Here is a 144,179-nt window from a genome sequence, read left to right as displayed (position 1 = left end):
ATTTGTGGGACCTCTTTGCAGCCTCCCACAGCTCCCGGGTTTTCTGGCTGTCCAAAATAATGCATATTAAAAGGCTTAAGAACTTTTTTGAGGCAATTCTGGACAGGTAATCTCTACAATGGTTTCTCATAAGATCACTCCATTAACATTTTTTAATGATCTATTGTGGAGATTCTCCGGTACAAAAAGAACTTCAGGGTGTCCTTTATTGTCGCAGGGCCTTCCTTCTGTGGTGTGCTTTTCCAATAATGCTTCTGGACCTCTCTAAGAAGACAGTCTCTTTCTTTAAATCATATGAAATCAATCTTTTGTGAACAAAAGAATAAATTGGAAATAACAGCCCACGCTTTTTTTTTTCTTTTAATAAGAAAAGTCCCTTAAAATTGCTCTTTGACAAAACTTAATTCAGTTGTATTTCCATTTTGCAGGAAATCTTGATGCTCTTCCACCCTTCTTACACTAACTTCCAGAGCTTTTCCTTAAGGAAACAATGACCTGCAGAGTTTCAAAGGGTCAGCTGGTCAATTATCTAGTTAGAGGTATGTTATTTTCAGTGACCTGAATATATCTTATGATACTTCAGATAACAAGGTCAGTTTTCACAGAGGGGTTTATTTTATGTTAATATGTCATAAGGTACACTAAGAACTACATAATCAGGGTCACAGTGCATTTTTTATCCATGAAGTCAAGGCTGAAGATGCAGAGTAAATTAGAACAGTAAATTTACTTTTTCTGTGTGTGCTGTGGCACAGCATGTACACTACAGGCAAAAGATAAAATAGCAAAGAATTGCAGCAGTGTGCTTCAGACTTCAGCCAGGTGTGTTCCTACAGGTGAGTAAGGAATGCACTGACATTTCCAAAGGTAAATAAGCATAACAAAAATTTCCTAATGGTCTAACTCTTCCAAATGTTTAGTGAAAGCCTGCATTGCTTTGGAGCATTACCACTTATTTGGCTAAGATGCCACCTCTGAAAGCTGGACTAGGATGCTCTTGTCAAACCACGGGCATTACTCAATTTGGAGTTGAGTAATGTTACATAGTATTATTTTGGGGTCATCCATTTAAAAAAAATAAAAGGATCAAAACCATCTCCCTTTTTTTCGGTTTCTCATTAAAATCATTTGCAGAGGATTGATGGTCTTGGTCAACAGCAATCTGTATGAGGCCAGTATTCACACCTGGAGGAAGGAAGAACCACAGATAACTGTTTTTTCCCATACAAAGCAAGCTACACCAATAATCATTAACAGAGGAACTGGGAGGGCAGACTATTATAAAGCTTATCCTTTACTATGATACTGTCAAGGCTTCTTCTGTACTGATTTTTACTCTTTTTCACCTTTTGGGATATCAGCAGGGTTGCATGAATAGCAATCCTATGACAAAATGTAGCTTCATGCTTGATTTTTGTTACCCTGATCATATAATGGACTTTATTTAAATGTGTGAGTTTTCATACACTGCCAAACATATATCAGTTAAGTACATAAATGTGTCCCATCTCTTTTCTTCTTCATTTTATATTTTTGATTGTAGTCTATTTAGGAGTTATAGACACATCTTTGATATGACCATAGCAACTGCTTTAAGCATTACATTATTTTTGTGATAAGAGGGGCAGGACTTCCTGCCTTGAACTTTCTACTTTGGTGTCTGAAGTGTGGATGGTTCACTAAACCCCCTTTGAAATCTGTTTGTGAAATCGGTGGGGAGAAATAGGAACTATGAGAACAGCTATTCAGCTGGCTATTTCTAGATATCTAATTTTACCTGAGATAAATCTAAATCTGGAAGTGCCTTTTTTCTTTCCACCAAATACAGTGAAAGCTTATAAGGACCAGTTTAGATGTAAACATCTATATTTGGCCAGATGGAATCCATCTGGCTCTCATTATTTCTATGTATTGTCCAGAAGACATCTAATTTCAGATGTTAAGCAGCTAACAATAGTAACAAATTCTTTACAGAGAATGTAGCAGCAACAGGCTCTTTTGGACACGATGTGTGCTGACACTGGTCACAACTCTACACACAAAAAAATACTCAAGCCTGTGTGAGTTCCTGGAAAGTCAAATGAGGTTTTCCTCTTTAAATATCCAGTGATAAATGAAAATTCTGTAAGAAATAAAAATGCTTCTTTTTATTTTCTTTTCACTTACATACCACCACTTATCACATTTTTTATAGTTAAAAAACCAGTTACAACTGCTCTGGCAATAAACTCTGTGTCATGTGCTGTTTGGAAGGAAAGAGCAGATGATCACACTGGCACACAAGCTCCAAAACTGGTCTGTGCAAACTGAGCAAAGAGCACTCCCCTTAGGACAGGATGATTTTTTTAGCAAGAGTGGGGATGCAATCCCAACCCCAGCTCCTTGCTTTCACAGAGCAGCCAGCACTGCACCTGTACTCTCAAACCTCATAAACTGCCCACGTCTATCTTCATTCATTTGTCTGATATATGAATTCTTTTAAAATCTTTCCGAGACAATTTAAATCTTTCAGCATCAAGACAGCTACTCCTTATTGGACTGAGCCACAGTGCAACTTCTCTGTCAAAATTGCTCTAACAATGAGGTTTTGTGCTGGGTGTCTTTGAGAGGTATTTATTACTTGAGGCCATACAGTCTTTTACGGGCCAACATACGCTCTCATTGTTTTATGTGAAGAAAAAAAAGTTACGCAAGGCTGGGTTGGAAGCTCTTTGGAACCAAATAGAGAACTATTGTGTAATAACAGATGTTATTGTATAGCATTTTTCAACATTTACTCTAGACCAGAAAATAAGGACCCACTTTTAATGGGGGGTATTGCATTGACATGCCTACAAGTCAAGGCTGTTCTTTCTTTAAGTGCTTTTTAGTAAAAAGAAAAGTTATATCAAATATCTAACATGGGCAACCCTGATAAAATCACTAATGATAATCTAAAATATTGGCAGTCACTGAATGGCATAAATGGGGGTAACATATAGCTGCTAATAATTTCTGAAACTTTTAGATTAAATGCAAATAGGTTTAATTCTGTTGGCTGGGTTTGGCACTGGAATGCTGCACAGGGATAGCTGTGAAGGATAACATTCCCAGGACATGGATACAGTGTCACTCATGAAGTGAAATGGCACATACTCTGACAGTAGATGCAGAAGGATATTTGAAAGGAGGTAATAGGTGTTTAGGGTTTTATTAGATAAACACCCTGATTTTTTCCCCCCATTACTGAACACTCGACTCAGATTGCTTCTCAGTTAAACTGGCTTTACCACAAGCTACAAAGAAAACCATGAGTGCTACTGCTCAACTTGCACTGAAGCAGAGGATTAACCTGTCTTCTGAGAACCTCACAGTGTCCTTGGAACACATGGCAAGGAGAAGAGGGTTGTTTAAATAAACTGAGACACAGTTTCAGCCTTTGTACTTTTATTTACCCACTTTGTACTTTTTTTACCCACACATCCTTCCCTTGCTCTGTTTTCATCTGCATGAACTCAAATCTTAGGACATTTTTCAGAGCACCCAAAAAGAACCCAGTGTGAGCTTAAATTTAGTGCATCTAAAACAGAAATCCCCACAAAACATGCTTAGTCTTATTCTTAGTTTCTACAGAAAACAGTTGGCACTATCTACTTACTGTGAAACAGCAATTATAGCTGAGCTGGAATTTTTTGTGGATGCAGCATTTGCCCATATTGAATATTTTAAAGCTTGTAGCTTCTGGTAGCACACCAATAACTTTAAATGTACTAATTTACCCTGGTTCTCAGCTTATAATTAATCTTTTTCTGTCATGAATTCGTTTACAGATATTTCAGGTAACTCTAACTTGCATTTCATTCTGTTCTGTAAGGTTTTTTTCCCATAACCAATATATATCAGGCAGAATCAAAACAAGTTGGATGTCAATACAAACCGGATCTTCTAGTTTCTTTCCATTCCCTCCCCTTTTGTAATTTTGATATAAATCTATCCTGTTTTACTTAAAAATCTTTCAGAAGAGTGTTCCAAACATCATTTTGTTGGCTATTTCAGACCAAAATTTTCCTTTTTTAAAACTTCAACTTATTGTCTTTCAGGTCCTGCTCCTCTTTTATTTCTTCATCTTTCCCTGACCACAAAACATCACCTGCCACCTCCACCTTCATGACAATCAGCTGAGGGGCTGGAAGCCTGTAACCAGTGTGGTGACCCACCCTCTGTGGCCCACGTTCCAACATCAGCTGATGTGGGAGCAAGACTGACAATTGTGCTTTAACCCCCAAACTGTTCTTTTTCTGTCCCAAATGATCCCCCCTACACCATCTGCCAGTCCAATTTTACCAAGAATGGCTTGAGGCTTTATTTTTGCTACTTTTGTGTGCAAGAAACATCCACACATATCAGGACATATCAGGATCCTCTTCAAACAACTTCTCTTCCATAACACTGTCAAACAACATGATAATGGTTGGCCTAAAAGTCAAAAGTATTATTTTCATACTGCCAATAACAAACTAACTTCTTCCTGTGTTTCGAGCTCTTCAGGTATGGGCCTACGTTTCACTATGTGTTTGTACAGCAATTAACACAAGCTTGCTGACTGCCAGCCGTGGGTAGCAGTTCAAGCAGAGCTTGAAACAGGAAGCAGAGCTTGAACAAGATGATCCAAGGAAAAAGAATATCATGTTACTTCTCCAGTTACATATGCTCTGTGGGACAGTTTCTCATTTCAGCCACCGCAGTGTAAATCTGGAATAATTCCACTGGAAAGCTGCTCCTCTGCACCAGAACATGGTGTATTGTATCTACTGTTTGCTGTTAAACACGGGGCATGACTTTTCCATTTATACATCATTTCTTTCAAGCTTTAACATTATTTCAGGCTTTGCATGCTAGGCTAGTTATGATTCATGTGGCACCAAAATAAATCTCTTCCTCCTGCCTCTGCCTTTTTTTCTTATTCAACAGAGGGGACGATGTGCTAATTAAGTCCTTTCTTTATTGAAGACAGATGCACATTTTCAGCAGTTTACTGGAAGTGTCATTTTTTAAAAAATATGGGAAACTGCAAAAAAATCATCACTTCAAATATGCCTGCAGGAAGAAGGGATACTTATCTGCTATACTTCTGTAGTACTAACAGGCAATTGCTATTGGGTTTCACCTACCCCAGGCAGACCCTGCCCCATGGGGCCCATCTCAGTTTTACTTGCATCCATCCCATGTCTAGGTACGTTCTTCCAAAGCTGTCAGCAAATGTTGGTAAGGGCTTGTGGCTGGCAGAAACAGCCACTGGTTGTCCATTGGAGTGTGAAGAACTTTGGAGGTTTGGCTTTCAGAGCATGTGTAGCATAAAGGAGGAGGGTGGATGTGGATGGCAACAAGCGTCAGCTGTCAGGGACCTGGGCAGAAAGGACAAGGGAGTGGTCTGGGAGCAATGCAGAGATGTCTGATGGGGAGCTAGAAGAGTCTGTGGTAGATACGTTGCTTTGGAGCGGGAAAGGTCTCTGGGGGTTTGGGGTGAGAAGGAGAAAGTGGCAGAGACTCAGGGCTGACGAGAAGCTTTGATTTAGAGGCAGAGACACAGAGAAACTTGCCCTTTTCTCACTTCTCATTCCACAAGTTTTGTCTTTGCTAGTAGTAAACTGTCAACTGTCAACTAGCATTATTAAAGTAATTTCATCAGACAGTAACAGTACTCAGTTCTGACTGCAGAACATACTTCAGAGCAGTATGTTGCATTAGAGGAAATTGTGTGTGAACTGCTGGGATTCTTCAGGTTGTCCTGAGACTCTGAGAAGTCAGGTGTTAAAAGAGTTATGTTGATTTGAAACCATAAAGTTCCCCAAATTATTCTTATTTAATAAACTAAATTAGTCAACCTTGATAAAAAAAAAAAAGAAAAAATAATCAGGAATAAGGGATAACATCACTGATTTTTTTGAAATTAATTTATTTCTAAGTAGACAATTGTCTTCTAAAATGTCACTGATTAACTTAGACAACAGAAGTAGGACCTTTTCTTTTCCCAAGATTTCAAGATACACTGTCCAGTGTCCATGAAAGAAAGAGTGTCATCTGGGAAAGAAAGGCACTTCGGTAATTCTATTTTTTTTTTTTCTGGTAACATCCATTTGGCAAGTCAATTAAAAAAATAACAAACAACCACTGTAATTCTTCTAAAAACAGAAGAGTAAATAATGTTTCATAGAAAAGAATAAAATAATGACAACAGTTTCAATGTCTAATTAGAAATTTTAACTGTTTTGATGATATTCTAACTGAGAGAGATTTTTAGAGTCAGAGAAAGCACTGAGACTGCCAACGAAGTACCACAAAGGAACTTCTGAAAACTTAAGGGATGTATTGGCACAAGAACAGGTTTGTGAATGTGTCTCGAATTTCTTGGTGCCAGTTATCTTCTCTGATCTGTGCAACTTTCAGCGTACAAACCACACTATGCAAGCATTTTAAACGTCTTGTGTAACTATAAAAGTTAAAGTTTAAACTGTGTCCTTTCCAAAAAGCATGTGGAGACTTAACAATCAGACAAAGTATTGGCTATGGCCAAATGTTAGAAAGAAGCTCCTAAGATCTATAAATAAGCAAAACCTGACGGATTAGCTGAGAGGACCAAATGCATGTCTCTGCTGACTCAAATATTCACTCCTGCTTCTAAATAGTGCTTTTATAAAGAAGCAATAAACTATATCCACTAACTGTCAATGTCTCTATTCTCAACTCTATGTTATGAAGATCTCTATCTAGGAATAAACTTCCTCTAAGATAAAACAAGACTGTGAGCTTTGGAGACAATAGATAGATTGTCCCTGTAGCTGAAGAGACTAATCCTTAAGCATTTTAAAGAATACAGTGTATTCTTCACATTGTACCTAACACAATTACACTTTGTTAAAAATTGGCTCCTGGTAATATGGGGGATGGAGGAATAGGTACTGTTCTACCTTTTTTCTTTTCTTTCAAAAGACCAAGTGGCCACATTTTGCCTCTGATTATCCTTTATTGTCTTCCCAAAGCTGGAAGTACGTTGAGGGATATTTTTCCATATGGCTTTAGGAAGTTTAGTACACAAATATGTTTTCATTAAATTAGTGACTCTGATACAGATAGCTGGTATTAGATTATTGCAGTTTATATAAATTAATGTAGACAATATAAATCTAAGCTGTACATCAAGAATATAAAAAGAAAAAACAAATCATGTTACAATAACTATTTTTGCCAGTAATGCATCTGGCAATACAGCTGTGACTTTGCAGAAAATAACTTTTATCTCCAGTCTTTTTATGTAGAGCAACAATTAAGTAAAATAGAAACATATGATATTACTGATGGGAAGGGGTTCTTTGAAATACTTTTACTTAAAAAAAAAAAAAAGGAAGAATATGAAAATGGGTCTTAATATGCACTGGTTCCACTAGATCAATGTCAAAAAGTGAAGGGGACAATACAGCAGTCTGAGACTGATAAAGTGTAATTGGCTCTGCTCTGCCTGTGGCATGTGTAGAACTTACGCTGTTGCATAGTTAGAGCTACTTGTGTACTGTGACATTTCTGACTGTTTCCAGCTCCAGCTTTGTCATACCCATAGTGCTTCCTGCCTGGGAGCTACCCTACATGCAGCACACAGGTCACATTGAGCTGCTCTGTGCCATAGGGTCAGGATGGCCTGCAGCTCTGCTGATGCTGAGCTGCTTGTGGAAAGCAAACACTGTTGTCCTGGACAAAGTGTCCTGCAGCTTTCAGAGGGAAGGGTGCATTCAGCCTCTCTGAACCACTCTCTGGAATCTGGAAGGTACATGTGCTCAAGCACAGGTGTTGATGGTCCCTGTCAGAAAAAAACTTTCAGCTCTTCAAGTATCTGAACACCATGGATGATAGACTTTGCATTGTCTAAATACAGCTTTTCCTGCCTGACACCTGTGTGTGCATCTGTACTAGACAGATGTATAGATGCATGGCCCAGAACAGCAGGCAACATGGCACAGACATACCCCTTACATCAGAAGGATGGCCTGGTGGAGCTTTCTATGAGGCTATGCTGCAGTTTTCTGGGGTAGAGTTAATTTCCTTCATAGCAACTGGTATGGGGCTGTGTTTTGGTATTGTACTGGAAACAGTGCTGATAGCACAGAGATGTATTCATTATTGCTGAGCAGGCCTCACATGGAGTTAAGGCCTTTTCTGCTCCTCACCCCACCCCACCAGTGAGGGTACACAAGGAGCTGGGAGGGGACGCAGCTGGGACAGATGACCCCAGCCGACCCATGGGATATCCCAGTCCATATGGCATCAAGTTCAGCATATAGAGCTGGGGGAAGAAGGATGTGGGAGATGTTCCAAGTGATGACATTTGTCTTTCCAAGTCACTGTCACTCATGATGGAGCCCTGCTTTCCTGGGGATGGCTGAACACCTGCCTGCCCAGTGTTGAATGAATCCTTGTTTTGCTTTTCTTGTGTGTGTAGCTTTTGCTTTCCCTATTAAACTCAACCCACAAGTTTTCTCACTCTTAGTCTTTCAATTCTCTCCCTTTTTCCACCATCAGGGAGTGAGCAAGTCGCTGTGTGGGGCTTGGGTTAAACCACTGTGGAGGCACATCTAAGTCATGGTGAAGTGAACACCTCCAGTAGCCAAATTCAGTGGTGAATATGAAGGGTGCCCCACACTGGTAAACTCTTACACAAAGTGTTTTGCCTTCTATAAAGCAGAGAGCAGCCGAAAACCATGGCTGTCACTGTGAAGGAATTTTCTAAACTTTCTAATTTCTATACTTTCTAAGTTATAATTCACATATGAGCAAAAATCTCAAAAAAAAGAAATGTCTTCTCCATTTTTATCCAAGCAATGGTTGCCTCTGCAACAGCAGATTGCAGTGCACCATATATTAATCAATTCATCACTAGAGAACATTGATATTAGAAAGTTTTGAGAGCTTGTTCATTTGTGCAGTGAGTTTGATGTAGGTCCTGTATAGACATTAGCTTTTCAGAAACCAGTGGAGCTTGTGTCACAGCAAAAGTGTTATGACACCAGATGAGATGGAGCTATTTCTGTCCTCCTGTATGTTGTATCACAAATCAGCGTGAAGAGCAAGTGCAATAACTCTGTCTGTGTTGTGAAGCTGCTACAAAGCTGGCTGGCAGACTACAAGTATTTGCTCACATAACAGGTCTGTCAGATTGGAGCATATCATGTGGGTCTGAGACAATCATCAAAGGGCTTTGGTTCCTGTCAACTTGTGACTTACACAACTCTGTTCCCATATGTTTTGCATTATTTGAAAGAAATCTGGATCCATTTTACTTCAGATGAATTCTAAAAGAGATAAACCTATAAATATGAGAAAGAAAAATAATTTTGTATTTTGTCTTGCAAGACTGTCCTCCTGAGATGGGGAGAAAGGCATCTCCCCTAACGGGAGCAGTGCTAGCGTGGGCTAAAGATTATATCCTAAAAGTCACTGTGGGATGTAAAGTAGTGGTGATCCAAAGTCACCCTCTTGGTCCAGTCTGGGAGTAGGGTTTTGTCTCATTTTAAGCTATGAGAAAACTCCTGGAGCAGCTCTTATTTTCTTTCTTTTCTGTGTCTCAGCTTTTTCAAGACTCACCTAAGTTTTCAGCATATGGAAATACACTGTTTTTCACCCCAACCAAAGCTTCATGACAAATCAGGAAATGTGCAGGCCTCTCCAGAGCATAGAAAGCCAGCTTTCCATAAAATATCCACTCTGATCTTAAATTAATGCGAAAAAAACGTGTTTTCAGTGTTCTGCAAGGAAAATCTAAGCCCCAAAGTGCGTCAGAATTTAAAATTGCACTGGGATTTTTGTGGGGATTTTTCTTTTCCAGAAGGGCGCTATAGCCAAGGAAACCAATAACATTTTGCTGGACTGTTTGTTTGTTTTGAACTGGGCTGACTCAAACAGTAAACTTTTTTCTTAATTGTGTTGCACATTTTTTGCCAAATGTTCTTGCTGATAATCAAAGCAGCGATCTCTCCTTGGAATCTGCCAGAGCCGTTTTCTGCTGCTAATCTGTAGATGCTCAACTAAAGTATGTGTTGGAACATAGGAGAGCAAATCTGAAGTCAAAGTCCTCATCTATCAGAAGCAGGTGCCTCTTGATCCCAAACATTCTGCTCCCACACCCCAGTCCTGCATGGCTGGGGCCTACAATGAGGCAATGCATTGCAGATGCCAATAGCAGCTGCCCTTACAGGATGGAAATGCAGGCATTGACCATCTTATTTAAAAAAAGACGATTGAAACTCTTAGGGCTGCAATTGGATATTTTCTTTTTCTGTTTGGTGGAAAGGGAAAAGGCCACAGAGAGATCTTGTTAGTTTGTTTTTAGATTTATAATGAAGATTATTTCAGTATAGCTTGCTTAAACTGCAGAGATATGATTATTAGCTGGGAACTCTTAACTATAAAGGGAAAATTGCAACAGGACAAAAATACAGTTTGGTTCCCAGAAACATTCTAAGATTTCGTATTATTTCACCCTGAATTTAGTGTTAAAATTTCAGATATTGAAATTGTTCTCCAAGGGAGGCTCTGACTAGCTGTGAGCCACTAATTGATCACTGTGATGTTCTGACACACTTTTTTGAAAAATAAATTGATATCTCTGAAACTCAATGCTTCAGTTTGGTTTATTCAACAAAGAGGTATGCCTAGTATTCCAAACCAGTTCCACATCAATGGTATCACTCCCAGAACCCTATTGATCCATTCAAGCTTCTTTGCTTAAAAAAATCTGGTTTTAACATGTGGATCAGACTTTTAGACCACAGTATGTTTCCTGCAATGTATTATCAATTTTATCAAAGGGAGACTGTAACATTTAATTTAAATACGAATGTTTTGTGTCAGGCCAACAAACTAGTAATGCCAAAACTCAAGAAAGTCTGGGTTGGACAGACCTGAAGCAAAATTTTGAGCTTTGGCTTTCCTAGTGATTTTTTTTTTTCCCTGTAACATTGAAATTTACTTATGGAAAAGTGAACAGTCCACTAACAATAATGGTTCACAAGCTCTCATGTAAATCATGTGTATGAACTACCCAGGCACTGGATTTACTATATAAGACTGGTTATATCCCTCTGAAAACTGGAGATATAGTATATATATATATATATATATATATATATATATATATCAGTTCTCGTTATACTTTTTCTAATGATATAAGGTTAAGTCACATCACAGACAAAAAAGCCATGTGTGTCCTTATAAGAATACAAGGGAAGAGAAACAAGACCTTCTCATTATTTTGAAATGAGGAACTCCACCAAAAATTTTGTTAGATAATTTATCATGTTGACTTTACCGTTTCTGAAATGTTTTATTTTTGTAAAAGTCTTTTAAAACCAGTTTTTATCTCCCTCTTGGTAGCAAAAGGCACTCTGAAACTAGTGAATGTATGTTAGAATATGTTTACTTGAACTTTGTAAAACAAACTGTTCATCTTGGGTGTAACAGAAATGCTCTCTTTTATATTACTGTTCCCATGTCACTCTACAGCAACTGGCCAACCAAAACACCTACTTACAAAGATGAACTATACCATTGCAACCTCCTTGGCTACTCTACCATTGAATTTTAGTCGATAAATTTGCATTTAGCTTATAATTTGTTCAATATGCCTTACTAATTTGGCAATATTTGTTTTGGCACATAAAATAGAAGGCAGCTGCTTTAAATGTCCTGCTAAGTTCTTTGTTTTGTTTTGAGAGGTTTCTTTTTTCTTTCTCTTTTTTTTTTTTCCTTACCCTTTTCTTTTTCCTTCGTAAAAGGATCTAAGATATGAAAAAGCTCCAGTGTCGTGGACAGGACTGAGTTTCCTGTTTATGAGTCACCATAAATATGAAAGGTGCTGGTTGACATTTCTCAGCTGAGGGATTTGACACAAGTCTGTGTTGAGAGCAAATCCCCAAGCAGGGTGGTCTTGCATTGACTTGTCGACCTTGTACATTGTTGAACGGAATCACTTTTAAAGAACAGTAGTTAAAGGAAAAGTCAGCTCCTCTAGCAGCTCTTCTTACTGTTACTCTGTTTAGAAAAGCGTGTTATGGTATCTTTGCTGTGTAGGAGTGATGGTTGAATTGTGGCTTTTAAAGAGAGAGCAATTAGCAACATATACTTGGATTTATTCTTGCAGAGACCTTAATTTCCCTCATTTCCTAGTGTTTTTACATTCCTTCTCAAAACTCAAGGAGCCAAAACATTGTGTAGCTGTTGCTAGTGGGCAACCAAGGTAAACCAAAGTAAAATTTTTTTGTGTATTTTGTGGGCACACCTGCCTGGTGTGTCTCTCAGCCACACCACTGCTTTCATTACAGGGATTGCTTTAGCCTATTAATTGCAGGTGCAAAAGGGGAATGTAGATATGGTTAATGTCTGCTGAAAACACTGAGCTAGATAGAGGAGGTGTTGTAAAGAGCATACATGGAGGTTTGTGCTAGGATGTGACTGAGTCATAAATCAAGTGTAAATAAAGGAATGTGTAGTGGTAATAGTGTCACTCCAACTGCCTGCTCTCCAGGCTGGGCAAGATACAAATTGCTGTGGGTGGGAGTGAGTTTTCCATCTAAACTCCAGCATTTTTGGCTTTAGCTTTAAGTAATCCTGGGGCCATTCCCTTTGTGGCAGCATGATGCTGCAGTATATTAGCAATTAAATCAGCAGCAGGTATTAAACATGTAGGAATACACATGGGAAGACACACTGTGAGATACCTCCAGTAAGCTCTGAGCAACACTTCCTTAACATGCACGTGGAAGGGAATGTTTCATGTCAGTGGCCACAGCTGTAAGAAAAGATATCTACAGGAATTTTGTATTCCTTGATTTTATTCTACATGTTCAGGAAACAAAGGCAAGCATGTATTTTTGGTCCGTAACATTTTGAAGATGAGCAGCTCTCCAATAAGAATGTAGATTGCAGGCTTGAAAATTAAGAAGGTAGAATAGGGAGGAAGAGATTGAACTAAGTATCTGTGTAAAAGAAGGTGACAGAGGAGATAAACTGACAAGATTGTGAACAAAGCTGGCTTGGAATAAAGACTGGCAATGGCTAGCAGCAGTCATAGTTAACTTTTCCAGTTACAGAAAACTAAATTTATTGCCTTCTTCAAAATTTGATTAATTTGCCATATATATTTAAAATAAATTATTTATTTAAATTAAATTTCAAATACATATTCAGAACAAAGCTTAAAATTTATACTCTTAATATTCCAATTAAAATTCAGGTATTATTAATATATTTATTATAATATATAATATGTTTATTGACATAAGTATATTGATATTTTATATTCAGATTAAAAGTGAAAATGGAAATGTTACTGTCTGTCTGTAAAGGTGTAAGTTTTCTGCATTTAATTACCAGCAGCTTTGGAATACCTCTTTTTTATTTTCCTTTTCTTCTTTTTCTTCCTAGAGTATGTCAGCATAAGCAGGTGATATACCAAATAACCAAGGCTTTGCTTCTCATTCAGCCAACATATGGCTGAATAACCCAAGCACCAATGTATTATAAGCTTTCTCCTGATCTTACCTTTCTTATCTACACTTGTCCATTAGATAAACATCATAAATTTACATTGCTGAGTAAGAAATAGAAAAAAATATCTAAAGCCACTTTGGATGTTCATTTGACATGGATTAAGAACGTGGAAATATCATGATACTACCTCACTGCTGTTATAATTCCATTCTACTGGGTGATACGTGAACTGTGATCCAAACAGACTACGTCGACCATCATTCACAGGACAATTTTCTTGACAGTAAAATTATCTTTCTGGATAAATGTTCAGAGAGTTGAGACACATGATTTTAATGTTTTCTGGAATGGGAGGGAGGAGACAAAGTTTCTCACTTCCCTCCTTTTTATTTTTCCTAGTGTTCCCTAATAAGTAACTTTTCCTGTTCACCATTGCATATTTTTGTTTATGCTACCCTAAATAAAATTCTTTTAAAATAATCCAGAATTCAGCAACATCAAGGATTTTTTTCCTCCTCTCATGTGATTGAAAACAAGTACTTAGTGAAATGGTGCCAGGGTCAAATATCTTGACTGCCAACATCTGCCCATGTCAAGACAAAACATCCCAGGATACTTTCATAGTTTGAAAGAGGTAATCTGTTTTTCTTTCCCAGCTTTGGCCCAAGTCTTTCTCTGATTTATAAAGCCTGAGTAAGTGGGTAATAGTTTTACACACATTCCTTCAATATATTCACAACACAGGAGAAAACATGTTATTCAAACCAACAAAAAACTTCCAAAAGTGCATAGTTGGCTTCACTCCATTTTGGGGATCTAAAATGCTGTTCACATTCCTACTCTCCACCATGAGATGAAGTACACATAGTATTATACATAAGAGGAAAAAGCTGAAGTGCAATTTATGTGGAAGCCCCTTGGTTTATGTAGGCTCATTAAGACGAAAAAAGAATTCTCATCTTAATTATTCTGGGTTTCATACATTCTCTAACTATGCTCCTGTAGCTAAATGTAAGGGGAATTTTAAAGGGAAATCATGATTAAATATTTCTGGCTTGTAACCTGAATGTAATATTCTTCAGTTTCAAATCTCTGTTATCTAAAGATAACACATTTTGCTCACCAGTCACTTTCGTCCTTATAACGAAACACTATATTAAATAATTCCAGGTAAGAGAAGAGTCAAATTCCGGTCAAATCTAAAATATCCTGTCAATAAAACTAATTCCATATAATTTATTTGCATTCCATGTTTTATTGATCAGATTGTGGCTCCTGTGAAATAAAAGCAAAGCTTCCCGCAACTGTGTAATATTTCCTGTCTTTAAGAGATTAGTTCAAGTTTTTTACAATTCTTATCAGCTGCTGAATTGAGAAGAAATACAATATGGATCACATCCTGCAAATATTCCAGGGAAATTATTCAGAGTAGTTTCTGATAATACAACCCTAAAGAAACAGAAAATACATTTCTTTTGATGGTCTGACAATGACAACATGTAGCTCTGGATCCCTGCATGCTCTATTGATATGACCCATAAAAGGCCCATGGTTCCATCTCTTGTTTGTATTCTTCATTTTATTATCATTCTCTCTCTAAGGTCAGCAGTGCTGGTCTCCCAGAGACCATTAGCATGCTTTTGCTTATTTAATTCACTAACTGCTGAAGTGCATGCTGCTTTTAGTGGCACTCATACAACTCCAAGCACTGAAAGGTTTGGTTTCATGTACTTGAACTCAAGTGACACAAATATTTCAGTGGTGAATCAATACTGGGAAAGGATGGTCAGTAAGGTAGGGAGTGTTTATAGAAGATGTTTCATCACTACTAGTAAAACATGTCTTATTGTTAGTTCAGGAGGTGCTGGTATTTAGCTCTTTGAAGGAGGCTTCTGACAAGCCAACAACTCTCAGCCTGCTAGTAAAACAAAATTTAAAAAATTGCACAAGCTTAGAAATGTAGCTTTTTGCAAAATGTGTGCAGATTAACTATTTAGGAATTCTTATTTCCATAAAAAGAGACAACTTCTGCTCCCTCCCCATGAACAGCACTAACTATATGTAAATGCTTAACATAACTATATGTAAATGTTGAACAAAAAGTACATTTGTCTATTTCATTTGACCTGATTAATAAATGAATACTTAATCTTTCCCTACAAAAGACATATTGTAACATTTCTAGGAGCACCTGGAAGTTTATGGTTGTCTCACAGGACAATCCTACCTGGAACAGGGATAGCATTCCTGTTACCTGCTCCAAAACCAGGCTTCTACTGCTACATTCATAATGAAACACCAGTAGATGTTAAGGCAGTTCTGATTCAGAAATGGCATTTGAGGGAATTTGTTCAGCTCGACAATAGCCATTTCCCTGCCATATAAAGAAATCCATATAAATTATTCCATACTAAAGACAGCTGTCTGCTTTTTCCAGAACTTCTTCAACTTAAAATGAACTTTTCTATTTATTGAGAGAAGAGACAAAAAAGGGAAGCCATACTATAAAATATTTTGGTACTTTAACATTACACCTGGACTGAATAAATTAGACTGAGGCAAATGAAAAGCTATTTTTGATTTCCTGCTAACACCATGAGAATCTGAGGCCCTTGAAACACGCTTGTGGCTAATCTTGGGTAATATAGCTGGCAGAGGGACCAAAAGAAGATTACAGTTATAAAAGCACAAGGAGGCCTTTGCCAAGAAATGCAAACAAAAAGGAAATATTTTAAGAAAATAAATAAAGCTACTGAGTAAAACATACACAGAGAGGAAAAAGGGAACAAAAGAACATTTGAGTCTTGATGTCTTAACATTTTGTGGCAACATATGTGATAGTCCAGCCAGAGTGTGTGAAAGAACGTTACAGCTGTGTAAGCTATGAGATATCCACACACGCCTTGAGATCAGCAAGCCATCAGGAAAGCCCACCTAGTTTGCCAGCTTTGCAGGTCTTCTCTGATTCTACTAAAAATAATAAGTTCCATCCAGTCCCATCCATGTGATTGCAAAAGCTACACAGCAAGTCAAGGGGCTGTTTGCAAAGGCAGCTTTAAATAGAAACCCCTATTCTTTTTCCAAGGTGCAATGGTTTATAGCAATTTCCTGAGGCTATAAAATATATTTTTTAAAAGAAGACAATCTTCTTCTGTTCCATCTAGTCTATGTTATTCTACATTATTGTGGCTATCTGCTACAGATCAGCAAGTGGCTGTTGGAGGAAGAAGGCTGCCACAAATATTTGGTCAATTGTACAGCAAGCCATGGCAGGTGAATGCTGCTATATAGTGCATTAAGGAAAGAATGAAATCAGCAAATATTATGGCCCCCAAAAAATTAAATACACTAGAGGATCCTCACATGCCAAAATCTCTGTTCATCTCCATGGTCTTCCAGACAATATCTGTATCATCAGAAGCTGCTCTGGAGCCCAGTCTCAGGTTGAACACATTGCCTGGGCACTGCTTTGTGCTGTGGCTTCTATTTAGAGCAAGCCTTTTGCTTCCATCTCCCAGGCTCACCCCAGCTTGGGCCCTGCGGACACAACAGTCTCCAGCTCACAGCCTCAGTCTTGGCTGCTGTAGGCTGGACCTGCCCAAGCGACAGAACAGCAACCACATCACTGTAGTGCAACACAGAGTTTGCACTTTTTGTCCAGAAACCCATGAAAAAAGCACCTGCTTTAAAGAAAAATTAATCAATTGAAGATCCAGGATAGTATCTCAATCTTGCATTTCTCCAGGCTATAAAGCATAGCACATCAAGCCAGGGTAGAAGAATGAATGAAAACAGACTGGAATTAAAGACAAAATATTTCTGTAGCTGCTGTTTGCTTTAAAAATAAGTGTATAAGGAATAACACAGAAGCTTCCTTTTAGTGATTTACAAGAAGGTTTGGGGTTTTTTGTGTATTTTGTCATTTTTGCAGCAATTTGTTAAAATATTCCATTGTATAGTACACTATTTCAGCTGGACTTTACTTAATAAAGTAACTCATGTATGTTTTTAGTTCTTACTAGTTCTGAACAGTATAATTCTGAAAAATTATCTGCTCTCATGATTCAGGACAGGGTATCCTAGAGCTCTGATGTAGCAGAGGTCCTCCAGAGTTGTCAAAAAACCCGTGCTGAGGAAGTGCATTATCAAAGTCTTTGTAGCATGGCCAAAGAAAAGGAGACTGAGAGAAGAAAACCAACTTTTTTTATATTTGTGTCCTATCCTTTATTCTTGTACTCTTTCTAAACTATAAATGAAGATTTGTGACATAACAGTAGGAGAAAACTGATTCCTGGAGAGGCACTGCCTATATGAGAATAGATCAGCACTAGTGTGGTTTTAACTTTATGTGAAAATATCCTTAATATTGCTTCTCTTTTTTTTTTTTTTTTCATGGACTGAATATCAAATTTTTAATAGAGAATACTGCAATCAAACCTGGCAGATAGCTAGAAGAACTGAAAGGAGTGAAAGATCTGGGACTAGAAAGACCTATTTCTTTGTCATACATTTTCCATATGACAGTCTAAGACATTTTTAGCTATGTAAATTTAGTTGAATTTTTTTCCACAAAAACATTCATTTTAGACTAACTTAGTAATAAATTTACTATTATGTAAAGATGAAGTATGCAATATTTCTTCACTGCCAGAGAATGGAAGGCTAAAGCTGAATTTTCTGTTTTACTAGAGACTTCCCACTGAGGAATTGTTTTGCTCATGTTTTCTTTTTTCCTGTAAACTTAGAGTAGCAATCATCCTCTGCCTCACAAGGACGATAAAAATGACTAAAACACTAAACTTAGATGACAATGAGAAGCTTAAAAATTTATAATTCAGTTTATTTCCTTTTCATTTTTCATTAATTTGAATGTATGGGGTTTTTATACTTATGCAAGAGTAAAATTCAGCTGCCTAAGCACAAACAACAAGTAGCACTTAAGATTGTCAAGCTTTTTCATAAGTACCCAATATATGTGACCTAGCCAAGGCCATATAAGCTTCTTGTGGAGCTTATAGGGTATTTGAATGGCAGCCTTGCAGGTTGTCACAGGGCATCTCAGATGGTGTGGGATGCAATCCCACCCTCCACAACCAATAAGAGACCCTCAAGCCCCTGACTCATCTACAAACTCTTCCACAGTGGCACCTCAGCCTCAAACTGGTTCTTGTCCTGGGTAACCTTGTGAGCCCTCTGAAAACTACTCCTATTACTGACAACAGGGCCATTGTGCTTAAGCATATGAAGGCCTGGAGTCTTAAAACTTTAGACTGCAGGAGAAGAGATGGTCAAATCCATCCACATACATACATATGAACTGACCTTGCCCTGACGTTGGTGCTGTCATAGATAAGTAGGCAAAATATTGGAAAAGAGGTTGAATTAATGTGAGAGATGTTAATTCACAAGTTCATATATTTTACAGCCAGGAGGAATGATTATCAACATCCACCATAGTGATTTTAGATTATTTGTTGCTGTTGATGTTTGCAGCTACAGCAAATGTACAAAGGACAGTAGGATTATTTCAAATTTTACTAACAGCCAAGGATAATTATTTCAGCTGTGGCCCTACTTAAGATTTGCTGATATAAACTCATTTAGCATTGTGCATAACATAGACCCAAAAATTCAGTTCTTTTCCAGTTCATAATTTCTGTTTTAGGCACAGTGTATTTTTTGAATAAGCTATTCTGAATTTATCAAATTTCTAAAAGGTAAGACAATTTATCATATCTTTATTTAAATTGTACCATCTTAACGCCAAAAATGTCTGTTAACTTTCTACTGTGAACTTGAGTTCAGCATAAAAATATTTGATAAGTTGTTCCTTATTAAACATCAAAATGTTTGGAAAGAGTTCACAGTCATAGCCCTCACTCCATTTTAGTTGTTTCAGCTTCTTCAATGTCATTAAAAAGCATGCTTTCCAAATCTTGAATGTTTTTAACCCTATTTTTATAGACTTTTTCCAGCTGAAAAGTCTTTAAGATCCTGGCACTAGGAACTTAATTAATTTGGTTTTTACTCCTATAAAAGCTTACCTATCACACCTGGCCTTAAGCTGCAATTTCAGAAGAAAATGAGTCTCCTTTAGATCTGGGGCTACATCTGCTAGTCCTGTATGGACATCTTAGACACATGAGGTATTTGTGGCTCAAAAGACAGACACTAGGTTCCTCTTTTTTAGGCAAGGGACCCAAGCTCAAGAAATACTGAGAGCGTTGCAAATATTGCCTGCAGAATTAGCATAATGTGCCACACCTGTATTATGTGTGTCACATGTGTGAAAACAGCCTTTGTTTCCAGGCTACAGCTCAGCAAGGGCTTTGCTGGCTGCCTGTAATGACCAAAGCTCCAATAAGTCCCATCTGAAATAGACTTTAATTTTTTACAGCTGGGATTCTCACTCTGTTGTCTTGACAGCTCAGCTTCAGTAGGACAAGGATCTTTGATCAAAGTCTGAGATCTGGAAAATTAAAGATCTATTACTTTGGTTTACCTACTTTTCTGCTAATATTCTTGGCACTCAAAGCTTTCATTGTCAACAAATACAGGGTTTTTCTTTCATATTTCTGTCTTGCTTCATTTCAAGACCACTATTTCTTGCACTGTCCTAAGTGGACAAGGAGAACAAATTATTGCCCAATTCTTTGAAGCACAATTGTACATATTTGAACACTGTTATCATGTCTCCGCTTCATCTTCTCTTCTCTAGACTAAACAAACCCTCTTCTCTCAATCTCTCCTCAGAGGTCACATTTTCTAGACCTCAGATCTCTGTGCTGGACACTGTCTAATGGCTAAATGTTCTCCCTGATGTGTGGGTTCCTAAAACTCAGAAAATAGAAATGGATTCACAGTGTGGAGTAAAGGGATTACACAGATTTCGTGTGCTTGATGCTTAGCTGCATCAAACCGCGACAAAGTCTTACACTGAACTTATCTTGTGTGTACTCTTTATATATGATTCTTGCCTTTTTTTTCTGAAGACTATAACATCATGTTCCCAGCATCTCCTAGAGGACATGGCCAAAACCAGACAGTAAAAGTATTTTAAGATGGAGTAAAATGCCAGCTGAGAATTTTTATTAGTATTTGGCACTAGTATAGAGTTGAATCACATACAAGACCATGAGCACTTCTCCTAGTACTGGAGTTATATTTTCATGACATTCTGGTTTTCTATTAGAGAAAATCATCTTCAAGCAAAAAAAAAAAAAAAGCAGAAGCATTAGTAGGGTTCAGTAAGACTGAAAAAACTTTGTACATCACAACTATAATTATTGTAAGTAAAATGCCCTAAATATTAAATAATTTTTTTTTCCCTGAAAGCAGTTTAATAAAATTTCCCCATACCAGAGATAAGTATATTTGCATTTTTCATAATTAATGTCAAAAGGATTTCTGCTTTGTTATAGTACCATAGTATTTGACATGTAGAAAAAAAGAATATGTTACTTTTTTGTTTTATTAATTTTTAAAACAGTCTCTGAAGATATTTAGGTGATTGCAATAACTTTCATCTTGAGTTAAATTAAGAAATAAATTTACTTCTCAAATCTCAATATTTTTCCTTAAAAAAAAAAAAGGAAATTAAGGAAATTTGCACATGGAGAAAGGGAAATTCTGTGTGGAATGAAAGGTGACTCATTCACCTACTCCATGCGTGTTCACTTGTTATTTTGGACATCTTTGCAGAACTGAAATGCAATATTTCTACTGCATGTTTGTTGCAGACTTCTCTCTCTGACATGTACACTGAATTATTCCTTGTTCTTATTTAACTACAGATTACTTTAACCTTAATCTATGCATATAGAATGAATACAAAAGAATTTGACTCAATACATCTTTCCACAACTATTTTAATGTGAAATGGCAAGCTTAGCTAGCACCCCTCATCCTTGTCCTTCAAACACTGATACATATGGCTAACTATGTCCATATGAGTGGTCCCACTAACTTCAGACAGGACTTTCAGATGCTCTGAAGTCACTTAACTCAATCCTGCCCATCACTGGGAAGCATTATGGATCTGACAGGGAGGACCGAGGAATAAACCTGCAACGTGCTGAACAGATCCTGGTCAAGAAGAAAGGTTGTGTTTCTTGAGCTGAGTCTCAGACTCTCAGTCAGGGGTCACTGTTCTGAGTACAGGAATCCGAGAACCCAGCATTAAAGCACAGATAATTTACAAGAATAGTGTAAACATGTGCTTTGCTTCAGCTTTTAGTCACTTAATGAACACTTTGCCATTTCATAAGCAAGGATTTCTTGTTTCTTAATATTATATAGGATTTATAAAACCTGTTGCTTCCTCTGAATTTTTAGAAATGAAATTACAGAAATGATGTTACATCTAGTCCCAGTACAACAGCAGATACCTTAATGGAAGTGTATTTCTTGACATATTAAAGAGACTATTCCAGAAATAAATAAGATACTGTCTCTGGAACAGAAAATACACTGGACTTTTGAGCTTCTATCCACTTATAAGTAATTATAAAGTAATTATTAATTACAAGTATGAATGGATTACAAACCACCATTTCTCTAAGTAAATTTAAACTGTACCCTTGATCTCTATCAATAAGTCTTTTTTTCTGTTAACTAATAACACATTGAAACCAAACCTTTCACTGCCATCTGTTCAAATGGAAACATGTGGTAGTAGAGCTCTAATACTGTGCCCTTGGTAAAGATATACCTTGGAGATTTCTTTTGGAAAACTTCATCGTTAGCAAACAATTTGTGGGCAGTTAATTTGCTCCCTTGCTGGGCTTTGCATTCCCACGTGTGAAATGTGCTATTCTGATGGTGATGTTAAATTAAATGAATGTACACAGGACCATATTTACATAATATGGATTGTATTTACTCTGTGGGAAACTTGACTGTCCTGCAAAATATCATTACTGAACAGAACTGAGAGCATTTGAATTTATTTTTGTTGTTCTTGAGCTCTCCCTGTAGCATACAGTTTAGAACGAAACGTCCTCTTCTTGCACCAGTCCAAGCCTTATTACATCGTAGAAATGAAAAACACCTTCAATATATGCAAACACACATGGAGCCACACACACTCATCTTGCCGTACAAATTCTCAGGGGGCTATGTGAACTGAAAAAGCAAAATGTATTCACACCATAAACACATTTCCTTTGTTGTTGTGGTTTTTTTCTTTTTCCTAACAATCACAAAACAAACTATTTTGAGAACATCTTCAAAAAGTAGTGCCAGATTGTGACACTTATGGTGAAAAGTGTTTCCTCAAGCAGCAAAGTTCTTCTCCTGTGAGTATGGCCATCACAATTTTACTAATTAGCTTAGGAGTTGAATAGATAGAGCAATAAATATATTTTGTGATCAAAGGTTATCAGCAGTAAAAGCTATTATTTTTGACATCACACAGCTTATTGATCATGTTTAACAAAAGAAAATGAAGATTTAACAATGAACACAAGCATTCTGCAAACACTGTTAAGTTCTTGTTTTAATAGAAAGAAAAATTTTTTTCTTCAAGTCCTGAGATTTATAAATTAGTTCAACAGATCACCGGGTCATCACCAAACCAGTAGTTCAAGAAATTGTGAAAATATTTTAAACTGATTTAAAACTTCTGTGGGTTAAAGTCCACAAAATAAGTGCCACTACTATGGTTACAGCTCTCAAGTTCTTGCCTTCCCGACCTACTTTTTGTATATGAGGCAATGCAGCCTCTTTTTTATGTCAAATATTTGGGCCCAGACCTGCACCTGCTAAAACATCACCTGCCTGCACCCCTGGATGAAGACCGCTGCTAGCAGGGGAAACTGAGGGAAGGAGTATAACAAGAACAACCTGCAGGAGTATTTCTTTTGCCACATCTTAACTCCATTTTCCAGCAATTAATAGCTTAAAGGCTTCCAGAGAAGATGGTCTGTAGCTGCATTTCCAAATCTAATTCTTCCATGATTTTTAGATAGTTTTTAAACCCCTCTACACTTTTTATTTATCTGTAATATTTATATGCAAAAATGAGTTGCATGTTACAGGGAAAGTCTTTCTTTGGCAGCCTTTATTACAAGTTCATGATATGAAAGCAGGATACCTTCTTATATGCCATCACTGTAACTTTCTGATAGAAAACTCCCATGCATTATGTTTTCAGAAGAATATTAACAAAGTCTCTCCCTTTTATAATATTGCAACTCTCTGAGGCAGCAGGATTTCTACCACACAGATTAGATGGGACTTGTTTGTCTAACGGGGTGCCAAACATGAGTGATGTAATCTTCAATGTCCCTTCCAACCCCTTTCATTCCATGATTTTATGATTACCTTGCCACTTCCTTGCAGGCTGATTCCTGCCCTCTCTCTGTTTGCCCATGCAGCTGTGCTTCCTTCCTGTTTGGCAGCTACGCTCTCAAGCCATCTCGATGGAAATGTTTCTTGTTTTCTGTAAATTAGGGAGTGAAGAAGTAAAACACCATAGGGGTGCAACCTTACATCTGAAAGATAGCGTAATACTCACTGAAATGAAAATGTTACTGGGAACATATTTTTCTTAATACAAAGGGTGTGGTTTGGGGAGAATATGCAGAGAATCTTTTTATGAATTCAAGTTTTCTTCATTAAAGCAATATCTCGATAAATACATAAAATGCATAGTCTTACAAAGAATTTAACTGAAAATTGCCTTTACTGAATGCCATTTCTGCAACTTTTGCACATAAGGTTCCCTTGTTTTGATTTTAAGTGATATCCTTGACATTTACAAACAGAAATTTCCAGCAAAAGTAACTATTGAAAAAGCCACATATTTCTCAAAGCTGAGCTGACCTAACACAACGTTAGGCTGAAGTTACATTTACATGACATGCTGTTTTGTTTGTTTTCAGTGGGGTTACCATCTTATAACAACATTTGGAAATGATAAAAGGATAAAGTGAGGACCCCCTGTCTGTTTATACTAACACTGCATATTCATAAACAGGAACGAATCAGTGACTACAAATCCCCTTAATTGTTTTATGGTTTTATTTATTTTTACTGCATTTTATGTATCCCAATGAGAAGCACTAGGTTATTAATCATGTAGTAAGCCATATTATGTATTAACAGAACTGTATGTAAAACGCTTTCCAGTTTGTTTGTCTGCCAAAGAGATTACTCTAAATCATCTATAAAAAACCTCCACTCATAGTATTTATTATAAATTGGCTAATATCACCAGTGTATTAAGTATTTATGGTATCTTCTAAAGTCATTTGTCATCATAGAGAATATATAACAAATAATGAAGATCTGAAATATTTCTAAGATCTGAAAATCCTGCAGTTCTGGCACTATTCTTAGCACAATTTCTTAGCTGAAACTTAAATCAGCCTCTGGGGCTTTCAAAAATTATATTGGTATTATAACCTTTTTCAGGAGAATGTGGAAAGGGGATCATAATGTATGTCAGTGACTCTATGCTGTCTTTGTGAGCAATATTGAGTTAGGAGAAGAATCTTCACATGCTAAGAATAAAATTTAGTCGGAGAGAGAATATACTGACAATGCTGTGTGCATGTGACGCAGATACACTGGTGATGATAATTATACGTGTACTAGAAATGTGGGGGATTTAGGTAAACATGAGAATAGCACTTTTTCGTTCATTAAGCTCAATATTCTGACATTGACCATATAGGAACTCACACTGATTTATTTGAGGCAATTAAGTATAATTTAATAAATCATGAACTCATATATGAATATCTGTTCAGCATTACAGGCTGAACTGTATTATCTGGCAGAATAAGGCATTCTGTCTCAGAAGGCTGGTTTGCTATTAATCTATTGACCCAGAGCATCAGGCTTTGAGGTGCACAGCAATAACTGTTTTAGCAGTGAACAGGAAAATCATATAAGAGCTCTGATATAAAGTAGAGAAGGAGCAATACTGAAACCAGATGAAAACTCCGGGTTGCTTTTAGAAAATGTGAATGTAATCTCCCAAAATATTAAAACTATTAGTATAAACAACCTTTCCCATACAAAAAGCACTGTTGGGTCTTTAACAACAAGATAGCTGGACTTCATTTCTTTGAAATGCTCTCCAGTTTTCACCAGGTGTGGGAATTGTTATTTCAAAAAGAAAGATGCTTTTTTACTTCTTGCATGCTAGCATTGTGGACAATTGAAAGAAAGCAATCATCACTGATGCCTTAGGTTTTAACTTTTTTACTTTTCAAATCCCGTACTGCCTAGTGTGTAACTCTGAAGTTTCGTGTGCCCTGTTAACTACTGTTCTCTCGTGCTGGTCAGACGTAACAAACCTCTCTAGGTTTGCTCTTCAAGAACACCAGGACCCAAAATGTGTAAACTAAAGCCTAGAGAAGGGAGCGAAAACTTGGGGTAATTACATCATTAACTGAAGTTATAATTGGAGAATTACCCTGATATGCAAATGGACCAAACTTATAAAAGTGTGAAGAACTTGTGACCCAGGGTGCATCTTGGGTGTAGCCTTTTGACTGCCCAGAGTGTACCTTTAGAGGTGTTTCAAATAAATACCTACTTTTATTCTTTATTCTTGTCTAGTCTCTGGTTTTAGGTGGCCATCTCAAGGCATCATCACAAATTTATTTGCTCTGAGAAGAAAAGAATTCTGTGTTTCAGTGTAAAATGGAAAGTCACATTTTTATAGCTGTGACTCATTACAATCTTTGATCATTCAAATAGAGTAAAGGATCATTTACTGTATCAGAGAGCCAATTCTTACTTCAGAGGTATGGAATAAATTAATTCTTGTCTGCCTGGGTAATCAAGGCACCTGTCATGTCCTTATCACTGCAACACTGGCAGTTGTATTTGCTATTTTTGTAGGGTTCTTTTCCTAAACTTATTTAACTACAAAATCATTCTTATTTTGTCATCAAATTATGCATTTCTAGTATATCTTCAAATCATTAGATTTTGGTAGCATCAGTGATCAAGTAAAGTGAACACTCATGGACATTTAATTTTAAAATATTGTGTATTAATCTCCGAATAAAAATATTTAAGGAATAAAAACAGATTAGATGATTCCAATCAATTAGAGCTTAGCATTACAAGAAGATGTGAACTTACATAGCAATGCTTCATAACAAATAATTTAAGTAGAGAAAAATCTGTTTACTGACATCTCTGGAGAAAAAAAGCCCGTAAAATAATTTGAAAACTTTAGTTGTAATCTATTTACTTAGCTTCAAAACAAACCATAAAGAACATAGAGCTGTGTCTGACGTGTCACTTCACTTGTAAGAGAAAGTTTCTTATTAATTACTATGCACAATCTTCAGTTCTATAAATACTTTTTTTTTTTCTGAGGATTTTTGGCTCATCTGGTACACAAAGAAAGTCACTAACATTTTGCCTACATCACTAATACTTTTGAACTTTGACTATGCCACAAAAGTATCATTTCTTGTTCAGTTGGCTGGTTAAGTAATATATCCCAAGTCACAATGGAAATTAGAAGTCCTGACAAAAAAAAAAAAAAGAAATTATGTTCTGAAATCCATTCCTTCATGAGTTCTTGCTGGAAAAGCACTGCATGCATGCCTGGGATTCTGCACAGAGTCAGTGTGAAATACTGTTTCCACCACTGCTAACACCCACGTGGTTGCAATTGCACTGGGCTGAGAGAAGAAGCTCTTCAAATACCAATAAAAACATCACCAAGCAACTGCTTTCCTACATCATTGAATGACTTCATCTTATTTTACTAATGTATGTCCATTTATGTTTGTTCTTGGTCCTTTGCACTCTATTGCACCAATATTGTTGGTGCTGGAGAATGCCTCAGGAAATGGTGGCATATGGTGCAGAGATCCTCAAGGAATCAGCTGGAGGGGAAGAGAGTTTCACTGATAGATGTATGGTTGAGGGGTGAGAAGCAGAGCTCATTCTTTCAGGTACAGCACAGTGACACCTGGGCAGCATTACCTGCACCCTGCTGATGGGCAGAGCTAAGGTGTGGTCATCTTCCCATGGGACGTGGTGTCACCATTGCTGGCTTGGCACAACCCTGACTCAAAGACTAGATGGTTTAGAGGAGTTATTAGATGATTTCACAGTGCTGGAGTTATATAAAAGTGTCTGTATTTTAACATATTTGAGCCAGCACCACAGACGTTCTAAATCTATTTAAAGAAATGAGTCCTGTGATTCTGATCTTTTGGTTTCCTAATAGTTAAATTCCATTGGAGCTGCTTCTGATTTGCAAGGGTGCATTAACAAAAGGAATCAGGCTAAAGCTGTGCTTCCCAATCTCTCTCACACATCTTTGTACCTTTAAAAATGTTTGTATTTCTTAAAAAGAAATTCCATTTGATGTTGGAGGGAATAAAAAGTTTCCAAAACACATTATTCCCCCAGACTTATTTTGTTTCCGGCAAATGTAGAACAATGCTCAGAACTGAACTGGAATAGCAAGTGTCTTTTATTTGAAAAGAATGCTTACATTGTTATATGCAGTGTTGAGTCTGCATAATAGGAAATCATGAATTTTGCATCCCAGATCAGTAAAAAACTCAAGCATTTGCTTAAAATCAAACTTAAGCATGTGGTTAAGTGCTTTGATGAATCCTAGTACTAATAAAGATGCAGTCTGAGTAGGTAACCAGCAAGACCTGTAAGATTTTCAAGCTTTTATTCAGTGGGTCTAAGCTGGTGTATAGCAGCAGAAGGTTTCAGCTGCCTGGTAAAAGCTTGTTTAGAGATCTTTGATATTTTAGTGGCCTACAGACCTGTAGGCTTTTATCCATTTTATACATTTCCTCAGTTGTCCTATCATGAATATCTTGTGTGAACTTGAGGTGGTCATTGAGTGTCAACTATCAAATCTAAAAAGATTTATAAAAATTTCTTAGCAAACTAAACATCTTTAAAGATATTTTTGATATTATTTATGCAGCCTAAAGATCTAGCCCAACATATTTAGCTCTACCTCCTGGGTTAAAATTATTTTGACACTTGTAAATATAACCTAAGTAATACTATCCCATTGATAATTTTGACCAAGTATCATTAACATCATTAATCGCCGCAGAATTTTCACAAGATTGGCCACAGGAATTTATTTAAAAATACAGAAATAGATGAGGCATAACTATCTAAATTAATAGTTAAAATAATTGTCACAATCATATCTTTGTGATAGTTCTGTGACATTCAGAGTCCAATATTTAGAATTATTGAATATTTTACCCTGAAAGGAATTTGAGGAGGCCAGTGGCACCTCATGCAAGAGGTAGCTTCAACTTAATAGTTTTCAAGTTATTTTGGGGACCTGTGTATTCTTGCTTCACTGTGGGATATGTATTAGGGAATCAGTCTTTCCAATATTTCTGCTGATCTGTTCCAAAACTTATTGAAGTCAGTGTGAACCTTGGATCCATGTTCAGGTTACTTTTTGCTATCTCTCTTTCATCACCTTTTGCAACTCCACCCTCTTACTCATCATAGGGGAATTTCATTAATGGGTGACTTACTTCTCCTAGATCATTAGAGAAAATGTTAAATAAAACCATACTGAATACAGATCCCTGAAGTACCTCACTAGGAAAAAACCTTCCCACAGATCTATATTTTAATATTTTGTTTCCTGCTTTTGTTTATAGTGCTTCAGCCATTTTTCATTCCACAAGATAGTGCTCATGCCCCAGAAAATTTAAATTAATTCAGCATTTTCTATCAAATAGTTTCCACATCCTGGGCCAAACTCTTCCCCACTTATTCATGCCCACACTTCTTGATGTCAGTGGGATTACACACAAGCAATGTATGAAAGAATCTGGTCTTTTCTCTCAATTACAGATTTTGAGTTTTGTTTTACAGTAATCTGTAATTTGAAAATCAGTATGTCTGTTCTCTGCATTTTCTGTGAGCATATTGCAAACTTTTATCCAAGTAGATAATAATCTAAGAATAATCTGATTATGCCAAAATATTAAGAAAGTATTTTCCTTATCTCTAAAGTATGGACTTAATTTATGATAAAAAAACATGATGAAAATTGAACTCCTTTTTAACACACATGAATAATTATATGTATACATATATACATTTATTAGAAACAGAAATTCTTCTCTGTCTACAATCTAGTTAATTATATGGCAGTAAACATTAAAGCTGAAGCTGAATTATCTTTTGAAGGAGTGATGCCTCTAATACTAATATCCAAAAACATTGAAATTAATATTTGGAACTTTCTATAGTACTGGAATGCTGCTGGGGCTTTTTTCCCCAACTTCTTGCATGTGTTACAAAAACTTCATTGCCATTACATGGATCTGACATACAGGAGAAGATGCATCTTGAAATATTTTAAGTGAGAATCGGAGAGAAATGGAATCTGAGTCAAAAATCTTAAAATTTATCATAAGATCAGCCAACATAATGCCTTTTTAAATTAGCATCCTATCTGGATACTTAAATAGTATCCCAAATTAGTATTAATAAAACTCGTCTAAAACCAGATCTAGCTGGAATAGCTGAGGAGCCTGTTGGTAAAGTTCCTAGGTCACTGTCACTGATTAAATCCAGTACAGATCAGTAACGGCTGAAAATTTTGTTTGGAACCAAACATGGAACATTTTGGTTTATTCAGCTTAGTATCCAGTACAAGTGACAATATAATTAAATAAGACATATTTAAAACTGTTCTTACCCTTGGGAATATCTCAACAGAATACAAAGCTTGCAAGGGACTTTCCTGTGATCACAACAGAGAAGTCACAAGTTGAAAGATGAAAAATATTAGCAAATAATCTTGCCCAGCTGGAGTCTTCTCTTTCTCTGCTATGTTCATCAACACGTATCAGTTGAATTAAGTAAAGAAAATCACCATCCATGGGTCTTCAAAGGCACCTATCCCTCATCCTTAACTACATAGGGAAATTAGTCACTTCTTTTATGCAAATATCTTAAATTGGAACCTTAATTTTAGCACAAATCATGTGCCTAAATTGGGGGAATTTAGTCCAATCTATAAAAGGATTTTTAGGTGTGTCTATTCAGATGAACAACCCCAATCTGCTTAATTAAATGTTTAGGTTCTGTGTTGAAAGTTTCTTTCTTTAAGGAAAGGCAAGCAGACCAGTTCATGGGTTTGGTATTCACCCATACAGCATGGAAAAAACTGTGATTCTACTCAACACAGCCTGAACAGTTGTATTTCATGATAGAAACTCTTTCAACAAGTGACATAACAAAAACAGACAGAGGAAAAGCTCTCCTTTTTCCTAGCTGTCCTACCCATAAAAGTCCCCTCGTGCAAAAGGCAGGTAAGCAATACCTCTGGCACCATCACCTCAACCTCACTCTTCAGTTTTTAGAGGTGCTCACACATCTGTTGGGATGGCATCTAAATTTCAATGGAATGAAACTACAGGCTTGTTTTACATCTTCCCAGACTGGAGCACTTGCAGGATGACCAGGAAGTCACGATGTACCAAATTAATCCCTCATCACCGTTTTTGAAGGAAAAGAAGAAAAAAAAAAGGTGTGTGTTTGAGAAAGGAGAGGAAAAGAAAGGAAAAGGAAAAGGAAAAGGAAAAAGAAAAAGAAGAAAAAGAAAAAAAAAGAAAAAGAAAAAGAAAAAGAAGAAAAAGAAAAAAAAAGAAAAAGAAAAAGAAAAAAGAGAAAAAGAAAAAGAGAGACAAACTCCTCCTGGAGCAGGTATAAGATAAATATACCAAAGCCATAGACATGAAACAGACACTGATCAGGTATTCAGCAGGATGCCTGTTTAATGTCCATTTTGTACCTATTGCTTGTACAAATAGAAAGCAGTGGCTTCAGACACAGCCTTCACTTTACCTGCTACGATATTGAGCAGACCTACTTTGCTACAGGAGACAAGAAGCAGTGGAAGTACAGGTGCTGAGAAATAATAGCCACAGGAAAAACCTGGACACAAAACCAAATCAGTGAAACTTGGCTCTCACATCTAGGAAAAAATCAACCCAACCCTTTATGTTCTACATCAGATGCAAGAATCCATTTATGTGCACATTGACACACAAAACCATATATATATATGTACCTGTGTGTGTGTATGTAGAGAAAAGGATAGGAAAAGGAATGCACGTTACAGCTTATGTCTAATATCTTATGTCTTATTTTACTAATCTTGTTGGATTTCAGTGCCAGCTTGATTGTTTATTACCCCTTTCTTTTCTTCACTGACATCTTTTTGATACTAATATTCTAACAATATGTCACCTTTATAACTGATAGCTTGAAATGAAATTTCAAAAGCTGCCTATATTATATCAGTTAATTGTCCAGTGACTGTGGAGAAAGGAAACCAGAGCTATGAATTTCAAGTAATGCCCAACACATGGCAAACATCAAGTGAGGAATGCAAGGCCTATGCTAGTGAAGAATGCAATAAATATAGGCCAGATCATAAACACTGCTATAATAAGGCAATTGAGGAAGAAGATTTGGAAAGATATAATTGATTTCTGTACCTTTTCTTGTGCAGGTTCTGCAGGAAATGGATAAGCTCAAAACCATCACCTCCATGTCTAGTTTGACATAAGCTTTTTGAGCTCAGTATTCTTGACTTTGAAAAAGGGAGTAATATTCTCTCCACAGCATGAGTTAATCTGAAGAACTCTGGCTTGTTTTATGCAGGAAATAAGAGTTAGATGTTTACACTGCTACCTCTGGTCTTGAAAATCTGTTAACTCTGAAATGACCTGTGCTTAAACATAGTAGTCCACATCTTATTTGCTTCTGCCATCAAATAAGACTGTTGCAGTGAGTTAAGTGGGGATGAATATCACAGTGCCCGTTTGCAGTTTTATATTTCTCAGTCCAAGGCTAATAATTCAACAGTGGTAGCAAAGATAACTGGCATTGTGTGAGAATGAGAATTATATAACTTGGCCCTGGACTGTACGATCTTCATGATAAAGTTTTCTTATCCTTTATTTCATTATATTGTCAGTTTTCTTGGATACCAGTAACGAAATGTGAGTAAAACAGGTTTAAATCCTCTTTCACTGGCCATAGGGAATATTATGCCAAAGCAAATGTTCACTCTTTGTACAGTTTTACTGATCAACAGAATTGGAAGGTATCACAGAGTGGCTTTAAGCTTGTTGAACATATGCTCCATTACTATGCTTCAAATTCCAGTTTTGCTTGGTGTAGGTTGTGATTGCTTTAATACATACCAAAAGAAAGCTTTATACTGAAAGGGGTGTTGGACCTATCAGTCTGGTAACAAGGATTTTTTTTATCAACGTGGCAATATGAACAATCCAGAGGTTCAGCTCCAGTACTCCCATACATTTATTACAGCATAAATAATGTTCTTAGTCGTCTCCACTAATCATTCCACAGTATATTAGCTGCTGACAAGCACTGAGCCCTTCCATGAAGGTCCTGGTACCTTTAACCCTGTCCACAAGAATTGCTTGTATATTAGTCAGAGATTTCTAACAACAAGATTAGGATGCTGGATAACTGGACTCTGCTTCAGTTTCCACCTCCTAACTGATTCTCTGTATGTGCTATATGACAGTATTGTAAACTGCTTGTAATAAAACTTACACAGAATATACACATAGAGTGAGGGTTAATTTTAATCTTTCTAAAATGCTTTGAGATTCTCAAATGAAGAGCAGTCACAATACCTGGAAAATATCAAGGTTTTTCTATTCTTAAAAATAAGCAGAGAAATAGACAAGATGTACTGCACACAGAAAGCTTGAAATCTTATGTCCTAAGCTCTTTCACTGACATCAAAGCAAAGCTCCGCTGACTTCTAAGCTTCAAGTTCAGCCCCAACCCTGCCTGTGGGAAGCATGGACAGACAGCAGAAACTTGTGTTCCCAAGGCTTAAGGTTTTCACCAAAAGTCCAGGAAAGAAAGTGTTTCAGCAAGGGCCCATGTCACCTTGCATCAGCAGAGACCAGACCTTTAAGAGGGAACACAAGTCATGTCTTAGCCTGGGTAGAAATATCTGTCTCTTGCCTTCAATAACAAATGATTAAACAGAATAAGAGCAGAATTCAGCAAGAAATTCAGACACCTTAATTTAATCCTCCCCATAGTCATGTATTACCTGGGCCAGGTGCCTAAGCTCCCTGAGTGGTCAATGAGGATGCAGTTTAAAAAGTCAAAGGAGAACAGAGTGGTTCAGCTTCCTACAGACTAGAGACAGACTCAGCTGCCTAAATACAAGTTTCTGGTGCCTCTTGAAACACTGTGGGATACCTGACAGATCTAATACCACATCACGTGACACCTATCCTCCCTAGATTAGCATGTGGGTGGCAGCTAGTAAGATGTCCACAAAAGCATCATGCTTTTGTATGTACATGTCTGAGTACATGGCTGAAGCAGATTAAATCAGTCTCAACTTTTATTTCTCAATGTTGGAAGAAAAAATTTAGAAGATGCTCCCAAGAATTGTTAATTGTATAAAATACATAAGAAGATTTAAATGACAGTGAAAACAGGCCCCATTCAACTCTTGTGACTGCTGTGCCTTCTGGTACAGATGTTTTTGAGTTTCACTATGCCAAATAAATCCTGACTATTATTCCGTTGAATTCTTAAGGAGTGAGACTCAACAGCAGGCCATTTCTGTTACAAACAATGACTGACTCAGCAAGGGGAAGTTTGAGCTGGATTTGGACAAAAAATAAAGTAATAGGCATGGGCTTTCAGAAAGCAGAATTTCTAGAAAGCCATTCCAGTTGTCTTAAAGCTTTGACACATAGATTGCACAAGTATATTTCTTGTTCCAGTTATTTAAAATTGTAATTTACATGTAATCATTCCACAGTTTGCAATTAAAAAAAATTATGCAGACAACTAACAGTACCATCCTATTCAGCAGCATGGCTAAATAATTTCTGGCCATATATACATAAGATATAATTAAAACTTTTTTCAGGATGACAATCCACATTGAAAAGAAATTGATTATATGATGCTTAGTTTCTCTGAAATGCTATATTTCAGGAGTTTTCCCCATCATTCACTGACACATGTGGAACATGTGAATTTATAGTCTCCCTGCCAAAAAGTTGTCCTATGGTCTCTTTAGCCACAAGCATATTTAATCCTGGTTTCAAAACCTATTGAGGTCCTGATCTCCATTGTATTAACTTTTCTCCAGATTCTGGTTATCGCTGGCAGCAAAGTGCAGGGAAAAAATACTCTGAGTTTAATACATTAGCACAATGTCTGACTACTGCGGAACCACACTGAAATCTAGTCAGAAAATAATAAAGGTAGAGGAAAGTCACTCAAAGCTGAAATTGTAGAACATGCAGAAGAACACATAACCTCAGCACCAGTGCTTGTTTTCAGACAAATATGGAAGCCTTGTACTCCACCTCTTGCAGTCAATAAAGCTGTTTAAGAAAGGCCCAGAGTTCATCTGCCCAGTTAAATTTTCTCAGTCTTTTGGGCTATGCATATTCCCTGGTGACCTCATGAACTCTAGCCATCAGAATACACTGCACCTCACTAAAGTTACCACTTATGCATACTTTTAGATTTTGGATTTGCAGCATTTACTCTCGTGGCATGGGTGACAAAATCATACAATTGTTGTACAAATTTTGATAATAAGTGGGCTAAGTTTGACTAAAAGAACTGAGAAATAAGTTGCTCTGAAACTCAGTCAGATATTCTGTGATGGGAGGTCAGTAACTCTACAGACTCAACTTTGTTGAGGGAGAAAACATATATTTAAGATGAATTTAACTCCTATAAGTTTCTCTGGGAAAAATCTACTTTTCCACTTGCTTTCACTCTGAAGATGTTGCTTTCAGACCAAGAGGTTTTAATGCAAGTTGAAACTATGGGAACATTTAAAGAGAGAAAAAAAAATACATTTAATCTCTTGTAGGGGAGTATATCCTAATTAGTTATGTCTGCTCTGATGTCTGGCTACCAGCTGACAGACCTGACAGCTGATCTCTCTGAACCAACCCAAATTGGAAAAAGATTTGGGTTAGGGTCACTTTTTGAATGGGCAAAGGTTGGGGCTGGTTGTTATTTGAACTGAACTAGTTCGCTCATCTCTGGTTACTCATATGTCAATACAATAGATTCCTTTAACATACTATGCCATGGGCTAGAAACTTTCTGTTTTGTTTCTACCTGCACATTTTCCTAGGCTGCTGCCAGGAGATGAAGACAATACATCCTGGGACAAGAGGAAGTTCTGGACACTGCTGGAAGAGCTCCAGAAGGCACTACAGGTACAGCCACCTAGGATGTAAAATCTTCAAGCTTGATGCACTTCAGGTCAGAGCTCAGGTTAGAAGCTCATTTAAGTGCCTGTGAACAGCAGAGTCTACATGAAGATTGGGAATTTTTATAATTCAGACTTTCTGTCACTATTTACCTTTTAAGATGTACCAGAAAGACTCACAATAAAATGCAACCGAATGAGTAGAAACTCTTCTATCAATTTCAAAAGAAACAGGTTTAATTTTTCATCACCTAGGTCCAGGATAAAAAAAACCCAAAACACTAGACAACTGCAAAATCAGCAAACATTTTTTAATGAAAACAGTCTGTTTTGCTTATCTTACTTTGATCTCTAAATTTTTAGACTCTAAAAATTCAGCCTTGTATCTTTGTTGTTATTCTTGCATAGTGACTTCTGAAAAAAAAAAGCTGCTCAATTCATAAATGAGAAGAACCATCACATCTGAGAGTCAACCTACATAAATCATTAGAGAAAATTCTGCATTGGATATAGAGCTCATAAATCCCCAGCTCTACACCTAAAGGCACAGAAGTAATGGTAAGAATCTGAAATTATAATCTCCTTTAAATGAGTATTGTATCGCCAAGATAGAGTGGGACTTCATTTTGAAGATAAGCATGTTGCCATCATCGTCTCACTACCATTAACATGAACACAGGTAGTTTCTCTAAATAATAAACATTTTTTCACTACTTTTTCTTCTCGCTTCAAGGACTGAGGTGTGGGAATATTTTCATTACAGATGATAGCAAAACAGGGTACATCTATTAAGTAAATAGTGTCTACTATTGGCTCTTCCATAAGCAGTTCCTGGGCACTGTTTGGAAGTACCCATGGGATGCATGGGCCAGGGATTCCCCAGAGGCAGTGTGGTTATGGTCCTCTGAATCCTCTGCAGACTGAAGGACTTTGATACCTCTTTGTGCCACTGACCTCAGAGCCAGAGAACAGCCTGGATTGAACTTGTATAAATACATCCAGAGAGTCCTGGGAAATGCCTCCAAAAGCTGTAAGTGCTCCTATTAGGAACAAAAGACAGAAAAAAATAATATTTCAGGATTCATATCACATGAAAAGACCAGAAATTTTTCCAGCAAAGCATTTCCATTTTTACATTGACTGACTCCTTCTCCTGAGGTCATAAAATAGACAAAACATAAACAGGAAGTACAAAGCTATATATTATATATATCATATTTAAAGCCTAGAAACGATCCTTCATTTAAGATTTTTCCCTCTTCACAGATGGATGGCTGGGTGGTATTGTTTTGCTACCTTCCCTTAGCTCTTCACATCTGTCCTCTGACATACTTTCCTCAACTTCCCTCCCCTGGCCCAGTCCCCTTGCTGTATCCCATAGCACATGTGTAGGATGTGCATAAACTGGCCCATTAATTATAAAATCTTGTCCACACACTTTAATAGAATTATGACCCATTACACTGCTGATTACTTACCGTACAGTACATAAGCTTATTATCTTCTTCCTTCTTGTGTTGTTGAAGAAGGTAACAGGGGTCACCAACATAAATTCTGAGCATGGAGACTCTGGATTTTCATCTGGCAAACATTACAAACTTCTCCCTTCATGATTATTTTCTATCTTTTTTTATGGTTTTAGAGCACTGCTCACTAGTTCCACTTATTATAAATTACAGGATGGGGAGAGATCTGATGAAAATATTCACCTTTAAGTGGCCCAGAATTTTATGTCTGTGAGAAAACACATATTTTTCATTGCTAACAGATGCAGCTCAAACCACAGCCAAACAACTGCTCATAGCACACAGATACACACCTATATTACACACATTGCATGTACATGTGAACACATATCCTGTATTATCACAATTATTCAGCTTTCACTTTATCATCATTAAAAATCAACTGATGAACAGTCCAGAAGTTGCAATGCTTTGCTGTGCAGCTGTATGGAATGTCCAAGTGGCAAAGAGAAATGGCCATAACAACAACATGGGTCAAAATAATGAATGACAGTTGCATAACTTTTTCTCTTTGTGCCAGAACTCCTAAAGGCACCACTATTAGCATACTCATCCTGAAGTTAGCATACTTCAGCTGCTGGAGATGGTACTGAAAAGACCATCAATTTATGGTTTTAATTGGAAACTAATATTCAGGTTCTATATTTGGATGCCACTTCACAGCTAAATGCTTCAATTTCCACATATGAAAAATGATATTGACCTTGGTAGAGCACTTTGAAATCAAAGGCAAAAAAAAGCTTCAAGAAAAGCTGGCATTATTTTTATTTTTCCCTTACCATCTGTGGAGGTAAAAAAAGGAAGTTGATATAACAGAAACAAAGAAGATGTGTTTTGACAGCTTCATATAGGCTCATATTATCTGGGTGGAGGGTGAAATTTGCATGAGACCTTCACCAGTTTTCAAGAACAAAGACAACAAAAACTAAAAACCAAGAGTTTCTACTGCACACCACTAGCATGTTTTAGGTCTGACTTGAAAGAGGGATTGTAGACCAGTTAACAGTCTATTTTTGTTTGGTAGTTTGATCCAGCTGTTGCAGACATGTAGCTAGAATTTGGCTTCTGGAGTCCTCCTCCATGCATGTCAAGATTTGAGACCTGGTTTTCCTGTTTTAAATTGGGCAGCCATCCTGGAAACCATAATAAAATGCAGCTCTGTTGACAGACTTCCTCATGGAAAGTTGAACAAAATGCTATAGAATTTGCTATGTGCAGAGATGTGGCAACAACTTTTGGTGTCTCCTAAAAATCCCTGAATATTGTCTCTTTTCTATCTTTCTGTATTCCTTTTAGTTCTCTGCTATTTTTTTATAAGCTCGCTTTTATCTCCCAGTTTACATCAAAAAGTGACCACTTTGTCCAAGTTAGTTATCGAGATCCCCTTCATCATAAAAAATCCGTGACAGGCACATTTAGAAGACTATGTGGATCTGTGTCACATAAATCTTTGGGTGGGTTAAACCTTTTTTCTTTCCTTTGCCTCATGAGGATGCCCAAAAGACAAGCTCAAACTAGATGCCTCTGTGTTTGATGGCTAAACTTAGGTGAGAAATATCCCACTCCTGGTTGCACATAATAACATCAAGATCTTCACAGAAAACACAGAAAAGCAAGGTCCTGGCCCCCAACCTGGAAGCTCAAGTCAAAGTGATGGACATACCAGAGAAGTGAGGGTATACCAGCAAAGGCAAAAGTTATGGAAATAGCAGTACACAATTACTCATTTTAGGAATCCATCTGGTTAGGTGTGTTGTTTCATTTAAATGATGTGTAAACGCATTTAGTTAATGGCCCTCATTTATACATTTATACATGTCATGTGAGCACCGCAACACACACGGTTTTAATTTGAAAACCTGAGGCACAAGTAGCAGACCTCACCTTTGCTGGATGCTGTCGGGTGTCAAAATCGAAAAGTTCAGCTTGTGCCCCTTCCAAGGTAATATAATACACACGCATCTGTGCACCCTGAGGTCTGCACACAGCTGCACAATGTTTTATGAGATGTTGCAGTGGCTTCTGCTAGACTTCCTGACGTAAAACTACAAACAATCAAACCCTCCTTCCCCCACATCCCATTCTCTCAATCAAATGCCCGAGAAAGGAGATTTTTTAAGCCAACTATGTTCTTTAAACACTTTTGCTCTCCAGAGCAGAAGTTACCTCCTATTTACAGGAGAGCGTGATCTTGGGTATTTCAGCTTTGAGCAGAAGGAAGCCAAACTTCTTAGCTTTGGTTCAAAACAAAAGTTTCTCTCAATAAAGTCTAAATCAACCTTGCAAGGCAGAAATCAGTATGCTTCACTGAGCAGAAAAGCATGAGTTGACATTTAGAAATTGCTCACTGGTCTCCCAGCCACCCAAGAGAGAAATGATTCTGCATTAACAGAAGAAAAATGCAACCCTGAAAACTGATATTGGTGTATTTACAACAGGACATCTGCAACACAGTACAATGCCCTGTCACTTTCCTTTTTTTATATTCTAACTTTTCCACTCAGCTTGTATAATTCTTTAAACAGTTCCAGATCAATAAAATAGAATACCACTTTTTTTTTCAATTTGATAAACCAAAAAATTTCCTAATTGATGCCAGTTCTGGAGAATGAATTGTTTTGGTTTTTGATTCAAAGACTTAATGTTGAGATTTTCAGAGGGAATGGTTTTTTATTCAAAATTATGTTTGCTTTTCATAAATGGTTTTATTTTTATCAAAAAAAAAAAAGGTATGAGCAGAATATTAGATTAAGTTAGCTCCATGTACCTTTGCATTTAACAAAAAAAAAGGAAATTTCTCTAATCAAGTAAGCATAAAGTGACTTCAAATTCCTTAATTTTTTTTTTAATTTTTTAAACTATCAAAAAATGAAAAAAAAAAAAAAATCAGGAAATTATCTCAGCTACCTCAGATACCAGAAACCTGACCCCAGATAAAATGTAGGATACACTTTGAGAGCAAAGATATTTTAGCATTTATTTTCCTTTTTTCCAGTAAATGAACATGAAGTTGTCAGTACAATATTTTCAAATTGAAGAGCAGGATGCCTTAGAAATTAAACTAGTCACCATCAGGACTCCTCTGAGCCACCCTCCAGATGAACATGTCCACATTTGCTTCAAAAATAATGTAGTGATACAATGTTTATTGTACTTATTATTGTATAAGAATCAGTCACAGTTTCAGTGATTAGACATTAGATGCACGGAATGATCAGTCTTTCAGCCATTTCACAGTGCCGTGGACTCTTAGTGTTAGCCTGGGATTTCCAAAAAACCTTGGACAGAAAATATGCAAATTCTAAGACAGTTGAATGGGAACTGGATGCCTAATTCCACCAGTCTCCCCTGAAAATTCAAGCCTTGGTGCTCTTATACAGTCATTTGTATTTTCACTCAGCAGTATCCACAACAATAGACTTCCAGGTGGAAATCCTTTGCTGGTGGCCCTTCTGGGAAACGACAGGGAAAAGAAAAAGTTCTGTGAATGACATATCCCCCGGTACAACTTCAGTTCCTGCATAAAACTTGAAGCACAAAGTCATGGTGGAGTCCTGCTCTACAAATGTTCAACAGCCTGGCTCTAAGGGATATATGATCACTCTTTTCAAGTGTTACCCTGGAAACAATTTGCCTCTTGGCAGACGTTGCATACTTATACAGGAAACTAAATTTAAATCCTTAGGCATAACATCTTGGTCATGCCTGCCCTTTTGTTTGAACTCCTTTAATAAAACTCTTGCCCTCACACTTGGCTGTACTAAATCCAAATATGATCTTTGCTTCCTCCTCATTATTAGTTCAGAGGGAACACTCTAGTAGTTGTATGCAGGGTTATCCATTACCTAAAAGGAAAATGTGCCAACTTGGAGCTCTGTTCATTGACTTACATGATGTTTACCCAAGGATTTTCATGCAAGTGGCTTATAATGGCCATGTAATTTGCCTCTTCTGAACAACTTTACAGAACTGGTATTCATCATCAACTCAGACTTTTCAGCATACAACAGGTGAGTCAGTTCATAGGTGAATTGGGAATAAACAAGGAACAAGGTGGAACATTTTAAAAAAGAGAGCTAGGCAAGCAGAGCTGGTGCAATCAATCAAAAATATGATTCTTAAATGAGTAGTTTCAGAGAGGGGTGACGACAAATGAATGGAAACGTTATGTACATGACTTAGACTCATACCTGGCTGAATGCATAGAGTGCAACTGGAAATTTTGGAAAGAAATATCTGCCCACCTGGCCAGCAAGAGCAGCACTTTCTAAACAGATGAGAGACCAAGGCAGCTCTCCACCTTTCCTCACACACATGGGCACACCCAAACAGGTCAGGGGAGAGGAAAGCATCTTGTCATTCTACGGTAGACGTAGACTTGAACTCACACTGCCTATTCTAACAATCACCCTTTCTCAAGCACAGAGTGACAGTGAGTCACTGGGAAACACAGCTCAGGAGTCCATGTTGTACTTTAGTGATGGCAAACTGCCAAAATGTGTGTCCGAATGAGAGAGCCCTACTGGAAATCTGAGACCTCCCACATTAGTAAGGGGGTTTTGGGGATATTTTCTTGCCTCTTCTCATTTTCTTTTTTTCTTTTTTTAAATTGATCTTGAAGCAATCCCAGTAGACCTGGAAGCACATGCAATGGGAGACTAAATTGGATCCAAGTCTCAAAAGGATGAAATAAGGATTTAACAATACCTCTCAGACTTAACTCCACTGATGAGGTAGGTGCTGGCAGGGGACTGTGAGGAATTATGCGGAGTGTTGCCTCCTGCTTTTTTTTCTTCATAAAATAGCCTGTAAGGCAGAGAGTGCCTGAGACATGAGCAATGTTTTTGTTGGGAATGGATGAGTTTTAGCATTGGGGGGAAAAACAATTTTCAAAATTTACTTTTCAGCACCATGCAACACCTTGAAAATATTTTGGGAAAAAAAAAACAGGTGTTGAGCATTTCCAGGATTCTATCAGAGGCTCAGTTTCTTTGGCTGGTAGAATAGAAAATGCTACCAGCATGTTGGAGGAAACAAGAACAGCTTTAGTCAGACTGTTCAACACAGTAACCAGGAAAAAGAGAGTGCATGTGAGCTTCTCTGTGTCTCATCTACAGCACCATTAGGCATGAATTAAGGAAAGTTAACCTTTTTTTTCCCCCTCAAAAATTCATCATAAATTAGGGCAGTGTTGTGCTTTTTCAGAGACATGCCAGAAAGCAGTTGCTGTATGTCAGTATTTAACGCAAGTAAATGGGACATACAAAGGATGAAAGAAGAAAATTCCACAGTCATTTTACATGTCATGATCAGGAAAATGATGTCTTGCAGAAGTTCTCACAAAAAGGTTGTGATAACAAGGAACTGCATGCAGAGCTCTCAAGTCTCATTCTAAAGCTACAAATGCAAGCATTTTCTTCTCAGAGGCATGCTCTAACACCCTCATGCATGTACAAGGTACTACTCCACTGATGTCAAATGAATTATTTTTGCTGAATGACGCAGGTAAAAATAAAAGTGAAAGCTGGCCAAAAGCATAGTCACAGAACCAGGTTCCGCAATATGGTCCAGTGGTTTTATGTTACCCCAGTGATACAAGACAGCTATAAAACTAGATTAACTAATTTAAGGCTGCTGTGTGTCACCAGAAAAGTACAGAGCAGCTGGAACATATATGGGAAATCTATATTGCAGTGTTTTACCACTCCTACCTTCTCACTTTTCTGACTTTCTCATCAAAGATTAGTACCAATTCCAGATGTAGTGAAAAATACATGGAAAATAAATACTGGAAGAAAGAAAAACCAAGAATTTAACAGCAGTACTTCAAACAGGTCATAATTTCTGTTTCTTAAGTTAGTATGCAAGCAAATTTTCACTAATGTGGTTTTTAAACTCACTACAACCACATTTCTTTGTAGGAAGAGACAGAAATATTGAGTTGGCTTTTATTAGCACCACACCATGCTCCACAACTCTGAAACCAAGAGCTTTTGAGAAGCAATATATGAGGTCTAGAGTAGGCTGAGAACTTGTTAACTTAACTTATTGAAATAATTTCCAAAGATTTCACATCTGCCATCTCTCATGTGTATCAGACTCAGGAAATTTCATTGTGTGCAATTATCACTGTTTGAAAATCATATAGGTCTGTAAAACACAGTTGAAAAACAGTTTCTGGCTGTCTAGGTATAGTCTAAAGGACACACAGTGGAATGGATCTAAATTTTTCTTAAATGAAAAATTTCAAACATTACAAATAAAGTGAGAAAACATATGCAACATTTTCAAAAATTTCTTTCCCCTCTGTGGACCAATAAAATATTTCAAATTTCAATTTCAAAAATGTGGGAAAAAAAATCGTAAAAGTCTGTATCTGAGGGTGTTTTCCCGTATCAATTCGGCTAATACTGTATTAAGGCTTTAGACTGAAATCTGAAACAGTTGCAAAAGGGCAGAAAAAATTCCTTAGAAAAACTTTAATGAGTTAGAATTTCCTAGCAGTGAGAATGATTAAATATTGGAATGACTTACTCACACTGGCCTATCTGTAAGAAAAGACAGGAGATGGCTCACAGCCTGTGTGCAAAGGGGGAAGAAGATCTGGCTGAACATTGTGGAATGTGTCTTCCTGACGTGGGAATCTCAGAATCTGAAGTCCTCTGTTCATCCCTTACCTTTTGTGCCATGAACATTGCTGCAATGTTTGCTACTCCTTAATAAGATAATGAGTCAGAACATACCTTCAGGGAATTTGAGGATTATAATAAATGAGGGGAAGTCAGGGGAAAACTGAGTAGCAGAGATTCAGTTCAGAGGGAACTGGGTTAACTTGAGGACAGGGCAAACTTTCAGGAGAAAACTCCTGAAGTACAACAAAGAGAAGTGCAAAGTCCTGCACTCGAGACAGGAAAGTTCAGGCTTTAGCACAGACTGGGAACTGTCTCAAAAGTAGACCTGGTGGGAAGGTGAGAACCAGATTGATGCAGTGCCCATGCACCACTCTTGTTGTGAAAAATACGTGTTTGGCTGCATTAGAAGGAGAGCAGTTAAGTCTCCCTGTCACCTTCCATTTGTCCCCCTCTTATGTCCCTTTTTGAGCCCCTGTTTGAGGCTAGACAATGGACTTGGGATTTAAATATTAAGTGGAACAATTCTTAGGCGAACATATTCTTGGATTGTGGTTGCAAATATTTAATGTTTTGGGACAAACAGAAGGTCCAGATGAAACAGTTTTTCCTTGTCTTTCTTCTGTCCTTAATTTCAATGAAATCTAAAATAACCAGCTCTATGAAGTCAATTCATTTCACTGATGGTTTTGGCAGAATTCCTCTTCCACCCTGTTGCCAGAAAACATGGCAAAGTAAAATGCCTGTTGGACTGTCACAGCTTTAGGCCTTATGACTCTGAGGGACAAATGCCAAGGCAATCAGCGTGCTGGGGAAGCTGCACACTTCACAGGCTCTGCAGAATTACGTGACCTTGCAAAAGGGAGAACTCATGAGGTCAGGGAAGAAAATAAAGACACGGAAGGAAAGAGCAAGGAGCTACAAAGCAATTAATCCCCCCATTTATCTTGCACTGGACTACTAATGCCTCTATTTCATCTGAGAAAATGTTATCAGAGCCGATAATCTGAATACAGTAATACAAACAGAGAAATTCAATGATGGTAGCACAATAACCCCTCCCTACCAGGAGTGAGATAAGGGATTTTGCAAACCACCACGCTCCACCTAGTTTTACACCTTGCTTATCCTTGCTTTATATTGTCTTAATTTGTCTTGCCTTGCTTTATCTTATCAAAGCACCACTGCCTGAACTAGCTGAGAATAGCCCAATCCTAATTTTTCCACCAGATTTTCCAGCCTGTATTAAATTTACCACTCATGTATGAATAATCCATTATTCTTCTGCAACAAATTAATTGCAGGCTGTTATAGAATGAGTGATGTGGGTAAAAATTCTGTAAGTGTCTGCTATATAAAATTCAATATAGCCCCTTCTGTCGGGATAATCCTGTGCCAATATACTTGGCAAAATGTACAGCATGTGTGCACAAAACACAAGAAACTTTCAGGTCAGTATTGACTGTTGAATATTTATGTGTTTTTCAAAAATACTTGAGAAGTTATAGAAAGGATTGTTCTGAAGTATTCCTGCTACCCTGTGTACTTTATAAACAGCCTTGGGTTCAACATATGGTGCTTTTTTCTAAAGTATATGTAAATAACTGCTTCTGATTGCTTTCAGAACTGCACCCAGCTCATCACTGTAATCCTACCATAAAATATATGTCAGTTATTAAAAAATGAACAAAAAATCCACAGGCATGTGGATGTCATGTTCTGTTAACCTGGCTTTGCCATCTCCACATATGGTGCATGGAGGAGTGGAACAGCTCTGGTATAATTAAGATTCAATCCTGCAAATAACTTCATAAGCTTAACAATCACTGAGGGATGGCTCTGCTGAGATCTGTACTATGTCTGCAATTCATACCACTTGTTGAAGCTGATTTATCTTTACCTCATTAGGTAGTGCTAGGAGTGCAACTATCCCAATACAGAACATAGTATGGATCAATTCAATGAATCTTTACCCAGTCTTCTTGTGAGCTTTGCATCTTGAATCTCTTCCTACATTTCTAGCTACATTTCTAGTAGGTGTCCAGGCTAGTTTATTTAGAAAAGGCTTGTGTCTACATGTATGATTTGTAAACAGAGTACAGAAAAATCCCCAGGCATTGAGAAGTATTTGACATAACTAGTCTTTTGCAATAGTGTACCCATGAAAATATGTTTACACATGGATATGGACCTCTTCTGGGGACAAAGATTCCAGCAATGGGTATAGCTGAGGCACTGAAGAACATGAGTCCCTGTACTGGAGGGAGCTCTGTTCTGAGATACTTCAGAAACTGTGGTTAGTCTCAGTTTAGCATAAAACTGTGTGTTGTGAATCTGCAGCCTCAGCTGAAGCCAGCAGGAGCTGCATGTGTGCAAGGGAAGAATTTGGCCCATTAGGACCTAATATGGCACATCAAAGGAAGATAGAGCTGGCATCTTTCAGAGGATTTTCTGATATTCACATGCAACTGTTCACTGTGGGTGGCATTGAACTGGGTATGAATGGATTGGAGCATAGACAGGAACCAGAGCAACTGCAACTAAGAGGAGGTCTGCAGACCACCCCCAGGATGCTGTAAGACCACCAGTTTCCTTCAGAACAGTGAAGGAGGCAGGGGGAAATGGAGACTACAGGCGCTACAGTTTCTTGCAACAGAAAGCAATTTACTGTTACCGATGGGAACTGCAGCTGGGAACTGCTTTTTTTTTCGTATTTGAACCTAGCTCCTGAGACCTTATTGAGAAAAAAATTAGTAAACTGGGCAAGTGATGAAAATGTGCAGCTTGGGCAGGATGGGCTCACAGATTCTAGTCTACTCAATTCAGTAGAGTTTTTGTCCAGCCATTTGAAGATCGTATCTTGTTGTTACGATGAAATGCACACAGAGCAGTCTGATGTTACAGTTTATTCTTGCTTCATAATGCACAGGTGTATGAACACATGCATCCTAGGCTCTCTGTCTTTGTTTGGAGACTGATTGCTCTCATCACGGTCACAGCTCATAGATAAAAGCCACATATCTGAATCCAATATACTGTGTTTAAAACCTTTAGATACCCTGCTTTCTACACTCTAAGGCTGTGTTCTGCTTTCTCCTTTTCTTACGTGTGTGGGCCATTCCATGCCCCTCATTACTCCTCAGATTCATCATGCCAGACCCCTCTCATGCTGGCAGCAGCAGCATGTGCACTTTGGTGATTTATAATACTGGGCTCCTTGGGGAAGAGTGTGTTTCACTGGCAGTAAAAGGGGTTGTTGTGCAGGTGGAAACTTGTTTAAACAAATCTGAAGTTGTGATATAATGGAGGTTGGTAGTTTAACAGAGGCTCTGAGAGTCCAAAAAACCGATGTTATTTTATGCAGAAGAAACCTGCCTGAGCTCTTCATTTCAGGGATTTCCATCAACTGAAAGGAAAAAGAAAGTACTATTGGGACAAATCTGAAACTAAAATCAAATGTTAATGTATATCAGACTGCAGGTAGCATGCATGACCATAAAAACCAAAGTTCTTGTTGTCAGCATGGTTAACAAATTAATTGTGTTTTCACAGCTCACTAAAGTCTTTGTCTTAAAATCCTGCTTCTTATAAACAAATTATATATATAAAAAGTCTTCCAAATCCAGACATTATGCGAAGTACTGAGACTATAAGTGGGAGAAAAAATAAGATAAATCTCAGATGTTCCTGACTAACTGTTCTTCTTTGAGTACTATACCCTTCTGATAACAACACCTAGATAATGCTATTATCTACAGCCAATAAATGGGATTTTCTATTCTGAAAGTTGAATGGAAAGGTTCAGACTGCAAGTTCTGTTCAGACAACAAGTTCTGTTCAGACAACCATCCAGAAGTCTGAATGTTTGTTGAAATTATCTGAACCTCTCAAATTTCCAGTTTGAACTGGCAGTCTCCTGAAAACCAGCATTTCATGTGAGATTTCTGGCACTTACCTTTCAGGTGCTGGCCAGAAACATCATTTTTGCGGTGTTACAGTTTCAGACCTTGATGGCAATTACTATTGTCATAATAACTCTCTTTCTACTTGCTCCAGAACTTCAAAAATATTTGGTTGCAGTTTGGTTCTGAAAGTGGGAAAAGGTTGTGGAGAAGGTTTTTATTTCCTTTTCCTTTTTTTTCCTGGTTCTTTTTGTCTCTTTTGAATCAGTTCTTCATTATCTCAGATGAAATGTCCCAGTAGTGAAACAACTTTAAGGTTTGTTAGATCTGGTAGTTCTTGTGCCTCCTCAAAACATCAGACCTATAAAGCAACTGTTACAGTAGTTTATTTCTTTGTCGTCAGCTCTGTCTGTTGAAAATTAAAACATTTTCCTCATCTTGATGTGTGGCATATCTGACTGTGAAAGGCCTCACCATCTGGCTTAGGGCTTGTAGAACTTAACATGGAATGTGAACACCATTGTAAGAAACTTACAGTGTTTGTTTTATTTCATTTCAGACACAAACTAACTTCATAGTATCTCAATACAGAGCTTTTTTTTTTTTTTTTAATATAAACTGGTTTAGATTTAAAAACAGATTTCACATCCTATCTTTTTAGGCTTCAGAAAAAATCTGACTAAGGAACTATTTTTTTTTTTTTTTTTACTGTACCTGGCAAAAGTCTGAGGCTGAGGTTTCTCTCATCTAACTTTAGCTGTTTGAAACAGATACTTGGCTGAAGATATTCAGTTGTGTTCCCTCTGCTGACTAATGACACACCTCACTTGGCCCTAAGCTCATCAAAAGTCTGACAATCTGAATCCTAAAGTTTGGTCCATCTGGGTGGAGGGAAGAAGTATTGTACTGCCACAGAATTTCCTCTGCTCTCAGTAGTGGATTCCACCCTTTGGAGCTTGGGACAGTTTAGCCTTTAACGTTGAAACTTAGCAGTCAAAGAAAAAAATCGTAGCAATAGACTCATTTAACTGGTACCAGCTCAGTTAATTGACAGAATTATGTTTACTGGTACAGGAAGATGATTATTAGTGTGGGCCTGCTTTCTCACTCAAACAGGAGACTGACAAAGTGACTTCTCGGTTATTCATGGTTAATTACATCTCAGAGTTACTGTTTGAGACAAGAGAACCTTCTGGACGAAGCCATACTTCATTTTAAAAAAAGCCATTTCAATGGTACCAAATTAAAGCACACAGGTGTGTTCCTTAGTCCATAGATGCTGTGTCTTCAAGCATATATGTTGTCATGCAAAAACCTGTGTTTACTTCAAGCTTTCTTTCTAGTGGGTATTTATTTTCCCAAGTTTATCACAGTTAGCATCTGTGTCCATTTCTAATCTTGCTGGGAATATGTCTGTTCCAACACACTCAGACCAGAAGAAATTTGTGTTTCAGTTGAAATATATTTCCTATAGAGCCTGCAGGTTTCCTCACTAGTTAAACTGTGACAGGTAAAATTTTGCATCCTGCTTAAAAATCTTCATTGCCAGTCCCATGACTTTAATTTAATATTTCAAAGTGAGTTCTGACAGTGTTCTGTTAACTTTCACAACTCAGCCACAAACCTGGACGCTAACTATTCTGGCTTACGAAAGCAACTGTGAAACTTAAATCTTTAAACAATTATCGAAGCCTTGAGGTTATAGTGATTCCACATCAGTTAAACTAATTCTTCTAAGACATATCATCAGACTTGGCTGCTAGGAAGAATTTGTGCAGTAATATAAAATTTTTCATTTACAGAACAGAAGAGGATCATTCATTCTTTATCTCTGACTGCAAGTTTACTTGCAATCTTCTGCAAAGTTATGTACCGTTAGTTTAACAACTAAGGGTTATTTGGCATTCTTTAAAACACCAATAACTCCTTTCTGCCTCTGGTACACCATTGGCCTGAAGTTAAATCCCCTTCCTTAAAGCACAATTCAGATTTGAAAGCCCTGACTCCCAAAAGAAGTTTCATAAATAGCTCAAAGATTAGAACTCATTTGTAAAATAAAGAGAATATAAGCAGATCATAAACAATATACATAGAATGGGTTTGAGTGTTGTTTTCAGCTTAACACCTCATCATCTGCTGATTATGTAGGATAAAAAAGGGCAAATAGTCCAGACATCACATGCACGTTAACATCTCTTTACTGAGAATATTGACAGCAATGGTGACTGCCCAGTCAATGGGAGATTCACAAATTGTTTCTTAGTGCTTACAGAATGCAACCATGCAAATACAAAACCATTTGCCAAATGTTCCAAAATAGTAACATTCCTGGGAGCAGGATATGCAGTAGACAGAATCTAGTAAGAAATATAGCACAGTTTCTTGACGTCTCGTCCTCCTACTGAGACACACTCTTCAAAAAGTAGAAAATCTAACAATCCTGGGACTGCTTCTTCCTGAAATTCCTTAGAGATCAGAAGTTTTCAAAAGTCTTCAGATTTCATGATATTGAGGTAACTGATGCTCTCCTCAAAATTATTTTTTGAAAACTGGCATTCTGGGCACAAACCCCTTGCCCTTTCGTTCCTTCCCCAGTCTCTTAAACACACAGTTTATGGAATACCAAGCGTTAAAAGCTATTACTTTCAGCTGTGTGATATGTTGAAAATAATTTTCCCCACATTTTGCTTTTTTCTTTTTTACAAAGAGTTCTGTCAACATCCTAGCAGCCTTATAATGCATTGTCTGGGGCCTAAAATTAAAAGTCCATTTATCTTGTAGTTGCAGACATGTCTGTGAGTTGAGTGATCATTTGATCTGTGAGCTGATCAATATTCTGTCAGTTCTTATTCAGAAGAATATCAATAGGAGCCTTCTTGAAGCTGTAGTGGCTAAAAACACAAGGATTTTGGGTTCTGGAGATCCAGAGATTATTTCCTACGTAAAACCTGACTATGGGATTGAGAATTTGTTTTAAGATTGTTTAATTCTGAGGCATTGTTTTAATTTTCTACACATGTAGAATTTGGCAGGAAGTAGTGAACGTGCTTTGTTTGACATCTGCTGACCTCATTTAATAATTGTTATTAATTCTTCTATCGCAACCTCATTAGGATCGTATTCCTTCCCATGTGGATGCCCTCTAGTGGTGGATTAACACCTCACCCTGTGCTGATCATCTCTGATCACAAAAACATTAATCCCTTATTGCTTTATTCATACAAATAAGCTTCAATTTTATGTAAAGACTCCAATCAAAGATTAGACAATTTCTGAAGCAAGGATGCTAATTTCAACCTGAGGGTGAAGGAAGAGTGTTTGTTGTAAGCAGAATATTAATGCATAATTATTCAGATGCTTAATCAAACTGAAAGTCAAATTTCAACATTGTTGAGAACATGCAAAATGGAAAATTGGTTTGGCCTCCATTGATACTGGAAATCTTGAAAACAGCCTTGTCACTTTTAATCTGCTATTTCTATTTTGAAACCAAAACCAGGAAATTCAGGGGAGAAAAAAAAGAAAAAGGCCCTCATAAAAATGGAAAATCAGAAACACGAAAAAGTTTGAAATTAAAGGAAATGTCAGTTTTCATTTTATTCAAACCAACTTTGGTTTTAACGTCCAGTACATTTCTCCATCCATAAAAGAATTCTGCTCCTAAGAGATGTATTTACCTCTTCATGTGACATGATTGCACACAGACTCATCAGACACTGATTAATATTTCCAAACAACATTTAAACCCATCCAGAACACAGTATACATCCAAAGCAAAAGATAAGTTAAGAAACTAAGCGGTCAGATATTTAGGAGTGTGATTTCATCAAAACAGTCTAAACAGAGAGGAGTTTTTTTTTAAAAACGAAGAAGAAAACTTAGAATAAACACATTCCTTTCTCTCCTGGGAACAAAAACATGTGCTGATTTGTCAACTATCCACAGACATGGAGCTGAATTTCTTTTTTTTTTTTTTTTTTTTTTTTTTTAAAGGAGGAGAGGACAGGACAGGACAGGACAGGAGAATAAACCTGATGCAACACTGAGCAATGAATAGTGAGAAAAGTGAAGTCTGAAACACCTTCAGAACATACCTCATTAAGACAACCAGTGTTATTGAAACCAGGCAAAACCCTTCACCTGTGACAAAATTTGCATAATCATGGTGAATAAATGAGTTTTACCATACAGAATTTTAGAGAAATAAAATGCAGAACACTCTTGGCATCTCACATTCCCCTTTGTTCTTATGTGTTTTCTCATGGTAATGGGATAAGTGGATTTTGAAGATTTGTCTCTGTGTCTGACAAGGAAGTACATTTCTCATAAGTGAAGAAAAGGAGAGAGATTCAGCTTACCTCTTAGCTTCAGTAGCTCATGGTTATTGGGCTGATGGTTCCTGTCCAAATCCTTATTTGTCAGCTGTCAGGAGGGTTGTCATGCTAATTTTTCTATTTCAGGATAGACATTAAAACATTTCCTTACTGATGTAATGGAAATTTTACCCTTTGATGGTAAGAACATGTTGTATGGTTAAACATCTGCCAGTCAAATCTGGAAATTACTTTATAATCCTATCTCAGTGTTACACTTTTTTGGACTTTCTGCATTAAATAACAGTGTTTTCCAATGTTTTTGCACTAACAGTCCATCTGTTTGTTTATTTATTTACAGTTTCAATTTGTCCTTTGTTTTTGCAGTGTTTGTAAGTTACCCATCCCAAACAGAAAGGTCCTCGCTGGAGTTCATTAAGCCTCTGGTACTTCTCTTTTTGTAGCAATAAATGTCTATTTGAGGTCATAGACTGGGAAACAGGGATGATGTGGGGTTTAGAAACAAAGAAGGATATTCACATGATTATAGCCTTCTTGGTGAGAAGACTATATGAGGAAAACTTTGAGACTAGATTTAAATTTTTCATTCTGGTCTGTCAGGATCTTTGCCCCAGATCACTGTTGTGAACTAGTGTGTCTTGATGGACAAGTTTAATTTTTTTTTGTAGCTGAAAATGATTCAAAAATCAAAATCAAAGACTAATTCAGCTCTGGATCGAACTAAATGTCACTGGAGGATTTATATCATTAATCTGAGGCTCCCGTGCTCTGTCTAATGCCAGGAAGGTGGCACCTACGTTCTGTGCCAGCTGGAAATTTTGCCACATTCAGTTTCAGATGAAGCCTTTAATGAGTTTGCAAACATACAGATCACTGTCACCGTTCCTCCTTACACAGGAGGAAAGGATGCCATTTCCTTAGAGACTGGAAGAGAAAGAACCTTATTTTTCAGTGAATAACTCTGACTACTCTGCCTTGGAAAGATGTGAGACAGACCTCCAAGCAATGAGAATAAAGGTTACACTTAGTGTTGCTGAAGATAATGCTATTAATATTCTCAGCTGGGCTGCTTCATTAGGAAAGAATAGATGTGGCAGAGGTAGTACCTGTGGACATAGCATTTAAGGCTGTATGTGATGATACTGCAGCTGGACTAGCCAGCCTAACCAGTTTCCTCCCTTCACCAAACCAAGAAAAATCAGATTGGATTTCATAAATCTTCTGCCTTTGAGCTCTGAAAAAGGAAAGGTGAATGATTCTGGGGAGTCAGTAATAAGCAGCTGGAGCCACTTTTCCTTCAGGATCCTGGGGGAATCTCAAGACTCCCTGTGGCTAAGCAGGAGAGGTCCAGCTCACCAGTCAATCATGGAGAGGTTTCTTGTGGCCACAGCTGTGAGGAGGCACCTTTGAGCATCACTAATGCCACCCCCAATTTCTGGCTTGTGTAAATTGTGGCAATGTAGATGGCCATGGTTTTGAGTTGGGTAATTAGCACTTTCTCTTTTGCTACTTTGAGTTAATATTCACCTTCAGATTTTTAAGACTTCCTTTTTTCCTGCATTCTCACCCTTTTTCTTAATATGCTTCTTTTCATCATCAAAATCTTGGCAGTAAAAAAATGAGAGAAAGTTATTTTTCTTATGTGAAGAAGGTGAAAACAACTGGAAACACTTCATCAAAAGACAAAGACCATGTAAGGAATTTAGAAGGAAATACTTTTTTTTTCTCTGCAAATTTGCCCAATATTTTCCAGCAAATCTATCTAGGGTTTGTTTTAGCACTTTATACATTAAATATATAAATACATATTCTAAACATAATTCATAAAATGAATTAGGATTATTAAATATAATTAGTATTCCTAGAAAAATAAAATGCAGTGTTTTTTATATTTCTTTCCCTTGAAAAGTGCTGGTGTTCTGGTGCACTGAAGGGGTTAGATCTATCTAAGACTTTTATGTTCTAATATAAAAGTGATTCTTCTGAAGTTCTGAACAGAAAAAACAATCTGGTAGTATCTGCACATGTCTTCATATGTTTTAGCGCAGACTTGAAGTCAATTCAAAACAAAAAATTCTAGCAATTCTTTCTAAAAGTGAGTTTAGAGAAACAATTCCAGTATCAAGATGAAAGCCTGGAATTATAGACTTCATTTGGTATGTTTATTCTTTTGGACTTCCTATTTCTTGAGTAGTTCTAATTACTGGTTTCTCTTACATTTTCACTGAACTAATAGTAGGTTTATAAAATGGTAAACTCACCTCTCTGGTGTTCCAGGTGAGGAAGGGACAGGTGAGCACATTTTCCTGCATGAATTAATGTGGTTGGGCTCCATGTAGCTGTGCTGACCTGTGACTCTCCCTTCAGTTCCACCTCTGGTGGAACATGCACTCGTTACAGTTCTTGGTGCTTTAAATTCCAAATTAAAAAGGTATTTCTGGCAAAATCAATTGCCCCACTCGACTCCTCCAAAAAAAATACACTTTGAAAGAATTTGCAGTGTATTTAGTAACAATACCATTTAAACAAATCATTTTTGTGTTTATAACATGGTGGAAATTGAGAACAAAAAGCCTAAATTATCCATCTTGCTATCCTAGAAAAATGTCAGGGTTTGAGTCTCACACATCATCAAATCAGTGGCACTAGCTGTCTCAAGTTCTAGGAGTTTTACAAGCCCGGATACACACTATGATTTTCTGTGAAAATAGATGGGAAAGTTAAACACAAGAAAACTTTTTATAATAACCAGAGGATCAGTACCATCAATATTTTTCAGTGTCATGTCTCCTGCTTTTTAGACCCTTTTGTTATGGCTGAACAACAGCAGAAACCAAACAATATTTTATTTAATATATTTAGATCAGAAGTCCTTGCAGCCTGAGAATACAGAGTGACTTTAAATTATACATAAACTGGAGGTAAGTCATTTAATGCATCTTTTACAAGGAACATGATTATATCTTGCTTTCAACCAAAAAAGACAGAGGAAAAGTTAAATGAAGTTGCTTAAAAGAAACAAACAAACAAGAAGCCTTAATTCCCTTAAATCTTCCTAGATGTAAAAAAGTTGTCCATGTTAACAGTGTATTTTCAAATAAGAGACATTTATATGTATCTATGTTTATTCGAAGTGCTGATATTTTGCAGTGTCTCTGTCTTAGCTCTTATGGAAAACTTCACAACAGGACCTGACTATGTGATGACCTGTTACATGTTTAATATCAGACCAAGCACCTGCTGTGGAAGACAGTTGTCCTCACTCACAGAAGGAGAAAAAAACAGTATTGTGAAATTAAGAGCGCTTTGATAGTTTAAGAGGTGTCCTCTTAGTTGCAGTGAGCCTGGCCCTGTGATTTACAGTGGAGGGTTGTTCATTCTGCTCTTCAGGAAGACAAGTGTTGGAAAAATAAACAAAATCCTTTTCTTCCAGGCCTCCAAAACACTATGCTCTGAATTTGTACAGATGTTTTTGAGGATATAGAGTTGCAGTCTTACTTGTCACTCCTTATTAACCCAGAATGTGCTGGCTTTATTTATACTAGGAAAGTGAACAATCCCAGGGAACATTGCTAAGACCTGGAAGTCAACTGTCACGACTGTAGAAAGTGTCAGACTGGTTCCTGGCAACCTTTTCACTCAGACCAATCAATACTTCCTCTGTCAAAGAACTCTCAGAGTGGTGCAGCAGCCCCCTCAGGCCAAAGGTTTCACTGGATGGATAGTTTGGATGGAGCTGATGTGTTTTGGAGAGTAAAGGAGTTTAACATTGTGCACATTGTCAGACTGTGCAAGCTGACCTTAACATAGAGAATAGACTCTGGGACAGTGATTTACAAGAAAAGTGGGCTACCAATTCCAGTTCAGTAACACATCTTTTGCTGGTCCATAACACAAGCATCAAGATTACACAGAGGAAGCAGAGCACATGGGTGGAAGCGAATATTAATGTACTCTCTGGTGGGTTTTCTCAGCATTTCTGATTTGTGGCTCCCTTATGCTTTAGTCCTTGCTAGTGGTACCTCTTCCAGTTACCAGACTTCCATTTCCTTAATTCTTATCATAAGTACATTTGGTCAAGGGATTCCCTGAATAAATCATTTGTTTCTCCACAGATTTGGCTGAAACAGAGAAAAGATTTCCATCTTCATTCCTTCTTGAAGTCAGGGAGATGACAGCCCCTCCTTGATACTCCTTACATCCTGGGAACAGGTTTTCCAAAGCAAATATGGAATCAGAAATCATGTGAAGCTCCCATGGTAGCTTTGACACTGACAGGGATGTTTGTCACGTCTATGTGACATCGTGAATATTCCCCTCCCTGTCTTGGTATCAAATATCTTTAAAACACTTGAAGCAGCCTCTATTAGAGATGTTAGAAAATGGATTAAAGCACAGTAGAACAAGGTTATTCCAAGAGCCTGTGAAGAAACTATTTTAAAATTATTCTGTTGTCCAGCATTTTATGTAGACTTCAGGAGTTGACTAAGCCTCTTAAGTTAGTAATTAATTGTCCATAATCAGTGGAGAGGGACCTAGCTGAGACTGTTGGGGTTGTACAGTCTGGAGAAGAGAAGGTTCTACAGAACTCCTTACTGTTGCCTTTCAGTATATAAAGGGGGCTTGAAAGAAAGAGAGAGATTTTTCACCAAGGGATGTCGTGACCGGACAAAGGGTAATGGTTTTAAACTGAAAGATGTTAGATTTAGACTGAGCATAAAAAAGAATTTTTTTAAAATTAGGATATTGAGACAGTGGAACAGGTTGCCCACAAGTTTGAAATGTCCTCAAGTTGCACTTGGGGAAGTTTAAATTAGATAATAGGAGGGTTTTTTCCACAGAAAGGATTGTAAACCATTGGAACAGACTTCCCACGGAAGTGGTAAAGTCATCATCCTTGGAAGTGTTGTAAAAAATATGTGGATATGTCAGCTGAGGACATGGTTTGATGGTGAATATGGTAGTGGTGTTAGTTTGACAGTTGAATTTGATGATCTTAAAGGTCTTTTCTAAACTTAATGACTCTATGACTGATTGGATATGTTCAAGGTAAGGTTGGAAAGGCCACTGAGCAACCTGATCTAGTGAAAAAGATGTCTCTGCCCATGTGAGGGGGCAGAATAAGTGTTCTTTAAAGGTCTCTTTCCACTAAAACTGTTCTGCAGTTCTGTGAGTATAAGCACCACTAGGAAAGACATTCAGCCCATCCACAGACATGACTTGCCATCTGGAAGCACACATCTTTCTTTCATGGTTACAGGCGCAACCCACAGGGGTTTTGCACTTTAGTGTTTGGAAGAAGAATTGTTATTCAGAAGGGAATCTAAATTTTTGCCCTCCATAATCAGTGTTGCCTGAAATTAATTTATAAATTACAACTAGCAGAGAGTTTCTTTTGCAATTATAAAAGAAAGTGAGAGAAAATTAAAGATAATTTTGTTGCTGAATTATGTTTAATTTAGTATTTACTAGAAATAGGCAAACAATTAGGTAAATTGACCAACCATACATTCCATACACAGTTTCTCCATATTTTAAAGATGTTGTGGTCCATGCCAAGAACAGATATGTTGCTCTGGTGCTGAGAGAATCATCATTTCCAGCAGACTCATTTCTCTGTGGTTTTACTTTGCTGCAAGTCTCCGCCTGCATAAAGCTGGACAGTGCATATATGCATGGATTCATTTGCTGCTTCACTCAAATGCAGATAGATCAAGGAAAGAACAAAGCAACGTTATTACAGCTTGAAACAGCATCACATGACTGAAGTTAACCTGTAAAAAGAGAAGGGTGTGTTAAAAAGGAATATTGGATATATTTAAATATCCAGAATATTTAAACATTGGAATATTTAAAATATTTCAAAATTCATTAATACAGTTTAAAACTGTTTAGAAAAAGCCAAAGCAAATATCACCATAATAATTTCTCAAATATCTCATATTAATGGGTTTTTTTACACTAAAATATAACAAAATTTTAAAAGTTGGTCACTTCCTCCTCCATAATAGTTTTGGAAAGAAAAAAACATGGACTTAGTTTTTGAATGGATTTGCAAGAGACATTTAGGTGAAAACAAAAAATAAAATCACCCTCACAACAGAATTATGGTAGGGTTGTCGATAGGGTTATTCAGCAACCATCTTCTGAGTGTAACTGAATGTTATTTCTGAGTAAGTCCTGGTACTTGTTTGTTGGTTGATGTACTGACCTTACATTTGTAACACTTCATATTAAATGCTGGACATTGGATGCATCCACTTTCCTCACTGTGCAGCACAAATACAGAAGAACAAAGTTTGCTTCACTGCTGTCCATTTGGGCTCTAGCAGCACGTGTCTTTACCAGCAATGGAGTTCATGGCAGCTGTAGGTGCCAGTCCCACAGTGCACAGTCTTGGAGAGCTACATCCTGAAGGATCAGGCATCCACATCGCAAGTGGATACTTTCAGTAGTGTCTCTGAGAATGGCTTCGAGTTCCTGCATCAAGAGGACTACAAGTGCTTCAGGTGTGCACTCGAGTGTGCATCATAAGAGCAACTGAAATGACAAATTTGCGTATAAAAAGGACCCATTCAGTTCAGTAAATCATTAATATAAATCCACCCATTGCATATTAGATATAAAGAACTTGATATTCTAGGATAAGGCAATGCCACAGATTTTATCCCCAGTCAAATTCCAAATGAGAGTTCATACTTATATTACTTGGCACCAGTTTTCAAATAGAAAAATTTAGGCACCATTGAAACTTATGGCTGGAATGGTGCCGTGAATCACTGCAGTCTTCTTCCCATGCAATGGTAATTACAAGTTTTCTGGACTTTCAACAATTTTAATAGTTAAACATCTACAAGAACTTGGCTTCTATTTTAGTTTGAAAGTTTTTCTGCTATCTAGTTATAATTTCCTTTTTTTAAAATTTTCAATTTATTCTTATCTTGCTTATGAAGGGTATGGAAAAAAGATCATGATCTTTCTCATCCTAGGTCTTTTACAGATCTTATCATGTCACCAGTTCATGTCCCACTCCACTCAACTGCAATCTTCCCTTTAAAAATAGCAGTTCTTTTTGAATTTTCAGAGAGGTCATGTTTTCTTAATCTCCTGGGTTTTTCTCATCTTCATACTCTTCCAATATGTCTACATGTTTCTTTAAATGTGATGCTGAAAAGGGGCAGAGTACTCCATCTGAGGGCTCCCTGGTACAGAGTAGAATGGAATAGTAATCTGCTTTCTCTCAGAGGCAACACTTCTATTATTACACTCCCAAATGAGAGTTGTCTTTTTTGCAGTAGTATCAAAGAGCAATGGATAAGTTTCGTGCTCCCCTATAGCTCCTGGAGAATTTTTACACCCTGGTGCTTTCTGACTAGTTTGTGCAGTTGTTTTTTCTATCTTATGGGACACAGAATTTGTAGAGTGCACCTTGATGATAAGGGGAAGAGGCTGGCTGATACAGAGAAACCTTTCACACTGGTATTTATTCAAGGCAAATTATATGCTGAAATTCATAGAGAAAAATGTTTGAGGAACTTTTACAAGTTTTGTAGTTGTCTTTCAAAATGGGTCACATTCAGTGTGGAATAACTCAATAATAAAACTGAAAAGCATGGACTTGTTGCATGTGATTTGCACCGTACCAGTCTGTTTATGCATCTAATTTTTGAGTGTTATGCTATTTTGTGATGAGTCAGCCTTGGCTAACAGCCTAACACCCACCCAGCTGCTCACTCACGTGCCCCCGTCACCACCACCCCTCACTGGGACAGAGCAGGGAGGAAATTGGATGAGAAAACTCATGGATCAAGAAAAAGATAGGGAGATTTCTTCCTAATTACCATCACAGGCAATACAGACTGAAAGTTGAGGTGGTGGGGGAGGAAAGAACAATTTATTGTCAATTGAAATAGACTTTGGTAGTGAGGATCAAAAAGGCAAACACTAAACCCCGCACCTTTCCTCCTCCTCTGCCAGATTCAACTTCACTCCAACAATCCAACCTCATTTGCACCCTCCCAGCAGCACAGGAAGGATGGAGGATGAGGGTTGGTAAATGCATAACTCTTCCATTCCTTTTCCCTCATGCTTTTTTCCCACTCCAGCATGAGTCCCTCTCAACAGCTGCAGTCCTTCAGGATGAACCTGCTCTGCAGAGCATGGGTTCTCCATGGGCTGCAAAGAACAATTGCTCTGGAGCTTTGAGCCTCCTTCTTGGACCGTGGTACCCTCTCTTGTTTCTCACTCTGTTCTGCTCCCTCCCCCTATCTCCCTCCTGTGTTATTTACCCTTTCTTGAATGTGTTCCCTCAGCAGCACCACTGATTCCCAGAGGCACCACCAGCTCCCCAGGTGGGCTGAGCTCTGGTGCATTGAGTCTGCTGCGGAGGTGGCTGGAAGTGGCTGTGACAGGCACTGGGCAGCCCCTGGCCTCTCCTTGCAGAGGCTTCTCTTGCAGCCCCACCGCATCCAAGACCCTGCCACATAAACCCAACACATCTCTGAATGTCCCTCTGACCCTCACCTTCCCCTGTCTGGGGACACACAGTTTTGAAATTATCCAACCCTTCCTACAGCAGCATCACAACAGCTGTGCCAAGGCCCCAGCCTTTCTCATAAAGCTCTGCCAAAATCAAGGGAAGAGAGTAAGGAAAGCTTGAGGAAAGCTAAAGAAAATAAAGTCTTTCAGAAATGTCAGCAAATATCAATAGGTACAAACCAAATTCAGCTTAGAATATTTAATAAATCAGCTACAACAAGCAAAACAATGCAGTGAGATAACAGCCATTTCAAACCAGAGCAGAAGAGAGCTATATTTACTGCAATAGCAGTTTTATGACCAAAATGTCATCCACGTTATCAGTCTGAGAAACATGTTGCACAAATAATTTGTGCTGAAATTGTGAGAGTATTGTTTGCAATAAAGCGGTCTAATCCACATACATTTTATTAGTAAGCATTTCTCTGAGCTTTTTTTTATTTCTGTTAGAAAAACAAAGCATGTTTACAGATGTTATTGTCCTGATTTATAGTATCTTTAGAGAAAGAACCTTTTCAGGTTACAAAAATTATGTCGCTTTCATTTATATTAAAATATAACTTTTCTGTGGTCATTAAGCGAATTATATTACTTGAGGTAAAGCATATTCAAGGATCTACACATAAATAAAACCAGGTACATTACAAGCACTATTGTGATATTTATCACTGATGGAGCTTATGATTGCAGAACTATATAAAAATCTTTAGGGGTTACCTTAGCTTAATGGTGTTCTTCCCTTTCACTCACCATCCATTTCTTATTGCAAACATCTGCTTGGAAATAAAAAGGGTTTTATATTTCCCTGGGACATACTTGGCTCTACAAGAACATTGCTCATTTTATTTAAGAAATACTTAAGTTTAATCAAGTTTTTAATTCCAGAAATATTACAGCCACTCATCTTGAATGACTTGCGACTCTAATCTATATATTTAAAAATGTCCTTAATGAAAAAGAATAATGTAATAGCTATTGTTGGATTCCACAGCAGAAAATGAACTTCTTTGCTTTCTCTCTTGATTAGTGCTCTGGCATTTATTCAGTGGCTTGGCCTTGCTCATTTTAGCCTTGGTGTAATAATAATAACAAATGAACCCTATTACTCTTACTGCTTGCTTACTTCTGTTCTGATGTTAGGTACTCTCCAGTTCATCTTGTAAATTACAGCCAATATAAGGGAGAATATCTCTATATGAATAAAAGAAAACAAGTTCCTTATAAACTTTACAAGAAAGATTCTTTGTGAAATAAATCTAATGGTTTTGGGTAGAAGAAAATTATGTGTTTTGCACTCACACTGATGAATGCAAAATTATATACCGTATTTCACTTACTAATATGAACTAGTAAAATTCATGGCATGCTGTTTTACAGGCAGTAAAATACTTTTTCCAGATGTGGCTTCATAATTCTCCAAAGACTATCATAGTTATCATAAGATTTATGGGGGATAATTTATTAATCACATTTTTTTAACTCTGGAAATCTGTTTAGTAAGATGAAAGGGAGCTTTAAAATTAGTCATTTTAACCAAATGTGGATGGCATTATGATATCAAGTTACTCCTTTTGTTCAAATTATTTTTAATGACTTTATTTGTTTTATAGCCTCTGCAAGTCAGTACCAACTTGGTGGTAATGATATATCCAGCAAAACTCTAACATTCTGAAAACCAGTAAAAAAACTTTTTTCTAACACACTAAATAACTTAACTGTGCTATACTATTGTTGCAGCTTATTTAGGGATATGTAAGCTACTTAAATTTATTTTTATAAGATTTGAAGGAGACAAAGCTTGTAAAAACTATGCCTCATGACTTTAACCCAGCTTCCTTAATGAAAGTTTGTAAGTGGATCATATGCATAAAACATTGCAAGGGCCGAATGCTGATTTAAATTCTGTATTTTACAACCAAGTTTATACTGCTGAAGCAGTTTTATTAAATCTGTAGTGAATATTCAATTCATGATAGATCTGATCCTGGAAGCTATTTCATGCACAGTTGGCCTGATCCTCTGTGTAGCATGGCTAGGGTAAATAATTTTCTTAAACCTTGTTCCTTTGGGCCATACCCAGAGCTCCTGGTTAATTGGTTTCAGCACTAATTCCATGCCAGATCAATTCCTTCATTAATCCCTCCTGCTGAACCATATGAATGGTGGCAAATGCAGATAGCCAGCGTGTGAGATTTGGGAATGACATCTCAGACCATGAGGGCTCAAGCTCAGTCGCCAACAAATAGCATCTGGTCCCACTGATTTTCTTTAGTCTCCTGCTAAGTTTGCAGTGGTTGAACCAAGACAGTTCTCTTCCCCAAAGGGCTCACAGCTTCCAGTCCTGTACAGTTGTCTTAAGATATTTTAGTGCATTTTAAATTCCACTAGAGGCCTAGGTTTAGAGGAATAAATTAAGCTTTAGCTCCCCATTGTCTCTAATGAGTTCTCAGATACTTACATGCTTGTATCTGTGATTCCTGTTTCTAAGATCCATACTTCCTGACATCTAAATGCACCTTAAATTGAATCCTGCCCTGGGGATCATCCAGCCAAGAAGGAGATATGAAGGCAGTTTGATACCAAATTGACATTTGTCTTATTGAGTGCAACAGAAATTAAAAATAGAAGTTTGAAATAGATTAGGGTTACTGGCTGAATGGAAGAATACTGAAGAAGGAACTGGAGGATATGGTAAAGGATCACATCAGATCCTGTTATGGGAAATTATTCAGAACTTGATATATGGGTTTGTAGATTGACATTCTTAGTAGAAATTACGGTATCTAATTTCCATCTATCCCACATGACACAACCCAAGCTCTATCTTAGTGGCGTGACCACTACGACACTTCACCACTTCACAACAGACTTCATGCAAACAAAGTGGAAATTAAGCATTTCCCTGCTTCTTAAAGATTTCCATACAGGCTTTAGAACTGCAAATATTTCACCTTCTGTTACGCACTGCCTAACAGTTAAGCAACCCCTTAGGTCTGCTTCACATAGAATGGTTCTTATGATTTTAGGATCTGAGGATTAAACTGGTTAAATAGCTCTATACCTTGCGTACTGTGTATTGTAAGATGACGCCTGTAATAAAGTCAACCTTAATAACCTTCTGGTGAAGAACTTGTCTCCTTTTGATTTCCAAACACATGTATGAATGAGTTAAGGGAGATGATGTGGCATTCATCTGGATCTGAGGCTTACAAGGTAAGTGAAGGAACTTTCCATCCCAGTGCTGTTAATATTCTTGCTCAAATGCATAACATTAATTTGAAAATCTTCTCTGAGTAATGTTTGTTTTGTATGTGATATTGCAGAGGCAAGTTATCAAGATGAATATTTCTAATATAAACCTTGATAGAGGCTATACATACTGTACAAACACAAGTAGATACAAGCATTTGCACACATAGATTTTGAGGTAACTAACCTCAACCTAAGAAAATTCAACCACGTAGATGATTTCTGTACCCAAATTTGGAGTAGAGACTCTACATGCTATTATAACTCTAAAAATAATGGAGGTGTCTTGCCTAACTGTAGACTACATTACAGATGTTTACATCCAAGGTAGTCAATCATGTCTGTCTTTGTGTTCAACAGAGAAAAATAAACATTTTCTGGGAGTAATTTATCTGGACCATTTCCGATGTGTTTTAGAATGCAGATGAATTGTTCTGTGCAAAAGTCTGTTTCTTTTTACTGATTACCTAGGGCCTGGAAAACCAGTTCGAACTTAGATGTCTACTTTGTAGATGTCTAAATTTAGGCAAATTAATCCCATACTCTGTGTTAAAATAATTTCCTACTGATTTTGAGTATTCCAGATGTTCACAATTTCACTGTATCACGGTTTTATTCAGGCTTACAAAAGCAAATAATCCGCGTTAGGGGAACCCACCTTTTTAAATGAAGTGGTTTTTGTTCATGCTGTAGTTCTTTTTTTTCTTATCCTTGCCAAAATAATTTCCTTTAAGAGAGTGAATAAGTATAAATCATTTTTACAATTTTGGAAATTGGTTTATAGTATTTTAAAGCATTTCTATGATTTTGGAAAATTCTGACAATTTCTTTTTCTCCCATTGCTAGAAAGACTGGTGTGATATCTGAAAAAATAAGACATCAACATGCTTATTTAATCTTTCATATGGTTTTATTTTTCATTTCCAACTGATACAGAAAAAGCTGGAAGGCAGTTCACAGTCTCTAACAGCAAGTTCACACAGAGCTTTATATGCTCAGTGAAACCCTCCTCACTGTTGGTACAAATAATATTGGAAAGATAATTTCTTGGAGTCGTCTATAAAAAATAAGATTTTTTTTGTTTCTGACACTTAGCTAAACTTTTCCTTGACAAATAGTTGAGTAATGAAATTTACTGGTAGAAGAGAGATTGTATTACAAAAATATGTGTTTATCTTAAGAGTGGGAGTATTTCACAGATGATTCAAACCGTGATTGGGCTCTAATAATTCAGGCCCCACAACTCTTTAGAAACATTAAATATCACAACTTTACTACTTATATATGGTTTCCATTTTATAGCTTCTTTTATGTTGCCCTGAGGGCTAGAAGAACTTTTTTCAAGTGAATTCCAGCATATTCACATATTATATAACTCAGTGAGGGAAGAGAAACTACCAAAGATGACCAAACCACCATAAAAAAAATTCTGTAAACTGGCAATCCTGTGCCATTCTCCAAGAAACTATAAAAGCCTTACAGATCTTATAGAGGAAAGATGGTAAATAAAACCCTGACTTTGACACTGCTGTTCAACAGGTTGGCCTTCAGAAATCTATGGAGCCCCCAGTTGCTTCACATAGAGTTCGTTTCCAGAGAAGGTCTTCAAGACTAATCTCACTGAACCTCAACACCCAAAAGTAAAAGTCTGCTCTCTATTAGGGAACTTTGTTCCTTCATGAAATAACAGAAAAAATTGGCATTTCCAAAGTATAAACTCATTTACAGGCAAATAGTGCTCTGAAAGTGCCTTTTTCTCCCTATGCACCTAGGAAAATGTTTCTAGGAAAACCTAGGAAATTTTTATGAATCTCAATGTCATTGATTTTTATGTAAATGGGTCAGGCTTATTGGATATCTTTGGGGTTTCTGTTGCAAAGTTTCACCTATATTTTTATTTATTTATTTCCTGTCAGTCATGTTCATAATTTATTGGAACTGAATCGCTAGGACTTCATTTTGCATTCAGAATTACAACTGACTTCCCCTTAAGAAGACACTGCTATTATCTTGCTTTATGTACAAGGGGAAGCATGAAAATGGCCATAAGAAAAGGTTTGTGCATAACACTAATGAGGTATTTGTCAGATTGCTGCCAAAAAGTAAATTGCCAAGAGCAGAGCTTGATGCAAAAAAGTTACACTATTAACAGCCAAGGGACCATCATAAAGTCTAGCTCTCCCAGATGTATACTATAACATATATAATAAAATCTGCACTGAACTTTAAAATATTTTCCTTGTTAACTGAAATGTGTAAATTATGAACTGGTTGGCTATTAAAGAAAACATCCATGGATAAGACATCTTCTCTAACAAAAGAACGATTGTAGCCCATTTCAAATTATTTTGGAACCATCCCAGATTGAAGAGAGCAATTCACAACTCTCAGGATAGCACGACCGAGGAAGGCAGGCATTCTTATAACAACCATGTTGGAACACGATCAAGCAAATTCTGCATTATCTCAAAAATGCCTGACAAGGATACCTGAGAAAATGCTTCTAGAGTATCTGATTATAAAAACCCAAAGTACCTACTCCCTTAACTGATCAACAGCCATATTTTTCACATTGCATCTGTATCCAAAAAGCACACAGAAATATTACAAGATATCATTAAATAGAATAAAAATGTCCTTAGCTAGTGTCTCCCTTAAGAAGCTTATCAGCAGAACAGAAGAGGACATCATGATAATTCCTTGCCTCCAAGATAATCTTCTTCCTTTGCTGTAGGACCCTGCCAAGGTCTTACAACATTTTAACATTCCTAATCTCTGTTCCAGGCAAGATCTGTACTTCAATTATGTCTTTTCATTCAAGGGCATAACACAAACTACCATTAAAAACATATCATACCAAACAGAATAAAAAAACAGTCATAGTCTAAAGTGCCTTGTCCTAGGACATCCTTTATAAGAATATGAAACATACGAACTCCAAGATGGACACAGCAGGTCAGTTGCAGAAAGGTTTTGAAGAGCAAAGAGTCCCTCTGGTTTTCACCCCTATTCATCATTACAGCACACAACAAATGAATGTTGCTCTCTTATTGTCGGCAGCTTGCTATCCTCAGTTTGAATGTGCCTACCTTTCAGCACTGATGAAAAGACGACCAGTTCAAACTAGATATATACTCTGTATGTAGTTGACTTCAGATGCAGTAAATCACTTCTATTTATTTCGGAAACAAGTTAGCCAGGAGCCATGCAGAGTTTCAGTGGGACTTATGAGACCTCTTTCCTCCCACCTGCCTCTGCCAGCTCTCACTACTCTGGTCCGTCTGTTGGGGGATCCTGCTCTCCTCCTTGGTCTTGTTCCCACACCAGGATCTGCTCTGATTCAGGAAAAGGAAGGTGTAAGATGCAGTGCTTTCAGCACAGTGTCATCTGCCTCAAGCAAAAGTACCTGCTAGCAAACTCCAGAGCTCAAGGCTGTGATTCTACCACTCCCCCAGGGCTTTCAGGTCATCTCCATGCCATTTTAGATGGCTCTTTAAAGGGAGAGGCAGAGAGTTTGGGGGAGAAGGGCCCACCCCACTGCACAGCAAGAAGGAAACATGGTGCCCCCAGGGCCATTTATCTGCCCTTCCCTCTGACTGTTACAGTGTCAGCAGGAGAACAGCACTGGAGCCTCATCTTCTCCATTCCATGGTGACAACAAACCCCTCTGGCTCTCTGGCACTTGCTGCCTGGGAGGACCTATACCACTACCAGCTCAGAAACGCACCTGTGGTGTGCAGGGGACCTCCAGGAAGGTGGGCAGGCCATTTTCAAATTTATATTTCAACTCTGTTTTCCTTTTTAAGTTTTCATGTTCTGTAAATGAACTTTCAATTTTTTTAATTTATCTCCAGTTTCACACTGTTCCTTAATTCAGATGCCATTTTTTTTAAATCTCCCTGAATGGAAAGAAAGGTAACAAAATCATGTAAATTCTACTGTCTCCATTGCCTTTTCTGCATGCTCTTGGGAGGGGGAAGAATCACCGAATTTGATAGATAAAACCAGAAAATCTAAACTAACCCTTTGTTGATACAAATGTCTGCCTCATGGCTTCAGACAGACAAATCAAGCTATGCACTGGGAGTTGTTTACAGTCTGAAAAGTCACAGACAGGTACATGAAGTGATACCACATTTCTTTTTTAATGTTCAGATGGGAATTCAAAGGATTACTCAACAAATTATATACTCCGATTTCTTGAAATTGACAGATGAGTAGAAGTATTGCTGAACTTATTGCTGAACTCTTCTGATTTTACTGCTTGTAAACTGATATGAAAGACTCAAACAGTAGGAGAGGACCATCTTTACTTAATTTCTACATTTTATTTAACCAAAGGGAACATTTTTTCCCCTTTTCTGGGAGTAGAATGCAAAGTGTCTTTTGCAATAACTTTGCACACATGTTCATCATGGCTCATAATGGCGGGTGGTTTCTCATCTTTATACCATCTTTTAATCATAAATTTTCTATGAATCACGGAATGTTTTCACTTGAAAGATTCACGGGATCAACATCTGTTGTATAGAATGATACAGCTGAAGAAGACCTAATGCAGGAAGTTTAATGTTACTTAAAGATCAGAGATTGCAGAGAAAGTCTTTATACACACTCTGAAGCCATTTATGTGTTCCACGTCTTCTTTCCCATCTTTCTGTTCTATCTATCCCATCTCACACCATCCAGGCAAACTTTCCTTTTGCTTCTCTTTTACTTTTTAAATGAGGACAAGAAAAATGTTTGCTACAAGAAAGGAATGAGTCACTGTTTTATATAACCAGTAACAAAACCATTTTGCAGAAAAAAGCTTCGTTATTGCTTATATACTATCTAAATGCATGAACTTGGTGTTCTCTATGAGCCAATAGACTCTTGTAAGGTGTAAGATCTATTCTGTTCATTTGCAGAGTTATTTGCAAACATTTTATTGTATTTTAAAAAGTGAAGTCAGATAAATTGTTGGAGGAAAAAAAAGGTGGTAGGTTTTCTTTAGTTTTCAGATTACAGAAACAAAGGAGCAGAAAACATAAATTACTTAAGGTAATATAGGAAACCTGTACCAGAAGCAAGAATTGAATTTTTTTAATCTAGGAATCCTACCAGAAGTTTATGTCTTGTCTCTAAAATCAGCCCATCATCACATTGTAGTTTTTCTGTTGAATCTTATCTGATAGTTTTGCAAATTGTTAGACTGTGGCTTGGGAGGTTTCCAGGTTCTGATGTACAGTGTACATGTTTGTTTCTTTGTGTGTGGTGTTGGGTTTATTAATAAGAGATTCAAGAACAAATAAAGGCATAGAGTGACACTGAAAGAAATAATTTTCTGCATCACATCTTCCAATTATGTGTAATCCTTTTTGCATGTCATGTTGTTCACATCTGCAGATAGTCAGAACAGGACTCAGCAATAGCATGTGTGCATTCAGAAAACTTCAAACTGGAGCACTATATAACCTATATTTTTTTGTAGTCTACCATTTTTAAATGGCAGAAGGTTTCCAAAAATCATCAAATGTTTGCTGTGTCAGACAAAAAGAATAAGGTACACATGCACGTAACTATAACCTGCACATATAGAAAAGATTTAATGACTGATTTATTTATAGAAACTTTTCAGTTAGACACTTCTAAAAGTTTTTCTTATCCCACAGGATGATGCCAGACTCTGCTGATATTGCAGGGTAGTTATGAATTTGGTAAAAGTCTACTTTCACTTTAGATTCACTATGTAATACTGAGTTCAGGTGTTGCAAAACTTGCAGGATAAACAGGAGGGCAGCTCTTCCCTGGATCTAGCTGCTTCTCATTACCTGTAACCCAGGAATTTGACTCAGATGGTGTCCAGCCTGCCTCCACAGTCTAGTGATCTCTGGCAAGGGCAAGTCCCACGGGGACTTGAAGAAGTCTGGATCCATGGAAAGACAGCTTAGTGCATCTGGAAGTTAATAGTAGGCAGCAAAGAGAATGCTGAAAGAAAAAAGGTATGATTGAAAAAATATGGCTGAAGGATGGGATGTGGATGAAGGAGACTGGCAAAGTGGGGACAAAAAAGAAGAGTTGTGCACAGATTAGTAGGGAAAAGAAAGGGGAACTCTCATTATATTGAAAATTAGAGCTTACTAGAAGAAAAGGAAGGGGATCTCATGATTGTGTTTTAGTACAGTGGGTATAAAGCCTATGTGAGTCAAAAGGACTGAAATCAGCTGGATGAAAATACTGCTGAATTAATTGTCAAGCAAGCTATCTCTCCCCACTGTTTCTGTGCTTGTCAGGCTGTCTTGGTCCACCTGAAGCAGCCCAGAGACGCTCCCAGTGAATCTGTCCACCCTTGGATCTGTTCCCACAGGGGAACAATTTCACGAGCCTCTGAAACCCAGCCCTTCTTGCATGAAACACGGCTATTGTTTAACAGTTCCGAGCAACAAGCTGAGAGCAGGAAATGAAGAATAATGTCTCCACTTGAAACAGCTAATTATACTCGTGTTGATATAGTGTTAAACTTTCTTGTTATCATTGGCTATACAGTCTTGTGTATCTTGCGTGTGCTGAGGTTTTCTAGTGGCTTCATCTTGGGCTGCAGTCTGTGTTATGCAGAAATGTGAGAGAGCCTTTTTCAGCAGCAGCTGCCCCCTGCATTTTTTTAAGCTCTGCTTGCCAGTATAGCTGTACTTTTAACATCAGACTTCTTTTGGTTAGGATAGAACACCACAAAAGTAAGAATGCAAAGAAATTTAAATATCACCTTGAGTAAGTATTATCAGCTAGCAGTAAGGTCTGTTCAAACAGGGGAGAACTGGAGACAATAATGTCAGTAGTAATATCCTCTGTTTTATTAAAGGAACTTCATAAGCACAGCACCTTATTTTTACTTTTATCCTTCAAAAGTCCAGCACTCCAATTTTTTTTCATCTTAAGGTCAAGAATTTATTTCTGAAATGAAATCTGAAGAGGATATCTTTGTTGTAAAATAATTCATGTAATCAGCACTAACACCTCTGTGGCCACGTTGGCTTAGCCAGCAATAAAAGAAAATTGTAGCCACATTATTGAGTCCTTCTTAGGGCTGCACTTCTTCACAGTTAAAATCTGGAGGCATTTTGTCCTGAAGGTGCCTAAGGTACTCACAGTTCCACAACCAACTGAGGCTCTGGCCTCTTCTCTGGTATCAGCCCACTATTATCTTCTGGTCTACAGAAAAGCTTTATCCAGTTGAGGGATTCGTCCTCATTTCAGAAAAAGGATGAAATATGAACCTGAGCTTTAATTCCTTCACCAGCTGGCCCACACTGCACACACCACCAGAATTCAGTGGTGACTATGTGTTAAATGCAGAAGTCAGATGTAATATCCAAGTGCAGTCCATAATGAAGGAACAGCAGATGTACATCTATGGCTTCATGGTTCCAGCTATGAACAGCCGTGTATTTCAGTGTACCCTCAGGTAGAGACTGGCATGGAAACTCAGAAGAGCTCCTATAAACAGCAGTGTCCAGGCATCAGGTTTCCCGGAGTTGTCCAAGAAATATGTTTGGGTGGAAAACAGAGCTATTCATTCAGGCTGACATTTGAAACCTTCAAAATTTAGGATGAAGAGAATGCTTCATATTTTTTTGGTTTTGTGAAGCTGGATTTTCATGACAAATTTGTATTATATTGTTCATATAGTGCCTTCCTTTGATAAAAGGAACATTTTTGAATGACAGCAAGTATATTCTCCTTCTCAGACTTTTAAGAGTAGCAGCAAGATCATACATCGTCTCCCAAAATTTGGAAGAAACTTAGTGTCTTTTTGTTCCATTCTGCAGTGCGGAAGGAAAATTATGCATATCTTTGCAGAACCCAGGTTTTTATATGTCTTCTCTCAGTATTGCTGCTTGTATCATTGACTGGAATTGCACTGGTTTCCGGCTCTCTACAGCACCTACCTTTACATAAGCATATGAAACAGAGGCAGGTCATGACCTTTAATTACTAGCACTCCTCTTGGCACTGTTTTGATCCAAAGTAATACTCTTCCAGATAATGTCTGGACACCTCTCTCAGGTCTTAGCTGACTCAAAACCCAGCAGCCTGTTTGGAGGCAGTCAGGTGGATTTGCAAAGTAGAAGAGTTCAGCTGGCTGATCACAAGCTCACTCATGTCAACTGGTCACAGAGCCAGAGCAGAGCCATGGTCCATTTTATTTACTGGTATGAATGCAGCCTCAGAGTTCTGTGTTGTGGCTAAAACAACATGGTGTTAATAACTACTCAATGTTTTCTCAATTCAATTTCTATGTAAGGAACAGCTATTCTACTTTTTCAGTTTCTACAGCAGCCCCAGCAGTTGCCATCCTTTGCATTAGCACAGTGGAGAACATTTTTAAAAGTTTTATTTGCCTTCTGTAGATAGGCACGCCACCAATCTGGATAGCTTCCATCTTTGCTGAAGATGTAAGTAGCCAGGAAAACAAATGAAAAACTAAAGAAAGAGAATTTTATGCAATGTGAATACATGACAGATGAATAACACAAGTATATCTCTTAGCCAATAGGAAGAAACAGAGACTGGCCAAAGGTTACAGCTTACAGGCATAAATTTATCCTTTGTGATGAAATGCAACTGGATCCTACCAGTCTCAACTTTGAAGTCTTCCTGAACCTGTAAGGCTACAGGTCTGAACACATCTCCACCCCTAGCTGGCACGTCTCCTGATCTTCTGCATTTTTTAAAAGGTAAAAATAAGACAAAGAAACTAAAACAAACTATGACATGATAGGAATTTCAAACTTCTTAAAGAAACTCCACAGACATCTATTCCATAGCACAGTTAATGATTCTTTAAAAATACAGGGTACAATACTCAATACTTCAAGAAGATAATCCTTTCACACCTTGCTTCCTAAAAGGCATGTATACAGTTAAACAATAGTCATGACATCTATCCTAGGAATGAGGTCTGCATTTCTTCTTCCACTTGCTGAAAGAAAAACTGCGTTATAAAACTTCATAATTTACAATCACTCTCTCTGAGTACAATGTGAAAAAAACCAATGAAGATATAGAATTGGACAATGAACTGTCTGCTGTGTTTCTAGGATTTTCTAGTGAAGTCTTTCTATTTCAATACTAATATTAATGCGAAAGGGGGACTAAAACAATCCTTTGATAAGGGTGATGAACGCTTATTTTCTTGAGTAATCCTGTGTGTAATTCCCATCAGTAAGCACGCAAACAGAGTAGGTGAATCAGCCCTGCTACAGAGTCTTCTCCCAGAGGACACTCCCTGAAATCAGCGAAACTACAGACAGACAATGCCTCTATTTACAGAGAATAAAAATATAAAGAGCTACTCAAGAGGCTGAAGAATTTTCTTACATGGCTATGTGACAAGATGTGAACCTTGCCTAATATATCTGTGTCAACAGTTGTTTCAGTAATTCAGAATTTTTACAGGATAGTGTAATTTTGTTTGGAGGAGAAAGTGGTGTTTCAGTGCAGGCAGCAATGAATAATAAACTCTTCCTGATAATGAGGGCTGGAATGAGATTCAGATAGGTTAATGTAATGGTTTTAAAGTTCAAGTTTTAGGCAGGCTTAAGACTTATGCACAGTCCTCTTTTAGTCAGTGGAGAAAGAAGTGCAGGTACCTCTAGAATGCAACTCCAAAGCCAGGTGTGACATAAAGCACTTTGTCTCCACTGACAATAAAGGGGTGGAGGCAACTGGTTTTGTCTGAACTCTGTAACTTTCAGACTTAAAAACATAGCAGCATGCATTGAGTCCCACCAAAGGTCCAGAAACTTATTTTCTTATGTTCAACAATAGATTGAGTGAATTCATAGCGAGTGAACAAACAGGGCAAACATCTACAAACTTGTTCCTTTATTTCCTTTTAGTTACTGCTGTTGGGATGCTTTTTAGAATGCAGCCATTCCTCCACCTGCAGGGAACTCTGGGTTTCCGAGATTTTCTCAGAAATGTTAAAAAGTTATTTTTCAGGGGATAATCCAATTTTGAGTAGTAAAGCTGGAAAAGGTTAGATGAAAACACCATCTTCCTGGGGGATGGGATGGTTAGATGTAGAACTTCCCTGAGTCATTCAAGCAATATTCATTTCCCTGTTAGAACAGCCTGCTGTCAGTCTGTATGGTCAGCATCATCATGCAGCACAGCAGTTCTGTGCCACAGGAATGCAATGCTCAAGTTTGTGGATTCACCACAGACTTTTTTTTAATTTTCATGTTCTAAAAAAAAAATAGTCAATTAAAGTCATAAAAGCTGATGGGGAAGGAGTTTTAAAGCTCCAAAGTCAAACATCTGAAATCTGGAAGAATTCAAATGAAGCATTCCCCGTACCACATGAAATGGACCCTCCACACTAGAGACTGACTCATGCAATGCACAAAAAGGATCTAAACTGAGGCATAGCTACCTCTGCAAAGGGAAGGGTGATGATGCAGCATTCTCTGAGCTTCACAGAAGCTGAACCTTTCATTCTAGAGAACTTTCAAGACAGTAGATTGTGCATGTGCATTTATCTGTGCAATATGAGCTCTGTTCTACATGCAGTCAGCCCCCTCTGGTCTGTGTGTGAGATCAAGCCCAGGGAGAGCTCTGTGCCTGTAAAAGACAAAGCTATAATGGAAGTTGTTTGACAACTTTAACTGCAGTGGGGAGGGCCTGTGACTTGCATATGGAAGTCAGTGCAGAGCTCCCAACAGCCTCCATAAGGCTGCCATTTGCTCCATGGTTGTTAAACACCTGATCCCCAATGAAATGCCATTTCATTGCATAGGACAAAGCTTTTAAGATTCTAGTAAAATCTCCAAGTCCTATTCCCAAATAGTAGGGATATTTTGATTATATTCCCCAAGGAAAGCTCTTCTTTTCTGTAGGCAATGTGGTGCAATGAAAATTTTCTATTTTAGTCTTAAGAATATATTCTCCTCTCTTATGATTCTTATTTTCTAATAAATTCATAGAGAGAATATAAAGAACTCAAATTTAACTTATTCTTGAAATGAATCCACCACTTATTTCAGTAAATTTTAATTCTGACTAATCAACATAAGAAAGAGATGTGGAGTTTTATTCACTCCTCATCTTATCCATAAGGTTATAGAGATGAGGCAAAAGCCAAAAGGACTGAAGTCCTCACCTGAGACATCTCCATGATCTGGAAGAAGTACTGCAGAAATCCCAGCAAGTATGAGTCATGAACTTTATTCAAAATAGTGTCTTTTTTAATTAACCAGGAGCCTGTTACAGAGCATTGGTCAGTCCTATCTGCAGCTAGCCAGTACTGCTCCCAGAGGAACCAGACAGCCCAAAAGCAGAGTGCTCAGTCCACCTCAGTACCTTATTCCTGACAGATTGAGAAAGGCAGTACCTCCTGAAGTGTCCTCACTGGATCTACACTACTTCTGTTCTCCCAGGAGCCCTAGAAGCAGAGAGCTTTCTCTCACAGGCCCAGTTTTCCCACCACAAGATACAACAAAGAATTGTTCTTATTCCTAAATCCCTCTGCTGTTAAAATTAATGTATAAACCATAAGTGTAAAAGATGCTTTTTAAAATAGTACCCATGTTCGAGTTAATTTTTGAAGACAACCTATCAGTTGTACATCAAAACTTAGTGAATCTAAAGATTTCATGCATTTTTGCATTTGAAGTGTTTTTCTGTGTAATGTCAGGACCCAAGCTGAGATATTTTAATCAGTATGGAAATATTTATGTTTTAAGTCCCTGGCCATTACAAAAGCCTTTCTAATTCATCACCAGGATATTTAAAAGAACATAATTTCATCCTGAAAGCCCTTGATATGAGATCATATTATATTCTCTACAACCTTACAGAATTTGAGGGTCTATATGTTTATCAAGGACATTTTTATTAGGCACCTAGGATTTTAGGGGTTCATGATATGCATGATATAAGGACTTTTTCTAAGGTTATGCAAGTTACTTTTGGAATAGGATCAAAACATAGCCCAAAGCTCCCTACCTCCTTACTTACAGAACTCCTGTTATTGTATTTAGGTTTGGATAAACTTTCCTGTGGAAGGTGATTGCTCACAGCAGTTAATTTTAAACTTGCAGGCTTAGATCTGGCTCTGTGTGTGTGAACAGGCTGTCATCATGCATTCCAGGTTACTCTCAGAAATGAATGTGTCTTTCCTCAGCATTTCTCACTGCTGGGGCATCAGACATTCCTTCTGCTCTGCATTAATCCAATTACTAAACACCTGCAGACATGCAATAACAGTTTTTGTGCCAAGTCCCTTAGAAATGGTTTTATAGGAGAATGTAATCTGCTGTCCTGCTATCAGGAGTCACATTACACACCTGCCAAGTCCTGAGCTGAAAAATAACAATCAGCGTTCTAATTCAATGCAAGAATGTTTCAGGGCACATTAAAGAGACAAAAATTACATTCTTCTTAATTTTTACTGCCATGGAGTCCATTAAACATTTTGAACTTGCAGTTAATTTTATTAAAAGCCAATTTCAGTACTAAAATATTTACAGTACACCATGATAAAAATGGACTTCTTATGGCAACTTAGGCAAGTTCCAAAAGACCCATTAAAGAGAGAACTGTTTCAAGCACATATATTGTGTCATTCCAATTCTGTTCTTAGGGGTTTATCTGATAATCACCAAAATGCACTTCAAAGTGGAATTTTAAACTATGAAATAATTTGTTTTCCTTGTGCTTTTTTTAAACTTTTCCTCAAAGATGTGTGCTGTTTGTGTCTCTGTTTTTAAAGTGGTTGTGCTCCTCAGAGCTGAAACAAAACCTGGTTTAAGAAGGGAAGGCTTTTCAAGGCACAAGATTTAGCTGGGTGCCAAAGAATAATATAGTAGAATTGAACAGAGATTTAGAGCATGAGTCAACTGCTGACTGCACCACAAGTTTTTGTACAGCCTTGGGTAGGTCATTTCAGCCTTTTGTGGCACAGCTTACTTTGTAAAATGCACGTCGATGAATCATAGGAATGTCAGTATGAATAGTAAAAAAAATTAAGGCATTCCTGGAAAGACTGCCTGCGAGTCCTAGGTTTCCTGCATGAAAGTGTGTCCTTTACTAAACTGAACTGCTCATCTTTCCATCTTTAAGTCTATTTATATACACCCAAACATCATCTTATTTCATCATGGCCCATTAGCCTCAATTACAAGCATAGGAATTCAAACAGCTCAAAATTATTTAAAGAAATACAAAAATACCAAGCATAAATTTGAATGAAATTCTCTAGAATAGTCTGTAAGGTTGTTACCCCTGTTTACCTTGGCAAGGAATATACAGCAGTGATAGCATGCACTCTGTTCAGGAAGAGAAATTGGATTTGACCAGAGTCACCTGCAGTTTATAGCACCACAGTCACTGCTGAGGGCTGTACATGATGTCCTGAGGGGTCTTTTGCACAGCTGTAGACAAGACAGCAAGAGAGCTCTGGCCAACAAAGAGCATTCCAAGGCTACGGCCCTGTGTACTAACCCCTTCCAGCTAACTTTACATTCCCCCATCCCATATGTAACCTTCAGCCCCCCACTTGAAGCAGGCAGTCTGACAGTAATAGTAGTAGTCACAAGAAAAGGTAAGCTCTGTCATACTAATAATTTTTGAAAACTTAAATGCCCAGGATGTGATTTTAATTAAAATGCACACTGCCTGGCTTGTCTATTTCCAGGAGAAGGTTTCTCCTGCAGGAAGATGGTGACCTGTTGTACCCATTTGCCTCCCACACTCTGAGGTCAGTCCCATCATTACACAGCCTGATTTGTAGAGAGCGCGTATAGTGGGATATAAACATGGGAATGAATCTGTTTTGCTTTAAGTTTGGTTTTGCCCAGTAACCTTTGTATGAACAGCATTTTGGAATGATCAAAACAAAGGAGATTTTTTTTCGCTTTGAAAGGTCCTGTTGATGTTACAGTTTTGCAGTCTCTGGTATCGTTTCTAGTAAGAGGAAGCTATTTGGACTGATCCATTATTATAGTTCACTCATAACTAACACATATGGATGGTGAGGTAGGGATTTACAAGCAAGACAAACTTCTTCCATCAGTGTATGCCATGCAGAGAAGCATGTAAGGAGTTTTAGCTCTATAATTGTATACATCTGCCTCCACCCATCACCGTGTATCTGGCTCTAGGATTTGATATTTTTCATTAAGATCATCTCATGATTTTATATAGCATTTTGGAAACTTTTTTTTTTGTTTTACAAAAGCGACTTCAGATTCTCATGTCCTCTTTGGGTGAGTTGGATGGAGGATCATCAATACCTATATTTATTCATGAGCAGAGCTGAGAGAAGAACTGAAGTTTTTAAATCAATCTTAAGTGCATTAGAACAGTACTGAAGAAGCTGGAAAACTCATACCATGTTTTCCTCTACCAACAAAAAACTTGTATGTTTCCTTCCACAAAAATGTATAGCAAACTCTTTCCCAAGACAGCGCAGGCAAAATTCTCATGAATTATTATGTTCATGATCTGATGGCAATTCTAAGAGCCTCAGAGTGAAAGCTTAATATCACAATCTACTGTACAAGGATCTTCTTCTCCGAAGTAAAGAACTGCTTTGCCTCAGCCTTTCCCTACCATTCACTGCTGTCCCATTCTAGGGATTGATATTCCCTGCCTGTGTCACTGCAACATCACCAGCTGCTTTGCACACACAGAAGTTCTATTTGCAGGAAAACTGTGAAACATTACTCTGCATGTTCCAACTAATATGCATTTAAGATAGTCTAAATATTGTGTTTGCATGAGTAATTCCTATGTTATGGAATCCTCAGGCATCCACATAACTTTCCTTATTTATACTCTCTTTTCCCAGAAGCAAGCTTAATGCCCAGTCCCCTTTACACAGAAGTCAATGAGAGTCTTGATACTTACTTCAGCAGGAGGAAGGTCCATATAACTGGGAGTCCTATGCTGCCTAAAAATGACACAATTTTTTGGACAGAGGAAGGCCCCTAAGGCTCCATATGTTGCTCTCATGCTGGGTTGACTTATTTGAGGGGAAGGTCAGCCCATTGTGCAAAGGGTCGGGGAGTGAATAACACATTTGCTGTGTGCCTGGGAGAGGAAGCTCGAAGCTGGGAAGCAGGTCAGGCTTTTTAATTCCCATCAGGCCTAGCATCCTTCAGGAGTTATTCCAGCTCAGAGTCTGTACAGCTTCAGCGTGTGTTTTCAGATTTGTCTCTTTTATCCAAAAATCTCTAGGCTTTGGAGGATTAAAATGCAGGCCTTGATTATGGATCAAAACAGGAGTCTCCTCTATACTGATGCTGTGCTTGAAAAGACGATGAGAGATGTGAGCTGAAGATGGAATTATCCACCTCCATCTCTTTCCTACAACACTGTGTGAAATGATCATTCACAAAAGGTGTTTCAAAGACCTTCATTCCCAGACTTTTTTTTTTTTGCATATATGAATCAGCAGATGTATAGGAGAACATGAACTGCAGTGTTGTACCTCCCCACTGCTTTTCTTATTAAATTGTACGCCCTCCACATTGTCCCCACCTTCCCCTGCCCCTAGTTCTGGCCACACCCTTGGGTTCTCCCTATTGGTTCCAGTACCCCAACTCCGCCCATGTACCCCCCCTGCGCCCTGAGATCATTCATCCATGTGCTCTCTCCACCCCCCTCGTCCACAAATAAAGATCCCTGAAGATCCCCCCCAAAGATCCCTGACCATGTGGTCTCTCTGCCTCTGGGAACTGGCTTGTCACCATGTAATAAAAGTTCCTCTGAGGTCCATATGGAGGGACCCTTCTCTCCCCCTTACTGTAACTGTGTTGCAGGGCCAGCAGCTAGCTGGAGAAGGAGCACAGGGCCCTCCGGGAGGACTATGGGAGAGCGGAACTGCCGCTCTATCCTAAGCAGCCCCGCAGAGCTTTCCAGGATGGCTGCGGCTTGCTAAACCAAACCCAGCAATGCAACAATGAACTTTATACCAGTGGACTCCTTTTGCCTAGGAAACCATTCCCTGTCTATGATGGTTCCCTCTGGATAGAGAGTAACTTTCACAGCTGTGCAGTCCAAATGGCACAAAAGTTTCTCTGACAGAGATTTAGATGCTATTATTATGCATTGGAGAGAAAATATACAGAAAAATCCAATCAATTTGCAGTCAGTCTTAAGTTGGTTTTTTAAATTTTTTTAAAAAATTTTTTTTTAATTTTTTTTTAAAAATTGTCTATTGGTTCTAAAATCAAGACCAAAATAAGTATAAGATGTACTTTTCGTATTTCAGCAGACAAAAGGCAGTAGTTTAATATTCCACACAGAAATAGAAAGTCAGTACTTGTAGAGAAATGGCTGAGTGAAGGGACATGTATACGTGCACAAACCAAGCTATATTAGTGAACTGTCCTTGACTAGAGAAAAAAGAGAAGAGCAATGCTGATGTGGCAAGCCTACAAGGTGTTGGGGAGGGGGATGCTGACCACAGAGAGAGGAAGACTTATGTTAGTTAGTGGCGTGCATATTAATCTGTAACCAATCGCTTGCTATTAAAGGCCACGTGAACAGTAGCTGTAACCCAATAGTATGGAGCTTGCTTACACGTGCTTGGGGAATTAGGGTATAACTATGGGATTGACAATAGAATAAATGGAGTTCCATCATATCTCTATGAGAAGCGTGGTTCATCCCGGCAGATCTCTGGCTATTAGTACTTTGATTACCTGCCTGTTTTTCCTTTGATTAGACTTGAGCTCAGGCAGAACAGAGTGTTCAGAAAGAACATTTAAAGCTCCTGGCTGAATTTACTAAAATGAGACTAAATCAGACAGGACAAAGATCACCAGATAATCTTACTGTGACGGACAAGTATTGCCAAATAAAATGATACTTATTTGAAGCAATGCCCAGACGCTAGAGTTATCATCTCATGGAAGGCGTACATATTATCTGCTGGAGGAACTGATCAGATAGAGCCCGGGAAAGCTGTCTTGAAAAGAACCAGCCACAACTACAACAAATTATCAAAACCCATGCACAGAACTGGGAGATGCTTACAATCTCCTGAATTCATGCTCTTGCCTTAAACTCCTCCACTTGTCAGAGCACACTCATGTATCACACCTAAACTATTAGGGAGCCAGTTGCTACCAATCATCTTCAGCCCTGTCCACCAAGATACTATCCTCTCCTTTTGCCTCTTCATGCCATAGGATCATGAGTGATGAAAGGATTAATCCACCGGTTTAATTCCACACACAGAACAAAGTTAAGAACAATTAGAAGACAATAGATTTAAAATCAAGAACATAGAGTGTATAAAATGTACAAAAATAGATGCTCTGATATACTCTTGAATGGATTTATACTAAAAAATATCCTAGGGTCACGTATCACCATTTTAATGTTTTATCATCCAGATTTCACCTTTGCTGTAAACCCACTGTCCCTGTCAATATCTTACCCTCCACTTGTTCAACACAAACTTTGTCACTGTAGTTGGCTGAGGTAAAAACTGCTGAAAGGCATAAAGCTACTTTAACAACTTGGAAATCTGCATCATCTTTGCCCAAACTATTACTGAAATAAACATCATATGATACACAAACATGTCAGTGATATCCCTCAGTCAGTGACCTGGAGGAACAACTGAAAACCTGCAAGGATAAAGCTGTCTTTAACACCAGCATTGAAAGGAAGTTTCAATGATACACATTTCAGGATACTCTGCCATTTACTTGGGGATTAAGTGAAATGGCAACACTTTCAAAAATCCTGGAATGCTTTAGAACCTTTCAGAAAACTTACCCAGAGTTTAAGAACTGGAGCAGGTTAGAAAAATACAATTTGCATGACATTTTTGAGAGTATTCATAAAGCTTCACTTGGTGGTCACAAGCTTGATCTCTCTAGACACATCCTCTACAGGGACAGGAGCAAGGTGGGCTTCCCCTGGGAGCCTTCTGACTCTATCAGACTGAGCAAACCTTTGTGAATAGCCCCTTTCAATGTAAAATGAACACCATGTTTGGATTACCTATCGTCATTCTCAGGCCAGCTCTAGCCATAAATCTGAATGCAATTCACAGTGCAGGTCACATCACAGTACCTCCCTCTTGGCTCGAGCCCAGTGGCTCTGTGTGAGCAGTTGGTTTAAGTGCTCTGCTGGAGCAGAGCCATGCTGCTCTGCACCTCACCGGATGCAGCCCCAGATGGGCATGTGCATATCCGTATACAGGAACTTCTCTGAGGTCATCAAGGAGTTAAAATCAGACAGTACATCTACCACAGCCCTTTGAGCTGTGATCCAGTCAAATTTTACAAGGTAAACAGGATCAAGATGGGTCATACAAGAAGCAGAGACATATAGAGATCCCCAGAGGCTGCAGGGAGTTATTTTAATAATGCAAGAGGTGACACTTTTCTCCATGCACTAATACTGAACGCAAATCAGACACCCCAACCAACTGTGACCAGAAAAGAATGGGCAAACTCATAGGAAACAGGAAAGAAAGAAGAGAAATATGTTCATTTTAAATATGTTCATCCTGATGGGAGACTGTCATAGTCCTGTTATAGTTAGCTGTACAGATAGCCAAAACAGTAAATACTTGCAATGAAAGGTTAAAAGTAAATTAATGCTATCCATTTTCTCAAATAGAACAAAAAGAGCATGCTTTCCAATTTCTCTTTTATTTTTCTCCAAATTATGTTTCTAAACAACTGGTGAGGTCTTACTTTGAATATTGTGTGCAGTTTTGGGTGCCACAATATAAGAAAGTTATTGAACTATGTGGGAGTGTCCAAAGGAGGGCAACAAAGATGGTGAAGGGCCCTGAGGGGAAGTCATGTGAGGAACAGCTGAGGTCACTTGGTCTGTTCAGCCTGGAGGAGACTGAGGGGAGACCTCACTGCAGTTACAGCTTCTTCATTAGGGGAAGAAGAGGGGCAGACACTGATCTCTTCTCTCTGGTGACAGTGACAGGACCAGAGGGAATGGCCTGAAATTGTATCAGGGGAGGTTTGGGTTGGATATCAGAAAAAGGTTCTTCACCCAAAGGGTTGTTGGGCACTAGAACAGGCTCCCCAGGGAAGTTGTCGCAGCACCAAAGCTGACAGAATTCAAGAAGTGTTTGGACAACAGTCAGGCAGATGGTGTGGCTCTTGGGATGGTGCTGTGCAGGGCCAGGAGTTGGACTCAATGATCCTGATGGGTCCCTTCCAACTCAGCATATTCTCTGATTCTATGATTTTATGAACAACAATAACAAAATCAAAAAATTACATTTTTAATTGAAAATTAAACATGAAAAATATCATATGTGACAGGAAAGGTCATCTCAACTCTAGTGATTCTCAAATAGTTTCAAATAAATAAACAGTTTTTTCACCTTTTGTTCCCAAATAATATGCACAGTTCTATTGTATTTTGGGGGTCTTTTTCAATTGCTGATGGCATTTAGGGGTTTTGTTTTGGTTTTCCTTTTTCTTCTTTTTATTTTAATTCTGAAATGGAAATATTACAGAGCATGCAAGTAGAAGTCTCACGCTTGGTTATCAGCCTGCAAGGTGTTTGGGGATACCACCAACTAAAAACCACTAATGCATAGCACATTTTACAATGAATACAGTCCAATCATAAAGCTGAACAGAATTTATTCAGCCACACAGGAGCCAGTATTTTCAGCCATTTTTATTTAATTGTTAGGTAAGTTGACCAGCAAGACAGGCAGGCTCAAGCAGGTGAATCCAAGGCTCAGACCCCAAGGTCTACTGCTTCCTGCTGCTCCATTGGGTATTTTGCTGAAGGAGGAGGGCTGCAGGTTTCCTGCCCCAGGCCTTTACCATCAGCAGGATGCTGAGCACCCAAGCAAGAAATGCTCCCTTTGGTGACCTTACTGCAGCTTTTCAGCACCCAAAGGGGACCTACAAGAAGTTTGGAGAGGAACTGTTTACAAGGGCATGTAGTGATATAACATGAGAATGGTTTCAAACTGAGGCTAGGTTTAGATCAGATGTTAGGAAGAAATTCTTTACTGTGAGGGTGGTGAGGCACCAGCACAGATTGCCCAGAGAAGCTGTGGATGCCCCATTCCTGGCAGTGTTCAAGGACAGGTTGGATAGAACTCTGAGCCACCTGGTCTAGTGGAAGGTGTCCTTGCCCATATCGTGGGGATTGGAACAAGACGATCTTTTAGGTCCCTTCAACCCAAATTTTCTATGCTTTTATGATTCTCTGAAAACTCCACTCAAACCCAACTGCCTAGGAAACAGTGCCCAGGAAACAGAATAGCCCTTCAGGGGAAATTGCAGCAAGAAGGCAACTTTGATGTTTCTCCTGACAGCTTTTCAAACAACAGCCTTCGACCAGAGGCAAGCGAGAGCTGAGCGGTGCTCACAGCCCGACCGCTCAGCTCGGCACGCAGCATCTTCCAGCGCCACCTGGTGATCCCCAACACCTCCCTCCTCCCTGTCTCACCGCACAGATGAGGGTTTCCAGGCTGCTTTTCTCCATCAACATGATGGAACTGAGTACAGACTTGGATACACTAAGTTCTGTTTCTATAGTGGACCTAAGCAACAGAAGCTGGCTGGCTGCTGGATATGCCACTGCTGTGGTTTTTTGTACCTTTTCTTGCTAACTTTTTCTGGGGAGAAATAGAGTTTTACTTCTAAACCAACAAAAGGAATAGTTAATGGAAATTAATTAATTTCATAGACAAGACCCTGATAAAGTAATAGCAGCTTACCTTTCCTCTCTGTGCAGAAGAAGAACTCTGAATGGCTGCCCAGTTCACTTTCTAACATGGAAAGAAAAGAAGTTTGAAACTACATTAACAGTCAACTGTTGGGAGACAGATGAGGAGACCAAACACACTGTTACCCTGGGACTGGATCATGCACCCACTGCCCAGCAAAAGCATTCAGGCACTGATTTCAGAGGGAGCTGTTTGTACTCAGTAACTGCCTATCTGATCACCCAAGGGATGCCACATCACACAGCAATGGAAGTGGGCATGTACTTCCTTGTCACCCCAGAGAAGATAAAGCGAGGTCCAAATCTGAAGAAAAATTGTGTCATGAAGGGCATGAGGATTATATTATAATAGAAGTTAGAGTTGCATTTCATGAAATCATCAGTTCATAAGTTCATGGCTTGAAACAAGGCTGTTCAATGTACCCCTGATACAGCTCCAAAATGAGCACTAAGGAAAGGGCAAGATCTTCACATTTTTGCATTTTTCTCTCTCCATTAATAAAGAACGTATGTGGAATATAAATCTGGAAGGAAAACAATCACTAAACAACACAACTGCAAAAGTCGTTTCTTAAAAGCACTTATCCACCTGGTATGCACAAAATAAAATTTAAGATCAGTGGAATGACTGCATTTTAAAACAATGGATCTGTGCAGATGTATGATATCTCAGATACATAAAAAGAGATGGGTGCAGGAGACTAAGTATTGCTACTTTCTACAAAATCAAGAAATACTGTGGAAAATAAACTAATACCTTTTAATTAATCCAAGAAGCTATAACAGTAATCATATTTATTAATGAGATTCTACTATAGAAACAAATACTAAACACAAAACCAATCACTGGATTATTTTTTGCATTGAGTAAATGAATCCAGACAGGTCTTCAAACATTTCAGTGCTCTAACTGTGAATGAGTAATACAAAGTCAAGGAACTCTGACAAAATACTAGAAAAGAGTTTAAAAGTATAGGTCTCTGATGAATGTGTAAGCTCATCCAGTTCACCTAAAATAAGTCCTGAACTTCTGTCTAAATGTCCTGGGTGTAGTAAACTAGAGTTCCTAGATTAAATTCTTACTTCTCCTGTGGGTATATAAGTCACATAGACAGAACTTCTCTCTAGAGGCACTCAAGTGCATCCATTCTTACCACAGGCCATACTGGAAACTCAGGCACTTCCATTAGGAGGCCTGGCTATTTCAAAGTGGAAGTTGATAGAGTTCAGAAAAACACAGCAGAATGCCCCCAAAGAGGTAAAATGCTATTTTATTGCACGAGCAGTGGTTTGCTTTCTGTTTCTCCTTTATGAAAGGTGCAACTGCATACCACCTTGCAAACATTTCCTAACTCTTTTCAAAGGTCTCTTGAGACCTTCAGGAAGAATGGAATGAAACTCATTTTGTGCTCCTGTAAAATGTGTACAGTTGGCCTCTGGAAAATTAAATAACTGATTTCCAGCCTGATATCTGACATTGGTGCTACTCCAGCCTTGGCTTTTATCTATATTCTAGAGCATGTGGGAGTACTTCTGGCTGCCCTTCTCAATAAAATGCAAAGAAAATTAGATTCTTTTCCCTTGCCCATTTTAGCAAGAGTCCATCATAAAACATATATAACATTTGCAAATATATTTTTATTCCTAGTATTTATTCCAAAGGTTTCTCAGCTATTTTAGCACCATTCTTCTGACTCTCCTTAAGCTAGTTTTTATTTCATTCTATTTAAAATCAAAAGTGTGTCCTCTCCTAGGCTTCTTCTCACCATTGAAACAGTTGGGTTTGAGGAGTGGCAATCATGGAACAAAATACTGAGATGTTTGAGGGGCATGGAGAACAACTATGCCCTTCCTACTCTTTTGGAATTTCTGAGTGACTGCAACCTATAGTTTGTGTGGGCATCCTTTACCCCTTCACATGAGTAAAGTCCAGTTTATGGCTGCTAAATACAGCACAGCAAAGGGTGAAGTATTCTAGTTTACTAGAAAAACAGTTTTACCAATGCTAAGTATATCAGTACCAGTAGTACACTTCCATCAATGTACTATGCCTTCCTTTTTTATTGCCTCCCCATAAGACAATCTCTCTATTTACACACATTCTCCTTTTACTTTTTCTTTTTTAATTCACTCCATTTTTTCAGTGAATTATTTCATACTAGGAAAAAAATTTAAAAATTTCTTTTCAGATTTTAATAAGAAGTGTGGTTGAAGTACTTAAGAGAGATCATTTCATGATAGTCAAGAAAATGAATCCTTTTTTCTGACAGATTTGTGTTTCATGATTGGCTCACAGTTTTAGATGAAAGATACAAATGTTACAACATTAATTCACTCTTGATGATTGTCAGACAATATACATGGGGGAGAGATGCTGTGAATATTTCAAAGTGAGGGAAAATAAATTATTAGATATCACACAGTCCTTAGAGGAGAGAATTCTCCATCCTACAGTGACTAATTATGAGAACAAGTCATATGAAGTTTTTCTCTGTGAAAGCTGACTTTGTGCCATACCTTTTCCTTCAGCAACACTGATAAGGCCTCCTACCTTTACCTAGATGTCTGTTTTCATAGTGCATGATGGAACTTCAGCTTTGAAAGATATATAAAATGTGGCTGAAACCAATCATCAAAATCAAGAGTAATCAGAGGGGGTGTTCAGCCAAGTACACAGGCAGTGAGCTCTAGCTTTAGCAACCCTAAACCAATTGCCTAAGTTGCCTGGGCTGTCCCTGGAGAAAGGTGTAGGAGACCTCAGAACTTACAAGGGAGACCCAGCATATGTTACTTTCCTCTCTCCCTCTTGTGACCCAACAAGGAACTCAGGATTTTGTCTTTTCCTCATATGTTTTGTATTTTCCTTACTATTCAAAGCAGTTGTTTATAAAATTAATTCCCCTTTCTGTCTCCATTGACTTCAGTTAGTTCCAGTGCTGAGCACACTAACTTCAGTTTCTGAGGCAGCGTGAGGCACAATTTATACTCTGCTGGATCACTGTGTTAGGAAGAGTCAAGCACTGTGTCCTGACAGCAGACATCTCTGGCATTGCATGACCAGTAAAATTTGCAAAGCATCTGTGGGAGATTTTCAGCTAGGAAGGGAGGTGTCTACTACTTTTAAATGCCTGAGTTTTAGGCAGAAGTTAAATACACTGGACTCTGTCATTAATCCCCTAAGAAAATCAGGTTAAAAGTAGTACTGAAAACCTTATATTCTGTGCATAAGTAGCTTTTATTGGCTGAGTGAAAAACTACCAAGATGTGAAAGATGTTTTTAAAAGAGAAATTGCAAACACAAAGACTGATTTGATACTGGCTAATGCCACATCTACACTGGAGAAGATCAGCATGGCCCAGCGGATGAAAGTTAACAGGCTGCTCAACCCAGCTAAACGTCTAGAACCAGATTTCCCTCCTCATGTTGAAAAGTCCATTTCATGAGAGAGTATAGACAGAAGAGGCCCAAACAGAAAACTTACAATATAAGCAAAGCATTTTGGCTTAAGACTTTAAGAATGCAGAAAGATTATCATTTTGTGACTTGCAGATTTCTGTTGTACATTTTTGCTTAGGTAATCTCTTTCCAGATGTACATCTTTTGTTTAAAATGGCTTATGGCTAATTCTTTTTGATTCACAGAAGGATTTGATTGAAGAGTGAATAAAGCTGGAGAAACATTACAAATGCAATGGCTGGGATCTTTCTTTTCAGTTGCCAGGGCAGAGGTTTCCATTGTTTGTTTGTACTATAATTTATCTGGAACAGCAGAGGGTGTTTTCAATGAATGAACCACCTGTGTAACAATATAGGAAACAGAGGAAAGATAGTTTTCAGCATTAGTTATTTGTATATGTGCAAAAAAATAAAAAATAGTTTATCTGTTAAATAACTAGATGGCTTTCTGGGGATCACTTGGGAATACTGCATAGAGGAATGCTACATCAGTTCCTTTCCGTGTGCACACACTGTGCCAGTGAGATTTCTCAATTCGATGGTCTGTGATAAAATGTTAAGTTCAGTCTTCGGGCAATCACACTGAAAACTCCTGTGACTAACTGCTCTTGTTCTTGCAATTTACTTGATCATTGCTCAAGTAAAGCAAAAGCGCATTGAAAGTGCCTTAGACTTAAAACTGTCCCCTTCTTCTCTGTCACTTCCTTTCCTAACTTCTTTCTCCATTCATCTCTTCCATTGCTGGTAAGAAATAGTCTGAATATTTCATTATTGCTTTAGTTGTATGAGTAACAGATCTCTATGTATAATGAGGAAGGAGTAAATAGTAATAATCCATAATAGAATTAAAGTGGAACTTTTTCAGGAATCTGGTAAAAAAAAAATGGCTTGGAAAACTTTTAATTTAAAACTTTTTTATTTCACTTTTGAGTGCCCCTCAAAAGGGATAAAATTTTTGTTTGTTTTCCAAAAAATTATACATAAAAAGTTGGAACTTCCATATTTAAATCCCACAGAAATATGGAATAAATCAAACTGTGTAATCCCTTTCATACCTGAAAATGTGTACAAAATAACACCTTTATTTTGAAAATAGTTTTAGTCAGCCAGCATTTTATGTATTTACTCCCATGTTTCCCAACCTCAGTTGCTTACCCATGGCTTGCGGAAGGTATCTTTTCAGCTTTATACCGGCTAGCGCTTGTATTTCAATGCCTTAGAAAGCCTCGAGCAGCCTTGAGAGGTAGCACGGGCAATCTAGCACTTCAGTAGCTCTAAAATCGGTACCTGAATCAGCTGCAGAGCAAATACCATCAGCAGAAGCAAAGAGGGAGAAATATAGCTCCCTGCTCGCTCAATTCCCTGCAGTTAGAAGCCTTCAAATGAGACAGACGACCAGAGATGTTTACAGGAAAGTAGCTGAGCTGAGAGAGAGCCTTTGCCTCCCCTCGACCATCTTTTATTAGGAGAAGGGGAAAGGGGAGGACTGGGGGCGGACCCGGGGTGAGCGGCCAATCAGACACTGCTGAAGAGTCTGAGTTACATTTGGCTTTGCCCGCTTAGAACAAAGGAGCTATGAGCACATGTCTTTGGGAGGGGGGAGGGGAAGCTCAGAACAGGCAGCAACAATTCCCTATTTTTTTTTCTTTAAAGCTGGGTTGTAACTCTTAGTAACTTAAAAGTGCATAGAACAGTAACAAAACAACAGTGCAAAATATAATTGTAATCTATCGTCCCTACAACTCGACAGTACCTAGGATGCCTTTAAACTAGTTCCCCAGTCAAAACTCAGGGGTTTAGTCAGGACATCTATGGTATGGAGTATCAGGACAAAGATTTACAAAATACAGTGCAAAAACCTGAGTGCAAAACAGTGCAACTTAACTTAAGGGATTAACATAAAGATCTGCAGTAGGGGGTTTACATGAAGGTGCAAAATCAGGATTCTTTTTATGGCGTCTCCTCCAGGAGGCAGTTTTAACCTCCTTAACTTTTGAGGAAGTGACATAAGGTTTTACCCACTTGCCTGGGATCCATCTCAGTCCTTGAGGGGTAGATACACTGGCATACCCACGTCCCCAAGTTACAAGTTTGTACGGTCCTTGGATTTTTTTGAGTCTCTGGGTCTCGGATCAGGACTTCTGGATTTTCCTGCAGTTTCTGTCTCCTGGTGTTCTGGAAATGACGATAGATGGGAGGGTTTGGATCCTCAAAGGTGCCATTCAGGAAGTTTATGGTAAACAGTGCTTTGCTGAGTCTGAGGACAGGTGAGTTAAGTTTGGTGGTCCCTGATTGTTGTAGCAGCATTCGCTTGAGGGTTTGATGGGCACGTTCAACAATGCCTTGTCCAGTTGGGGAGTGAGGAATACCTGTAACATGTCGAAATCCCCACTGCTGACGAAAGTTTTTAAACTCCTGGGAGGTGTAGGCAGGTCCATTATCAGTTTTTATCTCCTCAGGTATACCGAGCACAGCAAAAGCTTGGACAAGATGTTTTTCAACATCCTTAGCCTTTTCACCTGCATGTGCAGAGGCATACATAGCACCAGAGAAGGTATCAATAGAAACATGAACGTATTTTAATCTCCCAAATTCAGGGAAATGTGTGACGTCCATTTGCCACACTTCACCACTATTAATGCCTCTGGGATTGACCCCCATGCCCAGTGATGGAAGCTGTAGCTTCTGGCAGTTGGGACATGTTGCCACTATTGCTTTTGCTTGTGTCCGCGACAGATGGAACATGCGGATAAGAGCAGGAATATTTTGATGGTACATGGCATGGCTCAATTTTGCTTGTTCAAAAACTTGGGGGAGCTTTGGTAAGTCGGCTGATAGAACTATGTCTGCTGGCATAGCCAGGGCATCAGCTCTACGATTGCCCTCCGCAATAAATCCTGGCAGGTTTGTATGTGACCTCACATGCATGACAAAATAGGGATGCTCTCTGTGGGAAACCAGATAAATTAATTTTGAGAGTAAATCATAAATTTTCTTGTTTGAGATTTCTTTTAGGAGAGCATGCTCAGCTCTAACAGTTACTCCAGCTACATATGCTGAGTCTGTGACCAAATTAAAGGGTTCTTTGAACCTCTCAAATGCTCTAACGACAGCTGCTAGTTCAGCTACTTGTGGTGATCCCTGGATTACCTCAATGTCAGATTCCCACTTTTGCGTCTTTGGATTTTTCCATGTGACCGCGGACTTTTTACTTTTTCCTGAGGCATCAGTAAAAACGGTAATCGCATCGAGGGGTTTTCTACTTTGAATCTCTCGAGGGATGAAAGAGAATGGCAGATTAAACATGTCATGTTTTGGGTAATGATTTGAGATTTGGCCTGAGTAACTATCTAATGCAAATTGTAAATTTATATTATTTTGGAGTAGGTGATCTAACGCGTCAGTTGTTACAGGTAAATAGATGCTTGCAAAGTCACATCCTGCCAGGGTGCGGAGCCTTGCTCTGCCCTTCATGATAATTTTTTGCCATTAGTTCTTGTGGCTGTGTGATGGTTTTAGGAGGTTGGAGTGGAAGGAATACCCATTCAATTATGATGAGGGGTTCCTTCTGCTCTTTGTCCCACTGAAATATGAGGCCATGAAAGCGTGGTACCTTCCCTAGAATGACAAGCTTAAAAGGTAGGGAGGGCTGATACCTGTGCGCTTGTCTGGTGGAAATGAGCTCTTGTATCTTTTTGAGAGACTGCCTTGCCTCTTCTGTCAGGGATCGAGGGGATGCTGGACCGCCTTCCCCTTTTACTAGGTTTGCAATAGGAGCTACATCCTCTGTGGTGAGTCCTAACCAGGACCTTAAATACTTCAGTGTCCCACAGATCTGTTGCACTTCCTCTAATGTTTTTGGGTTATTATTAATGGTGACAGGTGTTGGGGTGATAGAGGTTTCTGTGATTTTGAGTCCGAGGTATTTCCAAGGGCTTGTTCTCTGCATTTTTTCAGGTTGTAATTCAAAGCCCTTGGCCTCTAGGGCCTCAACCACCATGTTAAGTGTCTGCTCGAGATACTGATTATTGGGAGCACACACCAGCACATCATCCATGTAATGCAGGATGATGGCCTTCTCTGCTTTGGCACGGATGGGAGATAGAATTTTAGCAATATACTCTTGGCAGAGAGTTGGGGAATTTTTCATACCTTGGGGAAGCACAAGCCAATGATAACGTTCCATGGGAGTTTCGCGATTAAGAGATGGTACAGAAAATGCAAATCGGGGGGCATCTGCAGGGTGGAGCGGAATATGAAAGAAGCAATCTTTGATGTCAAGAACAGCTAAATGCCAATGTTGTGGGAGCATTGAAGGTGATGGCATACCTGGTTGAAGGGGTCCCATGTCTTCAATAACCTTATTAACTTCTCTAAGATCTTGGAGTAGCCTATATTTGTTCTTTCCCGGTTTTTGTATTACAAACACGGGTGTGTTCCATGGGCTGTTAGTTGGAACTATATTTCCTTTAGCCAATTGTTCAGCCACTAATGTTTTTGAGTGCCTCTAAGTTTTCTTTTTTTAACGACCACTTGTTAACCCACACGGGTTCATCTGTTTTCCAAGTTAATTTATGTGGATGGCACTCTGCTTCAGTGGCCTGCAAGGGAAAATTTTGATGCCTAGGCGTGATATCAATTTTTGTTCCCCACTGAGACATGGCATCCCTTCCCCACAGGGTGAATTTGGTGTCTAGGACATACGGACGAAGTGTCGCTATTTGTCCTTCAGGACCTTCAATTTGGATGGTGTGTTTGGACTGCTTTGCAATTTGGGTACCTCCAATCCCTTGTATGATGCCCTGAGATTGCAATTCCCATTGCGTAGGCCACTTATCAAATGGAATGACAGACACATCAGCACCTGTGTCTAACATTCCCATTATACTGATTTTATGTGATTTGTAACGGAGCTTACATTCTATTACAGGTTTGTTGTTTCCCAAAACCTCAGTCCAACAGATGGCTGGGATATGACCATCTGTGGGCAGGTATTTGGGCAGTGGAAAGGCCTGTGCAATGACTTGACCTTTAGGCATAAAATACGGTGGATATATACATTGTACCATTAGGTTAGAACACCCGTTCTGATCCACTTTCATCAGTGTGGGTGTAACCTCTATCCCAGCAGGTGTTTCCCGAGTGTCCCCAATAACAAAAAGGTATGTAAATTCTGGCATGTGGTCCACATTCTGGAATGAAATGGGTATTACAGTCTGTTTGTTGTTGTTGAAATGGTGGGCTTTATCACAGGTTACCTTAAACCTGAGTCCAGAAGTCCAAGTTGCTTTGTCTGCAGCCCTATTTATGTCTGAACGCGGAGCTGTTAGGACGCGTTGAGTCGCTAGTTTCCCTGCAGTTGACCTGGGGAAACAGTCTTTGGAGAGTTTTTATCAGCAGTTATAATTGCTCTGCAATTGCGAGCTACATGTCCCTTTTTCTGACAACGATAGCATACAAAGTTACCGCGCGATTGAGTTTCTCCTGTACCTGTAACATTCTCCACAACCTCCCCAACCATCCCCACTTTTTTCAAAAAGGGAGCAGCTGTGTTCAGCTGCACCTTCTTCGTACAGACTTCGAGGATGGATTCAACAGTAGGAGGAGGATACAGCGGGAGAGTGAGAATGACTTGTTTGCAAGCATCATTTGTATTAACTTGGAGAAGTTCGAGTAGGAGCGCTTGTTGGAGGTCAGGATTAGGGACCTGGGAAGAGACAGCTTCGTACAAACGGTTATAAAAGTGAATAATATTTTCATTTGGCAATTGCTTGATGGTGGTATAATGAGAATTAGGAGTTTGAGATGGTAATAATGTTAAGGCCTTTTCAGCAGCACGTGTGATTTCAGTAAGAACTGGACGAGGGATAAGCATTGCTTGTTTTTGAGGATTTGCCATATTATTGTCACCAGATAAAAGATCTAATGTGATATAATTGTTTTCAAAATCCAGGTAATTATCTGGAGTTTGCCACAAAATTTTTAATAAATCAGATAAAATTATTTTCCATTGCTTTTTCCACACCATAAAATCACCAGGTGTGAGAAGAGTTTGCATTAATGTAAGTAAATCATGAGGTACAAGTAAGTGAGTTGCAAAAGTAGCACTTAAAAGGCTCTTAAAATAATTACTATGCATTCCAAACTCCTTAATTGCCTTGCACAAATCCTTAATATCAGAATAAGAAAGGGGTTTCCAGTCAGGGTTAGCTCCATTGCTAGTACAAGAGAGTGTAGTAGAAGCAGTTGGAGTTACTTCCTGGTAGCCATGGGTTCCTGGATTCAGAGGGGCAGTCACAGGACTGTGGGAACCTGGGGCGGGACAATGGGAAGCAGGGGCGGGGAGTGGAGGGGCAGGGGCGGGGAGTGGAGGCGGGGACACGGCCGGAGGAGGGGAGGGGTCGGGGTTGTGGGAGGCAGGGGCGGCACTTGAGCCGTGGGCGGGAACAGAGGGAGGGGTGAAACACGACGCTGTGGGGGCGGAGTCAGGGTCAGGGTGTGACGCAGGAGTGGGAGGGGATGGGGACAAGAAGGGATTTGTGGGATGGGGGAGAAAGGGATTGTGGGAGGTGTAGTTTGGAGAGGAAGGACCATTGCGTCCGCCATTACTGGGGACAAACAAACTGGGAGAAACGCGGTTGGGGGGAGGGGTTTTTTCCTGGCCTGCGAGCACGTGGCAATGGCTGTCCCTGGGAACAAAGAGATCAGGGGAGAAGGGGTTTTTACGCGCGCTTGAACATGAGGGCTAGAAACTGGGGAAAAGGGAGTGGAGAAAAGGGGTTGGGAAGGTCCTGGGATGGGCTCCGGATTCCCATCCAAGGCAGGGTGCTGAGGAAACACGGGTGAGCCAGGAGGACGATAGCTCTCCTGTGCTGAGAAGCAGTCTGCTCTAGCTGTGTTTTCCAGCGTAGGGGAAGAGGGGTCCGGGACACAGGGGTTGGAAGAGGGTATATGGGAATTAACAGGGGGTTTTTGCAGAGGCTTTTCATGTACTGCCTTTTTATCCGGCAAAGTATAACTTAGTAACAGGAGAGGAAAGAATTTTGAAACTGTTTCATCTCCTGCACGCCTCAGAGAGGAGAGTTTTCTCCCCACCTTATCCCAAAATTCAGCAGATCTTATGTCTTCGGAGGTCAGATTAGGAAAGTACTGAAAAAGCCATTGTACAAAAGATTGAACTAGATTTTTAGGGTATTTATGCCCAGTTAAAGAAAGGTAGCTTTGAACTTGGTGGTATATTTCTCTATGGTGTGCAGAAACTTCAGATCCCATTATAAATGCACCACCAAACCTCAACCCCAACTCGCCAAAAAGGAGGAAAAAAAAAAGAGAAAGTTTGCACCGGCACCAGCTTAAGACAGGAGCCCCTAAACCAGCAGGGAAATACTCACCAGAATTCTGGATTTATCACAGGAAAGCAGGTCCGGAGAAAAAAAAAAACGCGAGAAGGGTCTTCTGCTTTCCAGCCGTTCCCTCGCCACGTGGCGTGGGGGAGGGTACAGGCTGAGGCTCTGGGCTCGATGTTACACAAAAAGTAACACCTCGCCACACAGAGCTGGCACAGCAGGACGTGCAGAGCTAACTCCAGCAGACACAGCTGCCGGGACACCCTGAAAATCTCTCAGAACCGGAGTTCAGAGATAGCACGCTGGGCGCCAAATGCGGAAGGTATCTTTTCAGCTTTATACCGGCTAGCGCTTGTATTTCAATGCCTTAGAAAGCCTCGAGCAGCCTTGAGAGGTAGCACGGGCAATCTAGCACTTCAGTAGCTCTAAAATCGGTACCTGAATCAGCTGCAGAGCAAATACCATCAGCAGAAGCAAAGAGGGAGAAATATAGCTCCCTGCTCGCTCAATTCCCTGCAGTTAGAAGCCTTCAAATGAGACAGACGACCAGAGATGTTTACAGGAAAGTAGCTGAGCTGAGAGAGAGCCTTTGCCTCCCCTCGACCATCTTTTATTAGGAGAAGGGGAAAGGGGAGGACTGGGGGCGGACCCGGGGTGAGCGGCCAATCAGACACTGCTGAAGAGTCTGAGTTACATTTGGCTTTGCCCGCTTGGAACAAAGGAGCTATGAGCACATGTCTTTGGGAGGGGGGAGGGGAAGCTCAGAACAGGCAGCAACAATGGCTTATTTATTTCTTAATATACTTGTCTGCAGAGGCATACATGGTTTTAATCTTCCTAAAACATAATGAGCCTCCCAAAGTCAAAACAGAGAGATTTTTTAGTTCAGTATTTCTAGAAGCTTATGGTGAACTTTTAAATCTTTGAAAAAAAAAATCTTCCCATTGTAACTTTACACTTTTTTCTTCAAAGGTGTATCATGTATAAAGCACATGGTGTTCTTGTGCTGGGTGAAAATTTTTACATTCTTTTCCTACTTTCTCTCCCTCTTTAGGCATGTGAATGAGGATAGTTAAGGGGGAAAGTAATTGTATCATTCCAAAGGAGTAGTTAGTGCAATGCAGGCATTTCCAGTGAAGCACCCAGGTAGTGTTATTGTTACTACTGCTACACATTCATCTGGTAGCCAATACTTGCACAAGGAAATCAAGGGACAGGAAAAAAGCTGTGGCATGTGTGCCCAAACAGTGTGTGAGTACATTCTTCTGAGTGTCAAGTACGTCAGAGTGGGAAACAGCAAGGGAGTGGAACATAAAGCCCATCTCACATATACTGGGAGGGCTGCATTTGACTTCGCTGCAGTTACTTCTGATTTACTCAAGTGTCAGCTGGAGAAGGACCACAACCCATTCTTTAAAATGTTTTTATATGCTCCTCTGAGTAAAAAACTTGGAGGACTTTGCGAAAACAAGCTACTGTTGCTGATTTGCCAGGTAGGCAACCTCTCTGAGCTCTGGTTGAGAGCTGATCCAAATAAAATGTTTCTCACAGCTATGACTGTGTTGCACTAATTCAACTAGAATAAACAATTACATCAGAAAAATGTGTTTACTTTGGTTCTGGGCCACAGAGACTGGGCCCAAATATGATGTAGAACATATGCCTGTTATTGCTTATAAGAACAAATAATTTTACAGGTGGACCTCAGCATTCCTTCCCTTTGCTAAGTATACTCCCCCTGGCAAAGTACCTGAAATATCTGTTTATTATTTATGGAATTATACATGAACTTTCTTATTTAAATAGACCATGTAAACAGTAACTCTGAGATTAGAAATAAAACAGAAAATTTTATTTCTCTCTTTGTTTACAGGCACATGACTATGATCCTTTCATTAAAGCTACACCTGTTTACACCAAGGACTGACATCTTCAGCTCCTCAGTAATCTTGCGCTGGGGTAACTCAGAAATAAAGTAATCAAAGCCAGCAAAATTTCACTCATGTAAAATTAGCATAGAGGAGATTACCATCAGTTGTGTCCTTTTTTACTGAACTCATCAAAGAGTTGATCCAGACAGCCAAAAGAGAAGGAAAAGACTATTTAGCCAGACTGTTGGTTCATGTCATACAATATCATTTCAGTCTAGAATTTTCATCTCTACTATCAAGGAAGTTAAACAGAAACATTACATGATTTTTATTTACCTAAGTTTAGCCATCATGTTCCATTATAAAGGTAAAGTAATTATAAGTTGGAGGTTAGTTTAAAAATGCCTGGCCTAAACTATTTGAGTAAAGGTTCTTTGTTTATCGTTAAACTTTCTGTTGTTAACAAAGTTGGGTATAAACAATCTGTATGGGATAAACTTTACAGAGTAAATATAGGGGATACATCTGAATAAGGTATGATATGTACTTAAGCCATTGTAACACAGCAGCTTTTATACACATGAAACAACAAACCACTTTTTAATGTTGCAACTTAGAAATTAAATTTAAAAATTAACAGAAAATCAAACTGAGTCTAAAATTCTGCCTACATTTGTTCCAAGTTTGAGGCTTATTTTAATCTAAAGTTCTGGGTTTAATCTGTTGAAACAATATAATGAGAGCTGTACAGATTTAAGCTACATCAAAATTGCATCTGTCTTTTAGTTTGGGAATATCTCCATCAGAGAGAATTAACAAACAGGAATCTTTAGCTAGTACCAGTGCCACCAGCCCATACAAAATGAAGCAATAAACACCCATTAGAGTGGGTGGAAGATTATTACCTAGCCAAATTGGACAAAATAAGGATACTTCTGAACTTTTATTTTGTTTTTAAATTCAAACCATAATCTTTCCTGAAGTTCCATAATTAGGAGAAAATAAGCTGAATTCCTGGGATATTGCACAAACAGCTGCTAATACATTTCTTTCTAGCCAATCTGATCTCTCATAAGAATGCTCCCATGAGATGCCCACCCTCCCCAGAAGACAGCAAAGGCTTTGAAATGACCCACATGAGCCTTTGGAGTGCTTTTGAGGTTCAGCTACTTCTCCCACATATGTAGATCGCTTCCATTTACTTCACTAGCCATGTGTAGGGTCCTACTGAAGTGACTAATAGTGTCACTTCAGCAAGACTTCACTTGTCACTACCTGACGAGCCAGTGACAAGTAGTGACCACATTATGAGGGTAGATGGAACAAATTCAAGTCCCCTAAGGGAATTTTGTAATACTTACTCTTCTGTCCTGAACAAATTCAAACTTGGGTCAAAACAGTGTGCCTTATTCCCCAAGCAGTTACATTCCCATGCAGCAGACTTTTACATTCCTTCCAGAAACTGCCATACAGCATTTCAGCACTTGCTGAAACTGATGCAGCAGTCATGAGGGTTTTACTGACCTGATTACTAACTAACATAATGGCAATATGTATTCACCATAGATTTTTAATATTGTCATTTCTGTATGTCAAATTTTGATATGGATAGGACTCATTTTTCCAGAGAAAGATCTAAATGTCCAAGGAGAATATAAAAGTCTCCTTTGCAGTGAAAATCAGAGCTATGTAGTTTCCAGGTATGGAGTAAAATCAGCCCTAACATGAAGGGGCACCTCTGAGACTGTTGCTCTTCCTGCCAGAAAGTGAACTGTGATCCTCCCGTGCAAAGCAGCAGAAAATCCAGTGTTTTCATAATTGATATGCAACCTAAACTTCTCCTTTTTATATTGTATGAGCTGCAAAATGGCTAAAATGTTACTGAAAATGTCTTCATTCTACACATTAAGGAAAAACTTATAATAAATTATGTTTGTGTGCTTTTATTAACCCTTGAACTTCTGCTGAGCAATGCATGTGTTTGAACAAGAGTTGAAAAGCTATTCAAATATTTGCTTAAATACAGCCTACTACAGCCTCAGAATCGAGCTCCAAAGCCTCTGGGATTTGGAGACTCACAAAAAAGCTAACTGAAGGAAGTCTGGGAGAGGTCAGCATGCTCAAGCACACTCCTACAAAATCTTCCACCTCCCTTATCAGCTTTAATAAACTTGACTCCTACTTTCTGCTCTTGAAATTCAAAGGACACACGCAAAGAATTCCCAGTTATGTAGGCTGTGTTCACAGCAATCTCATCCTTGCCCTGTGAATGTAGAGTCAGTTAAATGTCTAAACTTTGGGCTTATTTGCTATTGGTTTATTCCAGTTTTACACTTTCACAGTTGACTGCTTTCTGTAACATTAGGCTATACAAGAAGCAAGCCACCTGCAGATTTTATTAAAAATGACATGGGCTGCAAAACTACAATATTCACTGATTTCCTTCTCAAATGAAATACTTTTCCTCCTTTGAGATATATATTTTCTTTTTTTTGCATTTCATATACTTTAGCCAAGATTTATCTCATGCCAAACAGTAAAACAGTTCTCACAGAATTGCCTGTAACCCAGTTCACCCAATTCTGCCTATGCCCCCAAGTCTTTAATTACTAGCAATCAAATATCAGAGTCACACCTGCTCTCTCTTTCTGGCTCAAGAAATGTTTCAATCTTCTGGCCTGATAGAAATCTCCAGCAAGAAGGTCAGAGCCCTGTGAACAGGGCTACAAGCTCCTGTGGGAGATGCCATTCCAGAATTTTACAGGGTAAAGGGGAACATAACCTTCCCTCTGCCAGGGAGACATGGTCACAGTTGTACACATAGTGGGGGCCTTTTCCTGGTGTTTTGAAAGATGCCATAGCAACATTCTGTCAAGATTCTTCTCTTGTTGGAGCATGTTGGGACTCCCAGGGAGTCCTCCAGCATTGTAACTCCCTGAGGATTTGAGAGACATCTTTCTTTTAGAGCTTACTTGAGTCCAAGCACAAACTAGGTGACAAGCTATTACTTTTTCTCTTACATCTCGAGTTCTTTTTACTCAGAGTTTGAATTGAGACACAGGAGATCGAGTATTCTTGTTTGGACTTATTGTTTATTATATCTTATCAGTAACACAGCTGCACAGCGTGTGCCTCTTTGTTGGAAGGGTGGGAAATGGCCGTGAGTTTTACTTCTCCAAGCTTTTTAAAGTCTAAACTAACCAATTATAAAATATGTTTTTACTTACAACCCAATTACTAACTTTTCAAGTTCTCCAGTGTGGAACTTTTAATCCAATGACAGAACATTCAGGTTTGTGAAGAAGAAGGAGAAAGAAGACAAAAATCCACACCCAAAATCCTCCATGTTGTAACCTATTATAACCTATATGTTCTAAACCTAATTTTCTACATTTCTACATATTTCACCCAGTGACATAACTTTTAATTACACAGCAACAACCTCAGTGTTATCACACAATTTAGGAAACTTTTCCCAGGGTTTTGGATTGAATACAGTGTGTTTCTGAGGATCACTGCCTCTCAGCACTGAAAGGCTGAAACTCTCAGAATCCAGGGTTTCAACAGCAAGTCACTCATTAACATCAAAACTGGGCTGTTTCTCTATGTGAAAACTGCCCAAACACAAGCAGAGGGATTCATCTCACCCAAATATAGGCCTCTGCAATATAGAAAACCATGCCTCAGCCAGTACCCTTTGCCTGAGTTTTTTATTGTTAGTGAAGTCTTACCACATCTAGTTCAGGCATCTACTTCAGGATGAGACTGTCACCTTAGAAGCAACTGTTTCTCTTCACAGGCAAAAAAGAGACTGTTGGCAATAAGCTCAGATAGAGATCCCTGCAGTGCAGATGACTGAATGTGGGCACATGAACTCCACCTCCACACCTAAGGAATATTCATGCCAACAGCACTGCACCTGGGGGCTACATTCTGGTCACTTTTGGATCCTATTTGTGAGTGGACTTGGGTTTTTAATCCTTTATGGAACATAAAAGTTACTTACACTAAAGTCAGCAAGTCTTAAGCACCTTTTAAAATAATAACTTTCTTTTGTTATGGTAGGAGCGGAGTCACCAGGTGGTCATGTTAAATATAATCTTACACATTCCTTTTCTTAGTCTATGAGGAATACATGCACTTTCAAGGAATGTTGTACTGTTAGTTTTTGGTGTTCAGGTTTGTGGGGGAGCTTTTGTAAATGATGAGGGAGTTCAAACTATCTTATGCTCTCTGATTAGATTTAGTTCTTGGTGAAAATTATTTCCTGAGAACCTGAAATTAGCTTTTGGGTTAAGACTTCTAAATAAGGTTTTGCCTGCATGTAGTCTATGACCACCTATGTTCAGTGACTGTTGTACACAGTATAAATAAACTATTCTAAGATATTCTGTATCACTGATTTCTCCCCTGATAGAAAGCTGGGTTACAAGCCTTCCAAGTCCATCAAAAGCAGGCAATAATGTTGTATTTTGGGGTCTATCCTTACTTTCCCAAATGTGCACAACTGCCATTAATTTTCATTGAAATAATTTGAACTCAAATGCTAAATAGATGTTACTTTGGGATGCAGTCAGTTAATATATGAGAACCTCGTGAGCCTTAGAATCAGTCTGGGTTGTGAGTGGGTTATTTGTTTGTTTATTTTATTCCTTAACTTATAAAAGGGATGACGGCCCACCCAGTGGAATTTTCCCATCAAAAATAGTATGAAACAGAATAATGGAATGCAAGACTGATTAGATGGTGTGCTTGTTGGCAATGGGTGCCTGTACTTCTTAATCTTAATGGATCATAAAAAAAATCCTTTCATACTTGCCATAATACATGTGCTAAGTTGTGGGTTCCTAGCCAATGCAAAGAAATATTCTATGATTTCCAGAGATGCAAAGTAGGAATTTCATACAGCACATAAGTGGGGCCTCTGTTTAAATGCATAAAAATAATTTCTTAATTATGACAGTGATATTCATTAAAAAGCTTTCCAATAGTACATGCAGTTCCCACACTGGTCTCTCTCCCACTGTCTGACAGACAGACAGCTTGGTTACACATGCTCAGAAAGGAGGGTGGGGGCCCAGATTCTTGGCTGTCTTGAAGTGGCCACATCCTGCCATCTGCTGAATCCTTCTGCTATTGGCAAATCCAGGGAAGAATGTTTCTGAGGTGTCTTAAAATATTCCACACCTCTGCAGAAATGTTTTATGTAAGGACAAGTATACAAATGCTTTCAGGGAGAGCAAAATCAGCTTAAAATACTAACGAATAAAATAATTTTTTGAAAATCCCCAGAGTCAAAGAAAAGATCACAGAATCACAGAATATTCTGAGTTGGAAGGGACACACAAGGATCATCAAATCCAACTCCTTGCCCTGTACAGGACAGCAACAACAATAACACCATGTGCCTGAGAAAATCATCCAAACACTTCTTAAACTCTGTCAGGCTGGTTCTGTGAGCACTCCCCTGGGGAGCCTGTTCCAGTGCCCAACCACCCTCTGGGTGAAAAACCTTTTTTTTTAATATCCAACCTAAACCTGCTCTGACACAACTTCAGGCCATTCCCTCTGGTCCTGTCACTGGTCACCAGAGAGTAGAAATCAGTGCCTGCCCCTCCTCTTTCCCCCATGAGGAAGTTGTAACTGCAATCAGGCCTCCCCTCAATCTCCTCTTCTCGAGTCCAAACAGACCAAGTGACTTCAACCATTTCTTATATGGCTTCCCCTCAAGGCCCTTCACTACCTTTGTGGCCCTCCTTTGGACACTCTCTAATGGTTTAATATCTTTCTTTTATTGTGGCACCCAAAACTGCCCCCAGCACTCGAGGTGAGGCTGCCCCAGTGCAGAGCAGAGGGGGACAATCCCCTCCCTTGCCCGGCTGGTGATGCTGTGCCTGATGCCCCCAGGACAGGCTTGGCCCTCCTGGCTGCCAGGGCACTGCTGACTCATATTCAACTTGCCATCGACCAGGACCCCCAGGTCCCTTTCCACAGCACTGGTCTCCAGCCTCTCGTTCCCCAGTCCTCTAATTTGTTGAGGTCTCTGCAGGACCTCACAGCAAATCCCAATTCTGTACTATCTGCAAAATTTCTTAGTAAACCTTATAGATGTGCCAGGAAGTCTCATCCTTATGGAGGGCTAGTGTCTAAACTTTACCACATTTAGTTGATCACAGGAGTACACAACATGTAATCCTTGGGGTGTTTGTAAAACTTGTAAGTCAAGAAACAATCAGAGTTCATATAGTGAAAAAAGCCACCTTCTCCTTGGATCACCTTTCACTATTGCAGTCACAGCAACTGCATAATTTTTAAGATGCATATGTTTACATGTATAATTTACTGACAATTTCATAATAATTCTTCATTTTCCTGCTCCTTTTCTCTATCTCCCTTTTTTCAAAATGAACTTGGGATTTCCTCCAATAATCTCTTTGTCTAAGAATTCACACTGTAGGTTTCTCACTTCTTCATCTCACGTGATCAAGATTCTCTCCTGTTCCTTAGCTGTAATTTAATATGAAAAGTGTCATGCTCCCTAGAAATAAGCTCTTAATAGTCTGGAAGCACCCTGGAAATGAATGGAAGAAGGTAACAGAACAGCAGTGCTGCTTTTGCAAACCAGAAGGTCTTAGATGTCAGTCTTTGGATTGGTGTCCCACACCTGAAGAACTTCTGTGAAACAGGAATACATTCAGTCTAAATGAGCCTGATGAAAAATCCATAGTCTTCACCTCCGGAGTATGGCTCTTGTGCCATTTTTTCCTGGGAAAAATTTCTTTGGAGAATGGCCCTTCATTATATCAGAAACGAGTATTTTCTAAATTCATTGTTAGGTTTAGCTACATAATATTTGATCATTTCTTTTTGATGGAGCAAAATCCCCTCTGAAATAAATGACAGCTTTACTTCAATAGGTATGTTCAGTCCAGGCCCCTAATTAATCAGCACTGACATTTACAAGAATCGCTACTCTCTGTTATGCCAAAGGGCTTGGGTTCAACTCCCAGGAGCAGAGGATTTGGACCTATTTCATCATAAGGACTTCTTATGACTACTTTTCTCTGTCATGTAGCCCATTTTTTAATGGAAAAATATTATAGAGTGATGAATATGTTTACAAACTAACAGAAAAATGTAACCCTCTGAACAGAAAATTCTCTCCATAGAATGTAAATGTCCACAAAACTATTTTCCTTTTTTTTTCTAAATGCATATGCCTCTTCTGATATTACATGCTCCTGCTGTAAAGTTTTGTTGAAACATGGCCATTTAAACTGGGGTCCATCCTGCAATGTTTTACTGCATTACAATATTTTTTTTCTTTTAATACTAAGGTGGCCTCTAAACAATAAAAACATATGCAGATTCCTTCATGTTGTCTAAAGGGAAGCTAGAAACTACATCATGAACAATTGATCATGTGAAAATGATATCTGACCTGCTTTAAACTGCAAACTATGTGGAATATCTCTTGGAATAGTGCAAAGCCCAAAGCCCTAAACTATACCAGCAACTGTGCTAACAATTTAACCGTAAAAAGCAAACCTAGTGATTATCATCACACATGGATAATGCCAGGTAGGAGATCTGCTCTCCAGTTCTAGTTTTGCAAAGAAAACAGCCTTGAATACAAAGGAGGAAATGGTTCATGCCATTAACTTTCTTTTCTACAACTGCATGGGGAGGGTCACAGGCTGCCTCCATGACCTGGACTATCGAAGAACTGGAGATCCCCAAAGGGACAATCTCTCTGCAGATTTGGAGCTTTGAGCCTGGATTTTCTTGTCTTGACTTTCACATACCTCTGTGATTCCATCAGCTGCCAAAACTTCATTCCCATCAGGAGGATTTGTAAAAACTGCAGGCCATCCAGGCTGCCAAATTCTGGGACAAATTGTTCCCTTCAGAGAACTTTTGGAGAGGACAGAAACATAGGATCAATGACTGATAATTATATTATGAAATAATAGGAATAGTTTCTTGGTTGTTTTGTGCCAACAGGGGGAAAAGAAATTATAGTGATAAAATCTATGAAATTGGAATTGCACCTTCTTCAAAAATCATCTGTATAAGGCCAGGTATCCGCAAAAGTCTGTGTGAAACATTAAAAGCCTCAGTGTTTAAGAAACATCTTTCTTTTGCACTCATATCCCAGCTCATGGTACAAAATCCAGTGATACTGCAGATGCATCTTTGCAGCTGCCGATGCGCTGCCGGCCAGACAATATATCCTGTAGGGTCTTGTAGTCTGAGCGAATTGTGCTGCAGCTGCAAAGTTCATTCCTGTTCATCTGGATGGGTTTTTAACAATGGTCTCTGCTCTCCCCACTGCCCAAACAAAACTATCTATAAATGGAAAACTCCCTTCCTCTCCCTCCAAGGCCCTGAGGTAGCAGAATGAATGCAGCACACATGGTGCTAAGTGTCTCAGAGCTAAAACATGCCTAATACATGCAAATACCAACATTAACCATTATGAACAGGCATGATTTATGTGCCTGTCAGCAAGACATCAATCATGACTACAGAGAGTCAGCAGCAATATCAACAACAGTAGCAGGAGTGGAGGGTCAGAGCCAAGATGGGATGGTCCTTCCCCGCCACCCGGGGGGAAGGAGAAAGATGGATGAAGTAGTAAGAATCCCCAAACAGTGTCTTTTAGGGAAAGGGATGCTAAATTTTAAACCACCTCTTGAGCCCAGTCAATGTCCAACTTTATTTCTTTGTTAGATCTATAAGAAAGAGAGAACCAGCAGGGACATTTGGAAATGCCATTGAAGAAGGGATCTGGACATATCAAAAGGAAGTCAGGGGTTTAAAACTATGACATCAAAGGTATTTCAAGGTATCTTTTCAGGAGATATTTTTACCAATGGGATCTGATTTACTGTCCTTTGCAGATGGCAAGTGTATTTAACTGAAGAACTTTTCTTTACCAGAAATTGGAGCCAAGAAAGAAACTGCATCAGAGTTTTCTTTGTACAGATGGATTGTATAGCTCAGAGAACATACATCTATGCCCATTCTGTGATAACTAACTTTGGCTTCTGAGTAATCTAGAAAATACAAGTTCATGCTAAGAATAGGGTTGGGAACTTGTTGCATTCTGGATTCTTTTTTGCTTTTTGTAGCTGGCAGGAGAAGGCTGATCAAGAGGAGATGTTGGCTGAGATGTCAGTAAAAACAATGATGTTTTATTTAGATATCTTAGGCTCTATTTGCAGTTGGCTGGAGCCACTGGATAAAGATACTTAGATTTTACTAATAAACTGATAGGGAAGGAAATTGACATCCCTGAAAAAAAATCTGTCAAGGACAAATAGAAACAATTCTGTCTGCGTGTGTTAAAAATAACTGATTTGGCATATTTGCTTCCATCTGGGACATATAGCTGACATGTTAAGAAATGTCTCACAATTGCCTAAAAATGGATTGCTTATCAAATTTACAGGCACAGACAAATGCAGGTAGCATCTCATCCTCAAACTGAGTGGACTATAGATCAAATATGAATAAACCTTTTGAAAGCAAAGGCAAAAGAGTGAGGCCAAAAATTCATCCATTTTTTTTCCTGTCTTGCATGGCACAAGCGGTTTTGTTAAAATACAGCCTTTTTTGCATGTACTCAGACCAGCAGCTCAGAGATATGAAGCTGATGAAATTTCTCAGCAAAGAAGCACTAGAAACATCATAAATATATTGTGAACTGTTCAAAGAAATAAAAAAAGTATAGGTATGGAGAAAGGCAAAGGAAGGAGAAATTACAAATGAGAAATTACAAAGGAAGGAGTATGGAGAAATTACAAAGGAAGGAGTATGGAGAAATTACAAAGGAGTATGGAGTATTACAAAGTATGGAGAAATTACAAAGGAAGGAAAGAGAATCCAATTGAGGTTATATTTTCTGAGAGCAGAAATATCCAAATTGTTCTTTAAACAGTTGACATCTTAAGAAATGTGAGCAAGTGTAAATAGCAGTACAAAGCAGGGGGAATTTCTGGTCAAGTCACACAGTACAAAAGACCTAATAACATATGCTGTTGTGTGATGACAAATATTTTAAGAATTTTTTTGCTTGTTTTCTTAATAAATATTGTAAACTGTTACAGACCTTCTGTGTTCTGCTCTAACCCTGTCAACTGTAGAGCATTTCATGATACTGGTTGACAGAAATCAACAAAGTTCAATTGCATAGTTTAAGTATCCACTTCATATATACTTTTCTGCAGTCCTTTAAGAGTCAAATTCATCCATGTAAATGCAAAACAAAGTTGGCAATCTCTGTTTCTCTATTCCAGTGCTGAACTTCTCTTGACTGATGAAGCGCATGTGGCTGATTACTCTACATTACCTTTTGATAACTTCTGTTTGTGTTAGTCTCTCTCTCATAGCCACACAGTTCTGATAGAAAGACTACTATTGATGGAGAATTTATGATATTTATATGCTTTTTTTTTTCAAATTATTAACTGCATTCATTATTAAGTGCACCTCATTTACAGCTTGATTTGGCTGTAGGACTTTTGATGCACAATTCTCTACAAACAGAATTAGGAGTGAAATCATTGCTTAAATAATGCCATGAGACACAGCATGTTATCAACCCCAGATATGGAGGTTAGCTTTTATACTCTGTAAAGTTCTCAGCATATTGTTTTGCCTAACAGGAAGTTAAGTCAAGCTGTAATATGATTGCTTATTTATTTATTTATTTATTTATTTATTTTGTCCAATTTTAATTAATATTTATTCTTAATGTCTTTTTTCCCAAATTTTGTACAAATTGTCCCTGTAATAAAACGGTTTCTTATCACAAACTAGTTATAACTAAAATGCAATTTCTTCTACTTTAAATATTACTGTTGGTTTTTTTAGACTTTCTGGAAATATTAGTGTTATTAATCAGCTCAACAAAATTCAGAGAGCTGTATTAAAATAAAATGCCCCTTTTCTGCAATAAATGCCCTCAGAAATTTTGCCCAGTGAATTCATTTTCACCCTAAATAAAGTTACTTATTGGATCAGGAATAAACAATGTATAAAGGAATTACATTCAGCTCCTTGGACAACATGAAAATTGAAATTTTGGCAGGGATGGAGTTTTTTATATGTGCAAAGCAGTATTTTCTGTTAGGTTTGATACTTGAAAGGCAAAGAAAGAACAAACAATGTACAAGATTTAAACATTCAGTGAGTACACACAGTTTTCCTTGATTTCATATCTGTCACATGTCAAAGAAACGCCCAAGGATGCAAGTCACAGTTCTCCTAGGCTGTGAGTTCCCAAGGTTTTTATAGCTGAATCTCAGTTATAAATCTATCCATTGCTTCATTTCTCCTCTTCCTGTCTCCTTTTTGCTCTTTCATAAAACTGTCTTCCTCTGGACTCTATTTGCATGTCACTGGAAAGACCTGTCTCCTAGGTTAGAAGCTAATTTCTAGGTTACAGTTATCTTAAGCAAGTCAATTACATCTTAAGAGTGACAAAAACTTGCCATTTTTTATTTAGTATTTCCAGTATTATGCTGTAGTATTTCTAAACAGAGTCGCTAAATTAGTGCAATCAGTTGAGTAGAAATCCTATGGGAAACCTATTAGTATTAACGTGTCTTTCTCTTTGGTGATGAAAGATCTTCTGATGACCTAACCTGTCAGAAGATACAGAGATATCTGTATCAGAATCTGTCATGTGAAACAGAAATACATGTAACTTCTAGAAGAAAAGAAAGAATTAGGTACTTTTGAATACAATGGATAACCCTCCTGTAACTTGCTTTGTGTAAAGGAAACTGCTGAAGGCACCTGGGAAGTGCAAAGGCTCTTAAGAAGGCTTTGCCTTTGTCTTCGTTACAGTAAAATGCATTTTTCAAAACATTTAATGCTAAACTACTCTGACAATTTCCCTCACACATATTTTGAGACTAATATGCTGAAAGCCTTTAACAAGAATATTTTCTCTTTACTCAGCATGTATGAACACTTGTCTACACTTAAAGAGTTTTTTGGTATAGCTCAACTGGTCTAAATGTATCGGAAAGCCTTTTTGCAGTAAAGGTATTTTTTAACATCTTAACTCACTTTTTTCTTGTTAGATTAAGCTCAAAAAGGAAAAGAAAGTGTTTTTCTGTAGAGCTGCAGCTGGAAAGAAAACAAACAAACAAATACATCCCTATGTGTATACCTGTATCTGACTGTTGTCACTTTTAAGTATAGACAATACTGCTCATAAAAGCAATAGAAGTAAAAGGATGACTAATAAAGGAAGATTTCTGTTCTCAGCTACATCAGTCTAGAATCTGATCACTTAGTACTGATATCTGTAGCCAAGACGTTTTCAGAGCTGCTGTAGCTCTAGCAGGAGGTAACTTTATGAGGGAACTACATTAACAAGACATTTCATTGGACAGTGTTATGGAAGAGCTAAAATAGTGTTGGAAAATCCTCTTTATCATTATTGTTTCTTAAAATGTTTTTGGCCATTGTAGACTCAGTGTGACTGCAAAGGATTTGGACATCGACCTCACTTGCAATATTTTAAGAAAAAAAATCATAGGTAGAAGGGGCTTGGGTGTCTCGGGGGGGGGAGAGGGGGAGAAGGTAGCCTTAAAGTTATCTTCTTATTCCAGATCTACGTATGAATTTCAGAATATGTTCATAATCCTGCTCTGTTTACTCATCTTGTGTAGTCAGGTAAGTTAGAAGTATCTGTGAGACACTCAGATATACCACAAATGGTAAATATATATCAAAATATCTTCAGAATAGAAATCTCACGAGCAGTTGCAATAGACCAGCTAGAAATATTTCCAGAAAAACAAAGTCTAATCTGTAGCAGAACCAGCTGTATGTGTGGACAGATCTTGGAAGTTTCAGGTAACATCTGTACCAGAAAACTAAACAGTGCCAAGAGCGCTGGGCTGGCCAAGTGGCACAGTTTGGCCACATCTGTGAAATTAAGGTCTTTTAACTTAAATTGTAACTCCGCCCAGACTGCCTCCTGGCAGTGATCCCCCAGCAACCTTGACTCCTGCACATTATCTAGGAATGCTTGGGAAGGGGTTAGCTGGAGTGGGTCAAAGCCATTCCAGGGTCTATGCTAACTATTTCACAGTGCACAGTTTCAGTGTCTGGGAATGTTTCCAGGTAGTCTTTAACTTGCCATTATAGAAGCAGTTTCAGATCTCCAGAAGTTGAGATCCTCAGCCAGATGTTATCTGGCTACACGTCCTGCCATATTTCCTTTTCTAGTATGGTTTGTTCTGTACTATAGGGAGGGGAGGGGAAGTAACGGGAAAGGAGAAGGGAGGGGAAAAAGGTTTTTCTTAAAATTTATTCACTTTGACATCATTACTCTGTGGACATCACAGCTGAAGGAATTCTGCCATTTTCCACCTGTTCATATTAGTACTTGCACAGGGAAGGTAAGAGAATAAGAGGACAAAAGACTGCCTTTCTTCAAGCTCGTAAGTATTCTTAAGGCTTTAGGATCCTATAAATGAAAACCAGATAGTTTCACCTATATTTTTGTTAACAATCTAACCATATTTTATATGATTGGTTAGAATTAATAACAGAATATTTTATGTCAAATATACATGTTTGGGTATAGCTGGAACGAGTGTTCATTTCTTGCTTTAGATGGTGGCAGCAATTTCATCTTCCTTATTGTTCTCAGGAGATCTAGAAAGTACAGTCCTTACACCAAGAAGGCTTAATGTTCTGCTGGGGGTGGTGATGTGTTTCACTTAGAAATGTTAGGAATACCTTTTTCCTTCAGTTTTTTATCTTCCACTGACTCTGCCTTCATAGGAGAATCAAAGCAGAACACAATCCTAATGTTAGCTATTTTAAGATTAACATTGAATAACATTATTTTATTCTGAATGACTCTTAATGGACTTCTGAGACAAGAAAGAAGGAGTGCAAAGTGACCTATCCAAGACAATCTCTAGCCATGAACCTCAGTGATATGGGGAAAAAATACTTCTGAGGACTCCAGCTTTTAAAGTGGAGTGGCTGTGTCCAAACCAGTTAGTGGGAATAGTCCCTGATATTTTCAAACTCCAAGAGGGTGCCCTGCAATCATTTAGGGAAATATGAAAATATCCAGACCAAATACATCAGGCACCACACTAGCAATCAAATATGAGTAAATTTGTGTTCTGAAAACACTATCTGTCATTGTTTAATTTGGTAGTGAGACATAGCCATTGAGAGTGTTGTGGTTTAGAATTTTTGTAACAGAAGAATTAAAATGAAGCAAAGGAGATGAATTCAAAGAAGATGTAAATAAGATGTGAGTACTGGTAACACGAAGAGTATCATGATAAAGCATACCAGCCTTCAAGCCAGTAAATCATTACAATACACTCATTTAATCTGATGATTAACATTACATCTTGGATTCCTAGCTGGAAACAACTTATACATAATGCTTAAAAAGACTTCAAACTCTAGATATCTGTTGTCCTCATCTTCCTTTTCTCCTCAGTACAAATATTGAGTTTCTTGTGAAACAACAATTGAACTACTGTAATCTAAATTTTTACAGCAAATTAAAATTAAAGCTAGTTTATCTTGTAATGCTAGACTCTAAAGTGCAGAATTTACTTCATAAATGATTCTTTTTCTCATACAACAGGGCAGTTCAATCTATTCGCTCTATGAGATTTTCTACTATCCCACTTGTGAGTGAAAAGCCTTAACAGGTGGCACATGGTAGTCATACCAAGTACTCACCAGTTGGTAGGTGGTGACTGACTTGGAATATGCTCCACTACACACTCTAGTGTAAATCATGTGACCCAAAACTGTGTTTTTGAGAACATAGAATCCAAAAATACCATAGTCATTCTATAACTTTCATTTATGTTTCCAAAACTTCAACAGGAAGTTGTATCTTTGAGACTTGTAAATGGTGAGATAAAGCAATTGAGTCAGAAAAATGGTTTGCAGCCAGTCAGAGGGATGGACAGGAGAGGTTGAAAAGTCAGACACAGAGAGGAGTAATCCAGGACTAAAATTTCCAAGAGATATTTTCAACATTAATATTAGAAAATCAGAGAGGCAAACTAGATCTTTGTGACCAATCTGAAGTGTCATCCAGTATTTCCTGGATAGTAACACGACTTGACTTGTTCCTATTCATGTTTCTGAAATAAATCTTCTACTGCTGCTCTATGAAAATAGCTAAAAGCAGACAAAATCTTGACATCCCTGATCAGCCTCTCCACAGACAATGCTTGTTTTGGACTGGAAAGTCCACTGCTTAGTGAAGCTAAAAGCCACAGGCTTTAGTGATGGGAGACCTCCTTCTGCATGGAGCCATCTGCCCGAGCCACACTGAGCCTTAGGACTGTTTACCATAGATGGATCTACGGTGCACTACACAGTAAGATGTTGGCGCAGTGTTCACAGTCTGCTATGAACACTAGGAAGCCATAGCAATATTGGTCAGTCCTTCATAACTCCATTTCCCAAATGTTCATAATTAAACAGCTTTTATTTAAGTAATCAGCATGAAATCCTTAGCTTTGTTTTTGCAACCGGTATTGTGTTTATGGAGCCAAATATTGAAAACTTTGATACTGAATACCTTGTATGTGTTAATTTTGGCAACCTTTAAAGATTTTGTAGATGCCTTGCTATGTTACCACCACCCACTCTTCACCCCTGGCCATCAGTCCCTCCAAACCACAGAGACATGTTTCTCTTTTAATACTTTCTTGCAGTATTTCTCATGAAAATCACAGGGAATTGTGTGTGATTTCAGCAGAGTGAAACTTGATCTCAAAGTGTCTGTAGGACCAGAAGTTTTTAAAGAAAACATTTCTTAAATCTTGTGTTCACTGCTGCTTCAGCAGGCCAATTAGACTTGATGGGAATTCTAGAAAGCTGTCGCCAGGCATTGCAGCAGGAATAGCAAACAAGGCCCAAAGCAAATAAACGAATGGGTAAAGTGTGGCCATCCTCAGAACCTCCTTGCTGATGACCTTCTCATCTTTGCAAAGGGATGGTGAAGGTACTGGATGAAGGGACTCCAGGTTAATTAGGTTTGACATTAGTTAACAGCAGCAATTACTAGAGAGTAATTAATCAGGGAAAGTCTCCAAACAGAAGGAGAATAAATAAACGGGTGGTAACATTCTGATCCATTTACCCCCTTAGATAAGGATGTGCCCCAGGTGTCAGGCTGAGGTGGGATTAATCAGTCTTGCTCTGTTTCTCCCTGGAACTTGGGTGACTTCACACATCCATCTTTCTTCACATGGAGACAAACAAGCATTCACTAAGCCATTAATAGCACCATTCCTATAAAAAGTCAGGATAGGAAAACATTAATATTCCTCTGTCCTTCCCACACCTTTTCTTTAACACCTCCCTTTTGTAAAGAACTCTTCAACAAAGTTCTGCTAATGCAAATGAAATCACTTTCTATTTTCATTAACTAAAATAATTTCAATGCTCTAGTAGTAGTGGTTTCTACATCCACAGCCAGTAGTTTTTCATTGCAGTCAATAGCAAAGAGTTTCAGCTGCCTTATCTGTAAAGAGAAAGTTCCCTGGTTTTCATTCTCATTCAGGCCAATGGGCGTAGGTCACGTGGAATATCCTAAAAAACTGCAGCGAGCACCACCAGCTTATTTAGGAAACAGCCGTGGCCTTACCACAAGCATGGGCATTTGCACTGTCCCAGAGGCAGTTCACTAAACTGACTGGGTCGTAGTGCAGCTCCTGCTCCTCTGCACTGCTCCACAGGAGTCCTGTACCTGGCAGAGGTTATTTCCATTCCCATGTGCCAGTCCAGTTCTGCTGGCTGGGGCAGCATGGGAATCAGGTGCAAAGCTCAGCACAGTCCCACTTACACAGACCAGGATTAACACCACAGAAGGTGCTCTCCCTGGCACAATCAGTTGAAAGATACGAATGCGCCTTGCAAGAGATAATTTCCAAGCCCTTTTTGTCTTAGTTATGAACCATATTCCAGCCCCTTTGAGTTTATAAGCACAATTCTTCCCCAAACATACTTTTAAATGTAGAAGGACTGCAGAGAGATCAACAATGCTCATACAATATTAAGGGTATAATATTCAGAGTCATATTGCATTTGGTTACTTTATTCAGTAAGACAGGCCTTCTACAGGTAGAGTATTGTTAAAGTTATTTTAATTTCTCCATGAAGATGTCTTCATCTTCACCATAGATAAAAATCCCTGAAATATTGATACAGAACCAAAATGCTGATATAGTAGTCAAGTATTATGGGCTATACAAATTTGATGTAATTCTGTACAGTGCATATTTTTTTAAACATAGCTAGGTTTAAATAACCTAACCGAATAAACCCTCCTAAATAACTACATAAAATCATAATTAAATAAATACTATTTGATAGTTTAGCTTTTACATAGCTGACAACCTGTTTGTGCGGAAGGAGCAAGCAAAATTTTAATTATAAAAGTATGGTTGTTTTCAAATAGTTTACTAAAAAAAGGTAAGTTTATAAAACTCTGCAGAAGTCACTAAAGCCACTATGGAAAAGAAGAAAGGGAAGAAAGGAAGAAAGAACTTATCTAAAAATAAACATAACAGACCAAGTTATGAAAATGCAGGGTAATACATCTAAATCACTGCATTGTTATTAGCAATTCATTTTTGAACCTACTTTCTACCATCAAATTAAAAAAAAATAAGCAAATAAAATAAGCAACCTAGATTTTTGGAAGATGAGAACACATCGCACAGAAAGTCTGTGGGTGAAAATCTAGCTCCTCTGAAGCCAAAGGCAAAATTCCTATTGACTGCAGCAGTGCTGGAGTTTTCTCTGTATATGTAAACTCCCAATGACCCAGAGTACAGGAGCTAGCCTTTATTCCCTTTTGCCTTTCAGGTTCTTTTCTTTCATAATGTTTGTCATTATCAGAACTTAGATTGTATGTTGAATGGTAACTCAGACAATGTTTATCAAAACAGTGTGCAACACATGAAGATTCAACAGTTGACCAGCATTCACTGAGTTTAAACAATCTCCTGCTAAGAACTGCAACTGGGCATCTTCAAGGTTTGCTCATGTTTTGAACAAGTACAGAATTTGATCTGTATGCTGACACATCTTTCTAACCTGGCAGAAGTAAAAAAAGGGAGTGCTAATCTGAAGATAGGGAAAGGTATTTGAAGCATTTAATTCAGCCTAGGATACTACTTAAATTATGCTGGCACTGCTGTTCAGTACATCAGTGGAAGGAAATGGACAACTCGAGGGGTTTGAGTTAGGTAGAGGTAGATTCTTCAAGTTACACAAGGTGAATACACCTTCCCTGGACTTTCTCTGTGACCATAGATCTGACACTTAACCTTTTTGTGCCTCAATTACTCATTTGTAGATGATAACAATATTCTCTGCCTCAAGGGGAAGTTGGGTTATTGTAAATGCAACAAAATGTGTGAGGTTTTCAGAAAAGAGGAAGGAAGGAAAGGAAGGAAAGGAAGGAAAGGAAGGAAAGGAAGGAAAGGAAGGAAAGGAAGGAAAGGAAGGAAAGGAAGGAAAGGAAGGAAAGGAAGGAAAGGAAGGAAGGAAGGAAGGAAGGAAGGAAGGAAGGAAGGAAGGAAGGAAGGAAGGAAGGAAGGAAGGAAGGAAGGAAGGAAGGAAGGAAGGAAGGAATTCGGAAGGAATTCGGAAGGAAGGAATTCGGAAGGAAGGAAGGAATTCGGAAGGAATTCGGAAGGAAGGAAGGAAGGAATTCGGAAGGAAGGAAGGAAGGAAGGAATTCGGAAGGAATTCGGAAGGAATTCGGAAGGAAGGAAGGAAGGAAGGAAGGAAGGAAGGAAGGAAGGAAGGAAGGAAGGAAGGATAGTTTATTGTAGATGCAAAAGAGTTCCACTCGTATTGGTGGAGATGTGCAAGAGTGTGATGCAGAGACAGCCCCACTAGTTTGCAAAGCACTGCATTTATGCAGAGTTGCATCAAGAGAAAAAGGTCTCAAGCAGCTTCAAAGAGGCATGGTCACAGCAAGGCATGAACACAACTGTCCTCTTTATGGATTCCTGTCAGTGTGTCTGCAGGGTGCTGATACACACAGAGACTTTACTGACTTCCATTTCCATGAGTACAGGCATATTTGCCTCACTCCACTGCAAATGTTGACATGTCCTTAGGTTTAAAGAATGAGTGATCAGAGATTCTAAGTGTAAAGCACTGTGAAACAGAGGGCTTGAGAATTTTTGGGGGTACTTTTAAATGATGAAAGAAGGGGTTTTTTTTTCAACTTTAAGCACATTGTAACAAACAAAAAATCAACTTTCCTTTTCCTACAACAGTGTGAGTTGACACAAGGTTTGTTGTTATTTAAACTTCTTTAATCCTGATTACTGGTGCTTGTGCAGAAGGGAGGCATAGTTGGAGAGAAGCCACACTTTTTCAAATTTGATTAAAAACACCTTTTGAACAATAAATAACTTTAGCTGGCTGACCTCTAAAGCAAATGATATTGCAAAGTTCTGCAGTATAAAATAAAATTCCTTTTCCCAGCACTTTTGAATGTTGGCTTGTCAGGTATTCCTTTTGAGAAGCTTCCGGTTAAAAGTTCTGTTGTCAAACAAGTATGGTTCCAATAGACTTTACAGGTTAAAAATATTCAAGAGAAAACAACATATCTTTGCTCAGTGTGGGTAATTTCAGTGCTGTTTGATCACATATAGATAACACTGGAGAAATTGCTGGCATTGTTTCATGTCATCCGATAAAACAAGCAATAAATTTTACAGCAAGTTGGCAGCAGGAAGAGCTGCTGCAAGTCAGGTCTGAGGTGAGCATTACTTTTATAAGTATTGAAGGAGACAGTGAAATTAAGTCAAATTGCAGGAGCTGGAGAAAGCAAAGAGCACAAAGCCAAGGATTTGGACCCAGGTTTTTCTTTCTTTTCTTTTTTTGTTTGCTTTTATTTGGGTTTTTGTTTTCCTCTGCAGAACTGACTGGCTGATAGACTGGTGCCATAGACATTCAATCCACAACATCTGTCAGTCATTAAAAAAAAAAAAAAATAAAAGCTCAGAAAAGCTCAAAAAAGTACACAGGGTAGCAAGAAATTGACATAAATGAGCAAGGAAAAGGCATCTGGTATGAAGACACATTAGTTTACCCTTTGAAAGGATCTCACTCTGCAGGGATCTCACTTGCTTGTAAAGCTTGGCTGCCTAAATGAGGAGTCTACAAATGAAAAATATTGTTATTTTCACAAATGTCACCAGGCTGCAAGTGCTTGCCTACTGTTAACCCAGCTGTCTACCCAGCTCCTCTTGCTTCTTTTTTTTTTCAACTAAACATAAACTGATATAAAAGGTCTCCTCAGAAAAAAAAAAAGATTTTATGTTATTTCCCCTCAGTCCTAATGTATCAAGTTTCTAACTGTTTTCCTCAAGGTCTGAGAAGACAGGATAGCTCAGCTCTGAGAAGACAGGATAGCTCAGCTCTGAGAAGACAGGATAGCTCAGCTCTTCTCCAGCAAAAAGTTTGCTGAAGCCTTTAAATTTCTCTTTAGACACTCCTTTAGCAAACAGGTTACACCACTGGTTCTGCTGCAATTTAGGGTGAGGGAAGGAAGATCCGTTTATACTTTTTATGCACTTCAAATTGCACATGAAAGCATCAATCTCAAGCTCTAAGTGTTGAGTTCAGCGTAACCTCCTCTCTCTCAGCTATAGCTGAAAACATTGGAGCTGCAAATGTCCTCCATGGGTTACCAGGTTCCATTGCAGTTTACAAAGAAAACACAAACATCATTAAAGCAAAGCATTTTCTTCAAAACTGTTTATTCAAGCTCCCAAGAGTCCTTTACAAGACGTGGCAGAGAATCTAATGAATTCTAACCTAAGCATTCAAGTGCTGCAATAGGCCCATTGCTTCTTGTAAGAAATGCTATTTCACAGATATTGGAGAGTTTATTTTGCCTTTTAAAAGGATGCAACACTTACTAAAAGTCAGCAAGGAGCTTAAATCTAGTGTCAGCTTCTGCCTGTGGTACATGAAGCAGTAACGAATCAAGTCCAGAATTCTTAGGAGCTAATTCGTTACTGTACATATGTTGCACCTTCATATCTTGCAGTGAAAGAGGTCATTTACAGACAAAAAGGAACAGAAAAGGAGGCATATCTGTAATTGTGAAAAACTGTCTGAATTTGTCTTCTTTTCATGATCCCAGAGAATGAATAACTTCAAGCAAATGTGATGCATTTTCGAGTGCAGCACAACAGAAAATGGGGCATCCTTTTACTTAGCCCTCATGTGGACACTGAATCATTTCAATATGTGACATAAACACAAGCTTCTTTTAAGTTATGTAACTTCTTTTATAGGTCACTGGAGCATTTGAGATAGACACTCTGAAATCTGTTTAATTGCATTAACTATTAATTAATTTTGTTGTATTAATTTGTATTAAACATTCAGCAGAAGAGAATTATCATCTGCAAAGAGATAACACTTTATACCATCATAGTAATTTTTTATGAACAGGTGAACATTCCAGAAGGTTTAAAAACCACCATGGTAACTCATATCTAGCATTACACAGGCTTCACCTCCTCTTAATAGAATGCAAAAGATCAGGATCCTGGTGGTTCAGGTGTGCAGTTTATTATGCTGGGAATGTCTACTACTGTGAAAATCCTTACAACTACCTTAGATTTTGTTTTATGAAAAGAAAGGAAAAAAAAAGGTAAGATCTTACTCCTTTTGTTTTTCATACAGTCCTCAAAGCAAGAAATTAAGAATTATTTCTACTTTTACAACATTATGATTTTGGGTGAATTCTCAGTTCTCTTTAAAGATGTACATTACAATCCGCAACATTTAAATTCTTGACTTTTAGTTTTAATTTGTTGGTTTGTTGATTTTTTTGTCAACAGAGCAAATTTCAGTGAAAAATAGGAATACTTTTTGTCTTAATTTTTTTTAGAAAAAAATTGCATTAAAATATTTCAGACTATTATTTCTAGAATGTTTGTGTTTAGATAGAAATTCTGTGTCTCTTAAAAAGTGATATCTACTTCTGTCTGAATACTTGCAAAGCTAGTTAAATTTCGGATATTCTGGTCAATTAAAGACTGAAATTCCACATAAAGGGATGTTTTTAGGAAAATATCATATAAATCCCTGCTATTTCAGCCAGCTTAAATCTGCTCCTTTTTGAGCTAGAATATGTTTCATAGTACAGGTAGGTTATTCTTCAGCCATGACTCATGTGTCACCATCAGAATAAAACAAGTTTAGTACATCATTTGTAGAAGAAAATAATTTTTCTTTATTCTGCAGTGTTAATTTGAGTTAGCTCTACTTTGAATGTAAAAAAAATAGTCATAGTAATAGCTCTAAACAGAGGGTATTCACATCCATCTCCAGTTGTGTTGTCATCTACAAGGCCTGATAAATAGAAGTAAACAAATTATTGAGATGAGTTTATTCAGTGTTTTTGTCCATTTTTCCATTCTCAAACTGTGACTCAGCCACTTTAAAAAAAGGAGAATGGACTTTTTTTTTATAGTTAGTTTTAATGACTGGAGGTTGTTTGTGTGACCCTTGAGAAACTGGCACTTTCAGGGTGATCAATCTGTCGTCCGGTGACCCCATGGTGACGCGTTAGCCCAAGGTCAGTGGGGACCAGAAGGGCTGCCAAGAGCTCAGCCATTTTCCGTGGGATGTGGGAACAATCTGGAGAGGCAGCCCTGCTCCTCAGGAACAAAGACAGTACATCTTTGCCTCAGTGTTATTTTAATATTACCAACAACAAGGAAAAGAGGGTTGCTTAAGACCTTGGGGACTTTGCTACTGCCAGCTGGAAGGGTTTTCAAGGTGATACAGTGATGTTTTAGATGACACAGGTGGCACTCGTTTTCTAACTGATATATAAGCTCAAACTGTACCATTTTAGGACAGTAAAATTGACCTTTCTGGGTTAGACACAGTTCAGCCAATATAAAAACACTTATACTTAAACATTTATTATCAGTATAAGGACTTTTCCATGATAAAACTGTCATTTTAGCAATATATAGTTTTGTCTTTTTAGGTATACTACAAAAAAAAAAAAAGAAAAACTTGCTTGAATTGCTCAAATTCCCTAACTTCACCATTTCTCAAATATTAATCAATAGCATGAATATTGTAAAGATAGTCAGAAAAAAGGACTTATTTTCTGGCAGGCAGGCAGGAAGGTAGGAAGGAAGGAAAAAAGGAAGGATCCTTAAAATTAGCTCTCGATGAAATTAAATTTTCTAGGCCAGTTAGGTATGCCATCCAAAGAATAATTTTAACAAGACTTTATAGTTAAAAATAAATTTTAAAATAAGTAACATTAATTTTTTTTTGAAAACAACAAAATTAGTAGTTTAGTTTGAATTTCTCAAAGTAGTTCTGTATATTTCCTTTAAGAACAATTTCACTAAAACTTTTTCATCTGTAGAAGTTTTTTGTAAATCAGCAATTTTCCAATGTAGATACATTCTGGGGAAATACTGAAGAAAGCTCTGGCTGTAAATATCAATTTTATAGTACCTGTACAAAATAGCAAACAGTAAATGAAAGTATATGTATAAACATTAGTAATATAGAATTTAATTGTCTTGCTTTAACCAGGATTTTGAGAGAAAATTAGTCTTTTGCTCTTTTTTTTCTTAGAGAATATGGCTGAATTCATGTGTGTTATATTCTGTTATCTACTAACATTTTTACATACATCTTTTTTTAATAAAAATTATTTACACAGTTCTGCTACTTGTTTATAGAAGTGTTATCAAAATATTGGTCCACATTTCCTGTATTATGAGGTTGAGACTCCTCTGTTCACACAAACACACACAAGCACAATGGTGAGTTCAGCAGTGAACCTCTGACAGCAAGTATACAATGACAACTGAAAGCACACTGAGATTTACTTAGGCAAAGTTTTATGTGAGGGCTAGTAGGAATCATAACAATGTTGGTCAAAAAAACAGCTCACAAGACAAATAAATGGCTTGAAATGTATTTGCATGTCTATTTTTTCTTTTTTTTTTTTTTTACGTAGTACCTTAACCTGAAGAAAAGAAGCAATGCATCAAATTTTTCCCCACAAATTGGGTCATCCAGTTACAAAGAACACCACCACATTTCTTTCCAAAGACCTTTGCATGCCCTGCACCAAGCAGTGAGCAAATTTAACTCCCTACGAAACTGGAAGTACCTGACCAACTCCCTCCCACACCTCCAGTCCCACGAGATTTCTGCTGTCTCTATTTTCTCCATTTTGTAAATCCTTTAAACATAAAGACAGAAATGAGGAAACAAGCCCAAAGATGTCAGGAGAACGGGGGGAAGGGTGGGTTTAACAGGTTTTTGAGCCAGGCACATGTTAGTGCATGGTTCACATTACAGGCCAGTGTGTTCAGAGCAGACCACCACACCACGCAGGTGGAAGTGTGAGTCTGGGAGCCATTGAAGTTGGAACACTGAGAATTTTCCCAGTGTATCACAATTACAGAAACACCTGTGCTAAACAACTTTGTGCCACTCTGCTGTGAAAATTTGGTGTTCAACAGCCCCCAAAATTTCTAATTTCTTACTTGCTGAGGGGTGGTCTCATGTGACACATTGTGATCACTGGTTTCAAAGCTATGAAATGGGTTCTTTTTCACACCTTCCTTTTATATTTGTGCTTACCAATTCAGAAGGCTTTCTGTTTTCATATATAGCATGATGTGTACTTAAAGATAGGTAAAAATTAGATTAAAAAAAATATGAAAGGGAAAGGTCTTGTACTGGATTAAACATATTTAGACCAGCTGAAAATATTAATTCCAGGGTTAGAAGCAAAAGTGTAGCTCAAAACTGATCTAGTATTCCCTAACAAATTGAATGTGGGAACAAAGGGGAAAACTAGCCACTTTCTAAAGATAATATTCCTTATTTTATAAAAGAACAGAAAGTGACCTCTGTGCCAACTAGGGTACTTTTAGGTATACAATAAATAGCACTAACAAGACTGCAGCAATTGCTACCTGGAATGTGACAGAAATGAGAAGAAAAATGTCTCTGAGATGCAGCATTCACAGAAGTTGCTCCTAAATGTGTGAACAAATACAGCTTACTTGTCACCTGTCCCCTCTCGCTTCTGTTAAGTGGCATAGCCAAGCCTTGCTATTACTGTAACTGAAAAAGGATTATTTGATGAACTGCTGAATTCCATCAATAGATTATGTCTGACTGTTGCTGATATTAGAGAATCTGCTCTGGGATTTGTCTCACTGATTTTAGCAGTTTAAGGGTTAGGTGCCTGCAGCAAAATATGAACATTTCTCCAAACCTCAAGGAATCAGAAATAACCTTCAGAGGACAGTCTATCTTGTATTGCCACCACTGTCTGAAAGCTGGTGTGCATCACCATCCAAAAAGACTTGTATCTATTTCTCCACTGCCTACACAATGGACTTTAGTAACCAATTTAAACCAAATGTCTAATATTTGAATGGTTAAAATCAGGTGCTAAGGATTCCACTGTCAATAATGTTGATGGGTCAGAATTTATAGCAGTGACAAGTTTCTTGGAGGTATTTTTTGGCTTCTCCTCCAAACCTGTTCTTTACTGTGGTAGTCCTTAGCTGACAGGTGGTTAGCAAAGCCCACAATCTACTTTTGGGATTAACCCTGATCTTTTCCATCTATGGACAATCAGTACAATTTTGTTCAATGACAGATTCATGAAGACAGGAACAGCTTTTCTAAAAAGCTTTATTTTTCTAAAATAAGTGATGCTGAGATTATATCTGGGGCAAAATCAAAGTATTTGGCTTGCTTGCTTAACATTCCTCTCAAAAAGGGGATCTGATTATTTTCACTGTATTTACAATTACATATTCAGTCAAATGGAATCCAGATGTCAATAAATGCCCAAATATAGAGTAAAGAAGGAAAAGGTAGCAGAAGTGGAAAATTCTAATGGTGATCATTGCTCATTCAATCAAGATTTCAGCTAAATTTCTGTTCTTAGTTTAGAGTATATGCAAAATCCATGCAATAATTAAACTCTGAAAGATCTAAAATGTGACATACTCAGATGAATTCATCCATTCTTTTCAGAATGGTGTTTTAGGTATTCTCAGACTGGGACAGTGGTGTTAGATATTCTCTGTGTCAAAGATCTGTTTACCTTCCAAGTTTTAGGAAGGCAAAACATCTGTTTAATCAAAATTTTCAAACTGTTTATCACTCACTGTTCCCTGAGTAACAGCTCATAGCTACATGCAAGAAATATACTCCACACAAACAGAGCTGAGTTTCCAAAGATTCCCACTCTGGTCAAAATGTAACCAATGTTTACCAAATCACTTCATCTCACAAGAGACCATTCCATAGCAAGTTTTGTGCCAGATTTTCTGCACATAAAAATGACCACAAGTCCCGTTTTTCATACTGACATTTCCCATTTATAACAACAAAGTATTTGGCTCTTCATCCTCCTCCTTAAGCTATCTTGATGAAGGCTGTTCTTAAAAGACAGATTTTTTTAGTTATTCTTTTTATGGGAAAAAATAATGGCTTTGTGGGATTGTTTTGAGTTTTGTAGTTTTGTTATTTTCAAGAATTGCTGGAACATTTTTTACATAGATTTTCACCAAAAAAAATCGCTTACTAACAGAAACTACGAATACAAATGTTGGGAATGGATAGTGATCAATTAAGAAAACTATGAGCAAATTAAAAAGAGGATAGAATGGAAAAGTTATGCAACTTTAATTATATTTGCCATTGCTGTTCCAGCTATCAGTATCACTAAATAAAAGTAAATTATGAATCTTTTTAACATTAATTTGTATGATTGCTTCACATTATTATTGTTTGGCTCAATGAAATAAATAATAAATGTAGAAGAATCAGTTTCTCTTTGAAATATTGGTTATTTCAAACCAGCATATTATTAATCCAAGAATATTGAGCCAATAAGGAAATTAATTTGACATTTAGCATCATTAGATTCACAATATCCATTTGGCTTATAAACATTCCAGAAATGTTCTAAAGGTTTGTTAGGATACAATATACGAAAGGGGACATAACAGCAGATTGAATGAATGATGGTAGGAAGATGCACAAAAGGACAAATGAAATCTAAATATGCTTTAATGCTAACTTTTCATCCCCTTGTATATTACATTCTAATTTATAGGATTAACTTGAAGAAAAAAATCGTCATGAAATGCTTCATATTCTCTGCCCATAGCAACAGGATTGAAACTAGATGGTCTTTAAGGTCCCTTCCAACTCAAAACATTCTCTAATTCTGACTATGTGAAATGCAAATTCTAGATAAAATATAAGAAAATAAAAACTACTTTAAGATACATGGAAGCAAAAAAATAATTATCAAGGACAGCAAAAAGAGCAAGTTTTTTTTTTATCCTTTCCCTACACAGGAGTATGGTTGGGTTTCTGTCTATAGTTTCAAGGACAACAAACACTCAAACTTATGTAGAGCACTGAAGGGTGTTCCCTCACCTCCCTCAGTGTAAGGACAGGGTCAGTGAAATTGCTGTAGGGTAAAAACAGAGTTGCAAGTGGAAGAGAAAGAACCCAAAGCTGCAGAAAGAATCATTCATGCAACCTTCAGTGCAGAATCACAGCTTAAAATAATGGTAATCTAAGTTGTTGCCAAAAAAGGAAAAAAAGACAAGGAAAAACAAGGAGGGAAAAAAAAAGAAAAAAGAAAGTGGGGAAAAAAAAAGAAAAAAGGAAAAAAGAAAAGGGGAAAAAATAAAAAGCAGGTAGTGTGATTGCATCTCCTCGAGTACATACTGGAGGCCAGCCTGTGGCAAGGGGCCAAAAGGATGTGGCATGACTCACACTCTCACCACATCAGCATTGCTGCAGCCAGATCACTCAGGCAGCTCCCCAGACCTTGCCAGGCACTGTGCAGGAGCTGCTTGCTGGCCAGGGCCGAAACCATGCCCAAAATTGTGCTCACAGTTTTACAGCACACCCTGGCCATGTTTCACTCACCAGTACTGACACTGCCACAGGGAACTCATTTGAGGGGGAGTGTTGGAGGAAGGCTTGCACAGGGAAAACCAATGCTGTGACTGTATGGGGAGCTTTGCCTGTGAGTTTTTGTTATTCAGCTGAAAGGCCAACTTCCAGGGCAAAGCTGAACACATTTCAATAGAAGATCAAGTCTCACAAAGGGTTGCCCGAGTTCTTACTGTCTAATAAACAGTCAGCAAATTTATGTTGTAGTAAAAACAATTGGGAGTAAAATTCCTTTAAAAAAATACTCCATTCATCTGACTACAAAGTGAGTTGCAATAAATACAGTATTGAGAAACAGAGCAGCTTAGCAGGGTTTTAAGTAGTCTCTGCATTCTCGCTGCTGCTCCCACACATGCACACACACACAGGCTGCCACACTCTCGTCGTCGTGCTGCTAAAAGCAAACAGTGGGTATGATGGACAAACATTGCAAGCACAGATGTGTCCATTATAACCAGCGTGAGCCATGCTCATGAGGAGTGCTGTCACTTCTGAAAATCCAAGTGTGTCCGGCTGTGAAAAAGCAGTGGGGTGTGAGAACAAAAGAAAGAGATGTTGTGATTAAGGCAGGGCTAATGGTTCATTAACAATATCCAAGGCCTAGCTCTACAGCTTAGAAGTTAAGGATATATTTCAAAATTACCTTTTTCTTTTTTTTTTCTTGTTGTTGTTGCTGCTCATTTCTTTTCTCTGCCTTTTGAAAAGGATTTGTAGCTTCCTTTCTTGCCCTTTCGTCTGATGGCTCCTAAAATATGAAGCAAATGAAAACATAGATCTAGTGAAAACAGTATTTTTTTTCTGATCTCTTTTCAACTCTCTCTCTGATGTGTGAGTCTAAGGCCAGGATGGGGGGGGAGAGGCTGCATTCCTTGGTTCAGTGATGGCCCTGCCCCAGCTTTTAGGGGTCCTGCTTGGCAATGGGAGGGCTTGTGTCTATGCTGATAAATGAAGAAGGCCAATGAGTGGACATTGGTGCAGTAGGGCTGCTGTCAGATGTCCAGGGACAGTTCACAAATTAGCATATGCCAAAAACCTTAGGTCAGCTAGGCTTTGGAACAGGTTGCCCGGACAAGTTGTGCACTATCCATTCTTGGAGGTTTTCAATCCTATCGCAGAATCATAAAACGGTTTGTGTTGAAAGGGACCTTAAAGATCATCTCATTCCAACACCCTGCCATATATACAGAGACCTTTCACTAGACCAGGTTGCTCAAAACCCCATCCAACCCAGTCTTGAACACTTCTAGGTATGGGGCATTCACAACTCCTCTAGGCAACCTGTCCCCATGCCCCACTACCCTCACAGGGAAAGAACTTTCCCTAAAATTAAACCTGCCCTCTGTTATGGCAGTGCAAGGAGCTGCAGCCCCCCTGACCCCTGAGAACACCAATAACAAGCTGTGGTGGTCAGGCCCTGAGGTTTAGCCACCCACTGTAGTTAGGGTGAGAACCCACAAGCCCCTGTTCAGTTATTTACATACCTTTATATGATTGGTTTATGTTTTCCCCTCCCTGTTTTATGTGTTTGTTAATATTCATCACCCTTAGTAAATATGTAATAGTTCTAGAATGTTCTGTAGTACTCGACACCCCGTTGGTTCCTGCCCCTCCTATGTGTTGTTCCCATTGTTTCACTCACTGTTAACCCCGCCTACTTGTCCTTATCTCATTGGCTGTAGTCCCTTTCCCCGCTTTCCCATCCCCACTATAAAATCCGTGGGCCCTGTCAAAAATTCAGCTGTGTTCTCTGCCCCATTGTCTCATGAGAGTATACTTTCTCTGTGGAACCTATACAGAGTGCCCTCTCTCTCTCTCTCTCTATACTTCTTCACCTCTGCCTGTGCTTTTGTGTGTGTGTGCCTGCTGTAGTGCAGTTGGTCCATGGCTAGACCTCCAGGTTCTCTTTGGGCTAGCACTCAAACCTGACACTCTGTGAGGTGGAGAGCTGAGGTGGCTTGCTTGTGAAAGTCCTTGTTTCAATCCATAAATAGAATAAGTTATTTCATCAACTACATATAAATCACTAAAATTTGGTGAGAAGTATCCCAGCCTTGTATCCTGTCCATTCTTTTTGCCTAATGAGGTTCAAGATTTCCAGTGATCATGTCCTGGGATGCTCCTGGAGGCCAAGGGACATCCAAAGGATACCTTGTGCAGAGAGCTGTTATAAAATATGTAGGCAATGCTTGTACTAGCAAATAAAATGAGGAGAAGGTGCTAGCTAGAGCAGTGAACAGCAATTGCCTGTACTCTTTAGCTTCTAACACTCTCTCTGTCATGGCTGTAGCTCCTGCCAGATGCCACTCTGAGACATAAATCTTGGCAACATTTCGGGACTACCTTTTTTGGGCAAAGACAGAAAGCCAAACTGTGTGATTGTGAGCTGTGCTGTCCTACAGATTGGAGACAAACTGTAACAGGCAGTCCTGCTACCCTAACCATAGCCAGTGGACAGTCCTGAGCAAAACTGGTAGGAGTGTAATCCTTTCATGATCACCACACTTCAGTTTATAAAACCTGTTTTATTTTCCTAATAACTAAATGACCTTCCTGTGTTAGCTTCATGACTGGAGATTAATACACTCTGGGATCACTGCCCAGTCACTTCTGCCAACACAGGAGCCATTCCAGGAGACATGTTCCTCCGACTCCCTGGTTAGATTTCAGTATATTTCAATTTTCCATTTGTAGATTATAATTTTTTCCAGCCCATGGTGTTCTGCTAATGTGCTAGATCTATTGGAAAGAAGAATCAGCAGCATTTTCCCATGCTAATTCATCTGCCACTGTGGCAGTATCTAAATGTCCACTTGAAATCTCCCTGGATAAATAAATCTTCCCCTACTGTAGTTAGCTGTGCAGTAGTTTATTCTTTGCTTAATCCTGCTTTAGATGTTTAGCAGTAAGGTTGATTATTAGAGAAAGAAATCTGTAATGAAACTGTACAGTACATATTTAGCATCAAAAAACTGATCACAAATGGTAACAATGCATCATTATGAATCTGATCCTGCCAATCCTTCATATATTTTCAACTTCAAGTTCCTGTGGGAATGCCTACAAGTTTATTTTAAGACACAAATTAATAACAGATATGGGCAGCAAATATACAGGCACTTCCCAGGCATGACTGGAGGCCACCGCCACCCTCTCAGCTGAGCAGATCCCTTTAAACTGTGAAAACGACACTGCTCAGTTTAAGGCATGAAAACCACAAAGTGGTACATCGGGTTGGAATATCTCTAAACTTGGCTGGATAGGAGGCAGAGGCTTATTGAGCATACTCCCCTTCCCTTTTTCTACTTCAAATGCCTTTTTACCAAATATATGAGTATCTGTATCAGTGGATCAGACAATTTTGGGATGCTAGTGGCATGGAAATCCCGCAAAATTATGATCTGAATCAACAGCTCAGAAAACATTCACTTCAATTGCAGTAATGATGTTAATTATAACTAAATTATTTATACAAGAGGTTCATTAGTTGTGATATGTGCACCTTTAAATTTTTTTGCCAGTGTTAGCATGCAGTTCTCCTTTCTCTTATGTAAGTGCCTCACTGATCCCATGAGAAAGTGTTACGCTGCCAGAGTAAGGAGCTGTGGCTGACACTGCCTTGGCATAGAAATAAAACTGGCAGTGTCTCTGGGGCTGCTGTCACTGATGCACCACTCTAAAGCCTGAAAGAGCTGCTCTTTTCAGACCAGCACTAGCACAGGTGTGCAGCAGGAGAAAGCAAGGTCCATGGGACAGGGACAGCAGCACTGGCCTGCACACCAGAAGGATGTCAGGATCCTGGGGAGGTTTGTTAGGATGGGTGCATAGAGCTAAACAAAGGAATATATGTGAGTTAGAGGGTTAAATGAGCTTGACAGAAAGATTGGCTGGGTGAGTGACAAGGGATTGGATCCTTTGGGGACCATAAAGAAGACATGGAGGTTGGAAGTCAGGAGACCAGGAGCTGCTTCTGAGGGCAGTCCTCAAACAAACTCAGTTTAAGAAACACCTGGTTTATTTCACAGACTTCCTACCACCACTCTAAGCAAATCAGAGTACCAATCCTGTGGATGCTCAGCTACAAATCAAGGAGAGATCTTGCTGCCAGAGTGGGGACTGACATGAGTGACGTTAAACATGTACATACAGTTTGGGTGCTACTGTGATATACATAATAAATAATGACATGCATAAAAACAAACGTACCTTTTAGCAGCCTTATGCCATCTTTATTTGTAGATCCACAGCCATAAACGTTATAAATATAGCTGAAATATCCCATATATCTTGAATGCAGATATTCCAGGATGCCATAAAACACACTGAAAAATGTGAATTGATTACATAAGCAGCTTTTTTAATGAATAAGGTCTATAGATTTTATAGTATTCCTCTCTTTCAAATCTCATAAAATACATGGAAGTCTTAATTATAGCTGAAGATATCTGAACTATGTTGGCCTTTGATTTTATAGTACAATATGCGATTCCTGCTAGCATAATAAACCAATAAATTCAATATTTGTTATAAATGAGTTTAAATTTATATGACTATCAAAATACCTCCTGGCTCCTGTTAATGTTTAGGAAACATTTCAGAAATGTTTCAGGTTCCTGGCTGATAGAATTGCCTCACTTTCTGCTGAGCTTCTGTTGATACAAAGTCTTGAAGTAATCAACAGTTATATGTATTATGTGAGTAATACACATGCAAATGTGTATGTAGGTGAGAGAGGTGCAGAAGGAATGGAAAGAAAGCAGTAAGAGAGGAATGTAAGGAAAGCAGAAGTAGTAGTTTATATGTAAGTACTTCCTCCAATAAGAGGTTTGGATCCAAGAGGCCCATCCTGAGCCTCTTGGCTGATCCAATAAATCACGTTTTGATTTAGAAGGTATGAAATAGATGGGCTGCATTTCAAGTAGCACCCTCAGATGCCTGCAGGTCCTGGCCATGGACACTGAGTTTTCTAGAGTACAGCCAGCTGGTGAAATTCATGCAGAGCTACAGCCATGTGCTTGGCTTTGCAGCCTCATGTTGGGACTTCAACTCTTGCTTTTTGGTCAAATTGAATCAGCACTCATGTGAAATGAGTTCTACTTCCCAACATGGAGATAATTGATGTCACATCAAAAGGGACCAAGAGTCAGGTGTTGTAGCTGAATATGGTTTAAAAATGTTGCCTCTCGTTCTGTGAGTTGTTGCCCCTCAATGTGGCTCCTGCAGCTGCAAAGAGCCAAACCCTTAGTTAGAAGAAAAGCTGGTAAAAGATGTGACTTGTTTGCTGGTCTTACCAGGTGAAATATGTCAAAAGAAGAAGCATCTGATTCTACTTTTAGAACACAAATTTGGAGCATGTACTAACATAGTCTGGTAATGTTTTGTGACAGAAAACCAGTAAAATTTTCTTGTCAAAATACTATATACCACATAAAGGAGTTACAGATGCTTTATTTAGGTAGATTAGCTAAAGCATGGCATAAACTGTAGTTTCTTGAAATTCTATCCCCAAGGCAAAACAAAAATGTTCAATGATTGAGTTTCTTTGTTGTTGTTGTTGTTGTTTTCCTCAACAAAAAAACAACTTCAAAAATATCTTGTTTATAAAGTGCTATACTTTCTAAATTATGCTGGCTTTTGGCTAGGTACATGCTTTCTGTTGAAGTTCACACCATAACCTGAGACACGTTAATTTAGGGTAGGCGTCTACTCAGTCAGCTGTTCAGAAGAACAATATAGAAATATCCATTCAAGGCCTTTCATTCCCTGGAAGCCCAAGGAACGTTTTGGATATTGCCTTTCAGCACTAAAGCTGGTCAGCTTATGGTAGCATTTTCTCATTTCAGTTTTTGCAGGTCCAAACCACAACGATCCACAAGGGGATTAAAGCATATATTAATGAGCTTTTTAGCCCCTGTAGATTTTTCCTTCTAATTTGCCAGAATTTTATGTACCCCTTTCCTGACCCTAGAAGTGATATTTTCTTCCATCTGGAATGATTGTTTCATGTTAATATGCTGGTTTGAATATAAAACATAAGAATGTTGGTTAGCACAAAAACTAATGAAGGCTCTGGGGTTTTAGCTTTTTGGCTTTATTTATTTTTTCCTTAAAGAAACATTACTCATTTATTCAGGCCAAGAATGCAAGGTTTCAGATGTTACTCATGCAAATCTAATGTAAAACACAAACATCAGGCAGTAAATCCATATTTAGGCACCTAAATAAGCAGCCTTATTTGACACATTAGCATTCTGGTAAAAGCCTATGTTTTATTTCCTGACCCCTGTCATCTGAACTCAGTCAGATTTATTAAGAATTCAAGTTCCATCTCATAGGAGGGACTTCGGTACTGACTGCTATAACCACCATTATGACAATTAGACTGGAATAGGATCCCAGAGAACATTAGGGTTGGACAAACAGACAACATTTTATTTAGGTCTTTCGTCTTCTAAATGATCATTGTAAAATGGAAGCATACCTTTCACTGGACAAAAAACCAGCTCATTCAATTACCTATGTGGCTTATCCTGTAGAGGGTCTGGTAGCTAAGTACATTTTTGAGGTCAGAATTTTCTTGTAATGTCCTCTTACTGAGAATTTCAATTTGTTTCATTTTTTAAATTTTTTTTTTAGTTGGGGTTGTTTTGTTTTTTTTCCTTGTGTTCTACTTATCCCAAGATAAAAGTGTGTGTCTTCTCTTGAGTTAATGTAAAATCAGTAACCGTTGGGCCCACTGAATTTTTAACTAAGCAGTTCTGCAAGAATGAGAAAGAAAAAAATATGCAAATGGTAAACACAAAAGTGCTGAAGTAGATTCCCAAATATGGTAAAACATATGAGTTAAATACTAACATATTTGGCAGAAACACATGACAAGAATCCCTGTCCAGAGCCAAAGCCTCATAGACAGAGGGCAGAATTTACCACAAGCCTCCCTATCTCAGCTGCACGCAAAGCACGTTTCTTTTTTGGATGCATCTGGACCATCATCCATTATGCATTCCATATGACACACATCTCAATGGGGTTTACTTCACCTGCTTTTATGAAATGAAACTTATTCTTCTTGCTCTCATATAATAAGAACATTTGCTACTGAATATTAAAATGTGTGCAACATGTGGCAAACATCTGTGGTGTGCTGCCGTTGCACTTGACTTGCACAACAAAGTGAGCCATCTCACCTTCCCCCCTCCATAATACATCTAATTTCACAAATGCAGGTGCAAGGCAATGCACCACAGCAAACACTGAACACTTAAAGAACTTCAAAGAGGTTTTGTTCCACTGAGTTTGCTTAGATGTGTCATGAAAGAGCACAGCAAACAGTTTTTACTTGGTCTATTCCAGGAGTTTTCAGTCAGTTGAGCTTTGGTTTTTCTTTTGTTCTGCTTTCACTCATTTCTTTTTTCACCAGCATTTAAAATTATCCCTAAAATGCAGGTCACTGTTAGTGGAAGGCAGTTTCATGGATCCACACCAGTGTGGTTCATCAACCAAATCATGTCCATGACTGGATTCTTTAAACTCCAGTGGTGAGAGTGATGTGAAATGCATTACCTTCTTTTACAATAAAAGGGATTTGAATGAATACATCTTAATTCAGAGTTCCAATGTCTTAAGTGCATGCACAGGCCAAAACTTTGTAGCTTGTGTTCTTTTGGGAATCAAACAAAGATAAATATAATTGAGATTCTTTCCTATTATATCGGTTCCTGAAACCTTTTAATTATTCTTACTAGTCCACTTTACCATCTGATTCTCACTGGCTCTACTGAGCACCATTGTTTCATCAAGTTCTGGCTTGCAGATACGGAAAGTGAAAAATCTGCTGCTGCTCTTAGGCTGCACCCACAGAAGATGTATATGTAAATGTCAAGCCTCTCATGCCCAAATGTCGGCATGTGCTGCCTCTGTTCACATAACTTGGAGTAATCATTTGCACCTGTGCCATGTGAGTTCAAAACTCAGGGGTTTCAGTCTTATTTATTATCTGGCAACATATAGACTTGAAATTATATTTTTTTAACATCATTCCAATAGACAAGATAGTATAAGAGCATATTAAAATGAGTTCTGTCTCTCATCTATCACCTACCTTAGCGGTATACATTTACACTTGCTTTGCACTTGTCTGGTCACCAACTTGATGTGCAAGAGCCTGAAAAACTCAAACCCATTTTGTGCAGAAGTTGAACTTTTGTTTTGTAGTTCTTTCTTAAGGTTTTTTGCATCAGAAATTGTTCCCATGATCAGGTATTAGTATGTAAATGAAAAGGTATTCAAAATTTGTTCATCTTGCATTGTAATAAGAAAGATCACAAAAGAAATTCAAAACAGACAGGATTTTTGGAATAAGTTCAAAAAATTCAGAAGGAAACTAAAAAATTTCCAATAAGGAATTTCTACAAGCAGGTTATGGGTCATTCCCATCTGCTGTCTGCAGTGGATAACTTGGACAAGCTGACTGTTCCAGGATACCTGCAGCTACCACCTGACTGTAACCCTGTGCAACCTCTGTTACTGCAAGAGGAAGTGATGCTCTGACTATTCACAGACAGGACACAGCCTATTCACAGAGCCACCTGTGTGGGTATCGTGTGCCACCAGGTCTGTTTCAGTACCAAAGTCCAGTGCATGTAGACACATATGCAGTAAAACACTTACCCTTTGAAAAAACACTGAAGGAATATCTGGCATTCATCATTATACCTGGCTCTGCAAGGTTTACCACTGAGAGCTGTGTCATGGGTGTTGCAGGCGTGGAATACTTGCAGTGGATCATAATTACCATTATTAAATGATTACAAAAATTCAAAGCAATTTTGACTGAAAAGGCCTTATTTTAATTCACAATTAGGGCCCCTCACCACCTTTGCAGAACAAAAATACCTTAAAATGGATATAAGCAATCCAGTAATCTAATCAATCCCTCTCTAAGGGACATTCATGCTGTTTTAGTGCAAAAATGAAAGTTTAGGTTGCCGAGAATTATGTGTGTAAAGCACTGTCTGTTTGGACCCATTGCTGTTGTTTTTTTGGTGGCAACACTTCAGGGCAAAGTACTTTGGTGATTCTTCACAGTTTAACCATATCAAATTAAACATAGAAATAGGCATATATTTCCTAGAGAGGTGGTCAATGCCCTATGCCTGTCAGTGTTTAAGAGACATTTGGACAATGTCCTTAACATGTTTAACTTTTGGTCATCCCTGTAGTTGTCAGGCAGCTGGACTAGATGATCATTGTGGGTCTCTTCCAACTGAAATACTCTATTCTATAGCATGTAGGAAAATAATAAATCATGGAAGCTATATACAGCCAGATCCAAACTCATGATACAGTCAAGTTTCTATCACCCTAAAAGCATGATAGAAATCAGAATGAATAGGGAAAGAATTGCACAGAAAAATTAGACTAGTCTAAGGAAACATTGTGTATTTACTTTAAGATACTCTGAAGCTTTATGACATCCAATACCACGGTATTGTCATGAGGGAACTATGCTCTGAAATCTCGAGCATGTGACTTCAGGCATCTCCGCATTGTGTTTCAAGGTGAATCGTTAGTTATTTGTTCCCTACAATGCTGTAAACATTTGCACACCTTGTGCTTGTCACAGTGTAAGCATGAAAGAACAGTGCTTGGCTGTTGTTTCCCTGCCAGCCTGTACTGCCCTTTGCAGTGGCCAGGCCAACTGTACACACACAGCTGTAGGTTGTGTTGCCGAGAACTTTTGGTGGCTCTGAGTGGTGACACTTGGCCATAGAGCCACAGAGCAGCCCCCTCATCACTATTAGATGTGTGTAGTTTGATGGGCACCAGGTGAGCATAGAACACAACAGATGTGACCTGGCTTCCCTTGGTGTACGTACTCTTCACAGAGCGCCTCTGAGAGGCAGCATCCAGGGATGCCTGGAATAAAACACAAATCTTTCCCAAACAGCTAAAAATCCTTAGGCATCACCAGAGGCATGGGGGAGTAGATTCAGCAGAAATTCAAACCCCAGCATGTCAGACATTAATCTGCTGCTTTAGGCAAACCCCTATCCCTCCTGCTCTATTAGGATGGTGAACTTTTCAAGGCAAAGTCTTTTACTGGATGTTAATTTGCCACCTAAGTTCATAGAGTAGAATCATAGAATGGCTTGGGTTGGAAGAGACCTTAAAGATATCTCATTTCAATTCCCCTGCCATGGGGGAATTCCACTAGACCAGGTTGCTCAAAGCCCCATCCTACCTGGCCTTAAGCACTTCCAGGGATGGGCCGTCCACAGCTTCTCTGGGCGGCCTGTTCCAATGTCGACCATCCTCACAGTAAAGAATTTTTCCTATATAGATTTTTTTTTTTTTGTTAAATCCAATGAAGAGGTAAATATAAATGTAGTTATGGTATCTAAGAGGAAGCATCATGTAGACAGGGCATTTGTGTAAGTCCTGTGTTCCACCACACAGCAGAGCTGAACAAGGCATGGCAAGTCTTTGCAGGAAAAATTCTGTGGATGTTGGAAGTAGCAGAGCCGTGTTAGCACATTGCTGCACCTGAACTAATAGTGCTGGCACCTGAACTAACAGTGCCATGCTGAGGTGATCACATCCTGGTGTGGGCAGAGTTAGATCAGTAGTTCTGCATTATACTTTGTAATGTATTTGTGCCACAGGCTGTCCTTCCTCAGAAAAGTCATCATAACATGGCCAGCTCCAAGCTTTAAAGAGGGGCACTTTGTTATTTGACTAGGCAAGGGAGATGCCATCTGTCTGTGCTGAAGGTACAGATGTAGGTGGTATTGCTCATACCACACTAGGGAGGAACAGCTTCCCTGGAGACATCAGAGTCAGTCAGGCAGAGAAATAGGGGAAGTGAGATGTGAATTCAGTTGCATTCATTTTTTTGTGTTCCAGCTGATGTGTGCAGAGAGTGAATGATGCTTGGCAGCAGACCAGGATGAAGGATATTGAGATCAAAGGAGTAACCAGCACACTATTCTGTACTTCACAGGATAGTGTGTATTTGGCACAGAAACACCTCTGATAAGCATTAAAAATATCTTTTTAATGGATATTTTATTCTCTTGACAGAGACTATTTAGGTTTGAAAGTGACACAAAAGTAATTTATCCTCACATGTAAAAATGCACTCTGCAGATAGAGGTATTACATTAATTTTACTTATTCATGTAACACTCTGAAAACTAATCTTGGGTTCCTCCCTCAACACTGTGGAAAGAAAAAATTAATTGACTTGGGTACAAGGCAAGGAATTAATCTGCACTTGCTTTACTTTGAGATTCTGCTTTCAAAGTAACAAACCTAGGTCATCTGCAAACAATCGTTTTCTACTACTAGTTATGCTTCATAATGTATTTAATATGTCATTTACTTATTAGCACATTTGTTCATTAATTTCTATTTTACAGCACACTCCACAGTCCATCATGTTTTTAATTTCTTCAATCATCTGAGATACAGTACATAATGCAGCCATGGTTGCACTTTATATTTATATGCTTCCTTTCAACCAGAAGAATCCCAAAACAGGTTCATAAACTATCTTCTATGAATAGGTTGAAAAACAATGGTTTAGGACAAATGTAATTATGAATCTGTTATACCTTTGTATACATTTTTCCAACTGTTCAACTGGACGTGCATTGCAGATCTGTCACAATATTGGCCATTTAATACTTATTTTTCTTGCTAATCAGGAAGCTTCTTCTCCTCTTCTTCACTTTGAACTTTCTCTTGGTTACTCCTGGTGTTCTTATCAGAATTCCGAGGCATGGAAAAATTTAGCAAGACATTGCAAAATAAGAAAAAAACTACAGCAAAGGCTACAAGAGAGAACATTGTGTGCTTTCTTTGCAAGACTTCATTGCACCAAAACCAAAATGGAGGTCTGTGTTTGAAAACAGAAGTCTCATCGAGGGAAGTAAATTACAGTTGAGAGGTGACAAAGGTAGAAAACTATTAGAACTGTGTATCTCCAATGGGGCAAATTTTAAGAGCTATTTGCACATCTCTGTGAATTATCTAAGGCTCATGGAGCAGAATGAGAAAACTGCAATGGGATGTGTTTCCTTGCCTTAAAAACAGACAGACCCAAAGCATGAAAGAGTATTTTTTGCAAGCTCCAGAAAGGACAGTTCTATCACGTGGAGAAAAGACAACTTTACTTTGAAGTGAGATGAATGACTTGAGGTCAGTGTTACATTCATCTGTATATAAAGCAACCAAAATAAGTGTACTCCCCATACTTTTGTACAGGCATGTTTAACCATGGGACTGCTTTCTTGGAGAGCAGATCATACAAAACATGTTCTCTCTGAAATGAACAGGAAAATATTTTGGAGAGGTGATTTCTCTTGGACAATATTAACAAAAAAGTTTTCATCTATTTTTTCAAGGAAATCAAGTAGAATCATAGAACCATAGAATATCCCGAGTTGAAAGGGACCCACAAGAATCATCAAAGTGCAACTCCTGGCCATGCACAGGACATCCCAAGAATCACCACATGTGCCTGAGTGGGTTGAACAAACGCTTCTTTACCTCCAGAAACAAAATAAAATTTACACTGCCTCTGAAATGGTTTTGGGGAGCTCAAAAACCTGCTATTTTGTTGCCAACTGCCTTCCAGCTCCTCAGGCTCCAAAACCAGGCTGCATTTTTTGGTGCTGCCCATATTTTGTCTGCTCAGTGAGCTGTTGTGTTTCCAGCATGGGAGTCTTTGTAGTTTTAAATGATGCATTCATGAATACTCCTCTCCCAGGGAAAAATAAAGTCTTGAGACTCCCAGAAACACCTTAGTAATATTTAACAATACCTTTCTCTGTTTCTTATTTAAACAAAAATCCATCCTTTTACAGGGAAAGCCAACACTTTCTTCTACAGGGTTACATTTAGAGACTAAAGGCTTGAAAATATTAGTCTGGGATATTTTTGATGAGCCAGGCAGGCTGGTGAAGTTCAGAACTAACCAAGACTTTCTCTACTTAACTTTTGGACCTTTTCTCTGAGCCAATAATAAGTCATCCAGCAGCTGGTCACACACTCTCCCTTTCCTTTACTAGCATCACCACCAGTAGATAGACTGGACAAAGCCCTTGTTCATGAACTTTGACTGTATTCCTAATGAAACAGGAGTAGGTACTGGAGCAAGTCCTGTCCTGTGATTTTTCCTGACCTTGAACTCCTAAGGTTGTTCAAGGCACAGCTCTGAATGCAATGACTCACAGTGCAGGAACACAGCTTGGAAAGAACACAAACCAAGCAACATTCCCAGGAAGCAGTCTGGACAGAGCCACCCTCTTCGAGGGGTCTTGTGGACAGAAATCACCCTCTGTCACTCAGCTTCAGGGCCAAACAGCAACCCTGCCTTATTTTATTTAAGAGTATGGATGTCATAGTGGTTAGATTAATGATCCCACAGGAGTATCCTCCCATATCATGTGTTCTTTCTGTTCAGATGTTGTGAACAGTCTTCAGCAAACACACAGTTGGAAAGTAGGATGAATTAACAGCCAAATGACTGATGGTATTTTATGGTTTCCCAAAAATTTTCATGTTGCAGCTCATCGTAATTACCCTGTGAGTCTAATTGATTTTAAAGTCCAATAGATTTTTAGGTGGCAGGTTTTCATCCCCCAAGATAGGCTACATGTATCCATCAGACATATTTTATTGGTCAATGTGATTCTGTTATTAACCCATGATAGAAATTCCAGGGTCTTCATTTCACATTTTTAGGTCTGATTGTCCTCAGTTTAATCCACAGAGCACTACAGCTTTCACTTTAGTATATTATTCTTTAACTGTTGATCTTACACCACTGTTAGTTTCTGAGATGGAGTGTCCTGGCTCTCTAATCTCACAAGGATCTGATTTCTCAATAAACAGGTTATGAGATTTTCATATGAATGTTCTAAATAAAAGTATCACGAAACATTCTCTAATGGCACTGTTACTTACTAGAAGTTATTTGTCTACTTTAGTCACTCAGATTAATTCATTGCATATGAAAGTATCCTTTCTACACCAAAAAGCCCTGAAATGCAGTAAAGGCATATGTGCAGAGTAAGGTTAGGTGGGATTCATCATTCATGCATTGAATTCCATAACGTATATACAAGGCTCACTGTCTTCTGTGGTATTTCAATGAGACTTGAAGCATTGTTTTAAGTCAGACTTGTTCTGTGTTGTTTTTCTGAGCAGAGATGGGCTTACATACATCCCCCATTGGTCTGCTGAACCAGCAATTTTAAGAGCAATTAGTATCAGCATTAAGACCCCCACCAAGACATGACACTGAAATTCAGCAAAGGCTGGATAAAATTGCAGCTTGCATTCTTTAAATATTTATACAGTACATCAAAACAAATGAAACTGGAGATTCCATTTCCAGCTTGAGCTGCAACATTGCTCGAATGGGGCCTCCAGTGTCATGCCACTTATTTTCATTTCTTTGATTTTTTTTTTATGACGCTTCTACTGAATTACTAATCAGGGAGAAGGGACAGAGTCATACTGTTTAAAATCTTCAGTATTCCTAAGAATAAACAGATATCCAGTGAAGCAAGTTAAAGAGAGCTTTAGCTCTGAATTATTTTGAGAGCATGAAAGTCACTTGCACAGATCAGGTTTATCACAGCACTGAAAATATGTGTTAGTATTAAAATTTGTATACTCAAAAAAAAGCACCAAAGAAAAATCTGCCCTTTTAATACAAGTTCCTAATTTAGTTAATCAGGCCTGAGATACACAGTTTCTCATGAAGGTTAATATTATCTCTGCAGAAAAAAAAATGGCTGTAGACTTTAATAGCCGGAATAATTTATCTATTACTTTATTTCTCTATTTTGGTGCAACATGAATGCAGTAGCAGATCAGCTGTAGTATCAGTGACTTCCAAGTGAGTATGACATTTCCAAATATTTGATAAAGTATTTAAATAAAATGTGGAATAGGAGAGTCTACTCCTGCTACAGTACTCTTTTACAAGCTCTTGAACTTTGTGATTACACAGAATCCTGGAATCTACTCCAAAGCAATAGTCTGCATGGATAAAGTGCTGCACACACACAAGTTTCTGCTGTTACTACTTTTAATACAGATTTTTTCATCACCTACATGACGTACATTCCTTTACTAAAGATAGAATGGAGTAGCTGGAGTAAGGTCTGATCCCAAATATGAACTAGGACACAGTCTACAAAATAAAACCCTGAGAGGTCATAATAATGTATAAAAGACTGCATCTAAGAAAATGGGAATACACTTTCTACTGAGGCTGAACAGACCAAGAAAAATAGTATGATGAAACTGAAACATAGAAGACCCATGTTGGGCCTTAGGTAATCACATTCAAAAAGAAGTAAAATATCTGGGAAAGTTGTAGACTCTCCTTTATTAAGGGTCTCTAAAATAGATTTGAACTACTTCTATCAGAAATTACAGAAATACAGTACTTTAAGGCAGGAGAAATGTGGGTGGTTTCTTGAAATCATTCTCAGCTCTGTGATTCTGTAACCAGTTCTTGTGCTGGTACAAGGAAATGGGATGCTCTGAATTTCTGTCAGAATGGTGTCTGTAAAGTTTATCCAGTTGAATATTGGAGGAAATGTCTTTACCATTTTTCTCATTAAAGAAAGCAACAATGTTTTGACCAAGATCTCTTGGGTTTTTTTCTTCAGTTCCCTGAAATGTAGGAGCAGAACACTGCCATCCAGCTTTTTGAATAATGATGATTTCTACATGAGAGAAAACCACAGGACTAAGTCAATGAAACCTTCATCTGGTCCAGGCTATGGACGCCAGTAGTGACCAGTAGAAAGATGCCCACAGAAGAACGGAGAGAGCACAGTGATTCCTTGTTACCTTTTTCCTTGCTTCACAAGATTTCGCAGACCTTTTCCAGTCCATTTAGTTTCTTCCACTGTAATGCACCATGCTGCCCCATTTTGGGGAGGATGGACAGAGGAGAAATGATGGCTTGATTCTTATTCTTTTTTTTATAGGAATTGAGCATTTTCATTGACAATAAGACCATTAATTGCAGTGAATTAACACACTTTATTAAATGTTTGAACCCTTTACACTGATAACCCTGCAGCCATGGATGTAATTATTTCCTTGCGTGGGACAAGGAGCCTTAGATTCTGTCTGAATTCTACAGTTTATCTTCTAAATGGAAATCTAAAATTCTTGATATGCAAGGAGGATGACTACCTACCTTATAAATCTTACCTACCTTATAAATCCCATAGATGAGATGCTATATTTTAAAGCCTGTATTAAAAAATATTAAATTTTTAATCTCTTATGGCAGTGAAAGCAATTATTTTCTTGCAATTTTGTTGATAAAGTTACAGTCCACGCACAAACTATCCAGAACAGTGCTGAGCCAGCAATAAAATTTCAAAATAACTTTTCAAATGAAGTGTATTTTCCCAAACAGGGTGTCTTATGTAAATGTGATCTCAGAGCACCAAAACTAAGAGCTGTGAACCCCCTGGGCTGAACTTAGCTCCAGAGTAATTCCCATCAAAATGAATTTGTGCCATTCCAACAACTTAATGAACTTGTGCAGAGTTTCTTCAAGGCCATGTTAGTTCAGCCATTTAAGCCTGAGTTTCAGAGTTTCAACTTTCAGAAACATCCCCCTGCAAACTCAGAGCTAAACCAAATTCACCAGCTGATTCTCATCTGTTTATGTATTTATTTATGCATATGTATCACTGATTTATTTATTGGTCCTAGAATAGAAAGGGTATGAAATCCCCTGCCTGCTACTGGATTTTGTTAAACACCATCCGCTTGAGCCAGGCTTACTGAAAGAATTGCTAAGGCTCATGTTCTATCCTTCCTCAGTTCATTACAGTAGTGGCCAAAGGCCATTTCTTTCTTTTCTCCATTTTCTCTCCCCAGCCTCATAACAGCACATTACAGTGAACTTGCAATGTCTCCCTCTGCCCATGATCTGACCATGCTCATGAAGTTTTCAGCTCTCAAGTTCCTAAAGAGAATTCTGATTTGGCACAGCTTAAAGTTCTACTTTTAAACACAAACACTATCTTCCTTGCCTTGGCACTCTCCTTGTTTTTTCTGTCAGCCTTTTCCCCTCCCTTCCTCCTTGCTATGTCTGCCTGCCCCTATCTCTCACTCAATTCCTCAGCAAATGAAGCTAACACTCTTAGAAATATCCATGTTTATACAGTGACTGTTTTAGCTTAGAGCAGTGCTACTGGGCAACATCATAAATAAAACACTGCTACAGGGCACTATTAGACAATCCATATCTCGCTCTTTCCTAAGCTTGTATGTGTTTCTCTCATTTGGAAAATTGTTTTACTCTTTGTCAATGTTTCCAGCTGTTCTAATTTTGTAGGTTTGGAATGATGCTGCTTAAGGCTTTGCCTCACTGTTGCATTGATTTTAGGGAAACTTTAGAATTTGAGACAGAGCACTGCAATTTCCAGCAATGATAAAGTACTTCCGTATGACCTACACTTTTCTGTGGTAACTAGGTGCTCAGAAGAAACATCTATATCAACATCAGGAACATCAGTGCAGACAGACCAGGAGCTGCTGAATGATACTTGACGCAGCTTCACACCTAACGTGGAGCGTTCTGCATGTTCACAACCTCCCAAGGAGCTCTGAAGGCAGCTCTTGCATCTGGGTATTAATGGAGAGGAGCAAAAGATGTAACTGAACTTTGCCAACCTGTTAACACAGAAGTCCTGACGGAAGGAGGCTCTTCTACACCTTCCCAGTCTTTCTTAAGTGTCCATGACCGTGCATGGTTAACACTCACCTAGTGAAAGAGAAGTTCTATGGTCCTTGCAGAAAGAATCCTTGCCTGGTAAAATTAAGTCTGGGAGAAACTGCATCTCTGATGGTTTCTGTGGTAATTTTGCAATTGATCTCAAGTGCGTGAGGATTTTCCTCTTTGGTTAAGATAAATTATGTCTGCGGAAAGTTCTCTGAAGGTGACAGACATTTTATGGACAAAATAGAACTTGCAGACTATATTTGGTCTTTTCAAATATTTTTCTGACATGCATACTAATTTACTAGATTAAACTGCATTAAAAATAAATCTGCTTATATACATACTAATGTAACTTTTTAAATAGCGTATTACCATGTATTAAATTACAAATATATTCTTCTTGGGGTTTTTTTCCTTAGGGGCTACATTTACTGCTTATGCTGGTTTCTTTTATCTGCATTTTTATTTTGTGACTTTCGCAGGAGTAACTGATTGTTGCATTCACAGTGATTTATGTGCAAAGGGAAGCATATTCATATTAAGCATATAATGAGAGCCCTGGAACATTAGTTTACATTTTGCTGGCAATCACAGTGACTTTGGCAACAGATTTTAGATGACCTTGACATTCACATCTAAAACACATATGATAGCCAGCCTCAGCCTTCACCCAACCGTTGATCTTTAAAACAGTGAACATAAGATAAAGATCTGTTGTGGTTCTCTTCTCAGCTCTCCATAACATTTCATAAATAGGTCAGTTTTAGCATGTTTATATAAATTGATTCCCCTTCTGGGAATGCTCGGCTGTGATAAACAGTTCTTTCCAATTAGTTCGGGGTTTTTTTTTTAAATAGTTAGGGATTACTATTACAGCTAAAAATATTTTAAATGTAAGTATCTGCTAAGTCAAGAAAATGTTTTCTGTCTGTTAGTGACAGATGAACTGCAGATGCCCGCTCCTGTTCACTTTAAAATCAATATTTCAGCTTCTATGCATGTGCACATCACCTTTTTGACAAT

The 144,179-nt window shown here is 38.4% G+C and overlaps 3 long non-coding RNA genes across 5 annotated transcripts in view; 2 read left to right on the top strand and 1 right to left on the bottom strand.

The window, feature by feature from the left end:
• Positions 1–4,923, top strand: part of LOC116441983 — a 5,363-nt gene extending 440 nt beyond the window's left edge. The window contains exons 2-3 of the long non-coding RNA XR_004239325.1: positions 429–539; positions 4,080–4,923. This is a non-coding gene — a long non-coding RNA (uncharacterized LOC116441983). The remainder of the gene's footprint in view (positions 1–428; positions 540–4,079) is intronic.
• A 36,273-nt stretch (positions 4,924–41,196) lies between these two features.
• LOC116442023 lies at positions 41,197–97,542 on the top strand. 3 transcript variants are annotated; one of them, XR_004239348.1, is made up of 3 exons: positions 41,197–41,294; positions 41,906–42,017; positions 97,336–97,542. It is a non-coding gene; the product is annotated as an uncharacterized LOC116442023 (long non-coding RNA). The 3 variants fall into 3 exon arrangements; XR_004239350.1 differs by lacking the exon at positions 97,336–97,542 and adding an exon at positions 84,670–85,845; XR_004239349.1 differs by lacking the exon at positions 97,336–97,542 and adding an exon at positions 51,809–51,993.
• A 28,494-nt stretch (positions 97,543–126,036) lies between these two features.
• On the bottom strand, positions 126,037–129,696 carry LOC116440793. Its single transcript, XR_004238767.1, has 2 exons — positions 129,590–129,696; positions 126,037–126,131 (listed from the first exon to the last, which is right to left on the bottom strand). It is a non-coding gene; the product is annotated as an uncharacterized LOC116440793 (long non-coding RNA).
• Between the last annotated feature and the right edge of the window lie 14,483 nt (positions 129,697–144,179).

Source organism: Corvus moneduloides, chromosome 3 (assembly GCF_009650955.1).
Source record: "Corvus moneduloides isolate bCorMon1 chromosome 3, bCorMon1.pri, whole genome shotgun sequence".
NCBI classification, from domain to species: domain Eukaryota; kingdom Metazoa; phylum Chordata; class Aves; order Passeriformes; family Corvidae; genus Corvus; species Corvus moneduloides.
The sequence above is the reverse complement of the archived record's forward strand: the minus strand, read 5'-3'. Positions and strand labels throughout refer to the sequence as shown.